The 144,179-nt window shown below is 40.6% G+C and overlaps 4 protein-coding genes and 1 long non-coding RNA gene across 9 annotated transcripts in view; 3 read left to right on the forward strand and 2 right to left on the reverse strand.

Annotated features, from left to right (window-relative positions):
• Positions 1–1,841: 1,841 nt before the first annotated feature.
• Positions 1,842–6,924, reverse strand: LOC131468685 (uncharacterized). 2 transcript variants are annotated; one of them, XM_058643198.1, is made up of 4 exons: positions 6,808–6,924; positions 5,713–5,767; positions 5,100–5,131; positions 1,842–4,594 (listed from the first exon to the last, which is right to left on the reverse strand). In XM_058643198.1, the coding sequence occupies exons 1-4, from the start codon at positions 6,824–6,826 to the stop codon at positions 2,925–2,927; spliced, it is 1,776 nt and encodes a 591-aa protein (XP_058499181.1). In that variant the 5' UTR covers positions 6,827–6,924; the 3' UTR covers positions 1,842–2,924. The 2 variants fall into 2 exon arrangements, with proteins under 2 accessions (XP_058499181.1, XP_058499182.1); XM_058643199.1 differs by having other exon boundaries at positions 2,945–4,594; positions 5,726–5,767.
• A 7,068-nt stretch (positions 6,925–13,992) lies between these two features.
• On the reverse strand, positions 13,993–16,259 carry LOC131468091 (uncharacterized). Its single transcript, XR_009241673.1, has 4 exons — positions 16,213–16,259; positions 15,045–15,099; positions 14,427–14,458; positions 13,993–14,029 (listed from the first exon to the last, which is right to left on the reverse strand). It is a non-coding gene; the product is annotated as an uncharacterized LOC131468091 (long non-coding RNA).
• A 2,313-nt stretch (positions 16,260–18,572) lies between these two features.
• Positions 18,573–24,672, forward strand: LOC131468592 (E3 ubiquitin/ISG15 ligase TRIM25-like). Its single transcript, XM_058643022.1, has 4 exons — positions 18,573–19,353; positions 20,491–20,630; positions 21,791–21,958; positions 22,580–24,672. Exons 1-4 carry the CDS (start codon positions 18,724–18,726, stop codon positions 23,286–23,288), a joined length of 1,647 nt encoding a protein of 548 aa, XP_058499005.1. The 5' UTR covers positions 18,573–18,723; the 3' UTR covers positions 23,289–24,672.
• A 715-nt stretch (positions 24,673–25,387) lies between these two features.
• Positions 25,388–93,585, forward strand: chchd6a (coiled-coil-helix-coiled-coil-helix domain containing 6a). 2 transcript variants are annotated; one of them, XM_058643944.1, is made up of 9 exons: positions 25,388–25,586; positions 28,103–28,196; positions 28,523–28,628; positions 29,202–29,346; positions 44,607–44,630; positions 53,708–53,791; positions 59,954–60,024; positions 74,300–74,435; positions 92,447–93,585. In XM_058643944.1, the coding sequence occupies exons 1-9, from the start codon at positions 25,503–25,505 to the stop codon at positions 92,468–92,470; spliced, it is 768 nt and encodes a 255-aa protein (XP_058499927.1). In that variant the 5' UTR covers positions 25,388–25,502; the 3' UTR covers positions 92,471–93,585. The 2 variants fall into 2 exon arrangements, with proteins under 2 accessions (XP_058499927.1, XP_058499928.1); XM_058643945.1 differs by lacking the exon at positions 44,607–44,630.
• Positions 93,586–139,629: 46,044 nt separating this feature from the next.
• Positions 139,630–144,179, forward strand: part of LOC131468457 (plexin-A1-like) — a 248,997-nt gene continuing 244,447 nt past the window's right edge. For 2 of the 3 annotated variants that reach the window (XM_058642727.1, XM_058642730.1), the window contains exon 1: positions 139,630–139,821. The gene's annotated coding sequence lies outside the window, so the exon portion shown is untranslated. The remainder of the gene's footprint in view (positions 139,822–144,179) is intronic. The other variant, XM_058642728.1, reaches the window with a different exon arrangement.

The following is a 144,179-nucleotide window of genomic DNA, read 5'->3' on the forward strand; positions in this document are numbered from 1 at the left end:
CCTTACAGTTGCCAGCATCCACAAATTCAAGTAGTATTATACCTGAGGCCATCTTTATTGGCATTTTAACTTCTCAGCTGTTGAATGTGACTGTAGGAATGTCATTATTTTTGTCGTGGCACAGGAGTGGAGCAGGTAGAATCTGTGCTACTGCAGCTGGTTCTGGTGCTGCAGTTTTAAGTATTATAAAGTGGGCTGTACCTGCTCTGGGTCCAGGTCCTGCTATAGGAGCAGTGATGGGGGTGGCAGGAGCAGTAGGGGTGTCACTTTCTGCAGCAGCAACAGCAACAGATCACTATGGTAAATTAATAGACAGATACGGATTGGTAGGAAGGTTGGCAGTGGCAGTGGGAGCAGGTGTAGGAGCTTTTCTAACCTCATGTGCCCACAGTGGGCTGTCAGGGGTGTTCATGGGACTGTGTGCAGCTATGATTTCTGTTGGACTATCTTAAACAGGTGGATTTGTTCCCTCTGCGGAAATGTCACTGCATCTGTTCAACATTTATCATTTTATATCTGACGTGCCGCCTTATCCTCATTATAATCACCTACACCTATGAGTCACTGTCCCCAGCAAACTCACTTACATTCTTATTATTGTGTTCATGTATGATTCCTCTTGGATTCGGTCTTGAAGGCGTGGTCTCACGTTTTCACTCAGTACTGTTGGTTATTTTGTCTAGTGCACTCCTGATGGTATTCGACACCAGTATTTATGACTCACTGTTTCAGGCACATTTTATAAAACCGTCGTGTCACCCTGCAGTGCTATATGCAGCGCTGTTTTTTTTAATCTATCACAATGACCTTGTCATTAATGGAAGAGATTAGGGCCATATATGAATTTCAGAAGCGATCTCGTTGAGATCAACGAAACAATGTTAATCATGTTTGTGTTTAAAAAGTTTTTATTGTGAGTCTCTGCATGCAGTTATATAGATACTGGATGTTATGCAAAGCACTAGGTAACACAGTGATGTGAGCCACTGGTGGTGTGAATTGTACATCCCAAATGTGTCACTTTTGTTTTTTTTTTAAGTTTTTTTAATTGATTTTCAATTGAGAACAGCCAGTCGTGAGCACTGTTAGAGCTCAGGTCAAAGAGCATACTGCACTTTTATTGGCTGACTGATGCAGATGAGATGAAAACCTTTGTTGTTCAAATGCACAGACAGTATAGAGGCAGAGATGATGCACTCAATGGCCTAGTTCATATTGTCACTGTGCTGCTAGGCTATCGTTTGTTGACTTTAGCTCTGCTTTAGAATAGAATTGAGTAGAATAGAATAGAATAGAATAGAGGTCACAGGTCAGAACCATCAACACTAGGTCTGTTAGCGCACCTTTGTTGTTTACTCTCTACACGAACCACTGTACAGCAGTATTGACAATGTATACATTTTTCTTTTTTACCTTTTATACAATAATACCTAATGTTGGATGTATTTTTTTCCTTATTGAACTGAGTGCAAGTCATTATTTGGTTAATTAGGGTTAGGCCATTAATTGTTAAATTTCTAGTGTTTTAGTGTTTATTTGTTTTCTGTTCCACGATGATTTGCTCAACCAACAATTTTTAAGTCATTGCATTGATATGGAGATTTATTGTCCTTGAAGAGTTGGTAAGTCACCAGTATTGTTATTCCACAGTCCCCTGATGGCTGTGATGTAATTTGAGGATTCCTGTCCATCAACCAGCAGGTGGTGCTGAAGTCCAATTCCTCAACTGAGTTTTCACATGTATTTATCAGAAATATTCACTTTTACTCCTTTTGGAGACTTGTGATATATATTAATATATATCGTGTAATTGTGAGAAGAATTTAACCATAGAAGTTTTGTCATGATTTGTTTGTTTTTTAAATATACAGTATTTATATGTTTATTAAATGTTCAAAAGATAAGACGGGTACGGAAGCGCATTGAATTCACTTGAAAAAAATGTTGGTTTGTTTTTATTTTTTTTTCTGAGTTTAGAGCGCATTTGAAACAAACACATTCATTCCTTTATTGAGAGTTTGATTTATAACAACATGGACGGCTTGTTTAGTTTACTCAAGTTTTACTTTGATCTGGGTTTAAGACACTGGAAGATAGTCCTGTCCTTACGTCATATAGATGGTATTACCATTAGTTTGTCGACTTTACGCAGGCACCTGAGGACTTTGCAGTTGTTCAGAAGGAAAGCTCATTCAGATCTGCTAGACATAGCAATTTGGCTTTGAAGCCGGATCTGTATAATTTATCAGACTTAAAGGATGCTCACCAGTGTCTGATCTGCCCATAATTTCTAATGTAAGTATGTAACATAAGTAACAGTAAAGGTCAGCAGCCATGCAGAGTAAACTCTTGCCTCCTTTGCCTCCTAATTCTATCAATTATGTTATGTCATAAAAATGTATGCAACAACCATGAATGTGCCTCCATCAACGCTGTTTTTGGCTCCTTAACTACAGTCTCAGAAAAGCTGGATACCATAAAGTTGTGTTTAAAATAAAAAGTAAAGATACCATAAAGTTGTTGTATGTATGTATATATATTTATATAAAAAATGATGGGAACATAATTTCCCAAAAGACCTGAATATATTAAGTCTAATGTAACTAATGTTATAAAGTTATAAATCAAGTGAGAATTAGGCTCATTTTCCCAGAGTATTCCATTCAAATGGAGTTATGTTTGAGACCAGCAGAGTCACCCCTTGGTATTGAACATAGTCCTACTTCCTGACTAACTTTACAGAGGAAACTGTCCATTTTCGATATGAAGTCTATGGGGGAAATGTCTGTAGGAATCTCTGTGTCCCCCAGGACTGACAGGAGTGGAGAAGATGCAGATTGAAACAGAGCACATCAACAAAAAAACAATTATTAAAACATCTATGTAAGGGGGAGGCTGTTATAATGACCAAACTTATATGATTATTACATGATAACACCAGCAATAGCAGCACCTCTGTATTTCATAAATGACAATGAGGAGGTCATCATTACAGTTACAAAAAGTAGTGATGGATACATCACTGCAGGGCCATAAAAAGCTCCTATCAAATCTACGTCAAACACCAAGTCATAAATACTGGTGTCAAGTGGTATCAGGAGTGCCCAAGATGCAAGAACCATTACTATTAAGTAAAAACGTGAGTTCAGGCATTGCAGACAGAATCCAACAGGAATAATACTGACACACAATAATAAGAATGTAACTGACTGTACTCTGCGGGTAAATGGACACAATGACTTATGGGTGAAGGTGTAGACTATAACGAAGATAAGGCGGCAAAACAGATATAAAAAGATAGACATTTCACATATGCGTTGAGGACTCTGACATTTATGCAGGAGGAAAAAAAACACCTGTTTAAGATAGAGTCCAACAGGAATTGTAGCTGCACACAGTCCCATGAACACCCCTGACAGCCCACTGTGGGCACATGAGGTTAGAAAAGCTCCTACACCTGCTCCCACTGCCACTCCCAACCTTCCTACCAATCCATATCCATCTATTAATTTACCATAGCGATCTGTTGCTGTTGCTGCTGCAGAAAGTGACACCCCTACTGCTCCTGTCACCCCCATCACTGCTCCTATAGCAGGACCTGGACCCAGAGCAGGTAGAGCCAACTTTATAATACTTAAAACTGCAGCACCAGAACCAGCTGTAGTAACACAGATTCTACCTGCTCCGCTCTTGTGCCACAACAAAAATAATGACATTCCTACAGTCACGGTCAACAGCTGAGAAGTTAGAATGCCAATAAAGATGGCCTCAGGTAGAATACTGCTTGAATTTGTGGATGTTGGCAACTGTAAGGTTATTATTGGCTGCCCTGCCATGTTAAAGGCAGTAGCTATGATCAACATTAGTGGGATAGTTACAGTGGCTTGATTGGGAAGTAATGAATTTAGAAGATTCTTTAGACTTAGATATATACAAAATAATGTGTTTGCAAGAATTAACCTCCAGTTATCAAAAATAGGGAATGCAGCAATAGGTGTCAAAAGCCAATCTTTAAGTTTCAACAAATAATTACTTAATTTGAACTGGTTGATTGATAGAACCATTGCTAGTGCTGCTAGTGCTCCAATGACAGCCATTGCTAAAATATGAAACCAGATGAATAACCTACCATTTAAAGTGATTGATAGAAAACTCTCGAAAGCCAAACCCAGAGCGTATCCGATAGCAGTGACACTGCTCAGACACACTGTCCCAGCCAAAGTTAGGGCCTTTCCCATCGCTGCTTCACCGTTTACTTTAATCACCAGAGCAGATGTTGAAAAACCAATGAAGATTCCTATAGGTAATGAAATGATTGAGGAAAACAAGCCAAACAATAGTGCGAACAGGGATATGTGAATGTGACCCATTTGAATGTAGGTTTTTGACTGCAAATGTTCATTTTCTTGCTTTGACAAAAAGTTTGTAAATTTTGGATCATGCGTGTAGTTTTCTAACTGGTCCATGAGCAGCCTGTTGTCAGCCAGAAGCTCCAGGGACTGAACCACAACAACTGCTGTTGTTCCCAGCAGCAGACCTCCTGCTGCTCCAAAAAGCAGCCCGATGAAAAAGGTGGCAACAGCTGATGCAAACGCTGAGGATGAACAAAATCATACAAGGTTAAAATATGTAACATGTCAGTGCCTCCATATGCGCATTGTTGCATATTGTCTATTCCATTCAAACACCCATAATGCCACATGAGTCAGCACAGCACTGATTTAGCCTCTTAACTCCACTAGACTCAGACAGTGACATTCCCATGCTGCACACAGGAAGTGATTTAGTTTAGGCAACAGCAACAATGTCACACAATCAAAAATGATTCTAACCCGAGTCCACTCTTCATGACGTCCACGTGCAGGGACTGTCTGGTTTTTGATTTGCTAAAACAGTGACGGACATTTCTACATTTTCAAAGCACAAAAACTATGACATTGTTGTTCTATTACTGCTTTAGATCGCAGGACGAGTCAATATTGTTTGTTAAGGACATAAAAGACATTGTTCAGGACTTGATTTTTACCCAGTTTGTGTTAACAAAGCCCAAACATTGTGTATTAATTATAATGTTATGTAAGTATTTACACTTTACTTACTTGAGGAGGCACAGGAGGGCAGTGAGACATTTCTGCAATAAAACATTGTGGTCAGTCATTTAAATGTTAAACACATTTTTAACCCTTAGTGAATTGTCGTGGGAATAATACACAACTCCTCATTTTTTTTTTTCGTTTTCTCAACGTTGAGTGACCGTTAAATTCATTTTATATCCCATTCTTAGTGGTGATATAAAGTAGCAATTATTGTGCAGAAGTCACTAAATTGACTACATTTTTATTTTATTATTGCTCATAAAAACGAGCCACACTAACTTTGAACTGTGACGTGTTTCCAAATTTCTCAGATTCCATCCAATTTGAAAAACATTTAAGTACTTTTTGCTCAGGTGTGTTTATAAAGTTAGTGAAAATGAAAATAAAAATGTTTAATTACCTCAGATTGTCGAGGTTGTGTTGAAAAAAAGGATCTAAGTCACTCTATCTTACACATTCTTATCGCCTCTGTATTTACATTTTAACATAGCAAAAAAGCAGCTTTAATGCTCTGTGTTCTCCGGGTTAAGAAAGGGACACATACTCAAGTGTGTAATATGTGGCAAGATTTACTTTTATACTATGTCCTGAGAATCACTTGGTGACTTTTCCTCACCTGTTATCCTCACCATGGTCCTCTTCAACAGGTGGTGTCTTTTTGATCATTGCATCTGAAGAAGAGAAATTGACAAATCATCAGAATATGCCATAATCCATGATCTATGAGTGATTCTTGAGAAAAAGGACAAAACATGTCCTACACTGAAAAGTCATAGTTTGCGTTAAAATAAAGACATTCATTATTTTTAAAAGAAGAAATTAATTTCATGTATATTTGTACAATTCCACTGCAATTTGTTAAAAGACCAACCCCGGTTCATCTAAACATGTAGAGATGTGTCTGTCCTCAGCAAGAGGTCACAGTGTCAAACTGAAAAAGTGTTTATTTTTGAAGTTAACAAATATACATTTTGTAATCACTATTAGTTTGTCAACACCGTAAGATGAAGATTTTTGTCTGTTCATAAAAAATGCGTGTGACTGGTATAGAAAACTATTATTAGATATTTACAGACAATAACATACTTGTTGAATTCATTAAATTAAAATAACATACTTTTTGTTGTGTCAGACGGAGTCGACAACAATCTGGTTATGATGAGGATAAAATTTCAGTTTTAACAAAAAGCGCTTTTCATGATAAACCTGTTCCCTGTTTCATAATAAACCTGGTGCTTTTCACACGCACTCACGCCACACCTCTCATTCCTCACACATTTCTAGGAAATCAGCCAAGCACCCGTCCTAGTTACCTCTGATTGGCTGATTTTCAAAATTGCGGGAAAAGACAGCCTGTTGCCGGTGCCAGATCTGTACCCGGAACAAGATTGTCTATATATATATATATAAATATATATATATTTAACTTACCAGTTAAAATGAATATAGCCTGTTTTTTAAAAATTGAAGAGTTAAAAAGTGGTTTTATCCCCAATCCCACTGCTATACAAAAAAGGGATGTAATATTTACATATTTACAGCAGAAAGCTAAAAACACATCTCTTTCAACTCTAACTCGACTAAGATGACGACGACGGATTGTACTTATTGTAAGTCGCTTTGGATAAAAGTATGTGATCATATGTAATAAAGGGTTAATACTATCCAGAGAACTAACTAATGCTACACTTAATAGTAAGTTATTACTCACCTGCTTCAGATGGCTCCATTTTTTCACACAGATGACTCTGGCTCTTCAGTTGGTCTGTTAACTACAACACAGTCGCCACACAATGCTCCCTTGCTTGCCAGATGATCAGATTTGAATAAGCTTGGTGCTCAAACCGGTTCTTCTCCTGGGAGAAATGTGAACAACTAGTGATGTGTCGTTCGTGAACGATTCTTTCAAAATGCTCAAATGTCTCTCTGCGTGTTTGGTGCGGCTGCCAAGTAATGAAGATCTTGAACATCTAGCAGCCCCGGAAGACCAGCATTCCTTTCTTCTTCAGTAGACAGTAAGTGGGAATATCACTTGTGCCGAGCTGCTGTCACCTCAGCTGCCTTTTATGGCGTGTTTGCACCGGCTCTACTCGCCTCGACAAGGCACGGTTTAAGAAGCATTTCCACTAGTCTGGTACCCGGTTGTTACTACCTGCTCTGGCCGGCGAGCTTCCAAGCGCGCTAAGTAGGTACTATGCATGTTTGGTCAGACTGCCATCACAGGAAGAGACGTACGACACATAAATCAAGCCGAACAGTGCCGAACTGTAGATCAGTTAAAACAACTTAACAATCCTAAAATCATGGGTAAATATCCAACAACTACCAGGAGTCTGGTGTTTTTAGGGACAGCACTGCTGATCGTGACAGGCGAGCTGCATGACAGACCCTGCAGCCCCGGAGAACAATGAGTGACAACAACACCCTGGCGTGACGGAAGTACTCTGGTGTGACATATTCTCTTAATAATTAATTAAATTATTAATAAATTAACTTCGTTTACACACCGGAACAGACAATTCCACCAGAAAACTAGAAACTAGCTAGGCCTGTATGAAGGAACTTTTTCTGTTTGAAGCATAACATCAACCAGTTCATATACAATAGTAGATATTAGCCATATAGCCATAGCGTACAACACTCATGACGCCCAGCCTTCGACCTTTGAAAGAGTTTAATTACAATAAAGATACTTTTATTATAACTTTAAGCTATACAGAACCTTCAACATCTTAAACAATGGTTACTGACATGTCATAACTTTACAATTAAGATGTTTTTTTTATTATTGTTTGAACGGTAATTACTGCTGTAAGTTTCTTAATAAATAAATAAAGTTTAAAAAAAATAAAAATCTAAAATTCTGAGGTAACCAGGGTGGTGTTCTCCGGGGATGCAGATGGATACTGCTGACTTTTTTTTGTAGTAAAGATGCAACCGAAATTGTGCCATGTCATGCTGTGCCAAGGTGATGCGAGTAGAGCCGGTGGAAATTACTGGCATAATGTTCAATATGATATGATAGTCAGTCATCATCTACCGCTTTATCCTCAACCAGAGGGTCGCGGGGGGTGCTGTGCCAATCTCAGCTACATCGGGCGATAGGCGGGGTACACCCTGGACAGTTCGCCAGTCCATCGCAGGGCCACACACAGATAGAGACAAACAACCATTCACTCTCACACTCACTCCTATGGTCAATTTAGAGTGTTCAATTTACCTAATCCCCACATTGCATGTTTTTGGACTGTGGGAGGAAGCCGGAGAACCCGGAGAGAACCCACGCACGCACGGGCAGAACATGCAAACTCCATGCAGAAAGGCCCTTGTTCCAACTGGGGCTCGAACCTGGGTCTTCTCGCTGCAAGGCGAGAGTGCTAACCACTACACCACTGTGTGGCCCAGGATATGATAGTGATACTGACAAAATAAACGTGTTCAAAAATATTTACCTGATCATTTGAATATTTGATCAAGGAAGATGTAGGGATGAGGATTTTTGACTATCAGCAGGTGTTCACTGTTGGAAAATAAAATAAATATATAGAAACAAGAAAGCAGTAATGTAACAATTGTATTGTTTTCCTTTCTAAGATTGTCTTTGATTAACCACTTTAGCATTATTGTTTTTTGTTGTTGCTTATTTGTATTTGTATGTTTATATTTATTTCATATATATTACATATATACATATACAAATATATACATATTTTTATATATGTATATGTATACATATGTGTGTGTATATATATCTATATATATATGTGTATATATATGTATATATATATATATGTATATATGTATATATATACAGACAGTGTGTCTGAGCAGTGTCACTGCTATTGGATTCACTCTGGGTTTTGCTTTCGAGAGTTTTCTATCAATCAGATTAAATGTTGTCTCATTCGCCTGGTTTCATTTTTTTGCAGTGGCATTAATTGACGCACTAGCAGCACTAGCAATGGTTCTATCAATCAAGAAGTTCAAATTAAGTAATTATTTGTTGAAACTTAAAGATAGGCTTTTGACACCTATTGCTGCATTCCCCTATTTTTGATAACTGGAGGTTAATTCTTACAAACACATTATTTTCTGTAGATCTAAATCTAAAGAATCTTCAAAAATCATTTCTTCACGAACCACTGTACAGCAGTATTGACGATGTGTAAATTTTTCTTTTTTACCTTTTATACAATAATACCTAATGTGAACTGAGTGCAAGCCATTATTTGGTTAATTAGGGTTAGGCCATTAATTGTTCAATTTCTAGTGTTTTAGTGTTTATTTGTTTTCTGTTCCACGATGATTTGCTCAACCAACAATTTTTAAGTCATTGCATTGATATGGAGATTTATTGTCCTTGAAGAGTTGATAAGTCACCAGTATTGTTATTCCACACTCCCCTGATGGCTGTGATGTAATTTGAGGATTCCTTTTCATCAACCAGCAGGTGGTGCTGAAGTCCAATTCCTCAACTGAGTTTTCACATGTATTTATCAGAGATATTCACTTTCCCACTTTTGGAGACTTGTGATATATATTAATATATATTGTGTTATTGTCAGCACCTCTCTCCTCACATATATATGTAATAATAATAATAATACATTTTATTTTCAAGTGATTTTCTAAATACTCAAAGACACCTTATAGAACATAAAAGCAGCTAAAGCATCAAATAGAAAAAATCACAAAGAAAAAAGATATATATGTACATATGTATATATTTATATGTATGTATGTATATATATATATGTATGTATGTATGTATGTATATATATATGTATATATATAAACGTATATATATATGTATGTATATATATGTATGTGTAGTATATGTTTATTACATGTTCAAAAGATAATATAGACCTAGGAACACATGACAAAAAATAAGAACAAACAAAAATACATTTGGCCCACAAACATTCATTCACATGATCAAAGAAAGGCACACAGAAAGAAAAACATGTCAAATAAACAATATGACGCCATTTACGAGGCAGATCATTCTCAAACCTCTTGCGTTTGTGATGGCTTTAGCCCGGTCTGATTGTGCAACAAGGGGCTGCTTAAATGCCGCAGTGATAAGCGGTTGTTGAGCAGCCTTCGTTTTCACTCCTGTCAGTGAAACACCGGGGTGATATCGCTTCAAATGCGTGGCCATGCTTGATGTGTTTTCACTGTCATATGGCTTTCTTGTGCCACAGTGCCTACACACCGTCACGGTTTTATCCACTAACCTCTTTCCTTCGTCATTATATCTGACAGGGAAGCCAAAATGCTCCCATACAGGGGTTTAAATGACGCGCGGCGTTTCATAAATCAATCCGCGGATCACGTGTGTGCCGAACCGAAGATATTGATCCGAACGGATCACGGATCAATGATGATCCGTTGCACCACTACATGACCGTGCTGGGGACACTGACTTACAGGTGTAGGTCACTATATGGATGATAAAGCAGCAAATCAGATATAAAACGATAAATGTTAAACATATGCGTTTAGGACTCAGGACATTTAGGACATTTCCACAGAAGGGAGAGTCCAACAGAAATCATAGCTGCACACAGTCCCATGAACACCCCTGACAGCCCACTGTGGGCACATGAGGATAGAAAAGCTCCTACACTTGCTCCCACTGCCACTCCTACCTTTCCTACCAATCCGTATCTGTCTATTAATTTACCATAGCGATCTGTTGCTGTTGCTGCTGCAGAAAGTGACACCCCTACTGCTCCTGTCACCCCCATCACTGCTCCTATAGAGGGACCTGGACCCAGAGCAGGTACAGCAGACTGTATAGTACTTAAAACTGCAGCACCAGAACCAGCTGCAGTAAGCCAGATTTTACCTGCTCCACTCCTGTGACACGACAAAAATAATGACATTCCTACAGTCACGGTCAACAGCTGAGAAGTTAGAATGCCAATAAAGATGGCCTCAGGTACAGCACTACTTGAATTTGTGGATGCTGGCGACTGTAAGGTTATTATTGGCTGCCCTGCCATGTTAAAGGCAGTAGCTATGATCAACATTAGTGGGATAGTTACAGCGGCTTGTTTGAACTCTTTAAGTTTCAACAAAGAATTACTTAATTTGAACTTCTCGATTGATAGAACTAATGCTAGTGCTCCAATGACAGCCATTGCTAAAATATGAATCCAGATGAATAACCTAACATTTAAAGTGATTGATAGAAAACTCTTGAAAGCCAAACCCAGAGCGTATCCAATAGCAGTGACACTGCTCAGACACACTGTCCCAGCCAAAGTTAGGGCCTTTCCTATCGCTGCTTCACCGTTTACATTAATCACCAGAGCAGATGTTGAAAAACCAATGAAGATTCCTATAGGTAATGAAATGATTGAGGAAAACAAGCCAAACAATAGTGCGAACAGGGATATGTGAATGTGACCCATTTGAATGTTGGTTTTTGACTGCAAATGTTCATTTTCTTGCTTTGACAAAAAGTTTGTAGAGTTTAGATCATGCATGTAGTTTTCTAACTGGTCCATGAGCAGCCTGTTGTCAGCCAGAAGCTCCAGGGACTGAACCACAACAACTGCGGTTTTTCCCAGCAGCAGACCTCCTCCTGCTCCAAAAATCAGCCCGATGAAAAAGGTGGCAACAGCTGATGCAAACGCTGAGGATGAACAAAAGTATACAAGGTTAAAATATGTAACATGTCAGTGCCTCCATATGCGCATTGTTGCATATTGTCTATTCCATTCAAACACCCATAATGCCACATGAGTCAGCACAGCACTGATTTAGCCTCTCAACTCCACTAGACTCAGACAGTGACATTCCCATGCTGCACACAGGAAGTGATTTAGTTTAGGCAACAGCTACAATGTCACACAATCAAAAATGATTCTAACCAGAGTCCACTCTTCATGACGTCCACGTGCAGGGACTGTCTGGTTTTTGATGTGCTAAAACAGTGACGGACATTCTATGTTTTCAAAGCACAAAAACTATGACATTGTTGTTCTATTACTGCTTTAGATCGCAGGACGTGTCAATATTGTTTGTTATAGACATAAAAGACATTGTTCAGGACTTGATTTTTACCCAGTTTGTGTTAACAAAGCCCAAACAGTGTGTATTATAATGTTATGTAGGTATGTACACTTTACTTACTTGCGGAGGCACAGGAGGGCAGTGAGACATTTCTGCAATAAAACATTGTGGTCAGTTATTAATATTAAATGTTAAACACATTTTTAACCCTTAGTGCTCACACTGTGTGGACCTGTGCCGCAGGTGCACCCTTGGTGAAATGTCGTGGGAATAACCATTGTTGAGTGACAGTTATGATTCTTTTTGTATCACATTCTTAGTGGTGATCTAAAGTAGCAATTATTGTGCAGAAGTCACTAAATTGACTATTTTTATTTTATTATTGCTCATAAAAACGAGCCACACCAACTTTGAATTGTGACATGTTTCCAAATTTCACAAATTCCATCCAATTTGAAATTTTTTTTAGTTTTTGTTCAGGTGTGCATATAAAGTTGGTGAAAATGAAAAAAAAAATGTGAATATCCTCAGATTGTCTAGGTTGTGCTGAAAAAAGCCTCTTTATTTAAATTTTAACATATGTTACAGCCTTAGTACTTGTGTGGTGCATCTGTGTGGGTGTGTCTGTGTAGGTGTGTCTGTTCTGTCCCCAGATTGACTCTCCACCCCCTGCCCTGCACACAGGAGTCTTGGGTTAGCAATCAGTGGAGGGGAATAAAAGGAGGGTGAAACACCTCTCCGGCCTCTCTTGGTGAGCTGAGCAGAGCTGCTGCAGTTTGGTGAGACGGGGACATTTGTGTTACTCCTTTCTGTGGAAAGGAGGGTGTTTTTAGTAGGGCATTTACCTTGCTGTAGTGTGTTGTATGTTTTCTCCTTCCAGTTGTCATGTGTAGTAACCTGGTTCTTTTGTTCTTTTTTGTTTGGAGACCAGCGCTTTAAGTTTCTTTAACGTTAACATTAACCGTATTTACTTTAAAATAAAGTAACACCTTTTGTTTTGAATCCTTAACTGCCTGTGTTGCCCTTCTTTTTCCCTCCCGGGTCATTATTTTTATTTGTTTGTCCCCTTCTCCCCTGAGCCAAAGCCAGGGATGTAACACATAGAAATGGGAAAAAAAGCAGCTTTAATGCTCTGTGTTCTCCGGGTTAAGAAAGGGACACGTAAAGTGTGTAATATGTGGCAAGATTTACTTTTATACTATGTCCTGAGAATCACTTGGTGACTTTCCCTCACCTGTTATCCTCACCATGGTCCTCTTCAACAGGTGGTGTCTTTTGGATCAGTGCATCTGAAGAAGAGAAATTGACAAATCATCAGAATATGCCATAATCCATGATCTACACAAAACCCGGTAAGATACAAGATGTTCAAATTAAAAGTGAATGTTGTGATACATTTCCAGTTAAAGGGAATCTGCTCAGACTTGCACAGATTTACACAGATACAGTAGGTTACATCACTTACTGTACACGGTATAGGACAATATTTTTAAAAGGTTAATACTATCCATAAAATAACTACTGCCAGAGAAAAAAGGAAAATATCCTCACCATGCTCCTCTTCAACAGGTGGTGTCGTTTGGATCAGTGCATCTGAAGAAGAGAAATTGACAAATCATCGTAATATGCCATAATCCATGATCTATACAAAACCCCGGTAAGATACAAGATGAACAAGTTACAAATGAATGTTCTGGTACATTTCCAGTTAAAGGGAATCTGCTCAGACTTACACAGACTTATACAGATACAGTAGGTTACATCACTTACTGTACACGGTATATACACACAAGGACAAGATTTTTAAAAGGTTAATACTATCCATAAAGTAACTACTGCCAGAGAAAAAAGGAAAATATCCTCACCATCATCCTATTCAACAGGTGGTGTCTTTTGGATCAGTGCATCTGAAGAAGGGGAATTGACAAATCATCAAAATATGAAGTATTTTTGTGGAATAAACCTTTAAAACTTGGTGGGAGATTAATTTATAATCTCTCACCAAATGCAATGTCACACAATCTAAAATGATTCTAACCCGAGTCCACTCTTCATGACGTCCACGTGCAGGGACTGTCTGGTTTTTGATGTGCTAAAACAGTGACGGACATTCATAGTTTTCAAAGCACAAAAACTATGACATTGTTGTTCTATTACTGCTTTAGATTGCAGGACGAGTCAATATTGTTTGTTAAGGACATAAAAGACATTGTTCAGGACTTGATTTTTACCTAGTTTGTGTTAACAAAGCCCAAACAGTGTGTATTAATTATAATGTTATGTAGGTATGTACACTTTACTTACTTGAGGAGGCACAGGAGGGCAGTGAGACATTTCTGCAATAAAACATTGTGTTCAGTTATTAATATTAAATGTTAAACACATTTTTAACCCTTAGTGAATTGTCGTGGGAATAATACACAACTCCTCATTTTTTTTTTTTCGTTTTCTCAACGTTGAGTGACCGTTAAATTCATTTTATATCACATTCTTAGTGGTGATATAAAGTAGCAATTACTGTGCAGAAGTCACTAAATTGACTACATTTTTATTTTATTATTGCTCATAAAAACGAGCCACACTAACTTTGAACTGTGACGTGTTTCCAAATTTCTCAGATTCCATCCAATTTGAAAAAAATGTGAGTACTTTTTGCTCAGGTGTGTTTATAAAGCTAGTGAAAATGAAAATAAAATGTTTAATTACCTCAGATTGTCTAGGTTGTGTTGAAAAAAAGGATCCAAGTCACTCTATCTTACACATTCTTATCGCCTCTGTATTTACATTTTAACATAGCAAAAAAGCAGCTTTAATGCTCTGTGTTCTCCGGGTTAAGAAAGGGACACATACTAAAGTGTGTAATATGTGGCAAGATTTACTTTTATACTATGTCCTGAGAATCACTTGGTGACCTTCCCTCACCTGTTATCCTCACCATGGTCCTCTTCAACAGGTGGTGTCTTTTTGATCATTGCATCTGAAGAAGAGAAATTGACAAATCATCAGAATATGCCATAATCCATGATCTATGAGTGATTCTTGAGAAAAAGGACAAAACATGTCCTACACTGAAAAGTCATAGTTTGCGTTAAAATAAAGACATTCATTATTTTTAAAAGAAGAAATTAATTTCATGTATATTTGTACAATTCCACTGCAATTTGTTCAAAGACCAACCCCGGTTCATCTAAACATGTAGAGATGTGTCTGTCCTCAGCAAGAGGTCACAGTGTCAAACTGCAAAAGTGTTTATTTTTGAAATTAACAAATATACATTTTGTAATCACTATCAGTTTGTCAACACCGTAAGATGAAGATTTTTGTCTTTTCATAAAAAATGCGTGTGACTGGTATAGAAAACTATTATTAGATATTTACAGACAATAACATACTTGTTGAATTCATTAAATTAAAATAACATACTTTTTGTTGTGTCAGACGGAGTCGACAAAAATCTGGTTATGATGAGGATACATTTCAGTTTTAACAAAAAGCGCTTTTCATGATAAACCTGTTCCCTGTTTCATAATAAACCTGGTGCTTTTCACACGCACTCACGCCACACCTCTCATTCCTCACACATTTCTAGGAAATCAGCCAAGCACCCGCCCTAGTTACCTCTGATTTGTAAAACTGCGGGAAAAGACAGCCTGATGTTGGTGCCGGATCTGTACCCGGAACATGATTGCATATATATATATATATATTTAACTTACCAGTTAAAATGAATATAGCATGTTTTTTAAAAATTGAAGAGTTAAAAAGTGGTTTTATCCCCAATCTCACTGCTATACAAAAAAGGGATGTAATATTTATATATTTACAGCAGAAAGCTAAAAACACATCTCTTCTTTCTCGACTAAGACGAAAAAAAAAGGCAAGCACTTATGACTAGCACTTTATAGTTTGACTTGCTTGAAGCACTTACTAACTTCTAGCTCTTGTTTGTACCCAAATGTTTAAATGCACTTATTGTAAGTCGCTTTGGATAAAAGTATGTAATGTTATGTAATAAAGGGTTAATATTATCCAGAGAAATAACTAATGCTAGAAAAAAGGAAAATAAACTTAAAAGTAAGTTATTACTCACCTGCTTCAGATGGCTCCATTTTTTCACACAGATGACTCGGGCTCTTCAGTTGGTCTGTTAACTACAACAGTCTGTGGGCGGGCTGGGGTGTAGGTTTTGATCATGTCCTGGATTGTAGGCTGGACCGGATCCGTTTGTAGCGGAGGAGCGGTGTAGTTAATGTTAAATGTCAATTGCTTGTTTTATCATAATTCAAGACTGGTTGATCAAATCTTTGGTTTGTGAGCGTCAGGAGGCTTTCAGGATTTAAATTTGTGAAAAATGGTTCTGAATTGACAGAGAAATGTTTTAATATCACCCTCGTCCTCATTTTTAAAAAACTCATGGGGGTCAATGGGAGGTTTGACCAGAACTCTCTGCACTTTTAGGTGATTTTTAAGAAAAACTGCAAGTCATATGAACATGAAAACAACATACAGGGTTAGACAACAACCATATCAACGTTTTTATGTAAAAATTGTCCATGTCGGTTGGAAATTGTGGGCAGGAGTTTGTTTAGAAAAGCACACGATTCCCGATCAAACCCCACATTTTGATAGGATGTATGGGGTTTTTCTCAAAGCTGCGGGATGAGTACTTGTCCAATGAATAGCACCGCCTATGGTCTTGCTCGGCACAAGTGATATTCCCAGAAAATGAAACTTACTGTCTGCTGACAAAGAAGGAATGCTGGTCACCCGGGTCTGCGAGATTTAGCATGCCACGAAACATTAGAACATCCAACTTCCAATAACCACAACACAGTGGCCTAGATGGGGAACAAAAGACATTTAATCACCAGAGGATAAAACTGACAAAAGGGTGTAGCTCATGAAGCTTAGTTGCAAAACCAAAAGAGAAACTACGGAAAATCACTTGCAATTAGTGACATGATTGAAAACTTAAATGGACGTAATCATGTATATACATAATGACAGCAAACTGTGAAACAACAGAATGATGACACAAGATCCATCTGTTTTTGCTTGAGCTTTCAAACTACCCAGCAACTGCTTCTGCGAACTGAGCTTCCTTGCCCAATTCTGACATTTCAATTTTATTTTACCATTTATTCTTCATCTTCAATCCCCATTGCTCACTCACTCATTCTCTACAGCTTTATCCTCCACCTGTGGGTTGTGGGGGGGTGGCACTGGTGCCAATCTCATCTGATTTAGGGCAAAAGGCACTGGACAGGTTGCCAGTTGATTGCAACAACCATGATGCAGAAAGGCCCTTGTTCCGGTTGCAAAGGCAAGACTGCTAACCACTACACCAACCGCGTGGCCCCTCATTGTTAATTGGACACACGGGAGCCACATCTAGTGTACTCCTTGTGCCGGTCCCAAGCCCAGATAAAGGGGAGTGTTGTGTCTCTATGTCAAATTAATGACATGTGCAGGAAGAAGAAAAACAATCTTAAATGGCTGCTACATGCAGTCTTTCACGAAGGCTCCCTCTTCTCACCCAAGCTGTGTTTCCATACCTGTCCACCAGATGTTGCTCTTGGTGTCTCTTTTCTCAGGAGACGTCTTGAGCAAAGTGTTACGCACAGATGTGCTGACAAACAAGTCAGTGGGCTGGGGTGAGACTCGTTCCCCTCGGTTTAAATTCAGTTACATTCAGATATAGCCATGTTATGACAAATATTGCATCTAATGTACAGACAAATGGTGCCTTTGTTATATTTACATCTTAAATATATAGGTCAGTAGTGACCTGAGGTCATGTGTGTTGTGTTAAAGGTACCTGCACCTAGAAAAAGTTTGGGTCACCACTTTCAAATGGCTGAATTTGAAATTGGGGGAAGTAATTTGAACCAGTTGTAGTTTATATCTTCTTTTTTTTAAATTCTTTTTCACTTTATGTCTGTCGGTGACCTTAATACTTCATCTGGAAAGTGCAGTGAAAATGTCCCTTGGGTTTCTTTCCAAAAACATCAAACAAAGCAGCAACAAAGGAACAGGGAGGGATGAGGGTTTTCCTTGTGCGGTGTTTACAGTCAACAGGCGACATCTGACTGTACTCTGTGTACGGCAGCAGATTCCCTCATTTACAGTGCGTGGATCCAAGCACATGCAGAAACCCACTCTTGTGAGCTTACAGACTAATCTTACAATCAACCGAAAAAGTGGGTTCCCACTGGATACATTTCTTTTTGCATATCCTACTAAATATTATGGGTCGTGGACCTAAAACCCATTGAAGAAGGGTTCTTTAAAAGTGTGTTTAAAACTGTTATGTGGGGCATATTTTCACCATCAACACCAGCCACTATGTTTGTGTCGTTTTCTGCCAGTACACAAGGATTGTTCTGCACACATTGTGGATACACCTCCTGCCATTCAGATAAATAGTTCAGGGTTGCTGACTTCCTTGTTTAAGTTGTGTATTACCTGTTGTCACTACAGACTCACCTGTCACTTTGCTAGGTGAGAGGGCGAGACAAGAGAGCAGGTTGAGGGCTAGGACAATGAGTTTTTGACAAGAAGAGTGACGAGTGAAGAAGCTACAGCCCATTCCACCTCCAGCATGTCTTTATCAAAGCCAGAGGCGCAGCTGGCCTTTGAGCTGAGCTGCCCCATCTGCCTTCAGTTCTACTCGGATCCAGTGGCTCTTCCCTGTGGACACAACTACTGTCGATCCTGCATCTGCAAGACCACAGACCTTGAAGATAAGTGCGGTGAAGCGCTTCTGCGTTGCCCAGAGTGTCGTCAGGAGTTCTTGGGTGTGGATTCCCTGCGGAGGAACTTCAAACTCTGCAGCATCATCGAGGGTTACCAAGCGGCCATACCACTCCTGGACAGGCAGCCTGACACAAGGCCAGAGAGGATGGAGGTTTTCTGTGACCACTGTATAGATGAACAGTCACTGGCTGTGAAGACCTGCCTGAAGTGTGAGGTGTCACTGTGCTCCAGGCACCTTCAAAGACACCAGGAGAAGGAGTCATTCAAGACCCATGCATTGGTGGAGCCTCAGGGAAACGAGCTGGGAATGAAAGCCTGCAATCTCCACCAGCGTCCGCTTGAGTATTTTTGTTCCAATGACATGACCTCGCTGTGCAGCACCTGCTTCATAGAGGGTCAACACCAGGACCACGATGTTCTCACCTTCAGTGTGGCTGAGGAGGAGATGAGACGGGCACTGGAGAGCCGCAACAAGGTAACGTTTGATTACTGTCACTGGCGTTGACCTGACTTACACTCAGACGGACACTTTTCACACAGTGCTATTATACAGCATCAGAAGGTGTCTCAGACCTTGCGAAAGTTAGACACGTTTGGCCTATCATATTTCTGAATAATTTAATATTAACTTCCACTTCATTCGGTGGTATGCACTTTAGTATAATTCAGTTCAGTTCTACTGACTTTACTTCTGACAAGTAGGTCCGTATTAGTGTGAAAAGCAATAAAGGAGATAAAAGTAACAAGTCAGACATCTGTTCAAATGTATATTTACTTATTTCTTTATTTAAAATATGGACATTAATGCACAATAACAACATATATATATATATATAACAATAGCAGCATATGCTATGCTTTTTTTGCACCTAGAATTGTAAAGTGTTAAATTAAATTGCAAGTTACCCTAACACCATGATTCTCAGGTTTTGGTACCACTAGTGGTACATGGGCTTCCTCTGGTAGTACTTGGAGGAAAATGAGTGTATATACCAGGGTATGTGGAGCTGAGGAGTTTTGAGGATGATGATGATGATGAGAGAGCAAAAGATCTTGTTAGGAATAAATCTGCCTCCTGTGAAAAGTCTGTAGCTGACTTTGCTCCGTCTATTTACACCACTGTATTTTAACGTGGTGGTATAAAAAGTTTGAGAATACAACAACTGTTAACTTCTGTATCATATTGAAACTAAAGTTACATTAGGAAGCCTAAATACTATCATCAATATCAAACAGAGGATTGTGAGTGAAGATGACGAGGCTATATTTAACGTGCATGGGAAAATTAAATATTTGTGGTTTAAATAAAGTAACTAGTGGCTATATGGCTCATTGCCAATTTGCCCTGGAGAGGAGTAATGACAGGAATGCAGACGATCGTCTGATATGATCAAAGTTGACGTGACTTCTCAGTTCCAGGTGACTGAGTAGAAGTGTCATTGTTCCAGAAAGTCACATGTACAGTTGAATTTCACATACATCATGGCAATGTTTGGAAGCCTGTGAGAGAACATTAGTGGGTTTTCCTCGTGCTTGTTACCAGAAGTTCACAACCAGTCATTCCTGATTTTCCACTTCATGTGCTCAACATTCAAATGCATCACGTCTGCAGGTGGTGTCAAGCAGGCTGCTGATGACCGAGAGCCTCCTGCAGAAGGCCGCAGAGGAGCAGGGAGCGTCTGAGGCTGTAGGTGACAAAGTGGTCAACAGGGCGGTCACAATCATGGACAGCATGGCTGCACTGGTGGAGAGGTAATGGACTGCACATGCACTCGGAATAACGTCATTTTCTTCACATTTAAAATGTGGTGCCATTTAGCTGAAGCACTGACATTCTGAAAGGTTCTCACTGACGTCAGAGTCCGGTGACAAATATGTGCTTTGTTGCTGGGAATCATTTCTGAACAAACCGGACCAACACAGTCCCCAGCAATTCTTTTCACTGTTCATATAATTCCCTCTCTTAATGAATAATAAGTGAATATGCTTTTTTTTTTTTTTTGTTACTTTCAGACTTGATTGTTGCTCACTTTTCTTGTTTTCATATCATAGTTTGGTAACACTTTAGATTAGGGAACACATATTCACCATTAACTAGGTGCTCACTAACATGCATAAATAGCATACTAGCCCTTTAATACTAATTATGAAGCACTTATTAACACCTACAAAACCTTATTCTACCTGATTAAGGTGTTAATACGTGCTTAATAATTACTAATAAAGGGCTGGTGTGCTACTTTTATGCATGTTAGTAAGCACCTAGTTAATGGTGAATAAGTGTTCCCTTATCTAAAGTGTTACCCATATTTTTTAATGACTTTCATGGTCCACTTTGATCTGTCGATTAAAAAAGGGGAGGAGTCTCAGTGACGTCACATCGCCGAGAGCATGTCCTCCTTAAGGTTGAAAAGCAGGATCGAGCAGTGGTTGATGAACGGTAGATTAAAAAAGAGTCTACCTTAATTATCAAGTGATAAATCTGGTTTAACTGCATTTTAAGCTTACCGGTAATGCTCAATCCCTTTACAGTCACAAAGAACGACAATTTGACAACATGGTATGTACAAGAAACCTTGTGAGAGCGCTGCATTAAGATACATGTTAACAACTGCATGATAACATGCTTAGAATTACACTACAACTTGCTTATATTCAGCAGGTAGCATCAGTCTATTAGTCATGAAGATGTTTCCAAACGCAATTATCAAACTAATATACATGGACAGAAAAAAACAGCATTAGAGGAATAAATGCTGAAATGACTTTAACATAACTGGCCTGTATCAGCACACATGAACCTATTTCTATTAAGTGATATTTTACAAGTTATAGCAATCATAGGGAAGCTGAATAATATAGGTAGCACCATTCAGGTTTCGATTTTAACCTCCTACTGCTGTTGAGTTCAGGTACAGGGAGCGTCTGCATGTGCTTTTGAAGGAGGAGCAAGGCCAGCGCAGAAAAAGCTGGCAGTTTGGACTCGGTGCACTGGATGAGCACCACCAGCAGTTACTGGATGCCCAGCGAAGTGCCAACGAGGCCCTGAGTGAGACTGACACATGCATGTTCATACACAGGTACAACATGATAATAAAAGACAATTCCAATTTCTCCAAAATCTACTTTAACAAAAGACAACATACTTAAATGTGTTAATTTGTTCTGTAGAATAGTCAATGAGATTAGTTTACATGTGTGCCATGAAATGTATTATTATCAATTATTTGCCAACCTCTATGTAAATATACAGTATGTGTGTACATTTGTGCAGCCTTTGAATGGCCCACAGAGTCAATGGTTTAATTTGTGTCTGTAGTCGCATGCCATCGTGTTTGGCAAGACTTGGACTGTGCCAGCAGCATGTGAACGAGCTTGTTCTTGGGTAATTGAGTGTAAAGTCATGAGCTCAAACAATGTCATATTTTCTGAGCAGCAGAATTTACTTCTGGGCACTTCTTTGGATTTTTGATCAAACTCCAACTGGTTTGCTGCAGCGTGTGCTTTACTAGCGCAATGTTGCTGTTGTCTTCATCTGTCTTCACACAAAACGAATTGAATAGAAAAACAGAGAGAGTCACGTGGAGCCGATAGACTTAACTAGCACTGGATAAACTTATTTAACTGCTTTGAATGTACAAATGAATGTAATCGACATGTTTATATGACATAAAAAAAACCTCCTCTTCTTTTCTCTCTAGGTTCATGTTGATTGATGAAACGCTGAGAAAGGTTGCCGAGGGCAACATTCCTTTCAGTACCCCCTCCAAGACACCGTTTAACACCAGGCGTCTCCAGACAAGCCTCAAGACCCAAGACTTCCGCTCTGAAATGATTCGATGCATCGATTCTCTTCATAATATCCTGGGCCCCCTGGACCTCACCTTCAATGCTAGCACCGTTCACCCCAGCCTGATCCTGTCCAATGATCTGCGCACAGTCAAGTACAGCCCCAGCAAGCTGCCGTACCCAGAGCACCCAGAGCGTTTTACAAGTGCACCTCAGGTTCTGTGCAGCCAGGGCTTCTCCAGCGGCGATCATGTGTGGGTTGTAGAGGTGGGGGCCAACAGCATGTGGTCAGTGGGCATGTGTTACAAGAGCATCAACCGCCGTGGTGACCACAGTCGACTGGGACACAACTCTGTGTCCTGGCGCTTGCAGTGGAAGAACGGCAAGCTTACGGTGTGCCAGTCCTCCTGTAATGTGGCTCTGGGAGAAATTACCCACCAGCCGCTGAAGATTGAGGTTGCGTTGCACTATGAGAGAGGGACGTTATCGTTCCATAGCATTAAAGGGCGCAGGGAGCACCTCCACACCTTCAGGGTTGTGTTTAGGGAGATGGTCTACCCAGCGTTCAGTATTCACTCCAACACACCAGAGTCCTGGATCACACTGCATAATGGGATGTAATCTATTACAATTAAGCATAAAATGTATATATCTCTTTAACCAACTTTCCTCCATTTGGGATTTCTAGTTTTGCATTTAATGTTTTCAAAATGCTACACTGAAATACACACTGTCATGACCCAAATCACAACATCAATAATACAGTATTGTGATTAGAGCAAAAATTGTGCATAATGTAGCAACTTATTTACAGCCATATATCTGTAAGAAGTAATATCATTTTGAATTGGTAACCAAATAATTCCCAAGAGATGTTTAGTAAATTAATTACAAGTTCATTAACTACATTACATCTGTGAGTTCTGACCCAGACTTTGGGAATCACTGCTCTGTGCCATGTGCCATCTTATATTACTATGCTATAGAATACAAAGGTGAATATTGTCTTTAAGCACGATGAGATAAGATTATTGGTTTACAAAAATATAAAATGTTATTCACGTTATGGATGTTTTTTGAAGAGTTTGTCGATCAGTCAGGGGTTGTTTCACAAGACTTTAGAGGGCACAGGGACCGTGGGGACCCTAAGTCAAACCGAACCAAAGCCAGGTAGTGGCAATGGGACTAGTTCAGGGGGTTGATGGTGTCATTGCAGTCTCCCACAAAAGCTAATAGTGAAATTTAAGGGCATTCTCACAAAACTCTCATAGTAGACTAAAGTAATCAGCTGTTCTGCCTGCCTTGCCTTCCCTGATGTGTCAGTAATCAGTATATGTGTTCCAGTATATGTGATTTTGCTTTCTGGGATTTTCTTTGTTTTATGATACCCACCCCTGTGTATGTATGCATGTATGTATGTATGTATGTATGCATGTATGCATGTATGCATGTATGTATGGTTAACATTCTTAAAAACACCTGAACTTAGACAGTTCTTTCCATTGGACCCAAAGCAGGAAGTATACCAACACTTAAGGTTTGGTCATCTTAGCAAAGTAAAACTTAAACTTAAACTTTGGAAAGTTAGACACTTACTGTATATAAACTTTGGAAATAATTCTGCAGGTGGAGTGTCAGCAGCATATATCTTTTAGAGTTGATTAAAATGGTTGTACAACTTAAAATGACTTTAGTCCTCCCTACATCTGTGATTTTTGTAAGTGTGAATACATTTGACTGGGAGCACTATTTTACTTTTTGCATTTTGATAATGTCCACTGTATATCAGGTAACACGTTTTTGTAACGCACTTTCAAATGCTCTTTTCATTTTCCATTAGTTAGATTATTGCACTTTATAGAAAATGGAAAATCTGATCACAGTAACTTAGCGATCTGCACAATGGGGTATGACTTGAAATTAACCATCAAACAGCTTTTCTATTGTCATTTTGATATCGTCATGGAACTCTCACATCATTCTCAAAATAAAAAATGCAAATCGACTGTTGTATGAAGTTTTTTTTTTAATATTCACTCTACACATGAAGTTTTACAATTCTAATAATGTTTTTGTAATTTTTTAAAATTAACTTATTTTAATCTCTGCTCTAGGCATCAATAAAAAAACAACATTAATTCTAATTAAGAATCTAAGTATTGCATTGTGCATTCATAAACAAAGCAGCAAAATAAAATAAAAAAAAACAATCATGACATCACAGTCAAATTAATACAAAGGAATGCACAGTTCCAGGGGTTTTAAACAAATGAAAATGTATACATTAAAAAATTTTAACATTTGGAGTGCAGATGTAAGGTTTTTCATAGCATTTATTTATTGAATGAGGTGGATAAAGTTCGATTATAAGTCTCTGCTACTTTTCTAAGGGCAAAAAAAAGGGATTCATTGTCATCATCTTACATTTATGTATGTATTTGCATCCCATGAAATGTGTTAATTTGTGATTAATTGAATTAAGGAGGCTTCAGTGTATCCCTGGGGTTGCCAGGTTGGGCTGTGGATATATATTTATTTAATTGTACATGAGTCATACGACAGTTATATGATTTAATCTAAACATACGTATAAAACGCACATACAATTATTTTTATGAGTAATTTAGGTTATTTTCTCCATCTTTTTATATGTCGCGGTGTGATATTATTTACAAATATCCGTGAGAGGGGGATGGATAAACACCAATCTGGCAACCCAGACTGATTACCATCTGTCACAAATTCTGTCATCGGGAAGGACGCTTACATTATTCCATGTAAGTGACATTGTTCTACGAAAGGACTTCAGTAAAGCAGTCACTTGCTTCCAGCGGACATGGGCTCGGGGGAAAGTACAACCAGGAAAGTGTCGTTCGGTGTGGACGATGAGGACAGAGTCAGGATTCTTCGTGGAGTCAAGGTAATGCTAATCAAGCTAGCGCTTGATAAGCCATGCTAACCCTACTTCAATGTTACACCGAGGCGTTAGCATGTTGCTGCACAGCAAACGGTAGAAGTTGTCCCTTTTGAATGGGATTAAGGGACGTTAAGTCTGCAGCCTTTAAAGCGACTGCTGAAGTGAGGAGGGTGTTGTAGAGGGATGCAGGGGCAGGTGGATAGATGACCTGAGGCTATTCAAGCATGCCCCTTGGTCCTCATACCAAACTCCAGCCATAATTTGCTGTAGATGTGGTTTTCAACCTGGAAATCGGTGAAGGAGCATGTCTGACAGATGACCGATAGTTTTCAGAAACATTCAAGGTCTTTTGACTAATTCGGCAATATTTTTATCTATGTACCTGTGTTGAATTTTCTAGAAATAACGCATATTCCACTTTGCAGCCTATGATATTAACCCACTCTAATTAATAACCTTTTGAAATATAGGTTACAATGAAGATGCTTTTAAAGCGTCCGTTTTGTCCACACACATTCCTAGTCGAGTTTGTTATTGTAGCTTTTGTCCTCAGGGACTTCACAGTTAATCATATTTAAATGACTGTAATTAATTAATCTATACTTTATATACTATATCAAACCAGTTGTGTTTTACATGCTACATAACATGACAGGCGATTCTGGAAATTTCTTAAACATTTCCCACAGACCGAGAAAAATACTAAGTGAATCTAAGTTTACAGTATAGAACATGCATTCAGACCGTCCACAGTTCAGCCAGACTTTTTCTCTGATCTTATTAAAAGCGACTGTATCATATCGTATTTTTTAGTCTTTCATCTCTTCACACGTCTTCTCCATTTCTGCATCAGTAAATCTCTGATCGACCTCACAGTCTACTTCAAAGATGTGCACTTACCAGGATAAGTGACACCTATCTTGACCAAACCACGCCTTATCATCCTGGTTTGGCGTTCATGCATGGACTAAGCCTGCATAGTTTGTTAGTTAGCATAGTTAAGTTCACTAGTAGCATAGTTTAGTAGTCATAATTCTACTTTCGTGCAATAGGCCCCTGGTTTGGGAAGCAGTGTGTGTGTGTGTTAGAAAACAATGACAACACACTGGCTAACTAGTTATAGTACTGACTACTTCCTTCCTCACCTGGACGTTATAGCAGCAACAGTAAAGGGGGTGATGTCAGTAAAAGGCGACCAAAATTAAACAGTGCACTACCTTGAATTGTAATGATTCAGTGACTATATCTATTAACAGGTTTCATTGTAATTTTTTTCCAATAATTACATTTTTTCCTCAGATTTTCTGATTCTTAAATGTGAATATTTTCTGCTCCATATAACAAAGAAATCATTAAATCTGAGTAATTGTGGTTTGTGGACAAAACAAACATTTGAGAACATCATCATTTCCAGGTTTGATCAACATATTCTGACGTTTTATGGACCAAGTACACAAGTACTTGATGAATTGAGATTATTATTTGCAGCCTTAATAGTAATACAAATTTGTATGGTTTTAAAGAGTGTATGCTTTGCAAATATTACATATAACATCAGATATTTTAATCCATACATTTCACATCTTAAGTGCAGTTATTTAATTACGAGATGATTCTAGCTCAATTGCATTTGAAGACTAAAAAATTAAGAGTTAATGATTTTTATCATTGTCATATTGATTCATACATATACTTGAACTTAATATCAAAAAAGAAAAAAGAAGGTTTTACCTAACCACCCTCTCATTGTGATTACAGGTACATAATTCTTCTGATCACATCCAGCTTATTCTTAACTTTGATTTTTGATTATTCCATTCGCATGCATGCAGCTGCAGAAGTTCCCTGAGGATTCTGAATGCACCGTCAGACCTAGCCATACTCACACAAATGTGTGTTAGCTAAGTGTAAAAAAACAAAAAAACACTGGATTATAAATGATAAACTACGTTAGTTAAGTGTTTACAGTTGTGTGGTACTTCACATTCAATCACAGTGATTGTAAACTTGTTCGTGAAACTGTTTCTTAAAGATGAAACAAAAGAGAAAGTGGTAGTTGACGGCGCTGCCTGCTCATTCAAATGGCATGAGTCATAGAAAGAGTGAGTCAGTGACTGCTGCTCGCTCCTGTGGTTTCTGGTATAGCTAAGTTTACCCATTTTCCTGGACACACACACACTCTACAGCACAACTGCACTAATCTCTTGTTATTTTGCCATCCTAGTTCAGTTCATGTTTTTTTTTTTCCCCATGTTGATGGTGCTCTGTCACTCCCCATATGATTTAATCGATAAACAGATTTTCATCTTAATTAGGATGTCACTGCATAATACGCGTGATCTGCTTTGTCGTCCAGTTAACTGTTATTAAGTACATATCAATGTGCAGCAAGTACTTCCATTGTTTGTGCTGTCATGAAAACAAAACAAGGGATGGAAAACCCTTAATTTCTCGTCTGCCTTCATGTCTCTCCATCCATCTAATTTGTCTTTTTAATTCATTCTGCATGGTCTGTCTAGCTGTCAGAGGATGTTCTCCAGAGGATGAGAGGAGTCGCCAACATAGCTCCAGCAAGCACATCATCCACATCCTCGAGTGCGCAGAAAGACTCAGGTATCGTTCACCTCACGGCCACCTCACGGTCATGCATATGTAACATATGTCAGTCTTTGAGCTCCTTCTTATGACACTCTGCGATATATTATTTGCCAGATAATCTGGGATATAGGCACCTTTCACTCATTTTCCCTCAATAAATAAGTGATAAAGCAACCTTGAGTGCTCAGATTTTTGGCATAAATTGTCCACTGGATTACATTTCAATTCTAAGAGCACCAGTGGTTTGATTGGATTGAGTTTGTGTCACACATGACCTATTTAGGCTGGAATAACAGCTCGTGAGTGTTTTGACCTTTGTTGACCTCTCCGTCTTTGTCCAGGTGCCTCTCACAGTGCCAGCTCAAGCTCTCGACCTCAGCGCGCCCAAACCAGTGCCCCGTCAAACACAAGTAAACCACACTCGTATGCTGAGGAAGAACAGAGGAGGTGGGTTCAAGAAAATGTGGCTTTATTATCTACTTTCTGGATAAATGATTAAGATGGCTACTTATGTCACGCTCACTGTTGTGTGAGCATGACACTGTTCTGCTCAAGTTCAAAATGATGAATAGGTCCAGGTTTTTTCGGGTGACAGAGACACCGCTTTCACTGCTTTACTCGCGGTCTGTAGGGAATTTTGCTGTTTACATTAAAGAGTCAGTTGTTTTGGATTAGATTACTGTCAATATTTAAAAAAAGTAGGACAGTCATCAAGTGGCATTTGAAACATGGAGGTTTGCAAATGTTGTGTTGTATTCTAAAAACTGCAAGTGTTCAAATTACAGCTTTCAAACTTGTTAAGATTCAAACTTCACAATTCCTGTGGAAATCCAACCATCTTACACCATGTGCTGATGATACTGCGTGGATTTCAGCAAGCAGAAAGTTGGTATATGCTGCCCCCATGTGGACTTACATGCCTACAACATCTAACTGTGATCAGAGTTAGAATGCACAAACCATTGGCGACAAATGCTTGCTTGTATTTTGCAGTTTTTCAGTATTGGTCATGTGTTTCAGGTACGAACAAAAGCAGACGATTCTTAAGGAGGAACTGGCAAAGGCGGCTCAGAGAGAGAGGGAGGCGGCGATAAAGGAAGTGACTAAAGCCATGAGCAGGGAAAAACAACACACACGCCTGGAAGCTGAGAAGGCCAAAGAACTGGTACACACACACACATGCACACACACCGTGACGTGAGATGATACAACTGGAAAACAGTTGAATTTCCTCTGTAAAAGTAGATAGGTTGTTCTCTTTTTTCAGGTTTACATGTGGATAGTCACAGAATGATATCATGTACTGCAGCAACCAAGTGTGACCTGTTGGGGGAGCTGTAGCTGTAGTCTGTGTGTAATTTGACACAGTGCCCGTTTGAGTTCAGGTCAGCAGTCACTTGACTGAACACTTGGGCGTTTGTGTGGCGCGAGTTCAGCTATAAAGCTGTGCACAGAGTGAAAGCATTTGTTCAGAGCGGAGTCGTGAGTCAGCCTGGTGCAGTTTTCCTCTGGTTGAATCACACATCAGAGCATTTCACGCAGACATGAATTGGGTCTGTGGAATTGCGTTTGTAATTCGTATGGTGATTCTCTTTATTTTCCTTCCCCCTTTTCATGGCTGCTATTCTTCTTCCTTCCTCCCCTCTTGCATATTTTTCTTCCTTCGTCTTTTCCTTGCTCTTAATCTCCTCTCTACCTCCTCCAGCCCTCTACCCCCCTCTGGTTCTCCTCTCTTTTCTGTGCTAGCCCATCACTCTCATCTTTCTACCCTGGAGACAGTATTATCAGTTCCCTGCAAGTGGTAAATTGCACCCCAAGAGTTTCCTGGGGTTGAAGATAGGACTGGTGTGGGGTTGGAGGTATAGTCATGGGAAGGGGGGAGAAGTTGTTTTACACACCAGCTGATGCCAGTTTCGTGTGATTCTCCCCCCCTCCCCCCTCCCGCTCTTCCACCTGCCTCCCCTGTGTTGAGACACGTTGTTGCACCTGTCTTATCACCACCCCAACACACTCCAACTCCTATTAGAAAGACGGTGGTGGGACGTCGTGAGCGGAATGACCAGTCGAGCAGGAATGGACTTCCTGATGCCGAGGGCTCTGTGTAATTACTGTTTTTTGTGCTTTGAATACATATATGCACATCCACATTTCGTATGGGCAGATTTCCTCACAGTCTAAACTCAGATGAGACTTTTTTTTTTGGTGTTGTGGAATCAGAGAGCATGATCCTCTACAGGGTAGTGTGTCATGGGATCTCTGTTACGAGTTTCTGTCTGTTTCTAGTTACTCTATTATGTAGACTAGGGCGGGGCGATAATACGATAAAGATATGTATCGCGATATCAATAGAAAAATGTTCGATAGGATAAAGTCACTCAACTTCATTAGGAAAAAAAGGAAAAAGCGCTAGAACAATAGATGAAGCAGGTTTGGTTGCATGAACAAACTTGGTCCCTCCCTCGAAACCAAGTTGCTACCGTGCTTGCAACCGGTAGAGTGGTCAGAGCCTCTGAAGGGGCAGTCAAACAGCCAATCACTGAACAGTCATGTGTTTGGTTGCGTCATCCTCTTCCCCGTGTCTCACTCACAACAACAACAGCATGTACACATCGTTAGCAGAGGCGAGAATGAGCGCTGAAAGCGAGGAGATCGGACACACTACCTCGCCAGTATGGCAGTTTTTTGGTTACTTAAAGTCCGACCACAGTCACGCCAATGTCGCCTACAAATTACACCAGATGACCGTACCCACCACAAACTTATTCTACCATCTTCGTCGCTCACAGCCCCTGGGTTATACGCCCTATTGAGGTGCAACAGTGCCGTATGATAAAAAAAAAGTTGAAACGTTACAAAGACATAACTGAGGCAGTGACTTATCACAGAGCCAAGGACATGCTTTCAGTCAGCATAGTTGAGAAGTTTGGTTTTAAAAATCTCATAAACGTGCTTGACCTTACTCTTTTCCTCTGTGTGGTTCTGATTGATAACTGTAGTGATTCAAATAAGAGGAACGTTTATGAGTTTAGAATAAAAGTGTTAAAGTTAAAATGTTTATTTATTTATTTATTTATTTATTTATTTATTTATTTATTATTCTTCATTTCTAATAGGTCATGAAAAATGTTCAATAATTATCGATATGAAGTAGTTATTTTGCTAACAGTATAACAGTCTCTTGCTCTGCAGAGTAAACTAAGAACGACAATGGTCGAATGTAGTTTTCAAACTAATATGGCTGCAATGGAAAATACCTGCATTTTGGTGGGAACTAGAAGCTGGCGGGTGGCGGCGAGCGCCGGTCACTGGCCTCAGGTTGCAAGTATTTTCTTTGGCATTTCTTATTTATTATATATTTAATTCATCACAGGGATTTGTGTGTTTACACAACTAGCGCTGTCTGCTTCGAAGCCGGAGACGGTGAGACTCTCGCGGGGCAGCGAGTGCAGTGCATTCTGGGAGTTGTTGTCATTCATCTACATGAGCCAAAATTAAATTTTTCTGCCTTTCTCGGCCAAGAAGGCACTTCAACTCAAATATTATTTCACATTTCTACTACATAGCTGACCCCGTTTTAATAGACATTCATCTTTCCAATGGTGAAATATTACTTTGTCCGATTTTGACAATATTGCCCTTTTGTAGCTTTTATTAACTTGTTACTTCATTTTTTTTTTTATATTACAGAGATAATGTCAAGAATACTTGGCATTTATGCTTAAGTGCCTTTTGTTTTTTTCCATGTATGCTGTGTAGACCTGGAGGAAACGGCAATTAAGTCACCCAACATCATGTACATTTTTATATATTGCTGTACACAGAGACTTGCATGTGTTAAAGAAAATGCATGAAATTGGACATAATATTGACTACATAGTAGTGTTGCAACGGATCATCATTGATCCGTGATCCCTTCGGATCAATATCTTCGGTTCGGCACACACGTGATCCGCGGATTGATTTATGAAAAAAAAGTTGTGCACACAGCGCGGTCATGGCGAGCAGAGGAACGGAGGAGCTTGAACGCCCCGCGTCATTTAAACCCCTGTATGGAAGCATTTTGGCTTCCCTGTCAAATATAATGACGAAGGAAAGAGGTTAGTGGATAAAACCGAGACGGTGTGTAGGCACTGTGGCACAAGAAAGCCATATGACAGTGAAAACACATCAAGCATGGCCACGCATTTGAAGCGACATCACCCCGGTGTTTCACTGACAGGAGTGAAAACGAAGGCTGCTCAACAACCGCTTATCACCGCGGCATTTAAGCAGCCCCTTGTTGCACAATCAGACCGAGCTAAAGCCATCACAAACGCCATCAGTGTGTTTATAGGTGCAGACATGAGGCCATATTCGGTTGTGCAAAACGAGGGCTTTAAACACATGCTGAAAGTGCTTGAGCCACGTTACGACGGTGCGCCGTCGTGCACCCACTTCAGCGAAAAGACTGTGCCAGACTTTTTTTGCTGATCCGAAAAATGATCCGATCCGTGACTCTGATCCGCGGAACGATCCGATCCGTGAGTTTTTTGATCCGTTGCACCCCTACTACATAGTAAATAAACATAGATTGTATTATCACTTACATTGTCATACGTACGTGTCAAAATTTGCTTGATCATTACCTGCCACTCTGGGGAAAAAAGAACGAGGGGTGAATATGTGAAAAGATGAGGAATAAGAGGTGGCATTCGATTTAGAATTTGCTAAGTAATTGAGTTAGGATGCGAGGAAGGACAAGCAGTGACTGAACACTTTGTAAAAGTTAGAGTGAGGAAATGATGAGGAGCCAGTAAGAAATGGGAATAAAGGAGAAGATGACGTATCTTTTCTGTGGAACGGAGCCAAAGAGGGGAATGAATGAAAAGGTGAAAAAAAGTCTCCATGAGTGATTTAACAATTTCCTGGAGGATCACAAGGAGGTGGAAGAGAAGAGCAATGATGGGGGGGAAAAAAGAGAAGGGGGGAGTGAACATTGTTAAAGTCTCTTTGCTGCCTTGATAGGATGAATGGAAGAAAAAGGATGGAGGTCTGATTTAAAAAGAAGGGTACACGATTAAACACTTTACACAGGAAGATGGGAAGGATGAGAGGGTGAAAGGGAGGGGTTGATGATGAGAAAATACAAATTCTGAACGCACAGGACAAGGAAGGAACGACAGAATGAATAATAATATGAATGAGAGAGAGAAGACACAGGAGGGATGCATATCTAACCACCATATTTTGACAAGGACAGGATGAGAAGAGTGAAGGGAAACAAACGATGGATGAAGGAATGACCACCTTCTGTGAAGTTAATGAAGGGAAGAAGGAGGAAAAGTACTTGTTAACATTCCCAGGCAAGTGAACGTGTCAAGAATTCTGAGAAAATGTAGCAAAGGTGAATTTCACAGAGAACTACTGCAGGAAAAAAGTGTTGATAAAGGAGGAGGATTGTGGTCAGAATCACTGCAGAGTGATGAACAGATGGAGGTAAGGTGCAGAGTTTAGCCTTGACAGTGGAACAAAGGTGTGAGGAAAGAGAGCTACAGGTGACTCAGAGTGTCCTGTCCTGTGTGCGTGGGCGCGACACTGAATCACAAGTCAAAGAGAGCCAGATAATGATGTGCCGCATCTGCCATTTAGTCGCCTCTGTCTCATCCTCACCTTCACTCCCTCGCTCTTCCCATCCTGCCTTTTGTCCTCCTCCCGGTGAACTGCGTGATCCCACCATTCCCCCAGCCCTTTCTTCATCTGTCAGCCAAGGCCCCTCGTCCACTGTGCTGCGCTCGCTGAATGGTCTTTGTTAATAGCAAATCTTCCGCGGAATATTTCAGAATGAAAGAGGGGGATGGGAGAATGGAAAGAAAGGAAGTAAGCCGAACTAAAAGGCTAAATGGGATTTTCTCTTATTATTATGTATTAATTGCCTTTTTGGAGCCTGTTGAAAGCCCAAAAAAGGTTATAAGTCATATTTGCATAATATGGCAAATTTCTTTCTCTCTGTTCTTAGGTAACATTTAGAAAGCCTGTTTTTTTTGGCTGCCCTTTAACTTCCTCTGGTGGTGCTTCAGCTCATCACTTCTGTGAAGCATGTTTTAATCAGTTGCATAATGTGTTTTGGGACAAATATACATTCATTGGTTGAAGTGGCTCAATTGGCTGCTTTTGGTGTGGTGATGTTAAGGCGTCCTGTTCTTAACTATTCAACTTATGTCCAGTGAGAGTCTTCACTTCAAAGGTCAGAATTAAAGGGGTACTTCAGCATTTTTGCACGAGGATTACACGTCATCAGAAGCAGTATTGAGTAGGGCTGGGCAATCGGTTTAATGAAGTAATTTGAATTAATGGTATAGAATGATTTGTTTTAAATGAAAATTGATTTCTCTTTAACTTCCACTGCTGCTCCCCTTGGGCTTCTGTAGTTCATCGTGGTGCAGCACTGCAGCCTCTACCCCTGGCATTTCCTCAGAAAGACTAACAAGGTGGCAGCAAGCAGTAACGAGATTGTTCCTAAAAAATAAAGACTTCCTCTCCTTAGTAGCATGGAACTGCAAACACATACTTGCTTATATTTTGTATATTTCATTTGAGTAATGTGTTTTTTTTTTTTTTAGTAGGAATGAAAGTAAAATCTTCAAGGTCCAGTGTGTAAAATTTTGTTGAAATTATTTTCATTTGGTTTTTGTGGAATGAGTTTTTTCTATTTGTACCAGGAGCTGACTCATCTCGATGGAGGCCACTGTTTTGGATCTTTTTTTTTTTTTTTTTTTTTTTTTTTTTACAATAGCCCACAATTTACAAGCTACACATCTACCATTTACCATTAAGACTCAATTTTATGAGTGTAATAGATGTTGCTTTATGGGTTTGTTCTGGTGACAGAAAGCTCTCAGTTATTACTGCTTTAATTTTTTCAAACACAAAGACACATGCTCCTCTCAGTAAACACACCTATTAGTTATTGAGTATAATTCTGTTATATTGACTGTGTAGTTGTTTTCCACAATTACTCCACACAATGTGATTTGTTTTTTTTTAGGTGATACATTTTAGTTCCCAGTTTTACATTTCAGCTATTTAAAACTTGTGCAAAATGTACTACATGTACAGATTAGGTGTGCAGACCTAATCTGTACACCTGGGACCAAAGGTGTGCCTTTCTTCCCATGTAATGAAATCAAACCGATTCATTGAGAATACCAGTTCCTCTAAGTGCCACTAGATGGCACCAAATGTATATTCCATGAGGCACTTGCAGTACTTAACATGAACAGGAAATTCTCTCGCTCTCTCTATAGTGTATTATTTTGTCTGTTGCTTTGTCTCTGTGTCCATCACGGACAGTATTAAGTCAAATTACAAGTTTTCATTTCTCTAATTGGAAGGCCGGTCGTCAATATTGTGCCTCAGGTTTCTTATGTAGTCACTAATCCACTGTTTGTGTACCCACATAGTGACCTGCCATCTCTCACATCGCTGATACATTGATAAGAATGTGGATGAGTGACAGGTACATTTTATAATAAGGTTCAAAATGTGTCATACATTCTTCTCCTCAGCTGCTTTTATGGGGAACGCAGACATGATCATTTATTAAAGGCACTTAGTTTGATTCAAAATCTGTATTAATCATTGAGTGAGATTCTTCATCACCGGTCACACACCTCTGACTCTCGATAGTCCTTTCTAAACTTGAAAGTCCTAATTCTCTCAAGTTTGAAAGAAAAAAATAAAAAGGAATACAGGGGCTTATCTATTATTTTGTTCCATTTCTGAAGCACCACATGCCACCACAGCTGAACGTGTATCCCCCATGGAACTTAATTTAGTATTCCCCTGCAATGCTCACCCCTCGACCAGTATAGTTAGTCAAGTATACAATCTCAACATAAATCCCCATATGGTTAAAAAAGCATGTCCAGATCCATTCACAAGAGCAATTTAAAGATGTAGTCAGGCCTGCAGTGCATTTAGGACTCAACATTAGTTTCTCAACCACATCTACCCAGACTCTTGCAACAAACGCGGTTCTGTACGCACATGAAATATTGCACACTTATAAGTAAGTGTGCAATACTTATTTATAAGTATTGCACACCTGTAGGTGATCTGTAGGTTGTCTCTTTACATAGTTTTTTTTAGGTGAACACATAACATGGAACCTCTGTCTTTATAGAGGTCGAGCTGAAAACTAAAGTATGAGGTTGTACTGTGATGGTGTGGCATTTGAGGGCGACAGTAGATTAGTGCTAGAGCGAGTTGTCGTTCAACTGAGAGGTTGTGGGTTCAGTAGTCTACATGCTGATGTGTCCTTGGGCAAGACACTTAACCCCACGTTGCGTCTGATAGTGGTGATGGCAGCGTGTGAGTGGGTATGAAAAATGTGTGAATGGCAAAACTGTGGTGTAAAGCAGTATTGAGTGGTCCTCAAGAATATATTAGGGCTATATTAGTACAAACCATTTAACATTTGGACTTGCATTATTTTCCCCTAAGACCTTCACATGGCTTGGTAGTGTTTGCAAATGGCAGTCCTATAAGAGCATCGTAATGCATGTATGTTTGCGGTTATCTTTTTTACACAATAACTAAACTGTAACTGTATGCTTTGCACCGAGGGCTTACAGTCCGAGTCATTACTGAGCCAGGAGCCCACAGCATGAACTGATTTAACTTGGAGCCACTGTGCTCCCCTTCCACTGTAATGTCTGCTTGAAGGGATTTTTTGCAAAAAAGAAGAGCTACACTTAAAAGAGCCCTCCAGTATAGTTGACTTGTGATTCTGTGTCATTCTCCATTTTTTCTGTGGCCCGATGATGTCACAGAGCGACCCCCATCTCGCACACACACACACACACACACACACACACACACAGACAGCCCAACCTCTGCCTGATTTTAATTGACAGGTTTCCCCCCCTGGCAATTTGGTGAGCAGAAGTGGTTACATCATAGTATAGTACTTTTACTGTTCAACATATTAATGGTGTCAAAGAGAGTGAAATGAATTAACACGATCTACTCATGGCACTTAAAACTGTGAGTGAGAAAAGTACTGCACTGAATAAAATGCTACTTGCCCCTGTACACCCCTGTGCTGGCACTGTATACTAACACATACTCCCTCAGTCATGTCCGGATTTGTTTAACAAAATAACCAAATGATATGGACTCCAGCTTTAAAGCTTCAGCGCACAATTTTTTGTTGATTTCTGTTAGTTTGTTGTTATTCAGCCACTGTTTGGTCTTTGTGAACAGAAACAATGCACAATTTTTCTAGAATGGTGTTTTTGGTGCTCTGTCAAGCAATACTATCTGTCTTGACTGAGGGAGCATTTGCATGTATGCATCTGCAGCATGGGTTGGAAGGGGAAAAGAAGTGTCCTGTCAAACTGCTCACTGACTGGGTTTTCTGGTGCGGTAGAAGTTCAGAAACTCTTCATAGGCACTCAAACACTCCAACTTGTTGCACATTGTTACTGTTGCCTCCATCTGCCTTGACATTAAAACAAATCACGGAAATGTCACCAGGCAACACAAGATCTAAACATCGCTATACTGAACACAGAGATAGTCTTGTGGAGATGATGGGTGGAATCAGCATTTTGTGAACTATTTTGATAATGGTTTGAATGCAACAGTCATTTGTTGACATTTAAAAGTATGCACTGCAGTTTTAAATACAGACTACTATATATAGTAGGTAAAAAAAGTACTATTTGAACCAGTCCCTAAGGCTCAGACTTTGGGATCCTTTGATGTGTGGGTTTCATTTCATTTATTTATTATAGACGCCTTCATCTATGTATTATTTACCTTTGTCTCGCCATCTGTGGTTTTCTGTATATATCTATTGCTGTAATTGTAATTGAAGCACCACTAGCACCGAATATCCATTACATCCCAGGAGTGCTCCTCTAACAATGCCTCTGCTGCTTTACAACAAAGACCACCTAAATTCTTTTTTGCCTTTGGTTCCCAGATGGTTTTCTGAGGCAGCATCACCAGTCCAGTTTAAGATACGAGCTGGGATTCCTCTAGTCTTGTATCTGTTTGCAGGCAGCCCTGCTGGAATGAGCCAGATGTTGGCTCTGATTGGACAAACTTGCCTCTCTTGTTTATACCTAAATCCTTGTAATCAGCTAGGGATTGTCTGCTGATGGGGCAACACTGTTGTCTTTTTTTTTCCGCACACACTCAGAAATCTCATTCAGACTTTTGCTGAGGGTGTGTGGGAAACAGCTGTGTTCATGCACACACACACAGTGAAACAGACCGAGGCAGATGGGGACATGCTTCATTATAGCGGTACGTATGAGCTGTTGAATTGCTTGATGTTTTATCATGTCCTCCTCTGACTGCTTATTTAGTCAGACATATGGTAACACACAGCTATTATGCCATTTAGATGAGTGAAAAACAGGGTAAATGAGTTGCTTTGCTCGGCACACAGATGCTGTCTTGAATTTCAATTGATTTACATTGTCGAAGCAATTTAAAGGAGCGTTACTGAATGTGGTCGACGAACATGTGCTTTAAATCCGAATGCGCACCTTGAGAAAAATGAACTCTCACTCAGAAGTTTAATTATTGTTTGAGTTGTAAAAATGAGGAGGGAGAACGACTGTGAAGGGAAAAACAGTTAGGGTAAAGGAAGTAAAGACGAGATGTAATGAAACAGACTGGTGAACTAGAGAGAAAAGGGAGAGAGAATGTTGGGAAGTGATGTGGTGAGGAGATGGCAGGATTGAAGGAAATAGAGGGAAAGTGGTGAGTGAAGGAGTGGGTAGATGAGGTGGAGGGTGCTGCGGTACAGATAAGCCTGCAGTTGTATCAGTAATTGTAATCAGCAGGAGCTGACATGGTTCTGCATGTAAAGCTATTAGGCTGCTCAGAAGCCAGCTTCCGTCCGCACTGTCAGATAGTCAGGTAGGACAAGCCACGTAAGCGAGTAGACGGACAAGACGTCCAGTTAATCTTGGTACACTAAAAATACACGGAGACTGTGGAAAGTGGGTGTCGATCAACTGTAATTGCTGCAAAATGGGAGCCTTGTTTCTACCAAATGGTACAGTTTGATAAAGTCGAGTAATTATTTGCATTTCGGCTGTCAAAAGTTGTGAAGGACACCAAAATAGCTGATACATACCATTTTACTTTTTGGCACCTTTCTGTTTGGGACCTCACTTGTCACTTCCTGGTGACAACTCGATTGTGATTTTAAAACACAAAATGTCCTACTTCTAAAAGTTAGTGTGCTTTATGACACAGAGAGAGTGTCCAAGGCTGTTTGCAGTTCTTTTTAAAGGGTAAATAAATCCCCTTCCTCTGAAGCAAGCCTGATTTTGGAAAATGCCAAGAGGTACGCTGTGAGCTAAGTGAGGGGAGACACAGGCTAGAACCGCATCAGACCGTTTTAGGTAATCACAGCATACAGTAGTCCAGGGGAGGGCTCTCAGAAACCATAGGCGAGCTGCTTTTGGTGAAAAAGCAGTTTCAGACTGGTCTATAGATAATAAAAAGCTACATTTTCACATTAGAAATGACTTTGTTAAAGCTTGCTGAAGCAGTTAAAGGGCAATACACTGTGTCATCATGCTAAAAGAAGATTGGGTGTTGCAATACAGCTTGGAAAGATGAGAAGTGCCATTGTGTTCCCCTGGAGGAGTGGGATATTCTATATCATCTGTATATAATTGCAGAATCAATGCTGTCTGGTCCAGCACTTCCTGGTCCATTTGAATGGGAAGGCCCATATTTAAACACCTTGCTCTGTTTCATAAGACCTGAACTCTCATTGGCTGTTTTTTTTTTGTCAGATTATTATTAAGTGCTAATTTATTGCCTCCCTGGGAGCTATGTGTTAAGTAAACGCAGCAGAGTAAATAAAGGGGGGTAGGGAAATGAGGGGGGCAGACTGGCGCCGCTATCAGATGGCAACATGGCACACATGCTGCCCACGGAGGAAGAGTGAGATATGTGGGTGTATATTTATGCGCGTCTGTCCTAGGCCCTACTTGTCAGCCCAAACACTGGTATTCCCTGCCCGTGCAGTTTGTTGTCGATCCACTGGACTGTTAGCATTGGTGTTCTGCCCTCTGATGCTCGCTTCATGTGTGCTTTCCGTATTGGATCAGGGGGTTGGCCCTCCATAACTGATGTCGATGTGATGTCAAGTCTACCCGACAGACACACTCAGCCAGCTGCCATCTGCTGTTCCTTCAGCCCAGTCTCAAAACCTGTAGTATGGTTTGAATGTTATCGAGCTTTTGCTATAGCATTGGAAAAAAAAAAATGTTAGTTAAGTGTCAGTCATAAAGGTGTTGAAGCTCTGATGTTATGGTATGTTATTATTGGCGCGATAGCCAATATTGGCTTTTGGAACTTGGCAAACACTCAAATTGGGCTTTTCCATTAGACCGTTCGAGCACTACATGGCTCAACACAACCCAATTTTTTTGCTTTTCCATTAGGGATAGTACCTGGTGCTTTATTTGTTACCTGCTCTGGCGACGTCCGACACAAAAATCAAACCTACCATTATTAAAAACTGGCATGTGCGCTACAGCGACACATACATGGCTGCTGTCTGCAAAATACACCGCGGTGGATCCAGAGAGAGCTGGACCAGATAAAATGGCGTCATGGCAGTTTTGTGCAAACGTGCTATCACGACCCTGCCTCTTAGTAGCCTGTGAGGTACTAGGAAGTAATGAAAAACGATGTGCCTGATACTGTGTAATGGATAGAGTTCTTAAAAATATGATGTTAATTTCTCTACAGAAGAGACTGAATGACCTCTGCATTTGCGTGCACAGAACAATGTATATATATCTACAGTATCGTATCTTTTATCAGCCCAAGCCCTCCTGGTATATTGGTAAGTAAGTCCAATATCATGCATACTTATTAAAAAAAAATGACTTTAAAATGTTCTCACTGTCTGCTGGGGTTGAGATTCTCTGTCGGTTTTTTTGGTTGCTTGCCCAGCTCAGACATCTTTAGTCTATTTGGTGTGCATGTTAATCTTTGGCGTCATTACACTGGGACTGGAGCAATTGGATTCTAGGCCATAGGGCACTTGGACACTTTACCCAAAAAGAAACATCACCATGTTATTTTCCTGTCCTTCTGCCATTTCAAAATGGACAAGGCCAAGTGGTGCTCAGGGAGCCCTCTCCTGGACCGTGCTGTGATTACCTCAGATTGTCTGATGCTCTTCTATGCCGTATGATTTAAACTGAAACAGATTTTTATGGTTCGAGTCCCTAAGTCATTTCTGTAATAACTGTCTCTCTCTCTCTGTTCTTTCTTTATTGTGTCCAGCTCAGTTTCCCCACTACTATCTCTGGCTTGTTTTCTTTTATTATCACACATTTACACATTTTTACTCTCTTTGTAGCATTAAAATACTGTAGATGCTTCACACCTCAAGCTCTGCACTGAATAGATTCATACACAGAAGGTGCCAGGGGCAGGAAGAATACACTATGTAAGATTATCTCCCACTTAGCCCATAGCCAGCAGCTGCCAGATACAGTTATACACCTTATTAATAACTTGTTTACATTTGTTATCTTTTTACTCTTGTTCCCTGTTGTTGTTGTTGTTGTTTTTCTCAAAAATATATTTGTTTAATTTATTTTTAGAGAAAAACAACCTTGTCAGCTGTGCTGTACTTTACGTAGATTATTCATTTTCTTATGGATATTTTTTTTTAGCTTTTTGCATTTTAGGATAAATTAGCATAAATTGGGGGTATCCAACCTGGATCACTGCAATGGGCCCTTTGTCCAGTTGTCTGTGACGTATGCCTTGAAGTAGAATGTTGTAGTTCTTTTTGTGGCTCGGACCCAAAACCAGAAGTTGCATAGTGCCAATGCAGGCGATGCTCCGGCTTTGATAGAGGCTTTGTATCCTCAAAATAATCTTGGACATTATTTGAAAGTTGAAAGTCCTACATTTTGTCGCTTGTAGCATTTAAGGAAATACTTCCTTGCATATTAACAACCAATAAAGGAGTGAATGTTAGTGTGGTGTTCTAAAATAGTGTCTGTTGTGATCTAAATGGTGCTTTAAAAGCTCCATGTCCTGCATATATTTATTCTTCGACATGACTAATTCATTTGAGCGCTGAGTAAATTGTGTGCACCTTTGCTGATGACAACACTGCCCTCTACCATGTCTTATGTATGTCCATATAAATGGACACTGCGGTGTGATTGAGCATCTCAGCATATTAAATTACTTTTTTTTGTGCAGGTGCACTAAGTCCAGGAACCGATGTCAGTTGTGATTGTACGATACTACAAACGGACAGCTCCACTATGCAGTTTAGGGATTAATTTGGTGTTGGGATAATCCTGAGCTGACTTTTGTGTGTTTGTTATATTTGCTCATCGTTCATAAAGCTTAGAGGTAAAAACTCCCACTGATGCCGCTGATGTACAACAATTACTAGATAGAGAGGACAATCATTTCATGACCTTTTCTTCCTTAACTTTTAATTATATTTATGTGTTTCATACTGCTCTGGACTCGGGGCAAGTGCAAGTATTGAACGCTAAATATTTTTCTGTTATTTTTGTTTTTCTGTTTCTGTTGTATCAATATTAAAAAGAAATAAACCTTGTGGCAAAATTGTTGTATTCTGACAACATCGAACATTTGAGAAGTTTGGCTTCCCATATTAAATCAAACATTAGCTATTCTTGCAGGAAACCACAATAGCAAGTACATTTTAAGAACTTAAGGCTTATTATTTTTATATTACGGCGAAATATTAAAGTAAAGATGCCAGTTTGATCATGCGATACTGTGACAATGTGATAGATTTAAAAATTAAGATTTCTTTGTGTGCCACAAAGAACAACAACAACACAAACAACTATTTTATTGGCAACCAGCCAAATTTTAATTTAAAGAATTGGTTTAGGGCCAGAATTTCAGAGTCGGTGCATCATTAATAAGAGCCGCAGCCGTCCTCTGTGTGTGAGTCTTGATGTGGTGTGTTGTGTGTGAAGTCACGCCTGGCTGACTATTATCTACCTCAGACTCACAGGTCCCTGGAGGGACACCAGAGGAGTCATGTGATTCCCTTGCAGCTCCTTCTCTGACTGCAAATTAAAACAGTGCCAGCACACAGAGAGACACAGATATGAAGGAGAGATGTGTTTTGTTTTATTTATTTATTTATTGATTGATTGATTGAGATATATATATATATATATATATATATATGTATATGTATATGTATTATGAAAGCCGTCCTGTCTCTTCTTAATCCCTGATTATTACAGATACTTGTCTAAGATGTAAAATTGGCACATGAACAATTTCACTTCCTCATATCACCTGCATTAACATGCTCCACTGTACGCTTCTCTCACATCAGTATCAGGCACCCCCGCTCGATCGCTGCCTCTCCACAGTTTCAAGTCTGTTTATGCCCCTGATTTGATTCGCCGTTCAACAGCCCTGATAATTATGATGAATCTTCCTTCCTCTGTCTGTGGTTGCATGTGTGAGTGTAGTCTGATGCTAATTTTCACTGCCACAGTGCTGTTAGTCAGACCCAGGATAAGATTGCCTCAAAACCTAGTGACTGGCATTAATTTGGTGGTTGGACCAGATGTGTGAGATTTAGTACATTAGTTTAGTTCAGTCACTATCTGACAGCCTGTCATTTTATATTTTGGAGTTATTATTTAAACTTTCTACATGCCAGGCTCCCAGTGTGACAATGTGCCCATCTGGTGTCAAAATAAGTGTAGTGAACTGCACACTGTATGCACAAATTGACAGCAAGTTACATAAAGTTTGTTTATACTTCAGTGTGTAATCCACAAAAAGCCCTCTCTGATGTGACGGCATTAAAAGTTGCTCCATTTGTATTTGTCAGTTAAGAATCATTGTTAGCCTTGTTTGTGCAGCCTGAACGTTGACGTCTCGTTTCTGCGAAGCACAAATGAGGTGCGTGTGTTGTCGAAGTGACGTAAAAAACATACAGTCAGTGCAGTTGTTGTGTTATTGTTTTAGAAAAATGACAAAGATCGATCAATGAATAATGAAATGAATGCATGTAAATGACATTTCTGCAAGTTTAAGCACCATGAAGCACATCGTGGAATGATCTCCACTTGAATTATATGACAGTTACAGTCCTGAAAATAGACGACAGACAAATGTCATACAGCCCTGATTAATGTCATTATTGACATTGTTTCCATATTTCTCAGAGAATATGATCTCATCAAATATTTGACTTTGGACGTGATTGCAGAAATGTTATATGCAGTTGAATGAATAGGATTTGAATTGTGCTTAACCTAAACATTGTATTGTAATGAAGCTGCATTTTCCTCACTCTTTGTGTGTCTGTCTTAATCTTTGTGACTAAACCCCCCACTGCTCTTTCTCCCTCTTTCCCACCCTCTGTAGTCGGCAGATGAGATAGAGTTAATGGTAAGTTTCATTGCAATTTTCAAAGTCACTCCTCTCCCCCGTTAACCTAATTTTCTGCTGCATTCTAACCCTGTCAATGTTTTATTTCCTCATTGTCTTCTTCCTTACACTGAGGGTCAATTTGAAATAAAGTGGAAACGACCATCGGTGTGCTGATTAGAACAACTTTTAACTATTTCTCCAAAAGCCCAAATCGTTGAGGGTTGAAAAAGGTGTAACGATTTAAAAGTGCAGTTTGTCGGGGCTTGAATGAATGGAAAGCGAATTGAAACAGTCCCTGTCTGTCTTTAGTCTTGAGTTTTTCTATCTCCTCTGGCTGCGTGCTGACCTCAGCCACACACTCAAATATTTCCATCCCTCCTTCAATTGTTTTTATTTTATTCTTCAATATTTGCTACCATATATCTTACAAATTTCTCTTGTTTGTGGGTGTCAATGTATTATTTTGTCTCACTGAGATGTAAAAATACCCCCCAGTATATCATTTGTAAGGTCATCAGAAAGCAAGATTCATTCGTACATCATCTTAATTTCCCATTGACCCATTTGTATTACTTAGCAGGGTTTAGTCCACTGCACCTTCCTCCTGCTGAAACATGGAGGGATCCTTCATTCAGAGTGAGATTCGCTTCATTTTAGCTCAGCGTTGAACATGAAAATCAGGCGGAAATATCAGCATTTGTAAACACGCTGCCACTCTCTTCATGAACAAGGTAACGGAGCTGTGCCGCACCCTGCTGTTTTTAATTGCGAACATTTGCTTTGTCCCGTCTTAGCTGACACAGAGGAACCCCGCCCCCCCCGACTCTGCAACACAACGCCACAAGCGAATAAAAGATGTAAATCTACAAACGCAAGCTCACGGCAAACCTACACCACATGACCACAAAGCTAAAGAGATATTATAATTGGTGTCTTGATAATGTATCTTTTTGATTTACTCATGAATAGTCACATGAACTGATGGAGTTTTTATAATCATCATATGTGTGCCCATCCCTGTTACTTGTGTCTTGCGTCTTTGTCTCCAGATTTACTGACCTGTCACACACATCCTTTGAGTTTTTTTTCTTTTTTTTTCACAAACAAAACAAGTTTTAGCTTATGTGCTGTCGACATGTGGTCAGTTAAGGCCGACACAATGTTTTACCAACAGGAGCAAAGGGAGAAAAACAGGTGACTCACTACATATAAATGATCATTTGACAACTTAAGCATGTGGTGATTTTTATTTGTCTGATGACCTTGCAGTTAAATATATATTATACCAGGAATGCACGATATTATTGGCACAATAATCGGTATCGGCAGATCATAGGCTTTAAAATATATTATTGGATATCTGCCAATATGACTAATGACTACAATAGTCGGCTAAATAGGCTGCTACCCCCTTGTGCCGGTGGAAACACGCCAGATATCTGATGACCTCGTGTATGTATGTAAAACGTTATCGGTTATCGGCCCAAGCACTCCCGATATACCGCCATATCGGATAACAGCAAAAAGTCCAATATTGTGCATCCCTAATATAAACGGTGCACATTTATTTAAGATGTATACACACATAGCACACGCAAAGTGCTAACACACACACGCACACACACACACATAAAAAACGAAGGGTTACTCAACGTAACCCCGGTTCTTTGATAACAGAGTGAGGTGTTTCACTATGGGATATCGCCTTGGCATGACCAACCAGGGAAGCTCCAATGGCACCACGTCTGTCAGTGACAGACAGGTCGAGCTGTGCTGGGGCACCGCCCCCTTCATACTATCACAGCCGACCCGCCCCTCAAAATCATTCAAGACCGGTTTCTTTCCGTGCCTCATGCAAGAAGGGGCGTGTGGTGAAACACCTCACTCTGTTATCAAAGAACCGGGGTTACGTTGAGTAACCCTTCGTTCTTTTTCTAACTTCGTTCGGTGTTTCACTATGGGAGATATAGACCACTCCCGGATTGCATATGACTCCCGAAGCCTAACTACCACAAAAGGTTGAGTGACAACATCACTCCAACCCCGGAGCACCGGCACCGAGCACCACCTGGGCCAAAGAAGGACCAGAGACATCTAGCCTGTAAAACTTGACAAAGGTGTGAGGCGTAGCCCAGCTCGCCGCAGCACAAATATCCTGAACAGACACCCCTCTAAACAGAGCCCAGGAAGCAGCTATACTCCTGGTGGAATGAGCATGCAAACCCTGGGGCGGCAGCAAACCTTTGCAACTGTACGCCACAGAAATGGCCTCCACAATCCAGTGAGACAGCCTCTGGCGGGACAATGGCTTGCCCTTATGGGTAGTGGACCAGGAAACAAACAGCTGGTCAGTACGCCTGAAATCTGCCGTCCTACTCACGTAGGACTGCAGAGCCCTCACCGGACACAAAGTGTTAAGCCTCTGCTCCTCCGTCGAGGAGAATGGAGGCGGGTGAAAAGCCAGCAACTCTACTGTGGGACACCTGTAAGCCGACTCCACCACCTTAGGCACAAAAGCCGGATTGGGCCGCAAGCAAACCTTGGAGAGTCCCGGACCGAACTGTAGACAGGAAGGGCGGATAGACAATGCCTGAAGGTCGCTCACGCGCTTCGCCGTAGACAAAGCCAAAAGCAGCACCGTTTTCAGAGACACAAACTTCACCCCCACAGCCTCCAAAGGCTCAAAGGGATGCCGAGAAAGGGCATCCAGCACCACCAGAAGGTCCCACAGTGGAACCAGGTGCCTAGAAACTGGGAGCTTTCGACGTGCACCTTTCATAAAGCGACAAACCAGGGGGTGCTGTCCCACCGGTTTATCACCAAAACCCACGTGACATGCTGAGATGGCAGCGAGGTACACTTTTACTGTGGAAAAAGCTCTTCCTTTATCCACCAGCTCCTGTAGAAAACACAACAGGTCCACAACTGAACACTGAAAAGGGACCGTGAGTCTAGACTCACACCATTCCTCGAAAACCCGCCATTTACAGCCGTACAAAGCACGGGTGGAGGAAGCCCTTGCACTCTGAATGGTGTCTATAACCTGCGGAGGCAGTCCTGCTGCGTCCAAATTAAACCTCTCACGGGCCAGGCCCAGAGCGCCACGCGGTCTGGGTGGGGGTGGTAAATCTCCCCGTGTGCCTGGGACAGGAGGTCTCTGCGTATGGGCAGAGGCCAGGGGTCGCCCGCCAACATCTGAACTATTTCCGCCACCCAGTGTTTGGACGGCCATCTTGGCGCCACCAGTATGAGAGACAGATTCTGCTCCCTCACCCTGGCCAGGGTGGGGGAAATCAGACTGAGGGGAGGGAATGCGTAGAGCAGCACGTTTGGCCACGGGTGAGCCAGAGCATCCACACCGAGAGGTGCAGTGATGTCCGACAGGGAGAAAAACAGCGGACAGCGGGCGTTTTCCTGCGAGGCGAAGAGATCTACGGCGGCTCGGCCGTATCTCTTCCAAATCTGGTCCACAACCTGCGGGTGCAGAGACCATTCTCCGTACAGAGGATTCCCACGAGACATCAAGTCCGCCCCTCTGTTCAGAACTCCCGGCACATGTGTTGCCCTGAGTGATAGGAGCCTGGTGCTGCTCCACAGTATCATCTCCCGAGCCAACTTGTGTAACCGTAGTGAGCGAGTGCCTCCCTGACGGTTGACATAGGCTACCACAGTGGAGTTGTCTGTTTTCACCAGAACATGACGGCCTCGGAGAAATTGCAGGAAATGTTTCAGCGCTAGAAACACTGCCCAGAGCTCCAAAACATTTATGTGAATCTGGGCCATTTCTGGACCCCAGGAGCCATTCACTGCTCTGCCTGACATCGTTGCTCCCCACCCTGACAGGGAAGCGTCCGTCGTCATGGTAACCCTGGACGTCACCGTCCCCAGCGGGACCCCCGTGGTGAACGCCCCTGCGTTCCTCCACTGACGGAGAGACTTCACACAGGTCTGAGTCACTTTCACTCTGCGGTTGAGGTGACGGCGCGGGCACAGGCGCAAAGCTGCAACCCACCGCTGAAAATCTCTCATCATCAACAGACCTAAATGCACCACAGCTATCACTGATGCCATCAGGCCGAGCAGACGTAGGCATAGTCGAAACGACACGACTCTCCCCATCTGAAAGAGGGAGAGACACTGTGTGAGAGATTTTATTCTCCCGTCTGATAGCGTGACGCGATATGACAGGGAGTTTATTTTCAGACCCAGATACTCCGCACACTGTACGGGCTCTATCTGACTTTTCGTCCAGTTTATACTGAACCCAAGATCCCTGAGATGATTTATCACCACAGCAGAATCCATGACCGCCTGCTCGTGCGAGCCAGCGCATATCAGATAATCGTCTATGTACGAAAAAATTCTGATGCCTTTGCTCCGTAATGGAGACAGAGCCCCCTCCACACACTTGCTGAATACCCTCGGAGCTAACGACAGCCCGAACGGGACAGTTTGATACTCGTAGGTTTTGCCTTGGAAAGCGAACCTGAGATATTTTCTGTGTGCAGGGTGAATGGCGATGTGAAAATACGCGTCCGAGAGATCGATCGTTACAAACCAATCTCTCTGACGGATAGAGCGACAGAGCACTTTGTGTGTCAACATCCTGAATGTGTATTTCCGTAGGTGTTTGTTTAGCACACGGAGATCTAGGATGGGGCGAAGGGCTGTGCTTGCCTTCTTGGGAATGAGGAAGTACCGGGAGTAGAAACCCTGTTGTGACTCCTCGGCCGTGACAGCTCTGATAGCTCGTTTGCTCAGTAAAGACGTTATTTCGTCTTCCAAAACCCGTGCAGCGTCCCCCTTGGCCACTGAAACTAACACACCGTTGAACCTGGGTGGTTTCATGGCAAATTGAAGTCTGTATCCGTGAGATACAGTGGATAGAATCCATGGGTGAACTGCGCATGCGCGCCACCTGTCCGCTCTGACAGAGAGAGGTCCTGTGTCGAGCTGTAGTGACGTCACCCCCACGACTCGGTGAGAATCGTATCTCGCCAGTGGAGCGTGAGCTCCCTCTGGTGACGAGGGGGGTGCATGACATTGATTTATTTTTGTGTTTTTTATTTTGCATCTCGCCCTTGGCTTTGTGCCTGGCTGCGAAAATGCTGTTTTTATTTGCAACAGGTTTGGACAGGGTGGAAGTGTTTGGTGACACATTAACTTGGAGAACCCCTGTGTCTTCTCCCCGTGGGCCTGCCACATGGGAGACTGAACAAGGAGCCCTGGAGAACAAACAACAGCCAGGGTTCCTGAACCACACATGACGGGGTCCTGGTGGTCCCCCTCCATGACTCTTAACTTGACCGGAGGGGGAGATGGAGAAGCTGGGGTTGTTAGGACGCCCGCTTCTTCTTTCCGTCAGTGGGGTGAGACGGGCGGTTCTTTGCTGCGACCGCTGCAAAGGAGTGTTTGCCCCACGGTCTCTGGGCGTCAGACCTGGGCTGCTGGTTGCCCTGCTGACCAGTCTGCCTCTGAGGGCGGGCACTGCTCTGACGTCTCCTCACTGCAGCAGCTGAGGCTGCAAAGGTGGGCTTGGCGGCCTGAGGGGGGCGAGGGGCTTGTCTCCTGGGCAGACAGAGATCAAAGGCTTCTCCCTCCTGCTTTCTGAGGGTGCTGGTTTCCCTCATCCTCTCCAGAGCTGGGCCAAACAGACCTTTGGTGGGGTCGTACGCGGCATCCATCACATCCGACTTCTGTGCATCACTCAGGCTCGAGTGGTTCAGCCACAGGGCCCTCTCTCCTGAGACAGCGAGGCCCATAACTCGGCCACTGCCCTGCACTGCTCCCCGTGAGGAGCGCAGGATGAGGTCATTCACCACACAGATCTCGTCCCAAAGAGCTGGGTTTGGTGCTCCAGAGTCCAATTGGCGGCCCATCTCCTCCAAAATCTCAGCCAGGTACGCAGACAGCAGTGTAACTGCATTCAGAGAACAGACTGACTGAGCTGCATATTTATACATCCTCTGGAAGATGGAAGATGTGACGCGTTCCATCTTACTAGGCAGAGGGATGTTAGAGGAGGCCGAGACAGAGCGGCGATCAGGGTGAAGGTGATGAGCCACTGAAGACTCCACCACTGGGGGTTCGGACAGCCCCAGTTCCTTCATCCCATGGATCTCCAGTTTAGAACATCCTTTGGCGGGGAGCTTGTTCTTAAAGGGACAGGACCAAAAACGGCTCATTTCCCTCATGCACGCAGGCACGGCTGGAAGGAGCTGTTTGGCTGGTGGTTGAGCTGGTGGAAGTCTCTTACCATCATAAAGGTCCCTCTCAGTGCCACCTGCGTCCTGAACTGCAGGCCACTGTATGCCCAGCTTAGAAGCAGCTCGTTTACAGACCTCGTAAAGGCTGCTGTCAGCTGGAGGAGCGACATCAGATGCACTGGAGGGGCGAGAAGGCACTGGAAAAGTGGCATCGTCCTCGTCCTCCTCCATATCATCCAAGTTGAGAATGTCTGAGTTGGCATAGCCCTCAGCATCCTCCTCTGGCTCTACGCCAGGGAGCTCCTCAAAGAGTGGCGGCATGTCTGTATATTCCTCCTCCATCATATCCGCCCAGCTCTTGGTAGCTCGCGGTACATGGGGAGTTTTAGCCACAGCGGTTTCTCCTGACAGACATGGGTCCTGAGAATTAGCCACCGCCACTCTCAGTCTCCTCTCCAAAATTTTCTCTGGCATATCCGCGCAGTGTGGACATGACTGCGGGTCAGCCAGAGACGCCTGTGCGTGTTTAGCACCCATGCACGTAATACACATGGGATGAGGGTCCCTGCCTGAGATGGATGAGCCGCATGACGCGGGACACAGGCGGGATGCAGCCTCTTTGACCTTCGGAACCGGCCCTTTGGCGGGGGTTGCGGTCGAGGACATGGCAGCGGGCGAAGAGAGAGACATTTCGTCGCGCACGGAGATCGCTCACCAAGCACCGTAAAGTCAGCTCGCCGTAATGCGTTAGCTCTACTCTCGGTGACTGATGTAGCTTGTCGGCTAAGACACCGTGCACCCGGCAGATTAGCTGTGATGCTAAGCCCTGCTCGGTAATTAGCGTTAGCACCCGGAGTTTAAGGTCCTAGCTAACGAAACACCGAAGAGTTAGCTCGCCGCGACACGTTAGCTCCGCTCCCGGTAAACACACAGTTAACAAACAAATGTCAACCGTATCCACGCTGACTCGCCGCAACGCGTTAGTCTGTGGGTAACTGATCTACAGTTAGCCGACCCCCGGTAGATAATACAGGGTGGCCGGTGGAGCAGCTCGCCTTGACGCGGACACTACACCAAGATCAAGTGGAAAACTTCTTGCGAAGAACTTACTCAGCAAATCCAGACGTAAGCCAGGGACTGCGTTCGGCGACGAGGACCTTAACGGCGCGTCTGCGAACAGTTTAGCAAAACCAAGCTAGCCCGAATAGCTGAGGGAGCTTCCACAACAGTTTCTTCACGGGAAGAAAGCGAGAATGATTTTGAGGGGCGGGTCGGCTGTGATAGTATGAAGGGGGCGGTGCCCCAGCACAGCTCGACCTGTCTGTCACTGACAGACGTGGTGCCATTGGAGCTTCCCTGGTTGGTCATGCCAAGGCGATATCCCATAGTGAAACACCGAACGAAGTTAGAAAAAGAACTCCTGTATTATAGCAGACAAGAAAGTTTTGTCTTTAGAGAGATAGTATATCTTGTCTCTCTCAATGATCTTTGTGCACTTGTGTTTTCTTCCGTTCTTTCTGCGTACTGGTTCGCTTTTCTTCTCTGTGCAGCTCTGTCACAGTTTTATTTTCTTTTACGATTCAGCGTGTGGTGGGTCTGCGTGTGCATTTATGAGCCTGTCTGGCCATGGGCATGTTTGTGTGAACATAAAAGAATGTTTTCCATCTGCAGCACTTCATAACTACTTGAAAATAATATGATCTGTAGTGAGTCGGAGTCTGGTGTAATTTTCTGCGATGGCATAAACACAGCAGGCACAATGGCTGTTGCGTGGCTATTGATTAATAAACGGGTCGGCTGAATAGGGAGGCAGGTCAAAAGTGAAGAGTTTCAAAGAGGTGTAATTTGAGGATTGTGGCTTGCTCTTTGTGAGTTTTTTTTATGCCATATGCCTTCAGGACAGAGAATGAATGAGTGGCCCTCTCTGTCGTGGGTCTGCTACAGTGTATGTCTAAATGTTTTTTATTTTTATTTTCTTGGTCACTAGTATTTGTTAACATTCTGTGCTATGTCAATTTGCCAGTGAGATGTATAAATGTGTCTCCCTGTCATTCCCAAACACTGGGTGGGGACCCCCACCCAATTGTAAATGATATTCTGTGTTACAGTAAGCACAGTGTGCCCATGTCACAATTTATAAAATGTGATTTGGGTCGTGATGGTTTGCCATCTTTTTAAAGTGGGTCCTCTATATAGAAAGTTTGGGAAATACAGTGATCAAGTCAAATCAAGTCAAGTCAATCATAACCTGTTGAAACTAATTAAACGAAAATCCTTCATTTTACTTCTGGTCTATTCTGGTTCTGGCGATGAAGCTGACCTTCGTATTTCCAGTTAAGCAACTTTAAGTGGCTCAGAGGTTTAAGTACAAGTTAGTTAGTTAGTTAGTTAGTTGTGTAATGTACATACAGAATTTTGAGGAAGGGACATCCAGTCAGCCAGGCATTTTATACTCGTGGGTATCATACTACTTTTACCTTTCGTGCCATATTTACTGTACAGAAAGAAACAGGTATTTTTTTCAGAGATAAAGTTGAAATAAATAATGTAACATATCATTGTCTTCATTCAGTATAACATTAACCGAGCGATTCATGATATCATGAGACACAGGACTGAATAAAGTGAAATGTTTTTTGCATACATTTGCAATAATCTTGCAAACTCTCATACCTAACTTCAGCTTGACATCTAGTTTGGGAGCCACGGTTGTTTTAAGTGATATTCTAGTCATTATTTATCAATGCAATTGAAATGAATATGATTACTTGTAATTGGACTCTTAAGGGCAACTCCACAAAACAAGGACAAAATATATAAAAAGCAAAGGCTACAGTGAAGAAAAACACTGTATAACCTTCTAGTGTGTGTGTGTGTGTCCTGTTGCAGGCTCAGCGGCTACAGAAGAAAGATTTACAGCTGAAAGCGATGGATGCCTTCTACAAGGAGCAGCTGGCACAACTGGAGAAGAGGGTACGACATTTACACAAACACACACTCCCTGGGGAAGACTTCATTAGAGGCTTTTCTCAAACCCACAGAGAAAAGACAAACTGCACATGCTGGCAAACAGAAATACGATGTCTGCAGATTTGGAAGAAGTCTCAACTCTGTGTAACTCACTGTATAGATGCAAACACTTACTGTTTTGCAGGTGCAAAAAATACAAGGATGATGACACTTAAATATGGACACGTATACCCACACACACACACACAGTGGGTATGATGCACTTTCTTTGTGTTGTGTAAATCAAAATTGTTCTGCTAATACCCATCCCCAGTTTCCATGTCACATTGTGCAGTTAGTAAACATTGTGACATGTTTAAGCCAAAAAGTTGTATATGCTTTAATGCATCCAAACTAAATTCCTAAAACTCCTAAACCTAAAACAAATTCTAACCCCCCCGAGCAAGTTGTAAAGCTCTGCCAAAATGTTTATAGCCAAATTTGTCATTACACAATTTGTGCATGCACAAATTGTTGTAACTCAGTGTGGTACAAACACTTTAAATCCCTTTAAAGTGACAACAGGTCTTTGTCAGCCTACAGAAAACTGTGATACTAACCATTGGTATAACATTTGTTTTCACATCATGTAAAAATTCAGCATTTTTTTTTTTGCTCTGAGACGCTGGGGGAGTGTCTGAACACACACACACACGCAAACTGGCTTAAGTCCATGAATGCCGCTGTTCATCAGTGTTTGTACAGAATATTAATCTAAATGCACCAGTTGCAAACTTCCTGTTCAATAAGCACTTAGATAAGCAACATTTTAACTATTTTAATGACTGTACTGTACACAAACACAGAGCTGGTTGAGCGACACTCCTACTCTCTGTCTCCCTCCTTCTGTCAGTGGCACCTGCAGTCTCACAGCAGGAGTCTGCTCCTACCTTCTTTTCCTGCTGTAAAGAGGAGAATGTCAAAGTTCAAATGTACCCTGTAGATTCCATAATAATTCATCCAAGTGAACATAGCAATTTACATTTGAAGCTCTATTATAAAACTGAATAATAAAACTTAGGGTCCATCTGTGTCCATCCTTCACGGCCCACGAGGGGGCTAACACTTTGTGAATCAGTTGTCTAAAATGTTATTTTGGGAAAGTTTGGCGATGTAGGACACCTGCTGAAGCGTTAATAACCTAAGGGATCCTTCTGCTCTTCGTGTGTACAGTGTTAATGCAGTGGGTGCAGTGTGTTAGCACTGAAGACATCAGGTAAACGTCCAAAGTAAATTAAAACTCACTGCAACAGAAAGTCAGAGAGTACAGTATGCACAAAAGTCTGTGAAAAAAACACAGAATTTGATCCAGCCTGAGCATCTCCAGAGAGCCCTTACAAGCCCTTTCATCCCCCCCCCCCTTCGTCCATCTGTCTGACATTTACGAGGCAGAAAAGGTGTGGAAGCTGTTAGTTTCAAGTTAGGTCTAGTGCCACACAAGAAGGACCTTTACACAGGCTCTCTCTGGGGGAAGCACTCATCTGGCTGTTAGATGGAGAAGACCTTTACAAGGCATTATGTGCAAAATCTAAGTATTATGTTCTGTTTACTATGCCTAATTCAAACCTGGAGTGCCATCGCTACAGTTACAGTTTCCCCTTATGGACCACCAGCTTGTATTCGAGGGCAGACTTGTCTGACTGCTGTGAAATTAAAAGTCAGAAAATCTCCAACCAAGTTTGGAATATGTGCACTAGTTCATCCAAACTTGCCCCCCTAAAAATCTTGTTTCTGTGTAGTTATGGGCATTTGAGTAGAAGTTATGATTAGTGTCTGCCATAAGCTGCAATAAGCGGATAGAGTCACTGACCTGAGCAACAGGCTTTTTTCTGTTTGGTTAAATCTGAAGATTGGGCCTTTGAAACCAGGCATGTCCAATCCAATTTTTTTTCTTTCTTTCTTTCTTTCTTTCTTTCTTTCTTTCTTTCTTTTTTTCTTTCTTTCTTTCTAGCCTAAACCAGAGGTTCTCAAACTTTTTATACCACCTGAGAAAAATATTGAGCTCTCGAAGTAACACTGTTATCACCGTTAAAACTCACATTTTCACAGGAGGCAGATTTATTCCCAATAAGATCATTTGCTCTGTCATCATCCTCTGGTATAGAGAAATTAGATCAAGATGTAGCAGTGATATAAGGTGACTCTAATTAGTATTATTTAATGTATTATTATTATTATTATTATTATTATTATTATTATTATTTGTTTGTATTTGTTCTACGCACTCATTCCTCGGCTCCACTCGGATCACATATACTACATATTCTGGTGGTACATGACCCAGAGTTTGAGAACCTTAATAAGAACCTTAACATAACCACAGAAATTTCCTCAGAAATTAGGTTCTGCCTTAGTAGTTGCCACGAGTGAGCGCCAAAAACTCAAAATGAAAATGCAAAATACAAAAAAAAATTATGATTTAACAAAAAATCGCATCATGGCATCCTCCTGGCAAAATATATTGTACGGGAAACATGCACCCACACACGCACGCATGCACACACAGGTCTTGGGTGTCAGCTGCCTGGCTGTCTGTGTTAGTCTCGTTAGTAACAGGTTGGGTTTGCAGAGGGAGTAGAAGACTGGCAGGCTGACATACGAGTAGCACAAGCTGTATTTGCTGCCGAGCTTAGCGTGTTTGTGTGTGTTTGTGTGCCACAGAGTGGGTTGTGTTGTGCGTTCACACTGTATGTTCATATACATGTGTGCATTATATGTGTATGTGTGCATTTATGTATCTCTCTGTGGGGCTCGGTGTGTAAATACCGGAGCTCGAACTTTGTTAAAATGATCTCACCCTTCACATGCACATACGTCCTGTGGACTTTAAATATCATAATACATATGTGTATATATATATATATATATATATATATACCTATATATGTGTATATGTATGTATATATACACACACGTTTATATACTGTATATATATTTATATATGTATGTATATATATATATATATATACACGTATATATACTGTATGTATGTGTATATATGTATATATGAACCGTGATGATACAGAGTTCATCTTTTTTGTCCGTCTCCTTACGATTTGTAATTCTCTTTCTCACACACGCATACGCAGCTGTCACAGAGTAAAGTTTGACGCAGGTGCAGTAAGAGTGTACAGAAGGAGATAATAATCCGCCTCCAAATCTGACAGGTTGCTTGACACGCTGTCAGCCGTGGCGTCCGCATAGTGCAGTAGAAATACCTGCTCGCCAAACACACACATATTTTCTCTTTCCGTTTTGTAAGAACACACAAAGTCTGACCTAAATCCAACCTTAAAAGTTGTCTGCACCTCAAGATTTAATAACATTTTATACATTTGTATAACATAAAACATGTTCTTTTAAAAACAAACACCAAAACACTGTATTACAAACCATTCCACTTTAAATTCTGGAACCTGTGAAGTCAAAGTTTACTGTAATGCTTTCATCTTGTGAGGCCTTAGAATCTTTTTTATTTTTTCGAGCTTGTTTGCAATATTTCCACTGAGGCTGCTCCCATCTTTTATAACTAGTTAATGTGTGTAAACATGGCAGAGTTGTGGTTAATGTTCCAGCCACCTCATTATTTTTTGCCTGAGCAAAACACATTCATGTGTACATTTCTCAACAGTGGTAAACACTCCTCGATATCCGGCCAGCAACATTCAATTTAAGCACCGGGTGATGAGATGGCACATCGTTTATAAAATGCCTTCATTTGTTTTCCTAACACTTGACTCAGTCTGTAGAATGTGTGTATTTAAGGGATATTTTACATGTTAAGTAGTTTGTAAAGATGTTCAGGTTTTTGTCTCCCAATCCCACTGGAGATGGGGGGTGAACTCTGTATCCAAACACGCTCTGTTTGTGTTCAACATATTGTTAAACTTTCACCAAAATATTGAAAATATCACTTCTCTACATGTTTGTATAATAGAAGCTTTGATACCTCAAAGGTAAATAAATTCAAATTTATTTCGAATTTGGGATTAAAAGTTACATATGCAGGCCAGACATAGTGCCCACCGCTTCGGTGGAGAGACAAGTAAATGCTTCAGGCGGTGAGCTGTCTCATAAATACCTGTGTACAAACACACTTCAATTTTGTTTCTATGACATTAGATCAGAAATTAAGCTGTTTGCATTGACAAACGGCTACTGGATATAACATTATTACATGTTAGCGCGGTGGCGTGCCAAATTATGGGTCATTATAAATTCATTCAAACTCAATTTTTGGAAAAATTGCCAACCCTAGTTTATGTTCAAACTCTATATAAACTCTGACGAGTATCCACATTCAACATTCACCTACTTTGGTCCCCACTAAAGTGTGTGTGTGTGATTGTGTGGACAGAGCAAACTGGAGCAGATTAAAACAAGTCTCTAATCTGATACTTGAGATCGGGATCGGGACATAATAAGTAATTAGACCACACAGTTACACGTCTTGTAAAATGTCAAAATCATTAGTGTTACTTACTTCTTTGTGACAAAAAAAAAATAGCTAGGTTTTTTTCATGCAGATACAATGTAAAGGTACGATAGGCAAGATCAAAAAACCTATAAAACATACATATACAGTACATATACATATATGTATCGATGTGTCCAGGCAGTAAATCATCCTAAATCTAATTCCTTGTATCAAACCTCATTCTCTCACAAAGTTTCATGAAAAATTGCTTCATATAACACCCTACTATATTAAACTGTACATAGTATTGTGAAGCCCTGAGTCTCGCGGTTAGAGCGGCACTATATCAGTTTTTGAAACTGGAAATCAACAGCTGTCCAGTTGAGACTTGACTCTGACTTTTGATTTTCTTATATCTGCACACACACATCAATCAGTGATAGTGTATTGTACTTCTGCATTCAACCCATCCTTGTTACACACCAGTAAGTGAACACACAAACTGGAGAGCAGTGGGGTTGTTTGCTTGCTTAAGGGCACCTTATTGCTTGACCTGTCCTGGGATTTGAACCAGCAAGGCTCCAGTTATAAGTCTCCCACTTGGCCGTGGGCCTCAAAATTCCAAGTTCACAAATCTTCCTTCGCTGTCTCCTTTTTACCTTGACAGCAGTTTTGCTGCCTCTTCTGCATCCTTCCCTTACTTCCCTTCCAGCTTTCTCTTTCTTTTTTCTTTTGACTCCCCCCAGCTGGTACAGTTTGCTGGATAAATATTTAGAGGTGATCTACATGCTGGGTTCTGGAGAGGCTGCAGTTGTTGGGGATTAGCTGCTTGTTTTTTTTATAATACCACTGTTTACTTGTTTGGGGCTGGTGTTCACTGGGCAAACTGCAAGCTCAGAAATCACTATTTCTTAAAAAATGTATGAGTAATGCATCTCATTACTGCTGATCTGTGGTTTGGTTTGAAGAGGTTGGAGTTAAAAAAATCCTCAGGATATAAATGCAACTCCACAACTTTTACTTCAAACTGTACTTTACTGCTGCACTGTGTGTGTGTGTGTGTGTGTGTGTTAAAGTAAAGACAATCTTCATGAAAGTTGTAGCCCTGGATTCTCAGAGGAGTTTACAAGCTCTGGAAATGAAAACCCCCCCGAAAAGACAAGGCAGAAAAGTGTGGCGCTACAGATGAGGGAAAAACAAAGAGGAATAACAAAATTGTTTTATTCTTGAGTTTGGTTTGATAGCGACAGATGAGATGTGAATATAGTGGTTAGTGTATAATATTATAATACAATACAACAGTTTTCCAGGAAGCTGAAAGGAATAGAGCTATACATCTTGGTAAATGCGCTGATGGATTTTCTTGCCCAGAGCTAGATCAGGAGATTGATTCCAGTCAATGAACAGCACTTCTCCATCAGTTACAAGGAGTATTTGTAACATTTGTTGTATCTTTTGTGTAGTATTTACACAAAACTGGGTAAAAAAAACATGTATGGTATGAAGCTGCTGCTAAAATTCTTACATACAAAGCTGTGAATAATGAATAATAATAACAAAGAAATCCTCCAAGTCCAGTTAGACTCACACTTATTAACTTTTGAAATGCAAAGGAATAATAAACAAAAGCACACATTATAAACTAAAGGAAAGAGCTTCATTAATGCTGATCCTGTTTGTTTTCTCGTGTTGTCCCCCTGCACGTCCAGAATTGGGAAGAATATGAACACAGCAAGGAACAGTTCCACCAAGCTGCCTCCAAGACTGAAGCCAACGTGAGGTGAGACATGCATTAACACATTCAAAAACTAATTTGCTGCTCCAAATGTAAGCGGATATTATTCCCTGGAGCCCCTGACATGCACCCTGCAGACACGCACATGTACACAGGTTTACCACAGCAGAATAATAAGCAGCGGTAGATAGCGATCTGCTCTTTTCCCCTCATTTTTATTTTACCAGTTAAACGCATACATTCTCTAGAGCAAACCTGACTAATGTGATAAGTGTTTTAATTGGCTGCTTTAATTAAGCCAAATTTAACAATACCCTTTTTCCCTGTCTTTGCTTCCCACCGTGGACTTGTAATGAGGAATGGCCTGGGAAAAGGGAGCTAATTATTGACACTGCAGTCTGTAAAACACAAAGCTGTACTTGCCATTAGAGACCAAGCCTTGACTTGCTGTTAAAATTTCTGTCACACCAGGAACAAGGATTTCAAAAAAACAAGAGGCATTTATGGTGGAGGACAAAGTGTACTTATGTCACTCAGTATGTCCTTATCCCTTCAAGTCATTTCACTCTCAAATTAAAATGTTGTTTTGCCACAACTTGCATTTTGTTTAAATTTGCGAATGAAAGATTAGATTTTTGTCTCTGTAGCCGTGTCGACCTGTTCCCCCTGAGGAATTTTCTACCCTAACTAATCTTTAGCCAGTGAAGACCTTTCAGCATTTTCCTGGGTCTGCTCCAGGCAAACTTCCCAGTTGGACATGGCCAGAAATCCTTCAAACTTTGACTAATCAGTATTTTCACTGACCATAGAGCAAATGACCGATCGGAACACCTGTACACTTGCCTGTTAAAGGTAGGGTTGGAGATCCTGGAAAATCTGTGTGAACAGGCTACATTTTTAATTCAAAAGTCCAAGCTCCTTTCTTCAGACTTCCCTCCGAAGCTACACCTCCAGAGCACAGGAACGAACGCGGGTTCACGAGCACTGCGCAGCATCGGTAACTTTCGATACTTTTCAGTGATGCTAACTTTTTTGGATTCTTGTTCAAATGACAACGTGAAGCCAAAAAACACCAAATACTCTCCAAAGATCACAAAGACATAAAGTTAACCTACCGGTCAAGTAGAAGCGGAGCCACCATGGCATCACTTTGCAGCCCTTTCTGGGCTTTCAGTTGTGGCCACCGTTCAAACTCAGCATCGATGTTCACTCTGGTCTTGGATCGCTCTGCGTCAGCCTTTTTCTTGGCAGTAGCTTTCCAAAAAAAAACGTCTTTCATTTGCGAGCAATTCCTGTTGTTGGCACCGTTTCCGCCATAACCTTGCTGCAACTGTCAACTGTCTCATTGACTTTTTAGCAAGCTAGCATAAGCTTTGGTGTTTTCTTCTGAGCATGCGTGATTAATGCACAAAGAGGGGTACACGCATAGGGGCAGATAGCAGTTTGGATTTTTTTAACGTTCTAAGCAACGTATAAAGTAGGAAGAGTAGAATATCTACATTAAATTTACACACACAGATTCTCAAATAAATAAAACAGAATTAAGTTTGCAGCATTAACTAGCACATTTAGCCAGTAATGATTCAGGAGTCATTTGAAATCAAAAAGACAGAATGGAGCATTACCTTTTGATTTCACTTTCTCCTTCAAACAGTGTATGCGTGTCTAAATCCTGATTGTAGCAGGAAGCTTTGAGGTTGCCATCTATACTAATGCACACACGGATCACTCCTTGTGTGTTTCCATTGCAGATAATACACCCCTTCCATGATAATCTAGAGTGACGCTATGCTGCTCTCGGCAGCTCAGGAATAAGAGATCCCCATTACACTCAGGTTTAAGCAATGGCTACATGTTTTGATCTGTGCTGATGCTGAAGACAGGTGATCTTACCTGCAGGGAATATTGTACAGTAATACCTCTAATCCTCCCTTCATTTCTGCGTGTGTGTGTTCTAAATTCATGAGTGTTTTGTCAAGGAAGATAAGACAATCTTCAAGCTTCCTGTATGGCACTACCTTTATGGTTAATTATACGCTTCTTTCCTCGGCTTTGGGGGGGAAGATTAAACTCTAATTCATTCTATAATTCAGTCTAACCCTAACCTTCACATGTGTTACTTCACTGTTTGGATTGAGATGTGAGGAAAGGAGTAAGTCTTTATATGGTGTCAAAATATATAAAATACAGAACAGGATGTGTGTAATGGCTATGTAGAACAGGTTAATACCGTGAAAAAAGGCATACACTAAGTGCCCACTATAAGACTTTAAAAAAGATTTGTATGTACAGTATGTTTACTGTTAGGTGCAATTAACATCTTTTATCAAATTATCTGGGGGGAAAAAAAATATTGTCTGTCCTTGAAATTATCATTTCATAGAACAGGCTATTTTATATAACTGCCACATAGAACATTCCCTCCGAGACCTTTGTCTTGAATGTTATGACATATTTCTGGTGTTATTGGGCAATAATGCCAAAATAAAGATTTATCGTAATATAAATCGATTAGGGCTGCAACTAATGATTATTTTCACGATCTTGATTAATCAAGTACTTGTTTGGTGCGTAAAATATCAGAAGATGTTGGAATGTGTTGATCAGTGTTTCTCAAACCTGGAAATGATGTTTGGATGTCTTGTTTTGTCCACAAACCAAAATGATTCAGTTTTCTTGATTCATTTCTTATGCGGAGCAAAGAAACCATATTCAGAACATATTCACATTTAAAACTCGCTTGCTTTAATGATTAAGAAAAACACTCAAATCACTGTAAACCTATCAGCTATTAGGCTTTGTTTCAATCCTTTGGGAAATCTGGCCAGTCTCAAGGCAGTTCAGAAAGAGAGGGCACTCATATTGGAGTTGCTAGAAAGTGACCTAAAAGAGAGTCGAACAATACATGGAATAAAACATTTGCAAATATTGGTACACAGTGCCTTATGAGTCATATGTCAGGTACATTACATTACATTACATTACATTACATTACATGTCATTTAGCAGATGCTTTTATCCAAAGCGACTTACAATAAGTACAAGGTATGAAATACATGTACATTCATGTTTATTTTAAGTGGGGCTCAGAACAGAAATTGGCAGATGTGACTGAACGATCGACAATTTGTGTGGTATTCCCGCCGACCCCCGGCTTTAAAGTTATGGAGTTTTCATGGTTTAGTCAGAATTCAGTAGTTCATACACAAGAGTGTTGCTTGTTTTTGAAAAATCACATCTTTTTTTTAATCCGTGACCGTTTCACAAACTTAACCTCTATGTATTTTATTGAAACCCTGATGAAGAATTTAATTGAATCATTGGTATTAATTACTGTTTTGTCGTTAAATATAAGGAGGTTAAAAACAGATTTTACATAGACCAGAAAAATCCTGGATGCGTTAAAACTCGTGGATGAGATCAAATCAGTTGTAGCAGAGATCTCAATTATAGTTCAGCCCTGACTTCCAAACTTCGTTTGCCTTAAATCAAATTAAAATAGACATTGGCTGAATGTCTGCTGTAGCAATTCACACTTTGATTAGAGTGAAAATTGTCTTCCCTTAATTTAGTTTCTGTTAGTAATAGAGGAGCAGAGCCTGGACAGTGATGGACACTTTCGATCGTTCGTGTGTTTCTAAACACAAGATGGTTCTGTGCTCTAACCTTTTCAGTTGCCAAAAGCCATGGAGAAATCAGTGGGAAACTTCAAACAGACTATGGCTTTATGCTGTGAACTGTTTGAATGAAGTTTCTGTCAGAACAAAGCTCCTCAAAAAAATTGAGGTGTGTGTGAATCCAAACCCCTCCTGGTTTCACTGTCCCCGTGTGTGCGCGTGTGTGATGTGTCGTTTCACAGCTTAATCTTTAGTGCAAAAGGGGGCGGTTTTGGCTTCCAGCACTGTGTGGTTTAAAGGACCCAGAGAATCAAAGGGCCACTGTGTCATTGTCCAACGTGTGAATATGAAAGAAGATGAAAAGAGGAAGAAGGCAACCTGTAGAAGTCTGAAATATCAAACTCCAGGAAACATAATAGTAAAGTATCAAGCTTCCAACTTTCCTATCATTCTCTTGTCTCTCGCAATCTCTTTTATACCACACCTTCATATTCATCAGTTAAAAATGAACTGCACACCCAAACTTACTCTGTGGACATAATGTATTTATAACATAAGAGACATGACAGTCTGATTTCAATCAAGTATCTTTACTTTTGCTTTTTAGACTGCCGCCATTATTACCGATTGCATAAAACAAAAATCAACAGGTGTCGTAAACATCATCATAGTGGAATCACACGAAAATGAAACGAAAAACACAGCATATTTTTTTATGTGTTGCACAAAAAGACGACTGACTCATCCTACCTTTGGTGAAATACTTTTTAAAAAATTCTTGTTTAGTATATTAAAGTAAATAGATCGATACATTACCTTTGGAACACACTTAACCAGTGCAGTCACACTAATTGGTAGAGCCCTGAAAGAAATGCAAATAAAATGCAAATCAAAATTGGTTGATAGTCTGTATGTATAAAATGAGTGTTCCTTGAACCATATCACTGTAAACAAGTTGAGAGTCAGAAACCAGCAAAAGAAAGTGAAACTATTGTATTCAACACAAGCTGTCATTAGGGCTAAACGGCAATATTTAAGTTTAATTCAGCTATACATTCTATATAAAATAACTATTTATGTATCGCAAAAGAAGTAGGTTTGCATGGTTTACAATTCAATAGAGCGTTGTTAAGCAGCCAAAAATGCTATACATAACCCTAACCCTTCTTTTGACTTTACCTGTGCGACCAATGAAAGGACAAAAGGAGTCTTATAATGTTCAGAAAACAGGAAAAAAAATATTCATGAAACCTATACTTTGCCCCCATCCATTTCCTGTTTCCTCCAATTCAACACTGAAGTACAGTCCTGCAGTCCATCTGACATGATCCACAAAATCCCATAAGTTATGAAATAGCTGGAAAAAATGACCTCAGCCTTACATCAGTAGAACTTGAGCACACATCTGTAATCTTCATCACAGCACCCAAGATTACCTGAAGTCTACACCAACTGGTCTTTCATTGATTGTGCACCTTTGAACTCGTGGTAGTAATTATTTATGGTACATGAGTGGGAGCACAAGCACTGAAAGTTTCACTGAGGTAGAATATCATAGCAAAATTCAGTCGATAACTTGGAAATCAAGTCAAACAGGATTTCTGGAGTGGTCCAGCACAGCACCTCAGCTTTGGAAACCAAAGAGAAAGAAGTCCGCTCAGCGGTGGTCTGTGGCAGCAGGACATTGTACTGAAGTGGGGATCGCTGCACCTAAATATTGGCCACTTAACAAGGGCATTTCAAATTTACCCACTCAACGACAGACTGTAGCTGTGCAATTACAGCAAGAATGAAAAGAGACGCGAGGGAGGTAATGGTTGTCTTTTCAGATACATTTTTTTTAATGTCAGATAGTGAGGGAGACAATCTCCTCTTCTGAGTTGAAAGTGATAGAACAAGAGCGAGATGGAGACTGACAAGGCAGATGTCTTCGTCTAACTGCTCGGGTCAGTATCCAAGTCTTTTTAACAAGACCAGCTGTCTGTAACAGTAGTAGCTGAACTAGCCTTAATAGCCAGCCTTTGTCAGATCCTCCCAGGCTGTGGCAGATGATACCAGCCAACGGAGATCACTCAGAGATAAGGCTGGAAACATTGGCAAGACAGCTCTAAGTAAAAGAAGTAGTGTTACTGTGTTGGAACAATTCATCAGTTTCACTTCTAAATCACAATTTGAAATAACACAATTGGCAAATCTCAAAGGCTCCAATCATGGATACTTTGATGCTTTACTGTCGACTAAAGATGCTAAAATTTTAGTAGTTTACATTTTTGATGGCATCTCATGTGGTTACACTCTATGACTACTGTGCAATATCTGAACTGGGGGTGGGTCAAAATGTTGATTCGGTGATATACCGTCGTCCTTCCTTATGCAATCTGGTAATCGATACGCCAGGGAAAATATCCATATTTAAATTCACAAATGAAGGTGCTCTAAAGTACAGTCCCTGCTAGTTTCACTTATAATGGTGGACAAAGGTACATTAAGAGATGTCCCATCCACGTTACTTTATGCACTTTGTTCTCTGTGTTGTGAATAAATTGAGAAATCCTACACGTTTAACTTTTCACGGACATTTTGTTTTCCTCAGTTAGACAGATATCATGATTTTTTTGCCATATGATTGTCTCGCAATGTATTGATTATCCCAGAATCGCTGTATCGCGATATTATTGGTATCCCAGACCATATCGGTGTATCACATTATCGTATTGTGAGATACCCTGTGATTCCCACCTCTAATCTGAACTGAGGCTTGACTTTAAACTTTTGTTGTGAATCAAATCACATTCACAATATCTGGACGATTAAAAAAACACAATTGTACATTTTCCCCAAATCTTTCAGTTCCACTTCCTTTTCAAAATTGTGTGATAAATGAATGATGAATCCACACCAGGATCATGTTCTTATCTCTGCCTCATACAAAAATATAGTCTTATGACAAGGTAGTAATTGTGTTAACATGGGCCACCCATTGAGTTTCTTTTTGTTCATCCACAATCATGATGTTTTATCATTTCAAAATGTGTACATACATCACACACAACACAATATTTTTTCTTTTAACTAATTTTAAAGAAATGCTGGTTGTTAAACCGCCATCTATCCTATCATGGGCCCTGCCTGTTTCTATCATGAGCATCTGCCCCTGACAGATTTTATAGCAACATAAATTGTATCTGCAGTACATGGATGGATTTAACGATAGCTGTTAACGATATATGACCGAAAAAGACCCACAGGGGGTTACTAGAGTAAAAAGCTTCTAAATAATAAGAAAAGTTCTGTGGCGTCAAATTAGGGGAAGTATTTTATCAGGCCCGGTGAGGCCAGTGATTGTTTCGTTCCAGAGGGGGGAAATGAACAAGCTGTGCAACATTTAATGCTACAAAATATGTTCATATGCTTCGAGAATTCACACCAGACATAAGGTATACTCCGTCTGTTTTTGTTGACACTGTACAAATGAGCAAAGACATGAATGAAAAGGAGGTGTCTATGAATATAAAACATTTTATTTCCTTCTATGTAGTGATTTGCTTGAAATACATAATTGACTGTCCTTGAGTGCATAGAGCTGGAAAGTGACAACCTCCGTTTGCAAATGACAGTCACTCTGTTGGTGTTTTTAGGGAAGAAAGAGAATGCTCACCGAGGAAATCAAGAAAAATTTACATGCACGGCTTTACATTTCTTGCAATTTCAATTCCACTCACATAATCCACAGTATAAAAAAAACAAAACAAAAAACCGAGCCACGATCCTGACCTCAATTTAATGGCAGACAATTATATTGGTATTTAATATTTTTGAAGAGGTCATCGGCACAATGATGCATTATGCTATCAAAAACATTTTTAATGAATATATGTACTTTTCATAACTAGAAGATAGATATAGCAGTTTCCTAATTGTGTCATAGTTTTACGTTCAGTTTAAAACAACATTAAATCAGAAAAACAAACCAGTAAAATGTTTTATATGGCATGGAAATAAGGGCAGTGATCAAAACCTAAAAGAAAATACACATTATGTACGGCATTGGCATTTAGAGACGTGTACTCCTCTACCTCATCTTCAATGTTTATTTGAGAGACAGAGTGAAGTCTGAGCTCTAATATATAGAGGGTTCTCTCTCTTCCTGGTTGCCAGTGTGATAGGACAGGAGAGATGGGGGAGGATGTGTGAAGCAGTGTGGAGATACAAGATAGAGAAGAAGAGGATATGTGCCCTCATTCAATTGAAAAGCTGTCAGGGTGCAGGTGCATACAAGCTACAAGCTGGAGATAAGAGGCTACTCTGTCTTTCTCGCTGTTTTCCTCTTCACCCCTTTTGCCCTCTTCCCCCACTTGTTATCGGTTTTTTTCCCCTCTATGCTTCACCATATAGTGCCAGTATTCATCAAGTGAGTAATGGTAAAACAGGCTGTTCTGGGATTCTGACTTCCTGACATGTCACATGACAGTTTCTGCTTCTGTAGGTAAAGAATTTCGCATCAGTAGTAGGCAAATACCTAGAATTCCTAAATACATTGTTTTGAGTTGAATTTAAACGAATGAGAAACCTCAGTGAAAAGAGCAGCCAGAAAAGAAAGCAACTAATTATGCATGGTTGAAAAATTCTGGGCCAAGGCCACTGTTTAAAACCAATTTGTTCATTAGTTGCCATCAATTCTGATGTTTTGTTTGTTTGTTTCTGTTGTTCCTTCTTTGACTCATTGCTAATTCAATAACACAGGTTTATTAAATAACCTTCAGTACTACCTTTAATCAGAACATTTGAATTGATAATTAATGGATCACTAAATGAATTAGTCAACTATTTTGATAAATGGTTTGAGTGTTTGTTTTCTGATTTTTCAGCTTCTTAAATGTGAATATTTTCTGCTTTCTTTGCTCCATCGAACAAAAAAAAAAACATCATTTAAACTGAATCGTTTTGGTTCAGTAACAAACCGAGACATTTGAAAATATCATTTCCAGGTTTGAGAAACACCAATGTATATTTTTCAATGTTTTATTGACCAAACAATTACTTGATTAATCAAGACAATCGACAGATTAATTGATCATTAAAGCAATCATCAGTTGCAGCCCTAGTTTTGAGTATGCTGTCCATTGGTAGTATTCTTTTTTTATTCTTGATTATAGGCTGATAATGGTCAACAAGGCCATGCATGGCTACCTAGATCTTGTTGGTAGATGACCTGCAGTCAATTTATTCTTTTTATATAACCCCCAGTAACTGTTGATACAGGCTCCACTGAGTAAGGCTAGTCTTGCAGCCCACCAGGATGTGCTTGAGTGTTGCTGGAGTCGGATAGAGGGAGCATGTTAGGTCTTTGCCAAGCTTAATGGATCAATTTCCTGCGGATCCTTACAGGAGATCTTCCCTCTCCATGTCATCCACTGTCCTTGCCTTGCATGAGCGACAGCTTTGTCTCACCTTGTGGCCTCTTCTTGCTGTCGTACTTCCTGCACCACAAGCCTGCATCTCAAGGCTGAATGGCCTTATTCCAGAGTGGAGCACTGGTCCCAAGGCCAAGACCACTCTTCTCTTGCTGCACTCGGCCCACGGTGTCTCTATGCCTGAGTGCCACTTCTGCCTGCTCTGTTGCTTCCAGTAAATAGTAGATGGCTATATGTCTTCTCTCTTGACTGATACATCAAATTATCAGACAGTGAATCAGCTGCTCCTACACTGGGGGATAAATTAAAAAAGAATGTAAAACAGATGATGAATAGTTTAACATCAAGGTGTTTAGAGTTGGTGCTAGTTTCCAGAAACAGAAGGTGGATACAGATAAACAACAAAACTTGTTTGAATTCAGGTAGTTCTTATGATATTTAAACTTGTTTTTTTATGCTTTTAGGAGGATTTTATTCACCATGCATTAGCAGCAACCATTTATTTATACAATTTAATATAATCTATGAATGTAGATGTGCATAACTGCACAGCAGAAGCATCTGATCAGGAAAGTGTAAATTGACTGGAGATTTAAACTGCTAGTTGATGATTTTGGGTGTTAATGAATTTCTCAGATTACCAAAATGTTCTCTGGCAGGGTAATCTGACTCAAAGAGTTGATCCTCTTGCATCACAATGGTGTTAAAAGTTAAAAAAGCTGAACTATTTCCACAGTATCACATACATACAATATACAAGAATAGGGACGTACCATTGTCGAGTGCATAGTGCAGTAGTTATGTATAAAGTGGTGTAGATTTAGGAAATCAAGAATTTGCTCATAAAAAAAGATGTAGATGCTCTTTATCGTCACTCTGTGTCTGGGATCTGTCTCGCATCACATAAACTATGAAAACAACAAATGACATTTAAAACTAAGCTTAATAACCAACTTTAAGACTCCACATATTCCAACAAAATGTGACTTGTGACCATTGTTGCATTTGAGAGTAGCTGTCAGATTAATAATACACGCAGTCGACAATTTGGCTGTCACGAGGAGCCATCACATTTGCAGTTAAGGGCTTTTATGGAGCAACCTTTTTTTTGTTTTCCAAGGATCCCATTGTTTCATCGCAACATTGAAATATGCACTTAGCGTTGATTACCTGCACAGAGTCAAACATTATAAAACTTAACTGTCATAACAAGCTTAAACTTATGCAAAGTGTGTTGACTCACAGACGAGATGTTGAAGACTTTCTGCATTTATATTGCTGTTCCTAAGTTGGTCCCAATATTGGATTCCCTTAATTATTCCTCCTTGGGGCTGCTTCCTTTGAGATGTTAACAAGATTTTCTAATTACTTGCCTGAAACACTGTAGAGATACCAATACTTTGTTGTTGACAGGACAGAAATAAAATGGTGCTGATGAGAAAACAATGCTTCACATGTATAGCCAAAAGACAGCACAAAAAAAAATGTCTCTCTTTTTGTGTTTGGTTTAGAGGCAATAAAAGCATCTCCCTTATCAGTCTTGTAGCTTTGCCAGTAGCTTTTGTTGTGTTCTGTGTCTTTTCCCTTTTCCAGTTTTTTCCCCCTTTTTGATTTCTCTCCCCCTCTCTGTCTCAGTAAGCTGGTCTGTGTAGTCCAGAAGTCTGAAGCCTCCTGTGTTCCGTCCGCCTCCGCCATCACTGAGCGGAGATTAAAAATAATAGGCAGCACCATTAATTAAGCAACTAATCTTACTGTTTATGTTTTGTCACATTTACCGCTCACAGAAGCGTAGAGAGCCCCCCCCCCCAAAAAAAAAACAACAAAAGTGACTGCTCCTGCACACATTCAAATGCCTTCACAACACACACACATTAACAACAAGCTTTTACATGGCTGGACGAGCTGTCAGGGACACTGCTATACTTCATTCCACTTAAAAAAAAAAAAAAAAAAAAAAAAAGCCAAGGCCTTCCTTCTTTCTGTGCCTCACTCTCTGTACTTTTTTGATGTATTTTGTAAGCGGCTCAGTTAATATTGTTGATTTAAGACCTCACCTTCAATTTGGCGTAGCATGTGGACAGAGCTTTAGCTTTTGCCGCAGCTGAACCAATTTTCTGCTTCAAGCGCCTTTAATACACCACGCAGAGCTATCAGGAGGCTTCGGTTTCCCTGATGAAGGCCATTTATTTCAAATTAAAGGAGAGTTCCTTATCTTTCGGTGGCCTCAAATGGAGAGTGAGATAAAGGTGGCGCACTTTGGGCTCTGTTGTTAATGTAATGAGAAAAACGGAAGGCGCGAGCCAGAGTGAAGTAAGAAAGGGGACTGAGTTGGAGAGTGGACAATCAAAAAAACAACCAAAAAAAAACACAGGAAGACAGATTAGGGGGGTTAAATAAACCATTAGAGGTGGTGTAGGGGAACAGAGTAATCTGATAGGTTGTAAATCTTCTTTTTAAAGGAGCTAAAAGCTTGTGAAAAAACATCAGTCGATGTTTCATCCCACTCATTTCATCTTTCCATCTCACTTTCTTCCCTTTCTATGCCTTTCCTCTCTCATCTTTAAAAACATTTTTCTTCTTTACCTCTATCACCCGTTCACAGATAAGCAGTTTTTTGCTTCTGTGATTTTGTTGCAGCTGATAACGCGTGTGTTTGGCTGTTTGGAAATGCCGTAATTGAAATTGCTGGTGTCACTTCTCCTCTGTGAGTCATGGCCAAAAAGATTCTTTAATTTGGCTTTAAATGTAGTGTCAGGGATTAAAGTTCTCCGTCACTACGAAGGATTTCCATCAATAAGGGGGAAAAAAAAACAGTTGCATGTGTTTTTGTTGTGCAGAGCTGTTGATTCGTAATATATGTTTATTCTCTCCTCATTGGTAACACAACTGAGATGCTTGTGTTACGTCCACCAGTTCCTGGTTCCAACCCGTAGTTGGGAACCTCTGGTACCATGGCGATACACCTCAGCTTACCCCTAGCACAGCCTGTCACTGACCACACAGCAAACTCTGAGTTACTATTCCCACTGTTATTTAGGAGTTTCCTGCACACTGTGGCTGCTAACTGTACACATCACACCCTCTCGTAAAGGGATAGGCTCGGCCCACAACAATTGCATATGTATGGAATGGGTGGATTATTATTATTATATTATTATATTATATTATAACGACAATATCAGTTTTACTGAAAAGATAGAAAACACTGAAGAACAAACTCACAATACAAAAGCTGTTCAAAATCACTCTCTTCCTAATGTTATTGGTCTTGAGTATTTAAATGGTGTAGATTAAAGCCTTCTTACTAATTGAATGCGGTATTAGAGAAGAGAATTCGGGCTAAGTGCATGTTAATATTATACTTCTTTTCTACATGAACGCTTTTGGGAAGCGACTGCACGGCAGAAAAAAATTGGGGTCTTTCTTAAAATGTGTTGCGGGAATATGATTTGACCTGAAAAATGTTTCAGTAATAGGATTTTCCTTGTTTTAATCGATGTAATTTGGTGGGCAGGAGCACCACTTTATCAATGTGCAGTGTATATAGATATGTACATTTATGCCTGTGCCGCCTTATACCTGGTTGGTATCCACAACTTTTCCTGTCTTTGTTTCAGTCAGTCAGAATCCTTTCCAGTGAGGCACACACACAGGCAACTCAGCCTGTCATAATTAACAATGTAACAGATACACAGGCAAAAAGCAATTATAACACTGCCCACATATCAAATTAAGCATGTCTAATTCCGGCTCTCAAACACACCTTTTCTGTTGTATTTGATCGCGGTTATCCTACCCACTCAATTAAATGTGATTTAAAACTAATTATTTGATTTGCAGTGAAGCACGCACCAGGCACACCATAGGTTGTTTCACAGGTCGCAGTGGGTGTAAATGTTAATTGTTTTTCATCTTTATCTTACCTAATTTGATAAGACACCTTGTTTTCTCCTGGGAATAATTTTTTTTTTGTCTCCATATACATTTTTCTTTTGTTTGGTTGTGATCGTTTCGTTAGTTGGCTTGAACAAAACCCAGAGACATTGCGGTCTTATTTTGCCATGCATTTTTAATTTTTATGTCTTTGAATTTTAGAGACTACAGCTGTCTCCATCATTCTCGTTTACAGTTTCCATGGTTACAGAGGTTGTTCTCTCTCCTATCGCACATTGAGAGTAAAATGCCCAGTTTACCTGCTTTCTCTCCACTTACTGTCATTTTAACGCACTGTGTTTTAAGTGTTTATCTTATGACACCAGATTAAGAGGGACCATTTCTTTAACCAGCAACTAAACAAAGTTTAGATGGTTCCAAATCCGCTCAATCAAATCAGAGTTTCCATTATGTATATATATATGTATGTACTGTATATATGTGTATATATGTATGTATATATGTATTCTATTGTATTTGCATAGGTTGATGTGTCCATCTTTCACTTTATATTTTAGGTTTTATTTAACAAAAACGTTTGTCATGACTCTATTCAAAGACATAAAACTAAATTGGTCCCCAAGGTTTTCCATGTTGACATATTTAGCTCTGCCAAAGCTGAATTAATTCTAATTGTGATCACACGTATGACGGGTCTTTACAAATGGCATCACAAAGTGGCCAAGCTGGCTGCGACAACATGGGAAATATTTTCAGCTATTAAACGCTCCACTATGTCCATCTGCTGTGTCCGTGTCCCTGGTGGTGCTGGCCAGGTAGTGTTCAGTGGGGTTTTGGAGCATTGTAGCTGAAAACAGCTGCTTACTGCAGGTGAAAACAAAGTGAGAGAGAGAGCCAAAAACATTGAGTTGCATGTCACACCTAACCTTAGTAGACTTGAGAGGAGTTGGGTAATGATCTTCTGCAAGCCACTTTTAATGCATTTTTCAAATAAAATCAGAAAATAGATGCTATAAATTTTATGTTGGACTACTTCGTTATAGAGTGTTTTTTGCTTTCTCCTAAGAGCTAATGTGCACTTTGACTTTGTGATGATTTTTTATATGGTTTGTTTCATTTATTTGTTCTGATCAATACAAATGTTAGCAAGTCAGAGTCAGATTTACAGTATCCATTAAAATGATGAATTTGAATTTGACAGCCTGGTCCATTATTCAGATTTTTACATACTGATGTACATCAGTTGTTTTCATGTTGTTATTTGTTTAACATCATCACAGGTTTTCCAGACCACATTATATTTCTGCAAGGACAGATTAAATGAGAACATTACCGTTTCCTATCACTCCAGTCCTAATTCTCTCTTTATCTGTGTGTCCGTGTGTTTTTTTGTAGGTCTCGCAATACAGACCCAGTGTGTCTTGGCCTGCAGGCTCAGATTTTGTCCTGCTATAAGGAAAACCGAGACCAGACCTTGAGGTGTTCAGAACTTGCCAAAGCATACGCGCAGTGTATCAATGCTGCAAAGAAGGTAAGAGGGGTTTTTGTATCATTTTTAGATACCAACAGAAATTGTAATTATTCTGTCAGCACCACAGTAACACTGGAAATAAGTCAAAGATCAACACTAAAATGGAAGGTGTTATCGACTTGGTATCACATAATTTTACACTTGTAGGGAGAAGTCATTTGAGAATTGTGGTAAAAAGGTAAATAAAATGAAATTAAAATAATTCTTTGCAATAGAATATATGACTTTCGCATTGATTGTGTGGAACAGTACATTATCCAAGTTCGTCAGTACTAACTTGTTTTTCTACCAATACTAAAAATTACACCTTTTTCAAGGCAAACTCAGTATGGGTTGCTATAAAATAAATATTCAGTTGATATTTACCTGGCCACTGCCGCCATTTGGTGCTTTAGTTCTAGCTTTAAGTGTTTTACAAGCACAGCATACTTTAAAGAATTACCTATCAGTCATCTGAAAATGAGCAGTGAAGATGGACATTTGCCACTGGTGTCTGCATGTGTCCTCTATTTCCTTCTGAACTAATGAAAAGAGACTCTTAATTGCAAAATAAGAAGTGTTTCACTTGATATCAAGTAAACAGGGGAGGGTCATTCAGTCACAGCCAGCGTTCATGTTTGCAATATCATCTTTAGAATTTTAAGAGGGTGGGAAAGCAAAACGCTTGCAATGAAGACTGCATTTGACTGTAATTAAGATGATACAACATTTGGTCCTGTTTAAAGTGCTTTTCTTAGTGTTTGTTTGCATTTTTTAAGCAAAACACAAATGTGGCATTGTATTTATTTATTTTTAATTTGTCTGTGTCATATTTGTTGTAAACTCAGTTTGGAAATCTCAGGAAGGCACTATTATCATTTTAAATTACACAGTCTCGTAATTTCAGACTAAAAAATTCAACTTTATCCTAATCAATTAAACTGTGTTGTTACAATTTAACTGGCAAATATTGAGCAATTAAACTTTCTCAAAAGGCATTTAAAGCAGTAAAATGCTGAAAATAATACAAACACAAATAAACATTCTATGGGTTTTATGAAGGCAAATAAACCCAGCACTTAAGCACATAGTCATTAGCACAGCTGAAGTAAGCCATGCTTATAGAGAGTCAACAAACATATCCAGCTAGCTTTAGCAAGTAAAATGGTGTTTTGTGTGTTTGTTTGTGCTAAAAATGCTTCGTATGTTAAAAGTTTGTTTTCAAAGCACATTTCATTTCTTGTGGCCCTGAATGAAGCACACTCTCAGTGGCATCGCATGGTAGTTAGCAGCTATTTAGCATGTCTAGCCTCTTTAGCATAGCCATGCCATGTTATCTGTAGCTAACTGATAATACACTTCATATGAAAAGAGTTTATATGTGTTTTTTTAAGTTAAGCAGTAGTGCGGTGGGTGATGTGTCCCTACAGTGTTTCTGTGCTCATAAAAGTGTCACTATGTGGAAAAGGGGGTGAAAAAACATCACTATCCGGCAAAATGTGTCGCTGTCTTGTTTTTTGAACTTTTTGGCAGCTAAGGGGGAAAAAAAAATATTCACAAACTTCCTACATTTTAAACCTGGAGGTTTGAGATTTCCTTTTACAGTACATTAGAATTATTTAACAAACATAGCACAGTACTGTTTCACAGTACAGTTTCATGTTTGACCTAACCTGACCTAGATACATTTGCTCTATAGAGCTTACAGAAGAACCACACCTTTGTAGTTTATATTCCAGCACTCCACATTTCTCCTTAGGTGGACCTACTGCTGTAATATTTAAAAGCAAAAAACTATATCAATGCAACCATTTTTTAAGTTGTGAATTTAGAAAGAAGTTGGAGAGAAAATTGGAGGAAGAGGATGGTGGCGTTAAGTTTTACTTTGTTTTGTAAAAGGTGTAGCTCCTCATCATGTACCCAAAACTGCGGATTTATCGACCTCATGCTGCCGCCTGCTCAAATCTCCACTGCTTGCTCAGGGGCACTGAGGCTTCCCCTCACATACAGTAATACAGCATGTGATAATTAGCTCATATGAAACTCGATCCTTCTTTTTGAGTGCGTGCATGCATGTGAGCGCATTGACTGTGAGCAGCATCTGAGACATCTTGTATCTGCATAGTATTACAACACCTCGACACCATCTTACATGTGTATACACTTTGACCCTTGTTTGTGCTCTTGTATTTCTGAACCTGTGTGTTGTTGCTGTGTGCATGCACTCACAAATGCATGCCTTAGAGGAAAAAAAAAAAATTCTTTCTCATATTAGCTGGTGTGAGATAACGAGGAGTGAAGAACCTTTGAAGACTGTCTTTAAAAGAGCACAGCAGATCATACTCTCTCTCTCTTTCTCACTCTCTGTGTGTGTGTGTGTGTGTGTGTGTGTGTGAACAGCTTGCTACACTATATTGCAGTCTGCTTTAACCTACACATCAAGGTCTTTGCCTCTGATTGGCCCCCAAGGCATCTCCCTGACTTTCATCCCATCAATTTTAAAGTTTATAAAGTTCTTCCTCCATTTTCTGTCTTTAGAAGCTGTCACAGTTAGTTTGGTTACCACTGATAACTTTTTTTTTTTTTTCTCCCATGGAGTAAAAGCTGCAAAGGCTGTAAATAAGACTGAACGATTAAAAGAAAGTTCAAAGGGGTGCCTCAGCCAACAAATCAAGCTCTCCTGCATTATATTTGTGTCACTGTCAGCAGATCACGTTCCACTTTGGCTGCAAAGATAACTGATACTTTGCTAAAATAAGTGGGTTATTGACTTGACTAATGATTTTTGCCATTTGCTACATGTTGTCCCACACATCATTGACATTCTACAGTAATGACCACTCTTGTAGGCAGGCAAGAGCAGTGCAGTCACTGACTAGACATAACAGTGGGGAAGGTGCAACATTGTGAATATAAAGTCTTTATATTTTTTTTGTTTTAATTTTGATTAAAATATTTAAGACGATATTATGTAGTCCATGGGGGGGAATGATACAGTGATAATGTTCATCCTCTGTTGATGCTTCTCTTCGCTTTAATGAGATGTTTGCTCTGAGCCTGAGAATATGCTGTGATTCTTTTCATGTTATTAACACAGGCAGTTTAGGAGTGATGTATTTCTGTATTTTTGAATGCAATCTTTAATCCTTTCAATGTGTTTTAATGTATGAAGGGAGTACTGCTAATTTAGATCATTAAAGTTAAGAATATGGACTGCAACACTATATAAGAAAGTCTCTGAGAACAAAATACTTTTCATCACTGCGCTTTTGAACAAAAGGTTTTTATTTGCTACTGGGCCCAGTGTAGTTCTTGTTTTGTCTGTCCAGTCTCACAGAAGCGTCTGTGATGTGTTTTGATCAGTGTCACAGTAGGTCAGGGGACAGGCCGGCATGTGAAAGCTCTCTCCCTGCTGGGCTACGCTACCTCCGCCGTGTGTGTGTATGTGTTTTTGATGGCAAATAAGGGGAGGATCCCACAGAGCCTGCAGCGGCAGAGCAGACAAACTCTCATCGTTATTCTGTGGGTGGCAGAGCCTGACGAGGGCACTGCCACATGGAACACACTGTCCAGTCCTGTGGGATTCTCTAGTCATTTATCTGCACTCTCTGATGCACACACACACATACAACACACACACACACTGTATCTGCACCAGGTGGGGATTCAGAAGTCATTTAGTGCCAGTCTCTGACAGAATCTGTCTCTGGTGCTGATCAGTGCTGCTCACAATAAAGAGAAAGTGATTTAGGGAAAGAAAAGCTGCACAGAAATAGAGAATTGACTGTGGCATTGGCGTGTGTAAGTCTAAACATCTGAATCTGAAAATGCACCTTTTCTCGCTTCACTAAGGCCAAATACAGGTGTATGTAACCAGATCTGTGCTGTGGAGTACAGGCATTGCAAGTTGTGGGTCTTTTGGGTGTTGCTCCTAAAGTTAAAAGCAGTCTGTGAGACTGAAGATTGAGATGACAAATCATAGCCAGACAGAGAAGGAGGACGAGTCAGGGTCAGAGCGCAGTGAAACAGAAGCAAACTAGAATGAAATGTTCCCGTGTGCCTGAATATTTCTCTGTGTTGATATGTTTGTATGTTCCTTTTCCTTACACAATTAAGCTTCTAGATGAGATAACATGACTTCCTCTGAGCCAGGCTTGTATTGAAAGGTGTTTGCAATATGCTGTGCCTCATAATTTATGTATTGGGGGCGGGTTGCTGTGTTCTGTGTTTCTTAGTGTGTTAGTATGACTACTTCTGGATAGCACACCAGAAGATAAGGGGAGAAAAGAAAATGGTTTCATCAAGTTTTGATAAGTCCACTAGAAAGAAAACCTGTATTGACAACACTGACACCCTGATAATAAATCTGTATCTGCTGCTGATCTGAACGCACACTGACTTTCACAAAGCCAGTGAATCACAGCAGTATAAAGCCCAGTATTGATTTTTTTCTTTTTTCTTACCTTCAGTCTTACTCTTGATTGAACAGGAGTCATGTCAGTACAAATACAATATAGACAAACGTAACTGTAGAAAATACAAAGAGAAGGCAGAGGACAAAGGTTTGTATTGAAGAACAAAAATGCAGCTGATATACACATTTGTAAAGACTTTTATATGGAGGTGGGAGATTTGAAAGCCCGATAAATAAATGCAAAGGCCTTGAGAAGTGTTGGACACAAAAAGGGGGAGAAAAAAACACAGGAGGAAGTATGAGAGCTTTAAAACCTGGCAAGAGACATTTGAAAGAAAAAGAATGAGGTCTAACACTAAATTAAATGTCAAGAAACAGAAGCTGACAATTTGTTTAAGTGGAACAAAAGACCTTCTCTTCACAGCCATCAGCCAAATCATTAAAAGACATAATGACAAATTTTGTCTGGTAATTTCTAACCGCCTTGAATGTCATTTAAAACTAAAATGTAATGTACAGTTTTTTTTTTTTTTTTTTTTCTATGGCTTCATAGTTTGACAAAGTCAAAAACAAACTTATTAGCCCTCACTTTAAAAAACTGTCACCTGTTGTAATGATTTCAGGTGCAGCAGCTTCAAGTACAAAAGGCAGAGGTGGAGTATAAATCTAAAGGTGTGGTCATAAATAAATGAACTCTAATCTCACATTGTTCTGAAACACATGTGTTAGTCCCAGTGATGCATGACTGAGTGCATGAGTGAGGAAATGATATTGTCTCGATGTTAGAGAGAGAGAGATATTAACACGTAGTTCACTCTCTGCAGCCACAGGCAGACGTTGTTGGATGTTATTGAATAAACATGTACAATGATGACAGGAATAATTGACACAAATTGTTGCTGGAGACATTTATGCGATTGTGTCAATCATCAGTCGCTATTTCAGTTTAAGTTTTACTGCATTTGCCGTCCACAAATGCACAACAACATTAACATCCCAGTGCATTTCAAGAATACAACCTGAGAGGCCACTGTTGTCAAGGAGACAGTGACAAACAGGATTAATGAGCTGCTGTAATCTGGCATCTTCGACTAAAGCGGACCAGTCTGAGGTGTGCAGAGTTGTGTGGGGTTACGCTGTAGCAGCCGGGTATAATGTCCCGGAGATTTATCAGAAAGTAAACACAGACAGCTGTGTGTAATGGCACTGCACTCTGACACAGCACTTCTTAAATCAGAGGCTGCAGATTTATCAACATGTCCTACTCCGCTGTCTTCAGACGGCTCTGGGGGTTTTAATGAACCGAGGGAGGAACTTTTCATACAGTGTCAAGCTGCTGGGAACAACGGCGACAAATACTGATTTACGGATACGTTGGGGCTGATTTACTGATCTGTTCATCTCTGACAATCGTTAAAAGCTGTCGGTGACATCCCCCGTACGTCTTTTCTACATATTCTTCATATGCATCAAAGTGACACAATGTAGGATTTCACATAATAATTCAAATAATGTTTCCTACATTATTATGACGGGGTGAATATAGCACCCCTGTCAAAGCCTGAGCACATCTGCATCTCCTGTATTGGCACTATGGTATTCTGGTTTCGGGTCCATGTCACAAAAAGGACTACAAGATTCTATATATATATATATATATATATATAATATTGGTCCAGCTTCCACTTGCTGGCATACGCTTTAGCTCATCATCTATGTCTGGAGGATTTGAGCTTGCCGTCCATCTCGTTCATAAATGAAGTGATTGAAACAATGTGCATACGACGAGCAGTAGGTCAAGCCGGGTAGAAAATACAAGCAAACACTATCGTTCTTTTGTAATCATGTATAAAATGCTATAACACAGGCTACTGTCCCTGCTCTAAAACACAGTTGTTTGTAGAAGTCCTGCTTCAGAGATCACCGTATAGTTGTCTACTTGTCAACTAATGCACATGTTAGGGTTCAGGTCTTTAAATATGTCTCATTCTCTCTTATCACCTCGCGAATTCACCCTTATCATAACAATCCATCCAGCTAACTCTCAAAGGGGCATTGAATGCTTAATATGAGATATCATATTACGCTGTCTTTCTTTAGCACTTAAAAGTATCTCATTCAAAAGGTGAGAAGAGTAGTTAGATGACATTATGATTGGTTTATTGGAGCCCTTTTTCCCACCACAAAATTAGCATTAGCTCAAATATAAAAGTTACAGTGAGTTACAATTAAAGTAAATCGGAATCTAAATCAGGAACCCGTCAAACATCTATATGGTTGTTGAGCTGTTGTGAAAACAATGCCCTGGTAAGTGCAAGGCTGGAGAGACTGTACCTGAAAATAAACCGGAGTAAAGGAAAGGGAAGAAGTAACTATAGTGTAAATATGTGTAGTCAAGGAGAGAAAGCAAATGAGGACAGATGAGGAAAAGAGGTGGAGGCAGATTAACGATGATGGGGGAGGAGTCTGTGTGAGAAAGAAACACAGAGTGGACAGATAAATGCGAGGAGAGAAACAAAGAGAAAAGTTGACTAAAACTGAATTATGAGATAATAGAGAGAGGCAGTTATGGAGGAATGGTTAGAGATGCACAGAGGAAAAAACGCATAGAGAGAAAGAGAAAGAGAAAGAAATGACAGGCCGCTCAGCCGTCAGCACTAATGAAGAAGAATGAGGAGCCAGAGCTGCTTACTGGACCTGCTATTGACCACACACACACACACATACACACACACACACACACACACACACAGAAAGAGAAAGAAAAAAAATTCACACCCACTCTCTCTAAATATGCACTCCTCAATTTACACATTTTGACACATTTATGGATTCTCCATATTCATCTCATTGCTGGCCTCCTGCAGATTTCCTTAAATTCTCAATTTTATTATCAGTTCTGAGAGAAAGAAAACTGTCTTAGAAAAAAAAAAAACACACTAACTTTCTAAATTAGTGTAGTTGCTTTCAAAATGCAGAACTTTTCTACAAAGATCACGCACCACTGAGAAAAAAGCACTTTTTATCTTTTGACACTGTCCCACGACTCTGTGTTTTATCCACTCTGAGTTTATGCCCACCAGAGAAAATGGGATTTAAACTTTAAAATTAAAATGAGTATTTATTTTATTTGTATTTATTTTATTTTTATATAAAAGGTTACATGCATTCTGGAAACAATTTTTCATATTCTCTTTTTCTTGTGCTCTCAGCTTCAAGGCTGTTTGTGTCTCACTGTGTTCAGGGGGAAAAGGCCTTAAAGGATTCCTTGAACCTTTTTTTTTCCACCCTCAGCTCAGTGGGGGTTTTTTTCTGTTGTTTTTTTTTTTACTCGCTCACACGCGCAAATGATTACATGTGCACAATTCATAAAAATGAAAGGATTCGATTTACCACAAAGTGATTACAAATCGGTTCTGAATTCAGGGATAATACTCGATTGTATAGATTCAGAGATGTGACTGGTAGTTTCAGCTACATTTGACAGCATTAGACCCTTTCACAGCATGTGAAAGGGTCTAATGCTGGGTGTGATTGATGTGCTGTAAAAGAAGCGCTGCTTTATGCAGTCCTTCATATTTAACTGACTTTTGTCCAACCTTTGACCAATGACCGTAGTTTCCCCGCAAAGCAAATCAACCGTGACAGTGACTGTCATTCATTATTGATCAGTCTTTCTGAAACAGTCGGTCAGGACCGAAAAGTGGGGGTTTTGGGGCTGGACAATACACTTTACACAGGGATATGCTGCATTCAGCTGCTCCTCGCTCCTCTACACATACACTCTCACCACAACTGGGGATTTCACTGCGAGGCTCCGCCTGCACTGCTCATCAAGAGTTGCAAGTGCGAACTCGGAGCAGTGAATTAGACGCACAAGAACGCACTTTTCTGATCCTGTCGTTGCTGTTGTGATGTTTTTAAAACCATGTTTTAATGTAAATACAGATGTTGAAGTGAGTTGAAGTGCAGCTTTGCTGCAAGTGTCACACATGGGCTGACAACAACAACATTGAACGAGTTGTTCTCTCAAGGCAAAGTTGAGATGGTTTGAGCTGCCGGGCAGGAGGAATAGAGGAAGACCACAGAGAAGGTTACTGGATGTTATGAAGGAAGACAGCTGGTGGAGGACTAGAAGAGGACACAGGATAGGGCAAGATGGAGGCAGATCACACATTGTGGCGACCACTTTTTCATTGACGATATCCACAACGTCATGAAACTGAAACTGCAGGTCTCGTCATAATGAAGTTGTAGATATATGGATATGTGTTGCTTTTAGGCCTGGTGTTGTATGTATTTGTAATGTATTTATACAGATTAGCTGAAAACATATTTGTGTGTGTGTAAGTTTAAACTGTGCTTATTCTGGCTTCTATAATATGTAAACATACACTCACACATTTTTAACACCAGACACACAACAGTCCCTGCAAGTTTACGTACATCATGGCTCAGTGTTTGTAGAAAACTTTTTGTCAGTTGGTTTACCTCAATGTTTTTTTTTGTCAGTTTCTGTTCTGTTTTTTTTTTGTATCCATCTTTAATGAAATCTTCCTTCATCTGTCAGTTTTGCTTTTCCGTACCTGCTTTCTTCAAACCAGACCTTTCATCTCGCTTCTGTGTCTGACTGAAGCTCTTTTATTTTTTTTTCCCATTTCTTTGTGTCCACTTCACTCTTTGTCTCTCGTCTTATATTCCCTCTTGCCTCCTACCTGTTTATTTTTTTTCTTAACCATTTGTTTTCTTTACCTTGCCATTTTTTTTTCTCTCTCTCTCTCTCCGCTTTTGTAGTCGATTCATTGATTTCGTTTCCATACAGTTGGTAGTTGTTGCCTCCGTCAAACCATCGTATTGATCATTGCAGAGCTGATCACAACCAGTCACCACCAAGCGTCATTATCGTCTCTGACTCTTTCTTGTTGTCGTGGGTCTTGTATTGTGTTCTCTGTGTTTTTGTCTTGCTCTTTTTGTTTGATGTAGCTATTGAAAACCTCTGTGAAAAAAACAGCCCTACATTCTGAAGATGTTTTGGTGGTGAATCATGCTCCTCTTTTCCTTTTCTTTCCCTCAGACTAAGTGTGTGTGTGTGGGGGGGGGTGACTGAAGACTTCAGAATAAAACTATTGCAAAACTTTGATACAATATCAAAGGCGTACTTTCCTTACAGCACTCAAGTTTTACTGCATGATATGAAAGTGAGCAGTTTCCATCGTTTGTCAAACGTTTTGGGCAGATGTGCAGTTGAAGAAGGAATCATAAATCACAATGCTCATGTGCTGCTTTGTTCTCAGTTGTTGAAAATGTAAAAAAACAATTAAATACAGTGATACAAAAATGTACACAATATAAAACCAGATTATACAAAATCTGTGACAACAGTTTTTAGATGTTTTTGTTTTTCAAAAATACAAGAATAGTTCATCAACTGGACCATTTGACTGTTGCCTAGCAACACAAACAATGAGCATATCCTGCACACGACACAGGTTATGTCCATTACTTTGACTCATGTACATGTATTTATATGTTTTCATTAATTGTGGGTTGCACAATATTTCAAAAATACTACCCTTATTCTAGTTATACAACGCTGATTCAAGAAGATTTATATCTAAAATATTCTATTTTGTTACGTGTCCACCAGTGACACTTGGTCCGAGGCTTGAAACTGCAACGCACTTTTGAGACCCACTCATAGGGGGACGGGACCTCATTCACAGAATGTAAACAGTGTCCGCCATCTTTGCTAACAGTTACGCTAACATGACCAAGTGTCACTGGTGGGCACGTAACAAAGAAAAAAATTAAGATATTTCTCAACTCAGGGGAAACTGAGGTTGCACAATTCTTCAAAAATACTACCTCTATTCTAGTAATACAAAGCTAAATGCAAATCGGTGAAGTATGCTAATTTTTCCCAACTTCTCAATCATGGGAATGAAAAAGTACCGACTCTTGTGAGATATCGTTCCATTATCTTTACCTCTTTAAGGGTCACAGTGGGCGCTGGAGCCACCCAGAGCACACCAGCAAAGCAGAACAAGTCATGGAACAGTTGCATGGATACAACCGTCCTGACAGGGTCTACTGTACCATGGTGTTGCAACAGACATCAGCCTGTCTACTGCTGCTGTGCGTTGCCCTTTTGTATGCGTATTATACTTTTTTTTGTATCAGGCTGCTGTTCTGCCCATCAAAGCCACCGTTGTGTTACATGCTAGACTTTATTTGTACTTTGCACCTCTCTGTCTGCCCCGTCCTTTCTCTCCTATAGTTCCATTTCCCCGTCGTTTGTTGCTCTGCGGTGTTCGATCGAACAGCACATCAAGCCAAATCTCATGCTTCTGTTTTCTCTTTCATCTGCCTCGATGGCCCTCAGATGCCTTTAAAGCTTCGGAAACGTGGGGAAGGGGGTCGAGGGCGTGCAGACATGGAGTGACGGGGGTAGAGGTGAAGGTACTCGCAACTGCTGTCTGCAGGAGGCTTTTTTATCAGCTTTTGTAGCACTTGGTAGCTTTACCATGACCTTTCTGGGCGCCATCATGCCTGTCTGCTCGCGCCACCAGACCCCCTCCCAGTTCTTTTCTTTCTGCCTTCTCTGATGGGGGTCTCATTCTCTATCATTATTCAACAAAATCCTGTATTGTGTTCCATTGAAAGCAACCTCAGCTGCATAAGCAGTTGACACTCAAGATTTCTTTCTTTTTTTTTTTTTTTTTTCTCTGGGTGCATTTCTTCATCTGTTTCCTTGCACACCTAGGAAGAGGGTTTTGTGGAAGAAAGACCACCAGCTGGTGTAAGAGGGGACAAGAACAGGGCTTTTAGGTGGGTTTTATACTGGCTTTTGTTGCTTCAAAGCAGCCTCAACATTATCGGAACAGTCCGCTTTGTCCCAGCCTCTTTTTGTGTCCCACTGTCACTCAATCCATGTCTCTCTCCCCACTTCCTTTTTCTGTTTTTGAGTTGAGGCCTACCACTCTTTTGTGATTGCTCTTGCACCCTGTACTCCCAGAAGCGATCAATGATTTTTTTTTGTAAATAAATAAATACAGTTGTTTCATTGTTTGCTCCCAGAGCTATGTTGACAAGTTCACTTTGACGTGGAACTTTGAAAACTTGTGTCCTGCCTGCATTTGCTTACCATTGTTTGTCTCGTCAACGTGCCGTGGAAGAACTGTGACTGATGAACTTGCTATTTGAAGTGTCTTCTTTATCTAACCTTCAAGATGATAACTTTGAGAACTTGTAACTCAAAGTTTTGAGCAGCATGCAGCTGGCCTGAAGGTATTACATGTTTTACTGTTTTTCTGATCAATTTACATTAACCTGGGTTCACAATGTGCAGTAGGTATTGTAGAGCGTTGCTCACTGCTTTGAGCTGCAAGGTTTGTAGTAACCTTACGAAACTAAGAACCGTTACAGATATTTCAGAAAGGTCTCAATCAATCAGACCCGATTTTTTTGGGCTGTGGGAGTAAGCTGGAGAACCCGGAGAAAACCCATGCACACTCGGGGGGAACATGCACACTCCATGCACAAAGGCCCTTGCTCCAACCGGGACTCAAACCCGGGTCTTCTTGCTGCAAAGGCAAGAGTGCTAACCACTACACCATGTAGTACATGTGGCCCACTTGTGAATATTAAAATATAATAGACCGTGCAACTTAACCACAGTCAAACATTCAAGAGAGAAATGGAAGCCACTGTTCCTCAAATGTGATCATAGTAAAAACATATTTGGGTATTTTGTATGAAAAAGAAGCGAATAGAGTAATCATTAGAAGAAATGGTGGGCAGCATATTATCTGGATAAACTGAAATGTACTTACTTAGTAGAGACAATCTTTGCAGAGCGTTCTCGTCCGCGTCCCTCTTTATTTCTCAGCAGTAGAGTGGTCAGGTCAATCAACCACAGAGCCTCAGTCTATCACCTGGGAGTTCCAATTGCCTGCCAGTCATCAGATGAAATGGATTTCCAATTGATTCAAGGCTCCCATGTCAGGCCAGGTAAAATGAAGGCCAGCCATTTTTCTGCTGTTCTTCTACCTCTCCTGACTTTCTGCTTGTTATTTGTTTCTCCCTCTGTGTCTCTTACTGTGTTTGGCCCCTGTCCCTCTGCTGTCTCCACTCACCTCATACCGTCTCCCATGTGCCGGCAAGAGCCACATGAAATGAAAATAGGCTCAAGTACCAATACACTGTCTGGGAGTCGGTGTGTTGCTTTGATGGAACTTCAATTAAAGCAACAGGTGGAGAATTCCATTATTATGTTAGTGGGTGAGTTGTGAGGTGTTTCCAGTTGTCTTGAATACAATAGCAGGGTGCAGATGCCACTTTTAGAGGGGATTTTCATGCCGTAGTCAGAAAGACCGCTGGACAATTTCACTTTTTAACTTTTATTTTTGTGAGTTTACTTTAAGTTAGGGGGAAGGCTCCCCAAAAATATTCCACTGAAACATGCAATAGTGCATTAAATGCTACGCTGAGCGTTAGCCTAATTAGAAATCAAGGCAATTTCCCATGGGCTTCAGTTAACCAATATTTTGATAAAAGATTTATCATAAATGTTGAGGATTCGCTGCTTTTCTGCTTATTTTCTTGTAAATTCATCGTCTGTTTTTCAGAGCAATTGATCACTTGAAAATATAGTGTTTATATAATGTGTAAATATACATATGTAATGCATATGCATATTTATATGTGTTTTTTTTGTAGAAGTTGAGTCGTTGAATATCTGTGCTGCTTCATAAACAACAGTTGTTTTCACGACCTTGACTGACTGAAAGAAAAAATGTAGACAAAGACATTAAATGTTAACAAGACAAATTAAATTACCAGTGCAAGCTGAGTTTGATCAGTTCTCTCTTTCTCTGGGGTCTAACTCGAAACATTAGAGGTTTGAAAGCAGGTGATGTTTGCCCACTTGTCGTGAAGAATTTACGCAGATATATAGAATTGGTGTTTCATTAACTGTCTTGAACTTGCATTTCTGTGTGTCCCGTGTGTGCATGGGTTGTCTCCTGGTTCTCCAGTTTCCTCCCATTGTCCAGAAACATGCAGAGGTTAATTGGACACCTTTAGGTGAGACAAATATCCAGAATGTGGTTTTCTTGCAAGCAGAAGCTTTCTATCAGCATCCTTTCTGATACGCGAAGGCCACCTTAGTTTCCTTTGGAAAGGTCTGGGTGTGTTTATCACAATCTTGACAAGATGGTTCAGAGAGGACTCAGACGCAGAGGCCTTTTAATTGTCTTTATTGGCACTCGTAAACAAAACACAGGATAGATCCTCTTTACTGAGGGAAAACAAAAGCGTGGCTATGAAAAACTATAACAAATGGAGAGCGCAACGCTCTTCAAAAGAAACGTTGCGGAACTATGAACGTGGAACAAAAAATCACTCCGAAGAGGAAACAAACTCAGACTATGGTTATCATGTAAAACTTAAACAGAAAACTCTCCAAACGGAGGAAAACAAAGCTCTAAACACTTCAAAACGAAAACTAACTCAAAGCACAATCCAATTGATTGGCGATCTTTAACTAACTAAGAACGAGGTCAAAACAAAACTAATCTAAATGATTGGATCTACTCAATCTAACTAATAAAACGTAAGTCACAATCCTAGTGATTGGAGTTCCTAAAATGGCTGTGAAAATTTACAAACAGAAATCTCTCCCAAGGAGGAAAACAAAAAGGGCTATAAATCTTAACTAAAGTATCAGCTGAAAGGCTAGGATAAGAAAACTTACAAAGAAAACGTCGCTCACTAAGAGGATCGAAAGCATGTGTATTCTGTGGCTGTGACGAGGAGCTCTGGTGATCAGGCATGGACGAAAACACACTGGCACTGAAACAGGGAAACAGAGAGTTTTTAAAGTCCACATGGCTTAATTGTCAGCAGGTGTGTGTAATCAGGGCCGGCAGGCCCGGCAGAGGAGGGGGCGGGGCAAACTGCCGGAGTGACAAATCTGCAGTATCGCCGTTGGTGATAGTGACTAAATCTTACACACTTGACCTTTCAAGGACTTCTCACAAGACAAGCACACGTCCGCTCCTTCCCTCTTTCTTTGAGCATTCAACGGGAATGTCTTTCTTTAACGCGTGTGGAATAGAGAGGAAAGGAAAGAAGATGGAGGGAGGAACTGGAGATGAAGAGAAATGTATAATAGAAAAGTGAATCGGAGAACCGATGATGCAGGATGCAGAAGAGAATAGAGGAAACCAGAGGGATGAGATGAGAGGACAGGAGAAGGGAGCCGTATTGATTTCACTGCTCTGTGAATCTCTCAGTGGTTTTAATGGTTTGAGTTTCACAGCTGGAGTGAATCCTGCAGTGCTTGGAGGAGATAACCCAACCAACTCACACTTACACACACACACACATGCATACACATACTATACTGTACATGCACACAAACAAAATTGTCTACCTGCTGGTTTTGGGTCAATGTTCCCTTGGATGTCAGTTTAGCTCATTGCATCGTTCCACATGGGCGACAGGAGCCACACTGGAGCTTCACTGCATGGAACCAGAGGTCATTGGCCTCTGAAGCCAAGCAGGGATGACCCTGATTGATTTTTTTTATTGAGCGGGGAAAGAAAAGTGAATCAACAATCATATTTCATTTATGATTCTTTCAAAAAACCCTCATGGATTGCAGCGATAGGGAGAGTGATTGTATTGAAACCTTCCTTCCAACCAGCTCAGTCTTACAATTTGAAAAAGAAAAGCACTCAGAAGTAGATCTGGCAAACATTTATCACATTTTTTATCACACGTTCATAAGTGTATTCATTCAAAATGTATTTGATCATTTGAAATCTAAGCACAATAAGCCTGTGACTGTGTTAAGACATGTGAACATGACACTCGGTGACACAGAGAAGTAGCAGAATTTCCATCGTTCAGCTTCATTTATTAATCGATGTCACTTTTGAATACGCCACACAATCATCATGATGTTTTTTAATGGGATGATTAGAGCGAGCAGCTTTGACACAGTTTGTGTGTGTGTGTGTGTGTGTGTGTGTGTGCGTGCGTGTGTGTGTGTGAATATGCTACACAGTTAATGCGATTTGAAAAAACAAAATAATAATTACAACTGTTAGGGATGGGTATTTCAAGCAATAGTCTTAAGTCACTGGGGATTCTCTGACAAGCATTTGTAACACAACAGCAGACTGAAGTCATAATTCAAATTTCTTAATATGCATATGTTGCATCACAAGTGGACCTTTCTGCGTGTGGGTGAAGTAGTCCAGGTCAGGTCTTGTTTGTTATCGGCATTTAATCATTATTACTAGATTTTGTTTGACGTCGACTGTCTTGGAAGACATAAGTAATAACTGATGAAACTTCAAAGAGTTTATTGACTGTTTCTCTGAAGGCCAGTCGTCTACTCTTAAACACTTATGTCATGTTCACTCTTCACTCAATATACTCTGTTGAAACCATTTAAATTACAAGGGTCTGCCTATCGGCCAGGTCTCTTTGAAATATTCTCTGAAATAATTTTCCCACTGGGTTTTCTGTGTCTCTCAACATCATCTTACCAGGATTTTGATGTTTTATTTAATTTACTGCCATTTCATGGTGGTACCCTTTAAAATCGGGTTGTCTTTAAGTTGCACCATTTGAATATATTTGCTTATAAATGGGAGTAAATTTAATCACCAAGGACTGCAGCTTCTTTTTTTTTTTTGCAGATACACAAGTCTGTATGTCATTCACATGAATCTGCTGTAAAGTGGTTTACAGGGAAATAACTCACAGAATATGTTAATAATGTATCAGTATTTTCCAAATAATAATAAGACATGAGGTTATGATTATCACTAAATGTATTACATTATTCAGCTCTTTACTGTCTCAATCAAAGTTGTCCACGTATTTAATATTTTATTTCTGCCCACTTTTGACATTTGTATATTAATTTAGCGTTATAAGTGTGCTTTAATTGTGAATTATACGTCATTCCATAGATAAACAACTTTTGCTTTGAAATTCTTTGAAATATCATGATGAATGTCTTTATTGTGAAAAGTTGATTGAACATTATTATAATTTTAAGTGTTTTTTTTTTTGTTTTTTTTTACGTCTTGACCAGTCTAGATGTGCATTGCTCATTTTAAGTTTGAGACCAATAACTTACATGATGACAGAGGATAAGATAAGATTCATTGTCATTGTACGTGTACAACAAAATGCTGTTGGAGCGAGACGCCCGACATAAAAAGAAGACGAGCGTACGACCTATACACATAAGGATAATCAAGAATAATACATAAGTGAGGTAAAATAAATGGTATGTACAGATGAATGATTTGTTATGTACATTATAAATGCAATGATATTTGCACTAAATGCAAACGATATATACATTAAATATACAGTATCTATGTAACCAGTGTAGTGTTGCGGTCTGCGTTGTGAAGAATTCACCCTACGATGAGTATCCTTTGGAGGCAGTCTCCGTTTTATTTCTGACACGAGGCAAATAAAAGACAGGGGGTTACACAGGGAAATGTGCGCTCTACAAAATAAACAAATTTACAGTGTGTCAAATTTAGCTTGAAAACCTCCATATGTGCATAATGACAATGCTAAACAATACGGAAATAACACAAGCGCAGGGGAGAGGTAAATACCAGGGGGGGCGCCCCAAAGGTGAATGTGGGGGATAGAAAATCACAAAGGTTCCACATGACAACTTCAAGTCCCGTGTCAGGGTAAAATACATATATATAAAAAAACTTAACACTGTGTAATTAGAACATGAAAAGGAAAGATACGTTACAACTTTGCTACAGTAACTTATATATATACAGATGAGAGTCGTCCGTCTCCTTCAGTAGTATTAAAGTGGAACTTTGCAAGTCGCTTTTTGGCCTTTTTTTCTCTACGGAGCTCCCCCTACAATAGCTCCCCTGGAATACATATTTTTATGACACTATTGCAAAACATCCCCCCTCTCCTGGCCATGTGCATTTGTTTTCAACAATGCTTTTGTGTTTTTAATTCTTGCCTTTCGAAAAAAAAGCCGTGTTTGGCTCAGAATAAAAAAAAAAGGATAATACTGCATCGTTCATGAAAGACGTACGCCAGTGCCGATAAAAGAGGTTTCACTTTCAGAACTTCACTCTCGTACAGATTTTATGTAAAGGAACGCATAATGGCTAAAGTTTGTGAGCCGTAAAGTAAGAAGGTTAATTATTTCCTAGGTCAAGGGGAACAATCCCATAAAATTCTTAACAACAAAGGCCAAACACAGGCTGCATCAACAATGAGGAACAACAGACATAAGCGGGGAATAATAAAGAGTGAAACTCTCATCGCTCCATCTTCTTGTGTGTGCAGCTTCACTTGGTTGTCGTACGAGAAAGCAGCAAATTAGAGCCACGTGACGTGGTCAACAAGGTCACTGCTCTCCATTACTGATCTAATCCCTATTATTACCAGGCATGACCTTTTCATTGTGGTCCGTTACGGCAGGAGAAGTATGTGTAAAACATGGGATTTCCGTGCTCCTAAAAGCATTTCAAAGGTCACGGGGGTGTGACAGGAGTTCAAATGGACTAACATCACTTCTTCTTCTTCTTCTTTTGTCTTGTAGAATCTGCTGGTCAATCACGGATGAAGAGTGGGAGGAAAAGGGTAAAACACTTACTTGACGAAGGCTTTACTTTGGCACTAAGAGCGACACCCTCCTGGTTTGAATGATGGAAGTTGACTTGCTGCTGGCATGCCTTGTTTTTAAAACTTTGCTATTTATCCACTACATAATAATCTGTTGAGGTTGCTTCGCAATTCTGCACTGCTACATTTACAGGAAGCTTTTGTATATTAGGTTCATGGTCTGAGTCGATGCACTTTCACTTTAGTGAGGAAGCTGTAAAGATGCATTCAGGGTCGCTCCTTTATCAGCTGAAGGAAGCGCAGCTTTCATCCGAACCTCGGCTGCTTTTTCTTACGGATGAAATCAAAAGCAAAGCATACCTGGTTTGAGCTGAATTGGAGTCCGTGGCGTCCGTCCTTGCTCTGATCTCTGACTGACTGAAAGAACTTTAATTTGCTTTTAAGTTTATGTTTTACAGCATTATGAACAAGTTAATTCAGACCTATAATATGTTATTAGATTTTCATGATGAAACCACTCACACGGTTGTGGCTTCAGGTTTTTTTTTAACTCGGCCATTTATCATCTAGTTTATATGCATACATTAAATTCACATTTTAATATTCTGTAAATTTCATTTCAACTAAGTGATTAAGTGATCCCTCAGAGGACCTTAATTTCCTTTTAGGCCACCTTTCAAACTAAAATGACACAAAAAAATCATGCCGCTCCAGCGCTTACAAATACCTGTGGCTTGCAGGGTTGGGCCATGTCAAAGTGTTGTTACTATGAAACGATTTTAAGACAGACTGATTATTTAAAAAACCTTTATTTTATGTGGATATTAAGATTAAAATGTCTTTTACAAATGCGGTTGAACAAATAACGTCAGAAATGTGTTGTTCTTTGGAGACGACTCGTGCGATCTGAGCTTTGCCATCTTCATTTTCCAGTTTTCTTCGTTAAAGTTAATCCTCCTGAATCAACACTAAACAAAAACATTATACCACACAAATTGAAAACTGCCATGCGGACAGACGTGTTGGACAAACACTTTTTATTTAAGTGTCTGTATGGTGTACACACACACACACATATATATATATATATATATATATATATATATATGTATATATATATATATATATATATATATATATATATATACATATATATATGCACATTGGTTTTTTTTTATGATGCCACTAAAACTGATATGTGAACGTATGCAGTAGTATCATGTCATCATCACCCACCCATTTGTTTCTTGTCCACTGTGAAATAGGTCACAGAGTGTCAATAGCCAGGTTTCTACTCAAATATGCACTGAACTTTAAATAAGAACCATCACCACAAGAATTAAGTGAATATTTGGAATTGATTCTTTAACATAATCTGCCGCTTCATGTTGTCTAATCCCCTTGATGGTTTCATTTGTTTCATACATATATATATAATTGTTCATTTGTTAAATTTGTCCCCATTGCATTACTCTGTCTTCAGTTATTCTCCGCTCTGTAAAGTCAATTTTATTTTATTTTTCTGGGAATATTTGGAGTGATTTATTTATTTTTTTCCTGCATTTCAACTCAGGTTTTTTTTATGTAGAAATAATGATGCAATTAAAAACATCGAAATGGAAGTGCAAAAATAAACAAAGAAAACACCGTCACTGGGAATTGGAAAAAAGAAAATATTAAGTGATGGAATTGGTGGTGTTAAACCGTGTTGATGTGTTCATGAATAAAAAATGTGTGCAGTGCTGTATATTGTGTGTCTCCTGCCAATGTTTTCCCTGATGTCAAACATTTATAATAAGGGTTTAATTGAGGGCAACTAGATTTGGTTGTGGAAACCTGAAGAAGTTTTTAGCTTCTCATCCTCAGTCAAGTCATGGTTAGTAACAGAACGACGACTAATATTTAAATGGTTCCACTTTTTAACTCTCACTTTTTAACTCTCAGTTTTCTTGTTCTAAGAGCTGTTCACTTTTCTAAATACTATACTATAGCTATACTTGAACACTGTGTGTAAAGTGAAATACTGTATTTCTTACTTTTGTTGCTGCTGGAGAAACGCAGGGTTGCAGGGTTTTTCTGCAATGCAGTTAAAGGAATACTTCACCAATTAGCATTTAGCTTTGTATTACTAGAATAGGGGTAGTATTTTTGAAAAATTGTGCTTCCAAACCTCAGTTTCCCCTGCTAACAGTTACGTTAACAGCACCAAGTGTCACTAGTGGGCATGTAACAAAGAAAACAATGAAGATATTTCTCCACTCAGGGGAAACTGAGGTTGGGAAGCACACTTTTTCAAAAATACTTCCCCTATTCTAGTAATACAAAGCTAAATGCTAATTGGTAAAGTATTCTTTGAAAAGGGCTGATTCATTGATACAAGGCTGAAAAAAAAAACCCAACAAAAGAAATGGAGTTGGGTGTTTAAAGGCGAGATAGCAACAACTAAAACTTTTTAGCACATAACTAATTCCTTTTACTAGACCTTTGGTCACTTGTTATTTAAAGCAAAGATTGGTAACTCTAGAGAGGTTAGAAAAAAACAGGCTGCCCTTTGACCCTAACTTATACAGCCCCTCCCTTCCTGTCCTCCAGCCCTGCCATCAAAGCTCCACCCCCCCAAGCTCCATTATCACTCCCATTTTTTCATTTAGTTACTGATTGCTATCAGGGCATGAGTAGGATTTCAACAGAAAATGAGTTTGGAGACACAAATTGCCAACCTTATGGCTTTGAATTCAAATGTTGGCTGCTCATGAAAAGTCAGGGTTATCATGACTGAGGCTGTGAGCAGTGAGCATGTGGTGCAAGCCCAACAGGAAGTTGTTTGCTTTGTTTACTAAGAAACAACAACGGTGTAAAAGGTAGAGCAAGGATTTATTTTGTTAGACGAGCAACTCAACGAGTTATGGCTGATAAGAACCAAAAGATCTGTGTTTTAAAACATTCTTTTTTAAACCTCTCCATTTCGCAGGCTCTAAAGATGCCAGAGTAATGTGGACGACAGGCTCATCCAGAATTTAGCAGAATGTATACATTTTTAAACAAAATACTCCGGCACTATACGGTGTTTGAGTGTCTGTGCCTCTCCTCTGAAAATGAACTGTCATCATTTATGTCTGTAACGGTGTACGAGACGGCCGAAGACTCTGCTGCATTTTCTCAGTATGAATTCAAGAGCCCTTTAAGTGGCGAATTCAAATTAAAATTCAGATTCATAAATAAATGTCAGCCTTTTAGTAAGGAGGAGGCAAAGACTGGCCTCAGGCTTGAGCTGGAATTTAATGGCACAAACTAAAGATTATATTCAAGTAAGTAATTGTTTTAAGATGTAAGTACATTATATATATTATTTATATTTTCTTCTTCTTAAATGTCATTTGGATTATTTTGTGGCCCCCGTCCTGCGGCACTGATGTGTACCCAGGTGTGCAATAATGCACTTGATTGACTTAACACAACAAGTGGCCACGTTTTGCCTGCTCAACGTGATTCTTCCTGAGTTGTATCTTTAAATAGTTTAGTGAGGCTCCGGTAATTGGCTTTGAGCAGAGAGTCTGCTGCGATGCTGCACACACACACACGTTCGGGCACAAGCGGCCAATCTTAATAAAAGAAATGACACGGGAGGAGGGTGGGTGGAAGATGTGGTCACGCAGATGTTGCTACGGTAACCGCAGTGTGCGAGGAGCAGGAGCTGGGAGGCAGCAGGTTAGAGAACGAGAAAGTGACGACATTTGGCGCATTCAAATGCGTCTTTGCTCTCTCCCTGTTGATCCCGTGTCATACCCAATTACCACTGCAGCGAGGGGGAAGAGGGGAGCGAAGAACGAGGGGTGGCCTGGGTGTGTGTGGGGGGGGATGTACTGAGAATACAGAGAGCGCGGGGAAAAAAGCAGTGTTCTGGTGTCTGCTTGAAACTGTCAGGGAGATGCTTCACACACACACACACACACACACACACACGTGTGGCGAGGTAAACACCCACGCCTGTCATGACACCTTTACAAGAGGAAGATCGTGGCAAAACTCTTTCCTAACTGCAGCTTTGAGAGAACATGCACATGACAGGTGAAGATTTCAGTGTGTGGCAACTTCTCCACGAGACGTTGGAGGATGTGGGACACGTGTGTGTGTGTGTGTCTCACATTCGTCCTTGTACTGAAATATTGAACAAGTTGTACAATGGCTTGCTTGTGTGTCCGCAGGTATGAAATGTTTGTGATGATGCAGGGGCGGAGGGTTAGTGATTTTCTTTCATTCTCGTTCAGAATGCATTCCTTTTTTTCATATTTGTGTACATCATTTCTTCACTAAAGTCATTTCTGATTTTGTTTGTTGGGTTTTTTTTTTTTTAAGAAGAAAACATAACTGGATAATGACGGTCATCTTGCATTTTTGTTTTGCCGTCTCTCTTTAAAAATCTGTACTCTGATGTAACTGATCATAATTCTATTGTGACGTCTCATCAGTGCAAAAGTAGTATAATCATCATGCTAGCGCTACTCGGCTCTACTCGCGCCACGTTTTCCATGACTTCACTGTACCTCCTCAACGTGGGCGAGATGTAGGATAATTATCATATTTCTAACTAGATCGACTTTTCATTTACTGAATGAAGAAAGTTGTGTTTAATGATTTTAATACCCACCTCATATGGATGAGGGGAATACTGGCACTTATGTTTTTCCCCACACCACCAAGCAGACTGGTTAGTGTTGTGCATCGTTGTGCTTCGTTGTCTCTGAGTGCCCTGCGTAGTGGATTGGAAAGTGCAGTCTGCAACTAGGGTCCACAGGGTCCACTGCAGAAAAGGGCAGATGACGTCATTTTTTTATGAGTTCGAATTGCACCGTGACATTTGGGGGGAGCCCTATTTACAGGTGGCACTGCTACTAAACGCGTGGCATGCAGGCACACATGGAAGTGTGTGGCAGCACGGTTATTTACAATGTGTACAACGTCTCTCCCTCTCTCTCTCTCTCTGGCACAGATCACGTCACTCTCCTGTCATTTCCTTCAGGGTAAATCGCTCCGTCTGCCCCCCCCCCCCCCTTGTCGGAGCACCCCCCGCCCCGACAAGGGGCCCCAACGCGGTAGGGTAATTCTCGACAACTTCACCCCAACTTCCCGGACACAGAGTGGCGCTCGATTTATGCACCGCCGTCACCTCCCGTCGCCATGCGAGTACTGCGCTGCTTCTTCATATCACAAGTGCCAGTGTCACGGTAAAGGCCCTTGGTTACTACGGCCCTCAGTACGTCACTCCGAAAAATGGTGGATGTTCTTGTTGCATACAGGATGTCAGTCATCCATGTTGAGCCTTTATTTTAAGATGTCTCAAAGACGGCTTTCAGGGGAGCTTGTGTCCCCATATAAGTCGAGTCACGTTTTTACATCGCAAGTACTCTAGCAGAGCTCTCTGGACACTCCATGCAGCAGCTAGTACTGTTGCCTATCTGCTCACCTGAAGGTGGGTTGGTGCTGTGTTGGAGGCAATCAAGAGAGCAATAGACTGTTTACTCTGGGGTAGAAATGTGGCACTTGATTTTTATGCAGTTTTATCAGACGGATCCGGTAGATCCAGCCGGGTGGTTCGATCCCAGACATCTGAACCTAAAATGATTCCTGTTGTGAGCGAGAGTGAATGAAGCACTTTGGACAAAGGTGCCTCGTATATAATGACGTCCATTTACCACAAGCTCAATTGCAGTGTGCTGAACCTGGAGCTGCAGGACCCCTGTGGTCTGGTCTGGTCTGGGTCTGCTTCCAGTCTTCTGTTCTGTTAGTAATCCTCTCTTGATAGCTGCAGTTAATGGACAAATAATAGTTACTTTCTTGTTGCTTGATTATGTAAGGTGAATGTGACTAATGGAAGAAAAAAAAACAACTGCCCACAATATGATGGTTTTGAATCAAAATATGTCGTCAAAAAAAAAATGACCTGTGCGCGCGCAACCCCACACAAATGTGTCACATTCTTACACACACTCACCACAAGGGAAATCATTCCTTTCGTTCGTTATCTCTCCATCCATCGGACTTTCAGAGTGACATGTTGAGCTCCATCAGCTCGGTGCTCGATGCTGTGCGTGCGTCTGTGCGTGTGCGTGTGCTCGGTGGACCTTCCTCACGTCACTGCACCTCTGATTAATGTCATTAAAGGGAAAAAAAGGAGAGAGACAAAAGACGGTGAAGGAAGACAAACAGCACAGCGAGACAGCCGTCTGCTTAACCTCGGCTTTCTGATGGAGCAGGCGAGAGAACAATTTAATCCCTCTGTAGTAGCCTGGATTAGCCCGCTGATTTATCACTGCCTCACTCACTCACTGCACTGTTATTTTCCCTCCGCTCTCCATCAATTTCTTTCACAACCTTTTTCACTCTCATTAATGTGTCCACTGAGTGGCTTAATGCTGCTTAATGTGGTGACTTCCCTTAATCTGTCTATTGTCCTGGCTCTTTTTTAGTGAAGATTCCATGGAGCTCAAACGCTTTTGACAAAAGCATGATTTGGCATTTATTGTGTGACATTTATTCACTATCTTGTTTGAGTTAGTCAGAAATAGCAGACAGTAAACTGTGAGTAAACTGTAAAATAATAAGATTTTTTGATCACACACCTGGAAGGCTGTCCTCAACAGGACGTCAGACAGCAGGGGGCGTAGTAATCCCCTGCTCTCTGACGAACACGTACAAAACATCACGTGTTACATCTTATTTATGTGACCTTTCTGAGGATTGTGCCACAATAACAATGCTAACATGCTAATGTTTAGCAGCCACATTCACGTTATCATCTGAGTTTAGTTTTTTTTGGTAGCTGAAGCCGGCAGTCATAGAATACAGTAGTTTTAAACAATTTTATTAACCATTAAGTACTTAATGATGGTACTAAATTCAAAATATAGATCATTTCAGATCAAAAATGACTATGAATGAGAAGCAGCAAAGGTGGAAACTGTCTTTTCTCGGACCAATGCTGAGGTGAAACTAAGCGGTTGACAAAGAAGGTGTTAGAAAAGCTGTCATTTTCTACTGCTAGTCATGAAAACGCTATCACGGAGTGAACATGAATAACTGTGTCATCATTTGCAGCATTTCTTTAATGTTGATGTTTGATGTTGGATAGGACGTTGCACATTAATACACCGTCTTTAGCACAATGCTAATTTCCGTCCGTAGTCCCACTTCCAACAATCTCAGTTGTAGACGCTGACAATTCTAGGGTAGAAGTCAGATGTAAATGAAAGTTAAGTGAGAGTAAAACCCTATGGTGTAGTAGGACTACTGTATGTTTGTGTTTTGATCGAAATAGCAGATATTAAATCTGTTTTTTGACAGACAGGCGGTGCTTAAGCTAAGCTAGGCTAATCACATCCTGACGCCCTGTGATGAACACAGGGCGAGGCAGCAAAGAACATCTCAATGATCTCTTGAGGAAAAGAGCAAATATGAGCAGGATGGAGAGCATGTATTACAAGAGAATGAAGAGGCGTGACGCGGCACTCATCCGGACCATTGAGAGCAAATGTGCCTTTTTGGGTTGACCTGTAATTGTAGCATTTTCTGGGCAGTGCAATTTGTGGTAATGGTGGACTTCCTCTCACCTGCTGTCAATCTGCAATCTCAGTACTGATTTGAACTTTAGCTTTAAGCTCCGTCTTAATATTACCACACTTTCCTGCAGGCTTGCAAATGCGGAGACAAATCTACGGTGGCCCTGAAGTGCAAATCACCAACACAGACAGGAAAACACCACAACATTAACTGAAACAATCCGGCGTTTGCTGCACGATCTCGGTGGTTATATACGACAAGAGCGGCTTCACTTAGGGGCCGTCAACAAATACGGTTTTTTTCTGCCCATACAATTCATGATATTTAAATATCTTTTTACAAATGTGTCGATACTACAGAAACTAAAAGGACAAAGTAGCCAGGGAGAGGGAAGTCTGGGCTTCTGGATGGATGGATGGTTTACTATTGATGAGATCCCAGGTAACAAGTATAACCCCCGCCATCATGCAGCAAACGCCGGGTAAAAACTGACGATGAGCCAATGTTGGAGGTGGAGCACGGATATCAGTTGAATACCCATCTTGAAACTTATTCCACTGAAACCGACACTTTACTTCCGGTTAAAAGTCCAATCAGTGACGATCCTTGTTTGACAGCATGTACATACCTTTTTTTTTGTGCAGAGAATTGAAAAACGGATGCAGATTCAGAAAGGATTCAGAAAGGGAATTATGTATTAACGTGTGGGGTCAATACATTTACATTTACTCAGAAAACAAGAAACTATTCATGACAATTGCATGTCCTTCAGGCTGTACTGCCTCAGGCATGTAGCAGGTACTTGTTATCTTTGACATGGCAACTGTCAGGAAGAGTAAATCAAGTACAAGGACAAGTAATTCAATTTATATTTTCGAGTCAAAGATAATCCAGTGTGCGTAGTTGGCTTGGACATGCTCTCAATAATGAAAAAGGCCAATCTTGAGCATCATTACAGCTGGAAAAACTAATATATAATAACTAATATGGAGTTATGGTTCCAACAAGCAGTTTCCACAGGACACGGTCTGACAGAGATGCTGTGATACAGTCAGGTTCACAGAGTCAGCTAATAACCGTAGTGCTGAAAACCAATTTGTGAAGGCAGACGTCACATTTTCGTATCGGCTCAGCTCGCTCGGAAAAAAATCCCTAATGGAAAAGCAAAAAAAACAAACAAACAAGTAGAGACGAGCCGAGTCACGTTAGAACTGTGTAGTGGAAAAGCATCATTACAGTTTCCACAAATGGCCCAATCACCGCTTGTTCCTTCATATGCACCAGTATGATCACATTATGAGAAAGTGTGATAATGACTGTGGCTCATGTCCATCAGGATGACCCGTACAGTACACACATCATTAGAGAGCAGCCTCTTACTTTGCGTTGCATCACATGAGGTGTGTGCTTGTGTGGATGTGGATCTGTGTGGAAAAAGTAACAAACACCTTGTTACCAAAAAGAAGAACAGATTGGTCATGGTGTCAAGAAAGGTCTACTGTTCTACTTCAACTAGTCTAACTTTAATTGAGCACTGACGCACATGATTCATATGTAGGTTTCCCAGCGTCACTTACTATGTTGTTACCTCTGAATGTGGGTTGATTTGGTCATCGATAGATGCTTGTTAAAAACTGAACTTTATTTCATTTCATTTTATTTGTGTTAAACTCAGTTTCATGTCTGAAGACTCGCCAGCAGCTTCCGCGGCAAAGGGGATTTTGCTACAACTCGTCTCCCTCATACTTCTCTACTTACACTCGGCATTAAAATTCATAATCTGATTACAATCTGACAGAGCTTGACCACGTGACAGGACGTAAGTATAAATGCTCCTGATTGTATTCTGATTGATCAGGGATAAATTGTGACCTTACCCAGCACGTGCAAGCACAATGTATAATCCACTTTCATTATGATAATATAACGAATAAGAATCATAGATATTTATATGTTAACACATTGTAGCCAAGACAGATATGGATTAGTTTCTTGTTTTTTTCCACTCTTGTTTAGCCTTTTCAATAATTGAAAAGCCACGTACGAAACCCTACAAAGAAAACAGCCAGAGAAAAGGAAGTGGCATACACAGGAGGCCCACTTACCGGGCTCTGGTGTACTGGTTGCCATAGAAACCAGGTACTGACTGACTGACTGACTCCATATCCACGTCAGTCTTCAGCTTTCAATGAGTGAGCGCTGTTCTTTATTTGTAAATTAGTCATTTAGTTGCAGGTTTTTTTTGTTTTTGTTTTGACTGAATAACCAAATCAAGTTCAGGGAAAAATCGTTGTGTCCTTTGTGTAACTACATGAATGTTCATGTTAGCATGATGCAGCGGCATGCACTGCCTTTCAGGAAAAAGTTTACTGTCATAAAACGAGTGGATATTAGACACATTTTTCCCTTAGATTTCCATACAAGCTGGCTTCTTTTTGTCGCCCCCTGCTGGCTATTCAATATATTTTTACTTCCTATTTGAATCTGCAGGAACCAGGAAGACTACACCCACCTTTTATGAGGTCATGTGCTTAACACTTTCTTTTCTTATTTAAACCAATTTTTAAATTTTTTCTTTAAAAAAACAAACAAATTACAGTTTAGGAATCAGTATCACTGTACAAATATCAAAATTTGTCATCAATACACAATTCTACAAAAAAAAAAGAGGTTCTTAATCTCAATGGGATTTTCCTGGTTAAATAAAGGTTAAATAAAATAATAAAAAAGTAATTACATAGTACACAATAACATTTGTCTTCCTGCTGTTTCATGCCAGAAAAAAAAGATCTTCTACCAGAAGCTGATTGCAATACGGGATGACAATAGTACTTATTCACGTAGTTAATATGTCACATTGAACTTGGGCCACAGCATTTTCAGGGCTCAAAAACTGCATGGGTAGAGTGGACGACAGAATGAGCAGAGCCGCATTAATGTTTGCATTTGTATTTTACACACACAACAACAAACTAAGTAGTGTGCATGTAACCTTTCATTATGTTGCTTCAACTGAGGAGTGCATGAAGGGAAGAGTTCAGGGAGCGGACACGGACTCATGCATGCTCTCACAATCACACACTGACAAATGGCACAGGCGCCGTGTGCCTGACTGAGAGGGACTCGGACCAGGATGTAATTATTGAAAGGTTGGGCACACATTTACTCATGCACTGTGACACAGGGATTACCGGCCGATCGATAGAAGACAGGTATGGTCTCTACATAAAAGAAGGTATTAAAATACATTCTCCTGATAGAGCTTTTATTAGACCGGACCAGAGATGTAGTGCTGCTGTCTCTCTGCCCTGCAGATATGCCTCCAGAACGCCTCCGCTATTTGATTTGATGGGTTATGATGCTTGCTGCAGATATTTTTTTATTATTTTCTTTTTTTTTTCAAGGCAACACGGACAACACAATCCACGTGTCTGAGCCGCAGTGTGGAGGCTTAACAAGCGCTCAGTGTCAAATTTCCATCATTGTAAGTTGTGTCTCACCCTACGAAGCACAGCAAAGTCCTTGACTTGTGCAATATTCCTCCTTAAAGGGCTCACACTCGTGAACAACCTACCATTTTCTGTACCATGTATCAGGACCCCAGCCCTTTTGGTGCAAGGAGCCAATTCCAGCTGGTACTGGGCAAGAGGCACTGGACTGGACAGGTCACCAACACCGTCACTGGACCAACATGAAGTGGAAAATCAACCATTCTCTCTCCCTCCCTCTGTAATTTGTTTCTGGAAAACATTTTGTCACATTCATACACACTACATTTAAATGTTTTCATTTCATGAGGGCAGAATCTGAAACCTGCATGCACATCCTTATTGGTTCCTATCATTCGTGACTGCTGTGAACAAGATGCTCCGTTAACACTTCGTTGTCGGTCTGATAAAATAAATCCGTTGTTGTTTCTTGCTGGCCGTGCTCGCTCAGACTAAGCCAGGGGTGTCAAACATATGTCCCGCTGACTCACCGGAGGGTCCAATCCAGCCTGCAGGATGAATTTATGAACATTTCTCTTACAATTTGAACCTAATCATAATTTTAAATACCATATTGTTCAGGTCCAGGGTTAAGTTGAACCTGTGACTAAATGTTTTGTCCCTTTGTAGATCCACTGTGATCTGTAGTTGTAAATGGTAAACTTAGACATAATATTGTTGAAATTGCACCCAAGACATTTCAGGTTGTTCTTTATACTGAGGTTTAGTGGAAAGATCCATTAAATGTAACATTTGGAGTTCTTCTTGTTCATCATGCTGTTATTTTACCGCTCCGGACCCACTTGAGATCAAATTGCACTGGATGTGGCCGCTGAACTAAAATGAGTTTGAGCAGCAAACAGCTGCAGAAGACATAATCCACACTCACTCTCTGTTCACTCTGTGGGATGCACACACCTGCATGGTGCCCTGATACATGTTTGTTTATTAGCATGGATGTATGTCACTTCATGTGAATCTCCTATCATTTGTATATGAAAATACTAAATAAGTTTAAGTTTAATTTAAGTAAATCATTTTATTTGGACCCACTTGCTGGCATCAGTGTTTCCTGAAAGAGAACCTATGAGACAGAAGATAAGAAAAGATAAAGAAGGACAGGGTGTAACTTTAAAAAAAAAAAGCACATACATTTATAATGGAGACTGGATGTAGCGATGAGCTTTGATGTCCACACTTTTAACGATGCTGTCTCTGATTTAGAAATGTGTGCTGGGCCCTAAAGAAAGCTCCGTTAAATGTATTTCTAACCCATAACTATTGAGTCCATGATGCTCTTTGTAACATGTTGCTCATAACTCCCTGCACAGCCTTGCAGGACTAGTGTAATACATTGCCGGACGTTTCTCAGCCAGCGAAAGGTGCCAAGGTATTAGTGGATAAAGTATGATATCATAAGTGTTAGGTAGACTGCAGTGTAAATCATTCGCCAAACATGATTGAGTTCCTTTAAGGTTATCGACTCAGTTGAGGGGCAAACAGAAACATGACAGTGATTTGTAACCAACGCTGAACCGAATAATAAAAAAAAGCGATTATTTAAAAAAAAAAAAAAAAAAATCTTAACTGGCAGAATGGTGTGCACACTGGAGAATAAACGGTGACCACAGTTGCATTGTTTCCATGCTAGGGGGCCTGTAGTTGTGCTGAGAGTAGCCGGACTGGACCACATGGAGCCGTAGCGGCGAGCACGGTTGCCTCACAGCTGGCCCTCCTGAATGGAGCATGTTCTCCTCGTGTGAGTGTGAGTTCTCTCTGGGTTCTTCCAGTTTCCTCCCCCATCCAAAACGATACAGGATAGAGGTTTTATTGGAAACTCTGAATTGAGTGTGTGTATGAAAATGATAGTGAATTGTTGTTTGTCTCCCTGTCCAGGGTGTACACGCCGTTCACCCTATGTCACCCCGCAACCCACAAGTGGAGAATTAAGTGGTAAAAAGTAGCCAAACTGTATCACAAATAACACAATTTAAAATTAAGACCATGGGTAAAAGCAACTTAAAGATTAGCTTTGTTTCAACTGTCAAAGTTATTTTCATGTTCAGGCGAGATACTAATAACTCATGACATTTCATGTTTAAGTCAATTAAATGAAGAGCTAATAATGACTTTTTCTTTTTGTTACAGTGTAGAAGACCACAAACGTCATTCATTTGAACCCACAACTTAACAGGCTGTGGCTCAGGAGGAAGAGTAGCAAAGGGTTGGCAGTTTGATCCCTGAATGGGTAATGAAACCCATTTACTATTTAGCAGATATGGATCAATCCATTTAAAACATGCACTCAAATCCCACAACTAATGCTCTTCATTTGCTTTGGGAATCTCACATCAAACATTTTGATCACCAGAACAAATATAGTTAACATTCTGAATGATACATTAGATTAGCTGGCTTAAATTTAACAAGAGGATATAGTGTGGAGAGTATAGTTTGTGCTTTCCTGCACCCTAAAAAATCCATTATTAACAAGAAGCCAGGAGCCAAAACATCTATTTATTTGCTTCTACCCAGTCCCATTCTCCCTGAAACAGTCCCCTGGTCATGTCATTATCTACCCAATTATAACAAGACTGCCGTTTTTTTTCCACAGCTTACGAATCAAGCCCAGTTTAATGATGTATGACAGAGTGTCTGGTTCGCCTCCTCCTGTGGTTCACTGATTGGCAGACAAGCACTTGACACAAACAGCAGGAAGTGGAAATAAATAAAAAAAAACAGCTTTTTTTTTTACAATTAATCCTCATAGTGCTACATGTTTGTGTTTGTTTTTAGGCCTTCCCATGTGTTTATTGTGTCCAGAATGTTCTCTTTCTCTGTCGGTGTCATTTAAAAAAGAGGTTTATATATGATGTGGACTGTATGTGGGAGGGGGAGCTTGGCTGTATATGTTCTCTCTTATTGTCTGTTGGCACCAGGAAAGGCTTAAATAACACACACACACGCAGACACTGTCAATTATGAATCCATATTTCCGGTTTGACTTGATCTCCTCAAACATCTCATCATGTCAGCCTGTTACTTTGTTAAAGTCCAATTTCAGACAAATATGCAAAATGTGATTTCTGGACTAAAAAGCCCTGCGGTGAAGAATGGCTCTGCGATTAACACTCTGGCCTTTTAAATGCATGTGGGCGGATCTAATTGGGGCTAAGTTTTATCAAAATTCTGAAGTATTTTTCTCGCCTAACTAGAGGTTGCTATGGAAACCTGCCAGTAGGTAACAGAGGTCTTAAGAACAATTGGAGAAATATGTGTGTGTGTGCGTATATATATATGTATATATGTATATATATATATATATATATATATATATATATGTATATATGTATACATATATATATATATATGTGTATATATATATGTATATATATATATATATATATATATATATATATATATACATATTAAAAGTATAGTATACTAAAGTATAAAAGTATAACAACATTCACACTGGAAAAAAGGCCACTACAAAAATCTGCTAATGGAACAAGTGAAAATTCTCTCAGTGAGTTTTCTTGAAATTAGACATTATATTTCAGCCTTACAAGATAAGGGTCATCTTGAAATAAGCTGGGAAAACTCATTCTTAGCTATATTTGACTAGTATTGTGATGTCTTGTGTCTCATCACAAGCTTATGATGCTCAAAGATAGTATTTTCCCCCTTTTTGTCATCCTGTTTGTTTCAAGTGTAAATAACTAATTTGCAGTTCCATAAATGTGACATAATTGTGATTTAAGTCCACCTCCTACTTGAAATTAGATTAGAAATGTTGAGACAAAATGTCTTGAAGTTTGAAGCATTCCTGACTCGTATTAGGCAGTGTGTGAAAAATAGCCATCCTGTACTGTGCATTGTGAGTTGGGCACGTTGACCATGCAGTTTTCAATAAAGCAGATTTGTTTGTCGCAATTCAAGTGAAGTCTATTTCTTGAAACAAGATGATTCATCGTTTACAAATAACACCGCAGCTTAAAAACCTTATGACAAGTAAAAAACGCTGGTTTCATCTGAGATAGGACTCAAAACAAGGTGTTTTCAAGACTGTTCCACTTAACAAGATATTCAAGATGCTCCTTTATCTGACTTAAATCTTACTCTTTGACTAGAAAAACTAATATACTAATATACAAGATGTTTAGGATTTGCAGTGATTATGCAAGCGAAAAACAATTCATACTGCCTTTATTGTGAGATAGCAAAAGCGTCCTGTTTGGATTTGAAAACCAGCGTGGAAACACAAATCCAAATCAGCCAGCGTGGCCGCGATGTTCCGAAAACTAAATCACTGCCTGCACACTGGTAGAATTTCATTTTTGTAAAGCTGCAAACACAGGTCCTGAGCAGCGCTCTTCCATTAGTCTGCTGCAACCTCTCACAACTAAGCCCATCACATAATCCTGCAAAACTGAGGCAAAACTAACCAGATAATTTCGAGCTCCAACACAGGTTGGAAAAATGCAATTTTCTCCTGGAGAACATTATTGAGTCAGAAGTAAAGAAATATATTGGTTTTTGACTCAGAGGCTCAGACTTGCCAAACATCATATTGCGCCGCTCTGCAGTCAGAGAATGGGAGAAATAAGAGTGCAAAGCTTTGTGCCTGCGTGCTTGTGCACAGAGAGTTTGGTCTGCAGCCAAAATGTAATGCATGAAAGCCTCGGTCCAGTCCGCCATCGAATGAATGAAAAAGCAGTTCCATGTATAATATACGTGGACAGTTGGATCCACTTGAATCAGTGAGAGAATTGTTTGGTGTTTGCACGAGTTAACCCACAGTCTGAGGCCAAGACTATTATTAGTTTAACAGTGTAAGACATTTGGAATTGATGAGATTTTATTGATACAGATGCCATTATCGGTTCTGCTTATCGGTCCGATACCTTATTGATCCCTTTTAATGATTCATGATCAATGTTCTGCGTGGAAAAAGGGTCGACCTGCACCGGGTTTTCATTTGCTTATTCAAAAATCTGTAAGTGAATGTCATTGTTGCATCTATTTGCCATAGCTGACGTGCTGAAACCACGCGTGCATCTCAAAGGATCTCTTAGCATTTCTCTTTTCACCTTCACCTTTACCTGAAATGAATATTTTTACAGAAGTTTAAAAAGACGGCTGTTGTCGAGCTTCTGAATGTTTTCTCCTCTTTTCTTTCTCCTCCATGAAATTGCTAAATACAAACTGTTAAAGGAGCTTGGAGGTGTACGATTTTGACGGTTCGGGCAATTCTTGACAATACTTCAAAATCAAAAAACAATTATGCTGTTGCAGCTGTTAACAACACAGATTTTGCATTTAATGAAATCTCAGATTTTTTTTTTTTTTTACTAAAATCCTCAATCAGCGACAATGTATCGCAGTTTCATTCTTTTTGATACTTTTCTGTCTCTCCATCTCTTCCAGCATCACTGGATGAACTTGTGTGTGTGTGTACAGTATACTATGATATGATATTATGTAAACACATGTGGTTCTGCAGATGAACATGTTTAGAATAAATAATAAATAAAATAAATAATAATAATAGAAGAAAAGGAAACACGACTGCAGCTCTCAAGATGTGAGAGTGGCTCGATGCAGACACACAAGGTGAGAGTGTGTGGGAACGATAGATGGCAGCGTTGGCTTCAGTTTACACCGCTCACACACACACACACACACACTGAACTTCACTGACCATTCATTTGGACAGCTTAACCAGTTCCTCAGAAATGAAGTTCTGCCTCATTAGGACCAGGTTTTGTTCTCCATGAGGAATACTGGTCCTGATAAGGTCAGTGTTTATGCCAGGAAAGGCCCTACACACACACACACACACGCACACACATTAGACACCAACCGTATAAGCAAAGCCTGAGGGTGTAATGTGAGCTTTGTCTCCTTATACCTGAAACATCACCACTTATAAAACACTTGAGCTGTGGACAAAAGAGAAAACAGCATCATGAAAAAAAAAGTAAAGTAGAAACTAAAAATTCAACTCGAGAAGAACAAGATGTTTTATAGAAAGCTGATTAACAGAAGTCCTGATACATTCCAAACTACTGAGGCACGAGAGGCAACTGTAGGCAACACAAAATGCTTTTACTTGAATTAAAACACAACTTTTCTAAATAAATTGATCTATTTATTTATTCATTCATTCATTCATTCATTCAATTTTTGTTCAGCATGCAAGTTGACAAAGAGAGAGATGCAAGGAAAGACTGTAAGGAGGAAAAGGATGAGCAGACGAGAGGGACGTGAGACAGAAATGATGCACAGAAGCAGCAACACACATTAATAAGTGGAAATGAGAAGGTGCAGCGATGACAGGAGAGGCAGGATGCAAGGGAAGAGAAGGAGACCCGGGGCAAGCAGACCAACAACAAGGTGGACCAGAATGGAGAGAAGGTGCAGAGCAGATGAAAGAGGAGAAAATAGCCGATGAGAACAGAAAAGTTTGTAAAAGGAGGTGCAGAGCAGAGGAGAGGGAATTGTGTAACATGGTGTGTGAGAAAAAGGAGAGTGTGTCAGACGAAGGTGGGGGAGAGAGAGGAGATGCAAATAAAAGAAGGGAGGGAGATGCCAGCGATACAGCAGTGCTGCACTAATGTCTGTCTGTCACGCCGCGCATATGAAACACTAAGTGATGGGTGCTGTGGGACACACACACACACACACACACACACACACACACACACGTGGATGGTTAAAACTATCTTTTCCCCTTGATTTCCTTCTATGTCATACATATATTTTCTAATGTGTGTATATGTATGTTGATTTAGGTTTGTATATGTGTATATATATATATATATATATATTTGTATATACAGTATACATTTGTCATGAAAAGAGATGTCATCCACGTTGATTGAAGGAGGTATGTTTCAAACTTCTTCTCACTCCTTTTCAAACACAAGAAGAATCTCGTTGATGATTTGTGTGTCATTTGTTCTTCTTTATGTTCAAAATTAAATGAACTAAAAACTAAAAGCCTAAACAAAGTCTTGTCTCTAACCTTCACCATAACCACAATTCAAGTCTTAGCCTTAAACCTAACCAGATCCTCAGAAATGCGGTTCTGCCTCATCAGGACCAGGTTTTGGTCTCTATGAGCACTACTGGTCCTGACAAGGTCAGTGTTTATGCCAGAGCTAAAACACACACACAGAGAAAGTGAGCTGATGAGAAACACAGTGAAACACTGTCACAGGTGCATGGCATGAATGAATCTGACTTTCTGTCTCTTGGTGTGCGATGTGGCCACAGTGAGGTTTGACACAATGCACAATACACAGACACAGACACACACACACACACACACACACACACACACATGAATGGGAAATGTGTATATTAAGGAGGAAACACTGGTGTGTGTGCGCTGTCATCTCTCATCCACATCTACAGCAGTCTGGACCCTGAGCCACCAGCCAAGTAGCCACTAATGGAGGCTTGATTGACAGGCCGGGGACACACAGATCATCCCTGTGACTCAAACCACACCGTGTGTGTGTGTGTGTGTGTAAGAGAACAACCTTTTGTCTGTAGACTCCCTGGCTGCAGGTAGAGAGGATATGAGATGAAGACACTGATGGACAAATGCAGTGAGATGAATGATGGTTGGGTGAGTTCACACTGCAGTCCAATGCACTTTGCTGTTAATGCCCAGTATATAATAATTTAGGCATTAGAGGTAGACCAATTATTCTAATAACAATTGGCGTTGGCCAATTATTATCAGCCAAGAGTTTTATTTATGTAAGATTATGCATTTCATTTTTTTTTCCACTAAAACTTTATTTTTCTCATTCTCATCCAAGCTGTAACATTATTTTGTAACCTGTTTGAATGTATTTAATATTTAGTTTCACACATTATTTTCCATTTAAAAGCAATCTTGTGTGTCATTTATTATTATTAAACTGCTTTTTTGTGTGTGTTTTATTTTTATTTACTGTAATGTAATATTTATCGGCCACTTGCTGCACTGACTTCTTAAGATCAGCATTTGTCAGAGAAATAAAATAGCTCGGCCGACTTCTACTCCTCATATCGTTGCAAATATTTCAACAGAATTACAACAACATGGTACAAGGTTAATATTTAAACACAGTAAGTACCAGGAACCTGGAACCCAACAAAGTTAGATGGAATTCAGCCGTCGTGAGCTGCAGTATGATCTGTGGAAATGTCTGGTGAGCTTGTTGCAGCACTGATGCTGTAATTACCAGTGAGACCACAGACATTTTATGAGAAAATAAGGTAAAAGCCCCTCTATATCTTCCTCTATGGGTCCCCCAGGACCACACACTGCAGTTTTGTGTGTGTGTTTGGGGTTATTTTGCATCTGGTTTTGGATATTTCACATCTTTCTGTGGTCTCTGTGCATCTGTTTCTGATTACACTACCTACTACTTTTGGCATTTTCTCTGTCTTGTTGTGGTTACTTTGCTTCTCTTTCCAGTCCAGTGCATCTGTTGTTGGACAATTTTATGTTTTGTGGCTATTTTTTTTTCATGCGGTCACTTCAGCCTCTCACTTTTATTGTATTGCATAAAATATAAATATTGTGTCTTTTATACATGGGCAAATCATGAATGATGAATGACACAGGAAGATGTCACTGCTTGTGAGTCTGCGGACTCGAGGCACATCCCGTGTTTGGCCACACCCCAATCAGTGATGTCACAGCAGGTGCTTCCAATCAGGGACTAAGTGAAAACACCTGCTGTGGCCACAGGTCTGTAAGTTTGAACCCACACTCAACACAACTGCAGGAGTTTTTGCCTTTTTCTTCTTTTCTCCGATGCTGAGTTTGGACTGAAGGACGGAGGAAACGATTTTTCACCTGCCTGGAGGAACGTTTGTCAAGACAACAGAGACCGGTAAGAACCCACAGTAGTGTGATGTACTTGTTCAACATTTGAATGATGAATTATGTAAATAATTTGCCATAAACACACGGTGTGAGTTTGGTCAAACTCTGCGTGCAGGCAGCAACAGGCAGAGTTCAGCCTCTGCCGCTGGGACATGAAGGTGTCTGTTAAACCCTGAGAGTCCAGACTTGTATAAAAAATGCATCAGTGCACAGACTGCAGGCTGTTGGAAAGAGTTACTTCCTGTCACTCGTACCACACTCTCGAGTTCACTCCTCATGCAGTTCATTTTACAGTAAAGAAGCCATATGGCCCCTTTTTGGAATATCCACTTTAGTCTAATCTAATCTGATTAGATTTCATTGTTTGCATCCACTTAGAGGTGTGATCTACGTAAAATATGTTCAACCTTAAGTGATTCAAATGGTGACGTCAATCCCAGATTTACTAGATTTTCAAAAAAATACGGAAACTGGGTTCAACTGTCCCATAGTCTGTTTTATTTTTATGAACGTTAAAACTATTGAATTAATTTACAGTGTGTTAGAAACAGGAGATTGAGAGTGTGTCTGAATGAGAGGAGATGACAAGGCGACAATAACGGAGTGTGAAAACATAATATAAATATCCAGCGATAAAGTGTATGAGAGAGAAGCGGAAGTTCCTCATGTTGCCTCTCAGTCCAGTAGAAAAATATCCACGTCGCCATGTGAACTTCACTCATCTATATCTGAACCCATCTGCACTGCAGACGCTCTTATTTTATCTTCACTGGTTGAGATGTTTTTGAGAGGGGTACCAAGGCTTTTTAGGTCCGATATCCTCCAGCGTTTCTGTGCTTGCTCTGATTATATTTTGTGTGTTGAAGAGCTGTGCTGTGGGTGGCAAGGTGGCAGTGCAACAGACCAAAAAACAAAGAACATGGTCTGTTGTGGCTGCACCGTTGATATCAGTGAAGGCAGTATTTAAAATCTTTCCGATTTTTGAGATTTACACCTTTTAATGCTGTGTGGTTAACGTTGTAGTTGGAGAATATATTTGGAAACTTTAAAAACTTTGGCATTTTCTCCAGACTTCTTTAATCCCGTGACCTCTCACAAAAATCCCAATGCTTAGCTTCGACTGAGCTACAATCTGCCACTGTCTTCTCTGCTACTTCATCTTTCCCTCCTCTCACTCTTCCTCTGCACCACATTGAGGGCCACTCGGTTGTAAATGAGAGCACTGTTCCAAAAGGTGAAGGCTGGCTTTGCAGGCAGGATTATGTGTTGGTGTTGAGCTGTGGGATTCAGTTCCTTCTGGCGTATGAGCCGGTCAGCGAGCTGCATCGCTAAGCTTGTTGTTATTGTTTTGGGAGAATGAGGCAACACTCTGAGAATGAAAGCCCAATGCATGAAGGAAAGATTTAAAGTGGGGAAGGGGAGGATGGGGAAAAGGAAAGAAAAAATGCAGATAAGGAGGAAGAATGTGAGGCACTTTGCAGGACCAGGCTAAAGTTGAATGATTTATCTGGGAGGAAGTCCAACGATGAGAACAGGAGAAGGATAGAAATACACTGCATCTGCAGAAACAGTCAGCAGATGTAGGACGTGCTTATTTTACATGTAAACCTGAGTGAGAAGCTCAGTTATCTCATCTCATGAGCCGCAGACGGACTCAGACACAGTAGAACATGTAAGACTTCTTTGTAAGGTCACCAGACTCTCTGCAGTCTCTGATTTAAGAAACAACTCCACTGTATATGATGGTAGAAACATCATTTTTATCTTTTTTTTAATTCACAAGTGGTTGCAAACTTCTCCACAGTGTGAAAATAGATGTAGACACAATAGAAGCATTTATTTTTTCCACAATGATCAATCAAATGCCAGTAAAGCTAAAGTAAAAAAAGAAAAAGCATGTGTTTTTAATGATTAAGAATTCCAAACAGAAATGTGAAACTTGGATGAATGAACACATGAGCTAATCATCATGTTGATCTTAATTAATGATCTGCCAGCCTCCCTGGAAGGATACATATCCTCCTTATTAGTAAAACAGCATCACACTCTACCTTTTAAGATATTCTCTAAAGTCAATTTTAGCTTTGTCACCTGTTACGCTAAGACTCATCTTGCATTTCAATAACGCTATGGTTCTTAGTTGGCTTGCAACTATTAAACACGGGCGGGTTTGTGATTTTATTGGTTCTAATGAGGAATGGAGACACAGAAACACAGAATATAGTTTTCTTCTGTTTGTAATTTCGGACCTTTTCGCTGTCAATGCACAACTGTCCTATTATCCGTACTGCGCTTGAACGCATCCTGTGTCGATAAAGAAGCAACGAAGCCACTGTTACTCCTGTGTGTGTGTGTGTGTGTGTGTGTGTGTGTGTGTGTGTGTGTGTGTGAGACTGCTGAAGTTCTGTAAAGCAAAGTGGCATGAGCATCATTATACAACATCAAACACAACACACCACCTCTGCTATTCACAAAAAAAATGTCCAGAATGAACGTACATTTTTATGCCTTTGTGCCTTTGGTCCAAAAATAGCACATTTCTTAAATTTCGTAATGGCCACCCATCAAGCAAATATATTTACAAATAAAATGTGACATCTAAAGTGCTTTTAATATAATTAATGTGCTCTTAATGTTCGCTGATGGGCTGGATCGTTGGTTGACTGCTGGTTGATTCCTTTCCCTCTCTTCCATCTCTGCAGCCTGTCAGTGTTTGACTGGGGCTGTTTCAGGTACTGTACTCTGCTGACACCGATGGTTGCACAGTGCACATCCTATGCACTCAGGCTGAAAACTCAACCTGGCATTTTCCTGGAGCTGGATGGGAGGCAGGGGAGACACAGTACTCTCTCACACTGACAGGCAGCTCCAGAGCCTTACTTATGGAAACCAGTGGCGATACAAATTATGTGTGGAGTAAAATAAGTTTGGAAACACTTACAGCAAAAATCTACTCTCAGTTCCCGCTCTAAACCACCATTGGCCATTAGCATCACAGTAAACTGTTTGGTAGTTTTTATTCACAGTACAGGTAAGTTTCTGGTCCGGTGTGCGTGCGTGTGCCCTGTGTCATTTTGGGGAATTTGTTTGTTTGTGTTTATTATTCTGCCATTGTTTAGTCTTCAATGTAAGATCATTTGTATGCTGTGTCTTTATTCTGAATCAAGCAGTACTATCAGACCTGAGTGAGGGAGCGTTTGTTGGTATACAGCGGCAGTGCAGGGGCGGGTGGGAACAAGAGGCATTTATCCTGTTAACTGCTGAGAGCAGAGAGAAAGCAGAGATAGTGCATTTGCTCTTCACCCTCCAAGAACAGCAGCAACCACCTGTTGGGCTCACATGCGCCCCCTTTCAGTGTGGCAAGGTACTGTCTGCCTCACCTTGTGGCTTTTCACTGCAGTTTTATGTCCAATCAATGGGACTAAACATGTCACACACTCATTAAAGATGATAGCCAGACTGTGGAAAGTGCAGGTGTATAATAAACGTGTCTGAAAACATATTGGCTTATAATAGTTACAGTATAGCTATAAGAGTATAAAAAAATATTGATTTAATGAAGGATAAACAGATTTATTGTACAGAGGAAGTGGATTAATTTATGTTATGTTATTGTTATCATTATTAGATTTTTTTTTTTTTAGCTTTTTGTGATGACAGGTGAGGCAGCCTCCCCTGACCGCACGTCCCTGGCCTCCATCTTTATATACAGCAAGGAGACTCTTGCAAACTCACAAGAAACCTTTAATTGCTGCAACATTTCTATCTGTTTGTCTTGACATAAAACAAGTCATTTCCTGTGTGCAGTGCGGGAATGAAAAATTGCTATTCTGAGTCATGTAAAGCTGATAGGATTAATCAGTGCAATTATGTGAACCCGTCCGACAATGATTTGAGTGTAACACATATTTGTTTGTATTTTTAAAGATTTGCACTTTTAATGGGTTATTGATGGATAAGGGATTTGAAAGAATGCAGTTGTTTCCAAAACAAACTGGGGCAACGGTGGTGACCATTGTAGGAACTTCAACTGTTTGCAGTGAATAATGTTCATGAAAGACTCGATGAAATTCTCTTAAAGCAGGGGTCTCAAACTCAAATGACCTGTGGGCCACTGACGGTCTCGTCTGGTCAGTCGGGGGCCAGTCAAGTAAAAAAAAAAAGCCCAACTTTTTGGGAAAAGCAACAGTTGCGGTGGACGTTATGAGCTCATATCATCAATATGTTGTATTAATTACTTTTTTTTAATATGTACACTATTGCCTCGTGTGAGCTTTTCTGTCTTTTACTTCTTATGTCTTTTATCCATTATTCTGTACAGCACTTTGGTCCACTGTGTTTGTTTTAAAGTTCTTTAAAAATAAAGTTGGATTGGATCATTTCAAAATATAAGTGGTTGTTTTAATATGCAACAATAAAAAAAACATATATGATGCAAAATGAATCTATTCATTTAAAAATAAAAATGACTTGTTTGGAGGGCCACATGAAATCGATTGGAGGGCCACATGTGGCCCCCGGGCCGCCACTTTGAGACCCCTGTCTTAAAGTGATGCCAAACTAGCAAATGGATTTCCCTCTTCAAACCTTTACTGTGATTACGATCAAACTGAGTGAACTAAAAAAATGAATGACACAGAACAGGCTCATCTTCTTTCCTCCTCCTCTGGTTTTGGTGATGCCCTTACTTCACCCTACATCTTCTGATCATGTTAGATCCTCAGATTTTCTCCATCACCCTAACATTCTCCCCGTATTCCTCTCCTGCATTCCTCTCTCTCTGTCTCTCTGCTGTTAATCACTGCCATCGCCGTCTCACCATGGGGGAAATCTCTATTGCTACTCTGCACTTCATCTTGAATTAATGCAGGGTGTTGGAGATGCTGAGCTGCCAAGAATGCATAGTCAGGTCACTGGAAGAGGAAGCAACAAGTAAATCAATTCTTGACAATTAAGTATTTACATTCTGGGTACATCGGCTCTCGGGGAAAAAGCATCTAGGCAGGATTCAGGTGGAAAAATGCATCGTTTTATATGACAACATACTGTTTTTACATAGAGCATCGCACTCCACTGGGAGATATTCAAATTTAATAGAGACAGAAAGAAAGGAAGTTGGGGGACACAAGCAAAGTAAATCTGTTTTCTGGTGAGAAGTATGACGTGAATGTGAGGAGAAAGATATCAAGGTACCTGGGTGCAGCACAGCCGTGAAGGAGCCTGCATTTTAATAAACAACATCATTCTTAGACACTCAGGTACTTAATTATACATGCAGTTATAAAATACATCTTTTATTACTTTTACACACTACTGTATCCCTTAATTGGCTGTTGTATCATGCAGGCACCACATGAAATGAGTTGCAGTATTCCATCGCAATGCAAAAGCAGCACACGGCAGTATGCATGCAATATGTACCCTGTGTAAAATAATAAATGGATGGTTCAGGGATGTAAAACGAAAGGAAGAAAGTTGAAACCTGGAATCATTCCAACCAAGAATCTCCTGAAGAGTCAAGCTGGTGTGGGCTCACAGCCACAGATGTGTCCTCACAGCAGGTTGTGATCCCTGCAAAGGAAAGCCCTCAGGGGCAGCCACGAGTGGCTTCATTCAGAAAAATCACAAGGTTAAAAAGTTGAGTGAAAAAACAATCAATAATCCTGGGGCTCCATCCAGGGAACCATGTTTACTTGTAGATAAATATCCCTGAATAAGAAAAATGGTATACCCACTAAATATATTTAATATAAGCTAAAAAAAAAAAAGTATTCAAGTCCAGTAAGTTGTAACATAGACGTGGGTTCATCTGCAGAGAGTAAATGTACTAATACGTGTATCTAAAATGAAAACTAATTTAGTTTATAGCCTTAGAATAATCTTGTGATAGGGTGGTCACCATGTTACTACGGCAACCTGAAAGGACAAACCAGCCAGAGCTTCTGTGTCGCACTATACAGTCAAAGCTTGTTATGTAAGGGAATAATGAAGAGGAGGAGTCCACCTTTTGCTGCTGTCTGCATTCTCACCATTAGATGTCACTAATTAGATGTCACTAATTACACGTTGGATGCTTTATTGCTCTATTCAAAGCTAGCATTTGTTGTACTTACTTAAAGGAATACTTCACTGATTTGCATTTACCTTTGTATTACTAGAATAGTGTAGTATTTTTTGTGCTTCCCAACCTCAGTTTTTGTCTGCTATGCAATCTCCCTATGTATGTCGGACTCAGTGTATTAATGCACCATTCATGTTTTCATTCAAATCCAAGTAATTAACCAAAAGTTGAACCTGTGGCGTTTAAATGCACAGTTTGTCATTTCCACTGCTACAGTGTCTCTCAATGAAAATAATAAGCCAAGACCTTCGTTTGTTGACATCAAGAAGCAGCAGCGTGGGATCATGTGAATTACTGTCTTGTCGTTTCTTTTGTTCCCCTGTGCATTAGCACTTTACCGATGAGCTCTGGTGGCAGAATGTGCAGCAAATGGCAACAAGTAGTTGTGGTCATTAATGACAAATACACACTCACAACAACAAGCAAACCACAGGCTAACCAGCCGTACTGAATATTCCCTTTCTTTCATAGGGGATTTGCCCTGGATGTTATAGCAGAGACGAGTAAAGTGGATGATGTCATGAAACTGTGATCCAAATTAAACAGTCCATTACCTTGAATAAAAGGATGGATTTAAAGCGTGTTGAAAATGTGGCTAATGTAAAGTACACATACTCAACAAAGAAAAAAAAACAGCATGTAAGCATGTTGTTTTTATGTTTATGTGCAATATCATCTGAGGATTCTGCTGACGCTGCAGCCTGTGCTGTGTTGCTGCAGGCTGTAGCTCACAGGTCTTGCTCGCTGCAGAGACTGTCTGCACGTCTGTAGCCCCAGCTGGCTGGAACTGAGCTTGACCGAGACCCACATCATCAGATACAGAGGATGAATAATGAATGCACAGGCAGGCAACTAGCCATCCACAGAGACAGCCACCCAACCTTGACACCCGTCAAGAAGCCTGTCAGCCTGTAACCCCGCCATTCAGCTGGCCAACAGATCAACATTCAAGCCCGTTGGTCAGATATCCAGTCAGTCAGCCTGTCGACCTGTGAGCCTCAACTCAGGCAGCCAATGACGGGGCCTCCCATCTAATCGGCCACCCTCACAGTGACATCGTCTCTCCTCTATGTCCTTCCACCCATTGTTCTTTATGTCACCACCATCACCATCACCCACCCACCCACCTACCCACCCACCCAGACAGCCAGCCAGCCCTCCTGTTCACCTTTCTCCTCTTTGCCTTCCTCGTGTGTAAAAAGGGCAGGCCTGTCAGAAATGTTTAGCCACAATGCGTTATTTTCTCTAAGGCGTTGATGGGGTCAACTGACCTCAACTCTGTATTTACTGTCGGGAAGGACAAGTGAAGAGTCACAGCACAGTGTCTGATCATTTGGATTTATTTTTTCTGTGTGTGTGTAAGATTTCAGGCCACAAAACATAACCCACTGAGTTAAAATAGAAAGAATTTCACCAAGAAATGATCAAAAACATACGTACATGGTGGGATTGAGTTAAGACTGTATTGAACTGTAACTTTAAATGAAAAGAGGCTCATGTCAAAAGTATGACCAAACGGATTCAAGGATTCAGGTTTTTCCACTACTATTAAGTTGGTGTGTAGTATTCAATGTTTTCATTGGTCTTCACAGGCCTTTGAATGAGAACGGCATGGTAGCACAGCAACAGAAACTCTAGCAGGAGCTTTGGGTCACTTTATGGTCTGTCAGAAGTCGTTTGTAAATCACGCTGAGCATGCTGGAAATAACCTTTTTATACCTGATGTGAATGGTCACACTCAGAAGCGGGGTGAAAAAGGGGGATTGTCACGGAGAGGCAGAGTCGAGATGTGTTTAAATAATGGGGTTAATGTCACATCTTTTCATACTGGCTCTACAGCAGGGGTGCCAAACACACTGGAAGTCAGGGACCACAGCCAGCACAGTCTGTAAAGTACTCCAATGTTTTCCCTTTGTTTTACATTTAATTAATCTTTTCACAAAACATATTAGGAAAAACCTGAAGATGTTATTCTTAAGTTTACCATTTACACATGTGCATTACAACCTAGGTATCCGGCACTAAAAATTCTACTATTTCACATATTAGAATATGTTAAGCTCTAGTAATTATTTTACTAAACATCTATGTAGTATTCCTGAAACTAAAGTGGGAGCTAATAAAAATGATATGAATATAACTACTAACTTCACAAATTCATCTTGCAGGCCGCATTGGACCTTCTGGTGGGCCAGTTCTGGCTTGCGGGCCGTATGTTTGACCCCCCTGCTCTACAGGAAGGGATCAGTGGTAAAAGACTGCTTTCTCACCCCGGCACAGATGGCCAGTCATGTAGACAGAGGGGTATTAATTAAAACAGACATGTATCCTTTCTGTCAGAGCGGATACATGACGCATGCTATTTAAATGGCTGAATCACATGGATTGCTAAATGTCCTGTATTTTTGGACATTTGTGTTTTTAGCTGACACACACACTTAAAAGGGAAAAGGGCTTTTTCGGCAGCGATTTGGAGAAACAGAAATCTGTTAAATTGATTGATTTGAGCAGATCTGTGAGACCGTAGTTAGTCAGCTGCTGTAACAGGCTTTTAATTTTCACATACTCACTCTGCTCCATAGGCATACATTTATTTAGTAAAGCAGCATCCTCTTACCAGAAGCATCTATGGTGAGAAGCTCTTCAGTTCCTCATTATAAACTGGGCAGCATCTACGCAGAGCAACAGGCAACGAGAGGAACGGGGAAGAAGAAGCATTACAGTACATTCACAACAGTTAATAAAAATAAAAAGCATATTTAAAAAACAATAATCGAGCAAGTCTAGTTATTTTAAATCCTGCCATGGAGCCGTGGGCAGTTTTGACATCACAACATAAAGGCTGAATGTCGAACTAGTTCAGTAATTGTAGGTTTTCTGTGCATTTTATAGCACCAGAGACAAGATTAGCTGCTGAAGCATTTTTTTTTTTTATGTCATTGTAAAAGTGCACATTCATCTAAAAACTCTCAGTGCTGCTGTCTGATTTGTTACATAGAGAATAACAAGCATCTAATCAGTCAATGACGGCAAACTTCAGACACGGCTTTCAGTCATGGCTTTGAAGCTGTTATGTCATAATTGAGGGACTATGTTTTCACAATGATGGGGGGGGGGGGGGAATAATGTACACTGTGCAAAATAAAATTGCAGTGCAATTCTCTGTCCAATGTGCAATTGATTTTGTGCACTGGTCCATGCTGGGACGCTAACCCAAGCTCAAGTCAAGCACGTCCTGGTTAAAATGCATAAGAGGCTGAGCTGCCTTTTGGGCAAATTAAGCCTCTGTGTCGCCCCGCTGCTGACTGCCCCAATCCTTGGCTGCCTTGTTCACACTGTATCCTCCCTCTTTCCCTTTCTCACAGTCCCCCTCTCTCTCTCTGTCCTCCTTCCTGCACTCTCTCCATAATGTTCCATGCCCCCTCCCCCCCCCCCCCCGCTTGTACAGTATGTACTCGCATAGCTGAGCGGAGCCAAGCTGAGCTGTCCAGGCCCGTCTGCTCCCCGTGATAGTAACGGCTTTAATAAAAACACCGTTTGGGGATGAGAATTGAATTTCATACTTGGACGCCCCGACACTACATGTGTTTCGTTTTAATAAAGAAAGAAGAGCGAGCAGAGTGAGATGGAGAGAGAGAGAGAGTGAGAGAGAGACGGTGGTGCAGAGCCACTCAGCCAAAAGTAGATAGGCCAAGGCTTTTCTCATTTGTCCTCACATTCTTGCTTCCTTAAGCTCAGCTGTGTGTTTGCTGTTCCATGGGGAAGCTGTGAGGGAGGTGAGGGGGAGGGCGGAGCACATCTGCCTTGTCCATCAGAGCATTTCCACTACTTTTCAAGATAAGTGCTCAACCATTTCAAGAACTGCTTGCAGTTTGTTTCCCCTCTTCTTAACGTGGCATCACGGATTTTTAATCAAGAAATGTATTCGCTGTTCTCTGTCACTGATTGTACTTTGCGATAAGTGTTAAAGTTGGAAATTATGACTAACTTGAGGGGACAAGGTGAGCAAAAGCATTGCTTTTTCCTATTAGAGGACGATACCTGGTTGGATAATGTGAACAGGGAAGCTTAGATCATGGCAACAACCGTGTGAAAGGATGACACAAACACTTTTAGCTGAGTCACTCTCTGTCTTGTATGCATCAGGGCCATCAGTGAGCACTCATTGCTCACGATGTTCAGTGATGCTTCTTTCTTCAGTTGGGTTGTAGGTTGCATCTGTTATGTAACATTGTTTTCAGTTCAGTACAGGTCTGTGTCTTTTGAGAAACCTGAAAACCTTGAAAAAACCTAGAAAAATTGAGGTTTGTGGAGATCTGCTCCATCTTTGTGCAGTAGATGACATTACTGTGATTTAAGTCCAGTGCAGAAACTCGACACATTCGTGCTTGGCAACAAACATGATCATTGTATTGTGTTTTATTTTTATTATTCTTTTGTAAGTATTAGTTTATTTGATAAAGGCAGCACATGTTAATGAACATCAGCAAATACATGCAACCATAGCAGATAATTGCATTTACATCTGTAGATACATAAGTAACAATATTTACATAAATAAAGAGTCCTGCATGAACTAAAATGTCTGCCTAAATGACATCTAACTATATATTAGTGTAGGTACAGTTAAATATGTTTTGAGTTCTCTTAACTTTTTTTTAGTTTCTTCTTTTTTTTTTTGCTTAACTTTGATAGTAAATTGACAAAGACAAGAGTTTTGTTAATAGAATCCTGTGACTATTTTCTGCCATGAAGAAAGCATAAAGCATCTGTCACAACAGAGAAATGAGACAATTGTTCCAATAAAACAAAACAAAAGAATTGATTTGTCCCCTTGTCGTTTCCATTCTGAGAACCGTGAAAAATCCATTTCCCAGCCATGTCTGCTAGGATAACTATGTGTCAGAAATGCTCATGGGCTCCGCGGAGGCTGTCGCTGACTGTGGTTGTAGTATTGCAGGTGGAGCGCTGAGCGCAGCAAGCTTGTTTTGGGGCAGGTGCAATTTTACTGACACAGCAAAACTCAAAGCACAACACACAATCATTGATTGTCTGGGGGGGGGAATATACACTAAACCTTTTCCAGATATGACGCGAGGTGTCAGTCACACAAGAAGCACAGTGATCTCAGTTTGCGTGAATTCTTCTGAAGCGTCGCCGTTACTAGAAGTGACCGTTTGACCTGTGAAGAGCTCAAAATCAGTCAGAACACTCTTCTCGTAAAATAAACACGCTATTGACCTAACCCATTATGACTAACGCAGCACTGCTTTCTTTGAAATGTCTCACTTCAGCTCATTGAACCATAGTTCTGCACAGCGCCTGACACACTGGTCAAGAAGCTAAGTTTGCTTTTACTCCCGCAGGAGCTGCCCTGACATATCAAATGAAGCACAAACAAAACAAAACACCACGGGAGGAAATGCACTTTATAAAAATGTTGTGGAGGATTTCCCAGCCATCTGCAGAGACACGGTTACAAGGAAACACATTACATTCACTCAGAGGAACATGCATCCGTACACCAACTCTACACCAAGATACAGTGTTAAAGTCTTTATGAGGTTGTGTCTGGTCGCTCTGCAGTAAAAATCGTTGACCGTGATGTGTTTGAAGAAAAAGAACAAACAGGAGAAACACAGGACGACTTACTACTTAGACTTACTTTCAATTTAAAATCCACTTTAATTTAAAATTCCATCAGTGGGTGTGTCAATGTAAACAGAAGCAGGAAGGACAACATGACAAAGAACATGCATTGGTTTCTGGAAGAGAAGATTCAAATTCAAAATGTGACGCAGCATTTTTCTTTTTACCATCGATGGGCGGTGGAACTTTGTTTCGGCTTAAACATTGTGAGCACGGGCTGGTTTTGCTGAGAGCAACAAGGTTTTGAATGGAGTTGGAGCACTTATGTGAACCACGGCGGTGCCTGCAGCCCATGTGAAAGCAGTATTTCTGTGCTACTTGTACAGGGCGCTCATGAGGGTGTGATGTGTGCATGTTCCAGTGGTTTAATTCCTGAGGTTCACTCTCTCTCTGTGTGTGCATCTCGCCTGGTACTCTGGCTTCTTTTCTCAGTGCAACAGAAACATGCACATCATGCCATTCAAGAGGAGGATAAAGCACTAGAAAACATTTTTTACCCCTTCTGCTACCTTGATAAACCAGGGAATATTGTGTTTAGTTGCACAGTGGCAGATGCACTTGCTTTAATGAATAAATGAAGCCTTAATTTCCTTCAGGGACTCTGGAACTCGCTGATGGACAGAATGGCATTGTGAATGTGAAGCTAATGTCACAACCAGACTAAATGCCACTGATGTCACATTTCATAAGCCTTTAGATTTTGTAATCAGAATATATTTATGAAGGAAACCTGTCTATGGGCCTTTGTGACAGGTCACAGAAGGAACGCGCACGTGTAAATGAGTGATGGCTGAGTTTCTTTTTCGCTGCTCCAGTTTTTCAAGTTGCAGGCTGCCTCACTGTCTTAGGAGAACTGAACAGAGCCATTGTTAATATTTTCAAATGCTCAAAATGTCTTGAGTGGAAAAAAGGGCTTATTACGACTTTAAGTTGAAGCTGATGTCAGTGGAATGGTTTTGATGCTGTGATGCTTGGACAACAACCGTAACACTGCAGCCAACATCACAGCATTACCCAGAGAAACTATAGCCTTTCTCTAACTAACACTACTACTACACTAATACTTCACTGATTTGCATTTAGCTTTTAGCAACCTCAGTTTCCCCTGAGTTCATTATTTTCGTTAGTTACGTGCCCACCAGTGACGCGTTGGCGTAACTTTTAGCAATGATTGCGGACACGGTTTACAGAGATATTTCTCGACGTATTCCTTAAATTTAAAGGTATGTCTTATAGCTGAAACTCTAACAGCTGACCCTGATCTAGAGAAACTCTTTAAGTATCCCACAACACTTCATCCAATCAGGAGCCTGAACTCCACAAAGGGGCGGTCTCATCTTCTGATGAGGTTAGGCTGAAAGGCACAAATGATATAGTATTAAGTACATTTCTACTGGACGCTCTCATATGTTGTAAGATATTTAGCACCCATCACTTGAATGTCTGCTAAGAAAATAAAGCCTACACCGCTCATCTGTGTAGTTGGTGAATGGAGGCGGCCGACTTTGAGCTCCTTAAAGACTCTGATAGTCTTGACATTGTAATTTTTCAAAATAGTGCGTCCATTCATCCTCATGAGTCCCATATTTACTGCAACACATACAGGAGCAGGGGACTGTAAAGAAGATGGCTATAAGAGGAGGGGGATGTATAAACATGAAATTACTTTAGTGTGTGTGTGTGTGTGTATTTTAGTGCAAAGCTAGTCCTTTGTAGCAGGTTATCATGAGAACGCTCAGACCTTAATAGAAAATGGCTGTGTTGTCTCCCATCTCATTTTAAATGTGGTGCAGGATGACAGTTTTTAAAGTTGTATGCCATCTCAGCCAGGAGAAAACCCTCTTAACAGATTCTTGTGTGCACGCACGCACGCACACACACACAGGCTGTCCTTTTCAGAGCTGACCAAGCTATCATGGGAAAAATGAATAAATGGATGAAATGTGGCATGATTTTTTTTTTTTTTAAGATGGGGAAAATACCTGGTTGAAGAGGCAGATGAGAGGAGCATCGGGAGAAAGATTATGAGATACAAACAAGAATGAGTGACTGGAGAGAGAGAGAGAGAGAGAGAGAGAGAGAGAGAGGGGGAGAGAAAAAGAGAGAGAGAGAGGAAACTGGTGACAAATTGCAAATGCTCTGTAGCAGCTCTGACTGACAGGCCAATCATCTTGCTAGCACATCTTGAGGCAATGCCAGGCTGACTGTTATTAATTGAAACGTGATTGGAGGATGGGGGGGGGGGGGGGTTGGGGTGCCCATGATCTAATCCACATCAGAGCAATTAATAACGCATTCACTCTTCCCCTCTTCCGTTCTTCCCTTTGCACTCTCATCACCGCTGATATTTCCAATGGTGACTAGAAATTAGAAAAGGAGGGAGAAATAATTGAAAAGGGATAATTCTGAAAGGGGAGCTGGGGGCGAAGGATGGAATTGGAAAAGGGGATTAATTTGTGCAACAATTCAGGGGCTGCCCAGGGGGTATTTTTTTATTTTTATTTTTTTAATTCCCTGAGTGATTTTGTAATGGCCAAAATCTCAGGACTCCTTTTCATGCATGCCGAGTAACGGAGAGAGTTCAGGTTCATTAACTTTCTTTCTTGACAAAGTTTTAAATAGGCAGGTAGTGTTGGCAGCAGTGCTTATCCAGCTGAAGCCACTAAGGGTCATTTTGTTCACATTCTTGGACGTTTTAGCTGTTTTTTTTTTTTCTGTGTTGCAGTATTACTGTACTGCACTGAACAAAGGTCTGATACATCAGGGATTTAGGTTTGCGTCGTGTGTCCCATCCTATTTGGGACATTTAGTTATTTTACATCAGAGAAACGTTGTCCTCTTGGCCTCACATGTGCCCTCACATATAGAGCTGCAAATACACCGTGTTTCCTTTTCTGACAAATATCAGATTTCATGTGGCCTATGGCATATATAGGGCCTTTGCTCGTACATTGTTTATTCATCATGGTCCCAGGTGTGTTCTGTGCTGTGCCCAATCCAAATTCCATGTCCTTGAAAACTAAAACATTCAGTATGAATATGGTAATAGTAAGTGGTCCAAGCAGTGAACTGTCGAGGCTGCAGAACATCCGAGGCACCGGTCGGCCTTTAAACCTAACGCCTAAAACTGTAGATGACAGTTCAGCAGTTGAAAGACATGTTAGTGTTCACTGCTAAACTCCAAAAAGAACAATGTTACCAAAGGTAACACTTACTGCCACTTCCCTTTTATTACTTCTATCTTTCATAGATTTGTATTAGTACCAAATTAAACCGTTTAGCCTGGCCGTTTTTTGTAATACAATAATATTATTTATTGTTTTACCATTTACTTACTTGGTGAGTCCGTTTCATTCAGATATGCACTTGACAGGTGTATAATTTTGAATCAATCTATTGATTTATCTATAATGTAGTGGTTAGGGGGTTATGTAATGGTAACATATTACAATTCTTTTGTCTGTCTCTCATTGTTTTTTTTCTGTATTCAGTTTCTCACATTTCTTTTTGCGACACTTGCACTACGATGTTTTTGTGAGAAATTGTCAAGGTCTTGCGTGGACCATCGGTACAAAAGTTTCACTGGATTTTTGTCCTTAAGAAAGTGGAAGGAAAGAGAGATTTAACTCGTACTCACAAAGTGAATAGTCCAACACGTACACTCGAGAAATGTTCCGCCTGTTTTTCTGTTGCTGCGCACGTGTCAGATGTTAAAACACAAAGAGCTGAAGTCTGAGAAGTCACGGCTGATGTTTCTACAGTTTATTCTCCATCCCTTTGAAAAACAAAACTTATCTTAGTATTTCTAGAAGGTACGGACACTTAATGTGAGAGGTCAGTACCATATCTGGACACTGTCAATGCCGTCATGTGTTAAAATGGATATTGTTCTGAACTGCAAACTCAAGGTGATGCTCTTATATAAAATCATTACATTTTCTACATCTTTTTTGTCATAGAAAACAAATCAGTGACAGTTTTACCCTGACATTCACTCTGTTGTTCAGAGCACTAGCTCTGTGTGGAAGTCCATGCACACACACACACATTATGAATGCTGTTTCAAACAAATGACTCCCTCTCTAAGAAGGACTGCCTGCATAAGCAAAGCCCCACCATTGTGAACGTCTGTAGTAGGAAGTGAAAAGACTCTGAAATGAATCCAGCAACAAAGTAAAAGGCTGTACAAAACTTAAGGTCTTAGCTCTGTTTGCACAACCTTGGCCCTTTGTATTCAGAAAAACCTTGTTCTGAGAACTTCCAGTTTGAAAATCATTTTTAAAATGGTCTGAAAAAACATTTTGAGGGAGCACATGAAAGAAAGTCATTTGTGGCGAAGCTCCATGGGCACAGCCAATCTTTTTCGCTTGTTATTTAACTGCAGAGGAGAGAATAAATTATTACAAGACGTAGCCTTGAAAGGATTACAATGTCGAGTAAAATCTGGACAAAAACATTAAAACTTTAAATGAAGTTTCGATTATCCAGTATTTAGTATTTAGGGAAACATCTGTCTGTTTGTCTTGGTGCATCCTCACTGACAACGTGAAAGAAAATCAATCAGAGTTCTTTGTTTTGGGTCTTAAAAACCTCTAGACCGTGGTAGAAAAAAAAACAACAACGGAGAAAGGGAGGGTGTGGAGGAGAAGGATAAATACATTGAGAAGCAATAGCTACAAATGAGGAGGTTGTGTTTGGAACGTTATAGTACAGTATTTATACCGTACTCATTTAAAAAAGTGACATGATGAAAACACATTCACTGGTGACCAATTAAATCTTTTCACTGCAGCGAGGCCTCACTCCCATTGAAAGAACAGGAAAGTGTTTTGTTTTCTGTAGTGGGGAGCAATCAATACAATACATTTTTATTTATTTTTTTTGTTTAGCAGCAGGACACTGCATACTGCATGTTGTCTTTTCAAACTACTACTGATATGGACTGAGATTTGAAACTGTAACCTCATCCCTGTTGTCAGCAGCCAGTAGCGAGAAAGCATTGATCGAATGTCAGATTGAAGAGAACGTGTCGATGTCTGTAATGAGTTGGGTCTGTCTAAGATGACTTGCCCCCATGTTGTGGAAGACACGTTATTAGGGATGCCGGGGCAGGCTGCCTCCTCTGGATTAATCACACTGACTGACTGTAGGAAATCAATGAGCTAAATGCTAACACTTTAGCCAGAACACAGACAGACAAACTGGTCTGTAGCAAAGACCAAGAGGTGACGCTTTTAATCCACACGGACCGTTGTAAAGAAAAGGCACGGCAATCAGTGTTTGTCTCTACCTGTTATTCCTTACAATGGATATTGACTTTTCCATGACAACAGCTTTGTAAAGATGTTGTGTGATGGGCCTCAATATAAATGACTTTTCTTTTTTTTACCTCTTTGCATACATGCCAACATGAGATGTCATCCCTCTCTTCCCCTCGGCCTGCTCTGCCCCTCCTCATCCTCCCTTCTGCCAAGTACAAATGTACCTGTAGGATTTGCCTGTTATGCAGATGTTTGCTGTATCCTGTATCTTGTCAGTACTTACTTTTTAATCACATGTTTTATCCAGTTTCACAAGGTAATCTGACAAAGCCGAGAGTCAGTAATAAATATAGATTATGACAGGATTATGGAAAGAAAAATGTGGCGGCCACACGGTTGGTGTAGTGGTTAGCACTCTTGCCTTTGTAGCTAGAAGACCCAGGTTCGAGCCCATGGTTGGAACAAGGGCCTCTCTGCATGCAGTTTGCATGTTCTTCCCGTGTGTGTGTGTGTGTGTGTGTGTGTGGGTTTTTAGGTAAATTGGTCACTCTTAATTGACCGTAGGTGTGAGTGGTTGTGTCTATGCGGCCCTGTGATGGACTGGTGAACCTATCGCAGCTATGTCAGCTGAGATTAGCACAGAACCCCCCGTGATCCTCCTGTGGAGGATAAAACGGTAGAAAATGGATGGATATCTATCCACTTTTTTATGTTTTTGTTTTACTCCAGCTAAGCACAAATGACATTATTGGTACCTTTTCTACCAAGAATATAGTCAACATTCAACGACACAATTTGCACACACTACCCTGTTCCTTTGCATTCCCAGAATGCTATAGGAAGAAGTCTTGCTCCATGTCTGTAACACCTGTCCAGGATCAATGACTTTGAGAGGCAACGCTGTGTCTCCTATGGCCGCGGTCTTTGTTTAGCATATTAGTATGCTAACCCATCAATTTGCACTAAACACAGTGAGGCTGATGGGAATGTCAATAGTTTAACAGGTGTTTTGACCTGATGATGGTGCATTAAAGGTCAGGGGATCAAAGTTATTAGTTCATTGTCTGGGGGATGGTCTGTTCCAAATTGTAAATGTCAAGATATTTCAATAAAAATAGCCTCATTGTCTGTACAAAATGTCATGGGAATCCATTCAGCGGTTGAGCTCAGTCAGGAGCAAAATGTTGAGCCAGCCGACTGAAAGACGTTACTCTCTCAAGAATATGCTAATGTGACCTTTGACCTCTTGACTCCTGTGTAACAGAATTGTTGTGAAACAATTTAACAAGAAAGAGCAGTTTGAGACACAACTTAATGTTACGGGGAATAAAAACGAAACGACTGAAACTTGCCCTGATGGTCTTAAGCTGTTGGGTCGGTGCTGCAGATTGGGATGGTAATTGTTGGCGACAGTGACCTCTATCTTTCACATGCGTGTTGTCACTTGATGTATTGTTAATTGACGTGCAGGTTAGGTTGAAGGTTGAAGGTTATGACGCCTTTGTGGCCAAGGCTTGTATAAATCAGCCACTGCTGTTGTAGCAGATGGGGAGTGAACATCCGTCTCAAGGTAAACACTTGATATGATGACGATTTCTCCCCAGCTTTTCACTACTGTGATGTCTTGTAATACACATACCTTTTTTCTTCTGAGAGATTCAAGTGATCATTGACACGACCACAAGGTTCTTGTCAAGTATCCTCGTGAATAACTTAAGGTATTTGAGCGATGAAAAGATTTAATCGAATCACAAAGTTCTCTTTTTATTTTATTTTCTCTCACCTGTCTTGTTTAATCTCACATTTTCTTGCCGTCGCACTAAATCTTTCCACTTTTTCTCTCCGTCATTCTTTCACTTCTCCTTTCTTCTGAGCTATTCTCACTGGTTGTTTTCTCACTTGTTTCATTTATCTCCTCTCCATTTCGATGTCTTCCTGGTTGCCGTACAACTCAGCCTCCTCCTCCACCATGCTTTTGTATGTATCTCTCTTCTTAATACCCCCCTCCTCCTCCTCCTCCTCCTCCTGCTGCCTCTTCCCCCATCGCTCCATCGCACTGGGTCTCACCAGTTGTTTACGCCTCCTCAGTGAGTGCTATTACAGCATCACTTTGCATTTAGATAACCATCGCCTCACCACCCCAAATTGGTCAGGAGCAAGAGCAGGGGTATAAAGAGAGGGGGAGGGAGGAGGAGTAGGAAGATGGGTGGAGGAGGAGGAGGAGGAGGAGGAGGTGATATAGAGGTTCAAGCCGAATCCTTCCTGGAGACATAATTGCAGATGTTGGAGCCCCCACAAACTGTAGCACACAGGGAAATTTTAGAGGAAAAGCAGACCAGCAATTTCACCACTGGTAATTATGATCAACAGATTTTTTTTTTTCATTACACATTCATTTTGCAACTCCTCTGCTGTGTCATCCTCACATATTTGTTTGATCCCTGTGTTCCTTTGTATCCCCGGCACCAGAGTTGTGCCAAAATGAGTTGCAGCATAATCTCTTTTGACAACTGCTCTTTGACACTTTTCAAAGCCAAGGAACCTAAAGTTAAACGTGGGAAAATTACTCTTGACGCTTTCACTCGTGCCCTGGAAATAAGTGTCAACATATTCACTGTTTAATTTTGTCGAGTGCTCTTTGCTTATACACAAACCAGAGATATGGATATGACTGCAACTCAAGTGACATAATGATAATGACAATACAAAAATTACACCTATAACAAATCTTTAAAGCTTTTTCAATGCTGCCACTAAAAGATAATCCTTCCATTTATTTCAGGTTATTTAGTACAAATAACCTGTCAATTGCAGCATAAAGTGTGAGCTTTTTTGTTTCAATCCTTTCATTGAAATAAAACTATGTGTAATGCATTATATCAGTCTAAGGGTGCGTTCACAGCCGCTCCTTCTAAATCGAATCCTAGATTGTTTGCTTGGAAAGTCCGGTTCGTTTGGGGAGAAGTGACCGAACTCCGATGCGCACCAAAGAAGTAAACTCTGGTCTGCCTCAAAACTAGGTCTCGGTTCACTTCAAGGGAACCAAATGCAGGAAGCGGACTACAATGCAGGCGATTGTGGGTAAACGCAACCAAAACATAGGCGCATGTAGGACGAGAGCTGAGAGCAATGGCTGAGCACATTGTTGCAGCATGTATATGAAGTATGTTCACGTAAAACGATAGGATTTGTCCTGCATTAACCAACAGATGAGCGACTTTTCCTGTTCATTGTTGTCTTGTCTTCTCCTTCGACTAATTCTTGATGCAGCGCCGCCTCAGGCGAGGAGGGGAACATGTTATTCATAAGGTTCCGTTGGTTTCACTTACGTGTTGTGTGAAAGCAAACTCGTGTGCTTCTGCTATTGAATCCCCAGTCTGGGGAGTACTGCAGTGTGCAACCACATAAAAGCACTGCCCTTTTCCAGTTTTCCCGACATCAGAATCAGCTTAATTAAATGTAAATGTTGGTTGTAGAAATGCAGATGACGTGATGTGCACATTCCATTTATACCAATAAACCTGTAAACCTTGCTTTACAGGTTTAAAAAAATGTTGATTTCTAATCACAAAAGTTGGAATTACTTTTATTTACCAGCATAAGATCTTTCTGATCCTAATTTGGATCCATAGACACAGGATTGTGCTCAATGTAATAGACACACACATAGCACTATACTGTAAATGTTGTTGAAGGTAATGATTAGCAGTGCAGACTGTCCTTGTCCTATTTATTCTGACAAACCATGTCGATCCATTTCAGCAACGTCTTTATTTCAGATTTGATGAGGACTTGCCCCAATTAGCCATCAAACATCACAACTCTTCTTTCTAAAGATGTAAATCATGTTCTCGTGCAGTTTAGAGTAAATATCAACGTTTGACATCAGAGTATGAGGAACTATAGGGAAACACTGAGATAATAATGAGCAGAGCAACGGGCAGCTGTAATTCCACAGATAAAAAGCATCTTCAGTCCAGCTCTGGTTCTCTGTGGTCTTGGAGACAATATGAACAAAAGCCATGCAGTCACCTCGTCCTCTCTGTGGCTGTTATTCTTTGTGGTTCATGCTCACAGATTTACAATTTCAAAGGTGGAAAGCTAGTTAGTTTTTGCACCAGCAGCCTCCCCTGCTGTTCATCCCTGGCCCGGCTGTAATTACAGACGCATCCAGGAGTGACAAAAGGAGGAAGCTAGAGAGAAGTCTGGCCTTTTAGCACCGTGTGTGTGCGCGCGTGCGTGTGTGTGTGTCACTCCACCTGCGTAGTGTGCGCGGGTGTGCACTAGATGTGCACTAGATGTGCGATAGAGATCAACCAAGAACAAAACAAGAGCAAAGAAGCCTGGTTGTCCTTTGAACTGCTGCAGTGAAAGAGTCCCTCACCACCCACTCTCTTTATTCTTTGTCACTCATCACCCCCTTCTTGCATTTCTTTTCCCCATCTGCTGTACTTTTTTTATGTTATCACTGCAGTATTTGTTCAAAAACTAAACAAAAATAATCCAGTCAGTAAAACAAAAACATAAAAGAAGGGACATTTTTCATATCTTGACAAATGCACGCATAGTCGTCACATTTTAATAACAAAGCTGACGAGAGCTTATTTGACTCTGTGCGTACGGAAAAAAGGAACAAGAACAGTTATTTTTGATACTTAATTAGCTTCTTTTTCAGGCGCCTCTCTGTGGAGATTTAATTATGATTTGGCATCAGGCGGCATTTTTGGGATGAAATGGACGTTATTGATCAAGGCTCTGTTGGAAGGTTGAAGAGATGGAAGGCGATACAAACAAAAACCCGAAAATGAGAGCAAGCGAGAGAGAGAGAGAGAGATGGTGGAGATGGAGACACATTTTCATTCACACCATGAGCAGCTTCATGCTGACATGCCATGCACACCAAGACACCATGTCGGAGACGGAGCCGTTTGGTTTGTGTAGTATCTACACTAACAAGTCAAAAGCAGAACTGTCTGTTCTGCTCCTTCCTCTCGCTCGTCGATGCAATGCGTCAGCTACTGGTCGCAAAGCTTCACCACTAAATATCAGCTCTTTGTCTCCTCCCAGAAGAAATCTTTTGGGTCACAGAAGGTGATTTGTTCTGTCTTACTACAAAACACGTGTGAAATACTAATATTCAGTCGAGGCTGGCAGCAAATAAACATGTTCTAACCACAGGAGAGAGATTCACCAACCCAACAGCCAAATAAAGCACATTTTAATCATCATATACGTGGAACTTTATTGTGTCTAAATGTGGATTACTGAATTGGATGATAAAGCCAAAATGATGATCGGCATGTCATTTCTGCTGCTGTAGGTTTCTCAATCAAACCAAAAGACCACAGGGCTGTGACACAAAGCATGTTCAACATAGCCGGGCTTTATTCGAGCGAGCCGGCTCAACAAAAACAAACACCTCGGTCTGAGATTGAAATCACGATTATAAACTGATGTTGTCATCTTGGGTTTTCTTCTTCTTCTTCTTCAGGCTCTGAAACATTTGACTTTATTTCTGCATGAAATGGACTGATCGTTTGCTGCCTTTGCTGTTAAAATATTTCAAAACCTTTGAAATTTGAAACAGTGCAGAAATGTGGGTGTCAGTCAGTCAGTCATCATCTACCGCTTTATCCTCAACCAGAGGGTCGCGGGGGGTGCTGTGCCAATCTCAGCTACATCGGGCGATAGGCGGGGTACACCCTGGACAGTTTGCCAGTCCATCGCAGGGCCACACACAGATAGAGACAAACAACCATTCACTCTCACACTCACTCCTATGGTCAATTTGGAGTGTCCAATTTACCTATCCCCACATTGCATGTTTTTGGACTGTGGGAGGAAGCCGGAGTACCCGGAGAGAACCCACGCACACACGGGGAGAACATGCAAACTCCATGCAGAAAGGCCCTTGTTCCAACCGGGGCTCGAACCCGGGTCTTCTCGCTGCAAGGCGAGAGTGCTAACCACTACACCACCGTGTGGCCCAGAAATGTGGGTGTCTTAAGAAAAAGGAAATGAAATAAATGAATTTATGTGCCTGTTGGTGTTTCTCTACTCAAATACACTGGATGTCATAAGAATGTTAAAACCATAAGTGCTGTCCTTTTTCTAGTCGATTCCAAGCTGAAACTCTGAAGGTAAGCAAAGGTTGCCATGGTGATCTTGCCAGATTAAGAGAGCCACCTTTGAGACATAGAAAAGTCTGACTTTGGACTCAACATACCTCACTCACTGAGTAACTCAGCTTCATTGTTCATTCGATGACGCCAGAAAGCTCTCGCTGTGAGGCAACAATGCTAGCCACCGCATCACTGTGTGACACAGTCTATTATCTTGGATGGAAAAGGATGGATTTATGTTGATTTTATGTTGGACTTGTTTTGGCAAAGAAAAAGTACACTACTCAGTGTTACATATTGTATCTTTAAATCTGTAGTTTTCTCCATATTTGCGGCTCATTGTTCTGATTTTATGCTCCACAACTATTCCACTAATGTGATGCAGCAATGAACTAATGTGGAAAAACAGGAACATTTTGAACTGGCATCATTTATCCAGCCTTTCTTGCATGGTGTGTGCGTGGGTTTTCTTCAGGTTCTCCGGTTTCCTCCCACAGTCCAAAAACATGCAGATTTTGGGATGAGGGTAAATTGGACGCTCAAAATTGTCTAAATGTGACCCTGTGATGGACTGGCGATCCGTCCAGGGTGTGACCCCGCTTAGCGCTCTGTCAGCTGAGATTGCACGGCACCCCCCCCACGACCCTCATGTGGAGAATAAAGTGGGAGACGATGGATGGATGATATTTATCCACTTTATCAGTATACTTTTTCAGTAGTGTACAGTGTTACCTTGCAAAAATACTTAGGCTGTACAGTGTATAAAGTTGTCAGCGTTACAGTGGCAAACCTCTGCAGTGCTGCAACATCTACAGTATGCCACCAATGAATCAGGCAACTTTTACTTTTTCAAGCACAAATCTTCCAAACGTTTAATAATACAATACAGGTTTTAATTGATAAAGCATTCAGCTGCACAAGCGGAACAGGACACATGTGGATGACTCCGATGTTTTAGGGATGAGAGATGAACTCTATGACCAGAAAAAGAAGCAATGGGAGTTAGCGGAAAAGACATGCACATTTGCATGCACACGTACAGTAATCTGAGCAGCAGAGTGTCTTCTATGTAACCACATCCTCTGCCTCAGTGTGGAGAGGAGGAACCTGAGCCCTCGTCTCCCTCTTATGAAAACTCCTGAGTCATCACTGATATGGGCAGGAATAACAGCATTTAATATGCACAAGGGAACCACAAAGGTTACAGCTGGGGCTCAGGATGGAGAAATACTGCCACACATTTTGTGCAGATGAACAGAGGTGATGGGACTTAAAAAATAACGCGCATCCGTTTTTATTCACTTCTATCCATATCTACTATTCTCTCACATCTCCTGCTCTATTCATGTGGTTGCAGTGGAAGTACACGGCGAATCGTGCTTAAACTTGGCTCGGCTCAGAGGCAGATGTAGCATAAATTCAAATGAGGATGAAGTTTTACGGGGTTTTATTAGAAATGTGATTAGTGAAGTACAAATTGGTGGGCTGGAGATCAGAGCAGTGTCTGGGCTGAGCAGCCGTGAGTTGATTTGTGGAAGTGCAGATTAGGGGGAGACTGTTTTTTATGAGATGAAGACTGGGCTGGATGTGTCACGCAGGCATTCCTGAAGCACAGGTTAGAACAATGAAAATCTCAATTTGTTTCTCACTCAAGGACCCTTACAAGATAAAAAAAATAAATAAAAATAATCTACGTATTCCAAGCCCCCTCATTCATTTCCCTAATGTAATGAGTTATGTATAAATTGTTCATTTATAGAGTAATCTATGAAGTGTTTGCAATTGCAAAATGAAATTAGTTAATACAATTTCTTTGAGTGCAATAGAATTTGTGGATGTCCTAATGGTGTGTTCATTCAAATAAAGGTATACAAAGAACATATTTCTAATAAGCACTTTTAAATATTTTGTTTATTATGTTGTGGCCGGGTATTTGTTTATCTGTGAGCTGTAAGAGAGCTTTCACAGAAGGATTCAGCAATGGCTGCTTCAGCTGCTCTTTAAAGGGTGCTGGCTCAAGTCAAAGTCATAGCTTGGTACACTTTAACACAACAGCTCTTATTTGTGTTAATGGCATTATTTATTTCCCCCACTATAAGGCAAAAAGTAAGACGGCACTAGTGAGATCATCACCATTTGTCCCCGTCTGATTAGCACTGACAAAGATACAATTTCCAGATGAAAGAATGACTTACGACAGTCGTCATTTATTGTTGTAAAAGGGTGAACATTATCATCTTTTCACTGTCATTACTCAGGCAACTTTTCTGTTCTGCTTTAATTTAGCCCCAGCAGCCAGTGTTCATAACACGCAAGGTCAACACTGCTGACAGGAATGATTTGTCGAGCTTCAAGGGAGAAAGTTATTGAAAGTTATTGAACACACACACACACACACAAAGAGACAGGTTCTCACAGCTATCCTTGTGAGGACACTGCAAACCCTGCTAGTCTATAAATGGTGATTTTCCACTACACAGTCCTGGCACGCGTCGACTCGGCACATTTTTTTTTTTTTTGCTTTTCCATAAGGGAAAGTACTTTCACAACCCCTTTCCGCCGTATTTCAGTTCAGTGACTGTAAGTTCAAGTACTGAACGATTCTGTGAACAAATCTTTTTCATTAACTGAGTCTAATGATTCAGTTACAACAAAAACAACTGCTTTACAAGTCACTAGTCATACAGCCGTGCTATGACTCTGCCCACGTTGAGGAGCTACTATAGTAATGTAAAAACTATACAAAACCATGTAGAGTCGTGCCGTGCCAGAACTGGGTAGTGTGTAAAAAAAGGGCGTAAAGACATGTATGTGTACACACACAGGTTTGCTTGCTGTTCTTTTTGGGACACTCCACTGACTCTAAGCAAAGCCCATTCCCTAACTTTGACCATAACCAGGTAATATCTTACTCTAACCATAACCTAACAACAATTCACCTCTTAATTCTAAATTTAACCCAAGCCTTAGAAATGAGGGTCTGCAATATTAGGACCAGCATTTGGCCACATTGTTACTGGTCCTGACACACACACACATGCATACACTCAGGTTTATGCAGCAGTCCTTGGTACACCATTGCATTTACTTAAATTAATTTGGACAGGCTATGCTTAAACCCTTAATCTAATCACATTTCAAATCTAAGCTATAGTGAACTCTTCACAAATGAGGTTCTGCATCATTAAGACCAGGCTTTAGTCCTAAAGAGAACTATATGTCCTGAGAAGGTCAGCGTCTGTCAGAAAGGGCCCTACGCAGGTAACAAAACAAAGACTAAGAGACACGTAGACTTGTCTCTTATATACACAGTCCCTAGCCCCTTAAGCTAACCTACCACAACTAAATGCCTAAGCAGGTCTTAACCCCCCAAAAGCCCTTTAAAGATGTGAGGATCAGCCAAAATGTCCTCACTTTGCCAAAATGTCCTCACTCCTTATGGTTTTTATTGTTGGTCCTCACATAGCACAAATACAAGAACACACACATACACTGACTTACATTAATTTCCTTGAATGAGACTTACTCTAACTTTAACCATTAAACTTATCTTTAATGGTTAACTTTAAAAACATGTCTTCACCTTACATGTAGTCATTTATATTATGGGAACTTGGTTTTTATCGCCATAATGGGACTGTATAAACACATTTACGTCCCCACAACACGAGGAATACCAGGTACACACACACACACACACACACACGCACACACAGCAGGTGAGACAGAGCACAGCAGTGTCACTGTGTGTGCATCTCTATGATGACAGATGGATAACAGCAGCCTTTAATCGAGCGTATATCAAATAATAAGCCTGTAAAACTGTAAAACAACTTTATCATGTTATTTATGAGCCTCAGTCTGACCACGAGAACAGCATTCTGTATCTCACTGGGCACAACAGAGAGTCTGTGCCGGGTACAATGCTGCCACCTATGCGCGCCAAGGAGCGGTGCGTCGGGATGATCCACTGTAACGCAGTTATGCAGCCAGGGGGCGCACTCCTGTCGCTCAACTCTCTCTCTCTCTCTCTCTCTCTCTCTCCCCATCAGAGGGATGCCGGAGTCAAACCGCAGCTCGGCTCCCATTCATGCTGAGCGCTGCTCTCCTGTGCGCACGGATCTGCAGAGCTGAGCTTTGGAACCGGTGCCATCGCTGGCGTCTGACTGAGGAACCCGCCGGGAATGACAATGTCTCCTGCTGCAACTCTTCCATCCTAATAAAGAAAGAAACAGGACGTACGCCAAGGACGCTTTGGTCAGTAAGTACCGCCAAACTTTTTGTGGTTCTTCATCATCTCTCTGCTCAGCTTGGAGCTGTTATCCCCCCCCACACACATCCAACATCCTACATGTTGATGACATTCCTCTCCCTCCTCGACCCTTCCTCTCTCCTTGTTCTCCCTCGTACCCTCCGCGGACGCCCGTCTCCTTCCCTCGCTCCGAACAGGACATGGACCAATCAAGTGCTGCGGGAGATTAACAGGTTTCGTATTGTGTCATATTTTGCGCTTCACGTGCACACAATCAGACGCGCGCAGAGGTTGCGGATCAAAGTGTATGAGCGTTACTTCTAGTGTTGGAACTGGTCGAGTTGTGCTAAAGCTGAACATTTGCTTCACTTCATTGGTAAGGAACTGCGGATTTGTTCTTTTTTTGGATGTCAGTGAGCGCTGCTGGTGTGTGAAATGTTTTATGTTCCTCATGTTTGTGTCAGATCACTAGAGTTTTCACAGAGGCTGTCGCTATAATGATAATAATAATACTAATAATAACGCTGAGCATCACGCACTCACGAGCTCTCATAAGGACATTGCTGCAGTTTAGCATTCATAGACACAGTTGTGTTTTAATCTCATGAGTGCCATCTGGGCACGAGTAAGTTGGAAAACACAGTTTGCGTCCACTGTGCGCGTGCATGCATGTCAGCTAGTGTGTGTGTGTGTGTGTGTGTGTAAAGTCTTATATTTATGTGTGCGCGCGCGAGGCTTGCACGTTGCGCAGTCACTTTGAAGTCGCATCAACGTGCTCTGACAGTTTTGTGTCACCTTATGAATTTTATTTTGACTTGGAATGCGTCGGTGAGGTGAGGCAGGCGGTGCCAAACGTGTATGTGTGTGTATATATATATATATATATATATATATATATATATATATATATATATATATATAAAAATACATCTCTTCAGTGTGTGTGTGAAGAAGAGAGAATGTGTGTGTGTTTCCCTCTCATCTCCTTTCCTCTCCCTTCTTATCTCACTCAGGGGTGAACTTGTGAGAAAGTGTGTGTGTGTGTGTGTGTGTGTGTGATGGTGTGGGAGCTCTGGAGGAGATGTCTGGGGGAAGAAAGACTTTCTTTCCCCTCTCCTTTTAACTGTGCATGTGTGTCATGATGATGTTCCTGTGCTGGGACGCGTTGATAAGACAGAGACCCTCTACATCACCTCCAATTTGCTGGCCAGGCGTGACATCCAAAGTGACTGCCTGCATGGTTACGGTGACATAATAACTGTGGAACACATTGCTTCCCATTATAATCCGCAAACACACTGCGTCTCTCAGAGGTTCTCGCCCGAAATTTGCCATAATCGGACTGCGATGAAGACAGCGGTGCTTCATGTGCCTTGAGCCGCCTGCAACCTAATTACCTGGTGTATTCTTGGGAGTCTTTTATTATTCATTTGTTCATAGAGAAGCTCATCCTTTCCCTCCGCACTTTGCAGCCACCTTTCTGTGCATCATAGATATTCTGTGAGTGCTGTCACCAATAATTCCCCCTCATATCTAAAGGATGACACTTTTCCTGTGATTCAAGTGTCGGCCGTGCAGTCACACACTTTAAGGCAAAATGTATGACTAATATTATTTTTGAGGGAGCTGTTTATGGTCCTGCAGGGGGATGTGTTGCAGTGTCTGAAGGTTGTCTGAAGTAGTTTTATGTGACCATGTAGGATTAACCTGCAATTTTTTAAATCAATTTATCAACATGTAGAATCATTTCAACGTGAACCGATGATGGAGTTACTTCACAGTACGTTTTCATAAGGGTTTTTTTTATGTGAATGGCCCCTTTCTGTGTTCATGTATGAATCCCTGTTTCTCGCTCTTGACCAAGTCTGTTGTTGTGGCACTCACTGAGTTTATGAGCCACATTATAAGTGAGAGTGGACTCAGCAGGCTCACCGCCTTGTCCAGTGGGGAAGCCATTGTGTTTGGATGAAGGCACCAATCATCTCAGGGAGTGAGTGAATGTGCGTGCGTGTGTGTGTGAGTATGTGCTTGTGCCGTGTCTGCGCTGTCAGACCTCAGTGGCTCAGACCCCAGCTGAGACCAGAGCACCAGACGATCGACAGTGCACCCTGCGGTCCGTCTGGATCGAGCAGCCACATACCGCAAATGCTAGTCATAAATAATCCAGGGAGGAGCAGTGCGATATAAAATGACAATAAAACAGATCAGTTTAGCTCCTTTTTTTTAACTGTTTCAGTTTGTGGAATGCCCCCGAGGAAGGACGCCCTGTCACGGACATGAATTATGTAGCTGCAGGTTTTAATTCAGCGTGGCTTCATTGAAATCTAAATTAAAATCAGGCACAGGAGTCACAACCCTGCAGTGCTAAGTCCACGCTCTAAGCTGTGAGCAGAAGATGGTCAAACCACCATGTAAGCAGACTGAGTCATACTGTACAACACTTTATTGTAGTGTTGTACAGTATGATGTAAGTTATTATTTAAATTCCAAAGCTGAAGGTCTTGCTGGATATTTCCCTGTCAGTCTCACCCATAACAATAGTCCAGCATTTACAGAGAGGATCATTGTGGAGATTAGATAGACACTTGTGTGCTGTCACTGTCCCTTAAATCTACCAGAACAAGCCTATGTTAATGATCATGGTCAAGGTCTGAACGTCTAAAAGACCATGATTTTCATATCAGATTTGAACTGGATGGATACATGACGGCAGAAACTGAACATGCAGCATGGACTATTATATGGGAGATGAACCAATTTGTCTTGTTTATTCCTGATCAGCCACAGAAAGTGTTCTCGGCTCGTCATTCGAGAGAGAGAGCAAGAGAGGGGCGATGGCGCTTTTAAGTTCCCACCATCTTTTTGATGCCGCCTCCGCAGTGAAAGGCCACAGCAGATCAAACAGGGCAAGGTGGATTGAAATCATTTCTGATGTAAGTGGGAGAGAAGATGCGATGCTGCACAGATGTGACGGGTAGCTGCAAGACAAAGGTGGCAGCCGCTTTTACACGCTTGCCGCGTCGCGAACACTTGCTTTCAATGTTTGGAAATAGGACTTGCAAGAAGCTTAATTATCCTTTGCAACCGCGTTTATGATTTTCAAGTGATCTGAGTGGGGGTGTGGGTGGATGGGGCAGTTGTATCCCAATCCTGGTGTAAGCAGGGATAATTCTGCCATTGTTTTGTCAGCAATTAAAATAATTTCAGCAACCCATTTTCTTCTGCTGCTGCTGCAAACCATACAGCTTGTGTTTGTTGTCCCAAATGGCCAATTTCTGCATTTATGTTCTGCACTGTCTGAACAGTTGAGGCAGCAGTAATGAGCGCGTGAACATACTGCATGTGGGTATTTGCACGCACGCCCCATATAACAATATGCAACTGAACAAAATCACTGAGAATGTGTGCGTTGTCTGTGTGTGTGTGTGTGTGTGTGTGTGTGTGTGTGTGTGTGCGCATTTCCTGTTCCTGCTGCAACATTGGTCCGATGAGCACGTCTCCACATTTCACACACACGCACTCGGACATCCTGCCTTTACTTTCCTCCTCTTCTTGTATATGTTTGGTGCAGGGCCAAGGTCAAAGTTAGAGTGCTTCATTCCTGTTTTTTTTTTTCCCGTACATGGCTTTCAGATGCAGATCTGCCTCGTCTTATCTGTACTCCTCCTCTGGATTGAGTCTTCCCAGGCAGGGATGAGATGTGTGGGGGTGCAGAAATAAGCGCAAGCGAGTCGAGAAAGAAGGACACATCCGTGCAGCGAGACTCTTTTGCGTCATACTCTGTGTACCTATTCTTGAAGATCGATGCGGACTCTCTGATGTTGAATATGTAACGTTCACATATAACCAAATGTCCGATAGTTCACGCAGTGGTGATTCACACGGCTCTGTTTCTCTCAGTTTAGTGGTGTTTAGACCTGGTGTTTAGATCTGGTGTTACCAGGCGACATTCACACGCTGGAAACAGTCATTCATTTCATGTCAAGACAGATGGAGGCAACAACGCCATTGCACTAGTAAAGTGAGACGGCTGCAAACAGGATGAACTGAAGAATGAACACACAAAGACAGAATAATAACATCCGCAGTAACAAAAACACCAAAAGTTTCTCACTGCAAACTTAAACTCTAAATTCTGGACCATGAAGAAGAAGTTAGGCGTCTTCCGTATAATGCCTGTCCAAAAAACCTGTTCTAGTATATGCTGAATAGGTTTCTGAACGTTCTTTTCTGTTGTGTTCATCTAAAGTTCTTCTACAGGGATACAGTGAAAGTCATATATTAAAGTGTGCTCCTTTATAGTCTCAGAGAGAGGAAACTGCTCAACTGTTAGAAAGCCAATATCCAGAAATGGCATATCACAGTGT

Source organism: Solea solea, chromosome 11 (assembly GCF_958295425.1).
Source record: "Solea solea chromosome 11, fSolSol10.1, whole genome shotgun sequence".
Taxonomy (NCBI): Eukaryota; Metazoa; Chordata; class Actinopteri; order Pleuronectiformes; family Soleidae; genus Solea; species Solea solea.

Coding starts and splice junctions, on each gene's coding strand:
- LOC131468685 (XM_058643198.1), bottom strand. Junction 5,132..5,712: donor GACCATGGTGAGGATAACAG/GTGAGGAAAAGT, acceptor GTTTTATTGCAG/AAATGTCTCACTGCCCTCCT. Junction 4,595..5,099: donor GCCCTCCTGTGCCTCCTCAA/GTAAGTAAAGTG, acceptor GTTCATCCTCAG/CGTTTGCATCAGCTGTTGCC.
- LOC131468592 (XM_058643022.1), top strand. CDS start 18,724: ATGTCTTTATCAAAGCCAGAGGCGCAGCTGGCCTTTGAGCTGAGCTGC. Junction 19,354..20,490: donor CACTGGAGAGCCGCAACAAG/GTAACGTTTGAT, acceptor TCACGTCTGCAG/GTGGTGTCAAGCAGGCTGCT. Junction 20,631..21,790: donor ATGGCTGCACTGGTGGAGAG/GTAATGGACTGC, acceptor TGTTGAGTTCAG/GTACAGGGAGCGTCTGCATG.
- chchd6a (XM_058643944.1), top strand. CDS start 25,503: ATGGGCTCGGGGGAAAGTACAACCAGGAAAGTGTCGTTCGGTGTGGAC. Junction 28,629..29,201: donor GCTGAGGAAGAACAGAGGAG/GTGGGTTCAAGA, acceptor CATGTGTTTCAG/GTACGAACAAAAGCAGACGA. Junction 29,347..44,606: donor CTGAGAAGGCCAAAGAACTG/GTACACACACAC, acceptor CACCCTCTGTAG/TCGGCAGATGAGATAGAGTT.